General features: G+C 44.5%; 4 protein-coding genes across 11 annotated transcripts; 1 reads left to right on the forward strand and 3 right to left on the reverse strand.

The window, feature by feature from the left end:
* Window positions 1-4974: 4974 nt before the first annotated feature.
* xxylt1 (xyloside xylosyltransferase 1) lies at window positions 4975-48708 on the reverse strand. 2 transcript variants are annotated; one of them, XM_066648386.1, is made up of 5 exons: window positions 48555-48708; window positions 47525-48016; window positions 38914-39061; window positions 26304-26436; window positions 4975-7756 (listed from the first exon to the last, which is right to left on the reverse strand). In XM_066648386.1, the coding sequence occupies exons 2-5, from the start codon at window positions 47978-47980 to the stop codon at window positions 7360-7362; spliced, it is 1134 nt and encodes a 377-aa protein (XP_066504483.1). In that variant the 5' UTR covers window positions 47981-48016; window positions 48555-48708; the 3' UTR covers window positions 4975-7359. The 2 variants fall into 2 exon arrangements, with proteins under 2 accessions (XP_066504483.1, XP_066504484.1); XM_066648387.1 differs by lacking the exon at window positions 48555-48708 and adding an exon at window positions 48494-48536.
* A 738-nt stretch (window positions 48709-49446) lies between these two features.
* On the reverse strand, window positions 49447-68372 carry pik3ca (phosphatidylinositol-4,5-bisphosphate 3-kinase, catalytic subunit alpha). Of its 4 annotated transcripts, none has more exons than XM_066647133.1 (23): window positions 68046-68372; window positions 66059-66145; window positions 65702-65799; window positions 63962-64369; window positions 63462-63671; window positions 62843-63093; window positions 60307-60552; window positions 59993-60078; window positions 59757-59862; window positions 59247-59399; window positions 59010-59144; window positions 58060-58187; window positions 57882-57963; window positions 57575-57739; window positions 57357-57460; window positions 56746-56917; window positions 56555-56661; window positions 56334-56455; window positions 56167-56245; window positions 55914-56084; window positions 54542-54659; window positions 54264-54418; window positions 49447-53586 (listed from the first exon to the last, which is right to left on the reverse strand). In XM_066647133.1, exons 4-23 carry the CDS (start codon window positions 64311-64313, stop codon window positions 53316-53318), a joined length of 3213 nt encoding a protein of 1070 aa, XP_066503230.1. In that variant the 5' UTR covers window positions 64314-64369; window positions 65702-65799; window positions 66059-66145; window positions 68046-68372; the 3' UTR covers window positions 49447-53315. The 4 variants fall into 4 exon arrangements, with proteins under 4 accessions (XP_066503230.1, XP_066503231.1, XP_066503229.1 ...); XM_066647134.1 differs by lacking the exon at window positions 68046-68372 and adding an exon at window positions 66791-66875; XM_066647132.1 differs by lacking the exon at window positions 66059-66145.
* Window positions 68373-70968: 2596 nt separating this feature from the next.
* On the forward strand, window positions 70969-84095 carry zmat3 (zinc finger, matrin-type 3). Its single transcript, XM_066647811.1, has 6 exons — window positions 70969-71092; window positions 73917-74275; window positions 75518-75664; window positions 75916-76082; window positions 76875-76972; window positions 79708-84095. Exons 1-6 carry the CDS (start codon window positions 70975-70977, stop codon window positions 79914-79916), a joined length of 1098 nt encoding a protein of 365 aa, XP_066503908.1. The 5' UTR covers window positions 70969-70974; the 3' UTR covers window positions 79917-84095.
* An 11118-nt stretch (window positions 84096-95213) lies between these two features.
* Window positions 95214-120871, reverse strand: s100p (S100 calcium binding protein P). Of its 4 annotated transcripts, none has more exons than XM_066648157.1 (6): window positions 120765-120871; window positions 105715-105831; window positions 103538-103708; window positions 99484-99679; window positions 96123-96403; window positions 95214-96008 (listed from the first exon to the last, which is right to left on the reverse strand). In XM_066648157.1, exons 2-6 carry the CDS (start codon window positions 105765-105767, stop codon window positions 95936-95938), a joined length of 774 nt encoding a protein of 257 aa, XP_066504254.1. In that variant the 5' UTR covers window positions 105768-105831; window positions 120765-120871; the 3' UTR covers window positions 95214-95935. The 4 variants fall into 4 exon arrangements, with proteins under 4 accessions (XP_066504254.1, XP_066504255.1, XP_066504252.1 ...); XM_066648158.1 differs by lacking the exon at window positions 120765-120871 and adding an exon at window positions 120364-120500; XM_066648155.1 differs by lacking the exon at window positions 120765-120871 and adding an exon at window positions 114976-115101.
* Window positions 120872-144179: the final 23308 nt, after the last annotated feature.

The raw sequence follows: 144179 nt of genomic DNA on the forward strand, positions 1-144179 counted from the left end.
TTATTTTTTTTTTTGTTTATTCAGTGGGAATGAGGTATTTACTACCAGCTGTTTCTAATATTTCAGATATTTTCCTCATGAATTAATGGGGCTGGATTTGTTTGGACCCAGTCTTGCTTTTTGAAACACAGCTCACGTTTAAGGACATGAAAACCTGCATGACCAAGAATGTCCTGTTGAAACTAACTGAAAAAGGAAATGCTACCGCTAAACCCTAATCGAGCTAAAAACAATGTTGCAGATTTTTATCTTTGAGCAACAAAGAGTTTTATTTTTTCAGTGCAACAAAATAGCCTGTTTACCGACCATTATTTGTTAGTGTAAGAGTTGCATTTTCCAAAAACATAATAGTGCAGCATGGTGTGCAACAAGGCTATGTTTTAGGGCCATTAATATTTATTCTTTACCCTTTATTTATTAGTGCTAGGACACAACATGTAAACATAATGCTAAATGCTGCACTTGGGTCCAGTCTCATTAAAAAAAATATTAGTAAACCTAGTAAATACCTAGTTTTTAAATCCATATTCATCAACGCTCCTGAAAATATGTGAATTCAGGTTCTTTAAAATGCACTTGCTGCTAAGATTAACATTCGGTTTTGCATGGACAGCTTGTCTCTGAAATTAAATGAGGACCACAGTGCTTACATGGCTTGATTCAATCAAATCCTCACAGAAAGAGTCCAATACTTAGACTTAGGCCTTCCCAGAAGAGTAGAAGATGCTACTCTTATTGATATCCTTCATTTCAGAAATGTTGTATGTGCAGGAGTCAAGAAAATGTGTTCACACCTAGAGCACGGTGGCTCATTATTTCTAATGGCACTGTTGCTTTTTTAGGCCATTGTTATAGTTACAAAATATATTTTTGATCCACCACGGCTTCATATTTCTTGCTTATATAATAACGACCTGCTATTTTTTGATAAATCTCAAAGTCTGAATCACCCACAGGTCTGTAACAGCTGTCTATTATGAAACCCATCTTCAGAAGCATTGAAATCATTTTCGTCTCTTCAGAAAAAGTAATATAACACATAGGACTCCTCCCAGTGCCATCATCTGTATAAAACCTCACAAAATGAAAACCCGAGACTCCATCTCCCCCCGATAAAAAATAAAATGCTTCTTTAAAATAGTGGGCTCTAATTAAGTTCAGTTGGGGACAAGCAGACACTGCAAATTGATCTCACCGTCAGCTTTGGAAACTGAATCACCTTAATTGAGCTCCATATTCGCCTCCGTGACTTTGTGTTTTCGTGGATAATGCACCTCACTTATTTCTCATTTCCAGATTTATAGGCCAAGCGGCAGAACATCTGAGCGACAAAGTACATGCTTTAAGCCTTCAGGATGCTGTCTTACACAGGAAAATGGGTCAGTGTGTTACAACTGATGTAGGTCAGTTGTGCTCTCACCTGCATCCTACCTCATGTGTAAGCATAGTCCAGTGGACAGACATCTCAAAACAAGGTAACTGGCGAGATGGAGGACAAAAAATAATGAAAAGGAAGACCACAGGGTCCATATCCCTCACAAGAAGAGGCCTGTGGAGAGAAGAGGACATGACCACTGCCATGACTGACGTACAAGGACTAGCTGCACAATGTGTTATATCTCTTTTGGAAAATACAAGAGTGTAATCGTTGCACGCAAGCAAGCCATTGGACAGAGGAATATTGCATAAAGGCATAAAAAGGGAGGTCAGGGAGGGAGGTCAGCTCAGGTTCCAATTCCTACTCCTCCCCGTATTCACTTTCACAGTGAAGATGCAGATAATAACAACCGACCTCCCAGCTGATTCACTCACTCTGATATAACTCACTGATACATGTGCATATTTACTGCAGCTGTCCAGCTGTATTGCAAACCCATTGTTTAACATTACAATGTGCAGTAGTAGAGCTTAGAGTGTATAAACCTTCACTGTGCTCTAAGGTTAGAAATACAAACCCTGAAACATCCCAGGCCCATTATCCCTCCTCCACCGTACTTTACTTTTAGCACTTTACATTGCAGCAGGTAGCATTTCACTGGCATTTGGCCAAAACCAGATATTCATACAAGACAATATCTCAGGGCATGTACCATTTCTATTTCTAAAAGTGATGTTCACAGTTTTATTCCAGCACATTTTAAAACTAACAAAATTCAGAGAATTTACTAGCGCGTGTGCACTGGAAAAAAGGTGCGTTGTTTGTAAGCAGCCCTGGCTCAGTAATTGGGAAACAAAGTGTCTCGGGCCGAACCTGCTCAGGCTTTCTCCTTCTCCGGCTCAGCCACAGCAGAGAAATGACATCTGGAGGGTTTTTCCACAGTGGAGAGAACTCTGAATGTTGGAAGGTATAAACCAGGCTGAAGATGCTGCTCTATTCCTGATCCAAAGGTGGGTAATATTCACGTATTTTTGCTGTTTTGGATGCATCACTTATAGTGGGACTGACTCCAAATTCGGGAGACCACTGATTTTTAATTAAAGTAAACACATACCAAAAGTGCCAAAGAAAAAGCAAGATCAAGCATCGCAATGCCTTACATGGCTTTGGAGGGTGGAGCTTCAGAATAAACACAGACGGGAATGGAGAGTGTGTTTTGCTGTGAGCGAGTAGTTTTACAGAATGGTCTACAATGCCTTTAATGACACCCTGCAACTGTCATCCTGGAATATGGGAATGTCATTGCTGCACACTGCTTGGACGTGAAAGACAAAGCCTTGGAAAAGGAACCCAAGAGGCAGGTGTAGCCTCTAGTGAACAGGATTGCTATTAAAGCAAGTTAGTGCTTAACCAAACATTATAAAATGAATGACAGAATATAAGCCATGGTAGAGAAAGGATAAGCACTGTTCTGATGAGATCTAGACTCATTATTTTGAAGAATGATGAGGATCACCAATTAAAATTCAATTACAGGTGCACTGCACTGTGCCCAATCAGAAAATACAATTAGTGTGACTCAATAAAAGCTCTGTGGAAAGGGGCTGCCAGTGTTAATGGTGGATATTAAATAGCTCCCATCAGAGTGAACATTAAAGACTTGCGTAACTACTTTGTACTACTTTAGGAACAAACTTGCAGGTGTGATACTGACCTACATACCGGCAACTGGATTTCATAACAAGCATGTTCTATACTGAAAAACACCATTTCAAATACTGTTTTGACAATAAGGAATGTGTAAGTCGGTGGAAGTGTCATTTGAAACAGATTGGGAGAACAGTAAATATAGGCTTCAGGAGATGGTAACGAGGGATTGAGGTACAGAGTGAGCCCAGCTGACAGAAATGGGTCCTGTGTTCATTTTTTATAAGAGAATCTGTGCAGGATTTTCTCTTAAACCTCAGCAGAACACAGCAATATGAAAGCACAGTCTGCTCCGACTGGTGTCACAACGAGAGCCAGACGGATAAAATCGAGAGAGAGGGTAGAAATCTGAGAGTTTCAACCTTCAATTTTCAAATCCTAATAATCTTATAAAATACGAATAATTCAATACATTAATATTATGATTTAAATTAAATTTTTCCCCCTTCATGATTAAAACTGGCAGCACAGTGGCACAGCAGGTTAGTGTCCCAGTCACACAGCTCCAGGGACCTGGAGGTTGTGGGTTCAAGTCCTGCTCAGGGTGACTGTCTGTAGGAAGTGTGGTGTGTTCTTCCTGTGTCTACGTGGGTTTCCTCTGGGTTACTGTCTGTGAGGAGTGTGGTGTGTTCGCCCTGTGTCTGCATGGGTTTCCTCCGGGTGACTGTCTGTGAGGAGTGTGGTGTGTTCTCCCTGTGTCTGCGTTTGTTTCCTCCGGGTGACTGTCTGTGAGGAGTGTGGTGTGTTCTCCCTGTGTCTGCGTGGGTTTCCTCCGGGTGACTGTCTGTGAGGAGTGTGGTGTGTTCTCCCTGTGTCTGCGTGAGTTTCCTCTGGGTGACTGTCTTTGAGGAGTGTGGTGTGTTCTCCCTGTGTTTGCGTGGGTTTCCTCCGGGTGACTGTCTGTGAGGAGTGTGGTGTGTTCTCCCTGTGACTGTGTGGGTTTCCTCCGGGTGACTGTCTTTGAGGAGTGTGGTGTGTTCTCCCTGTGTCTGCGTGGGTTTCCTCCGGGTGACTGTCTGCGAGGAGTGTGGTGTGTTCTCCCTGTGTCTGTGTGGGTTTCCTCCGGGTGACTGTCTTTGAGGAGTGTGGTGTGTTCTCCCTGTGTCTGCGTGGGTTTCCTCTGGGTTACTGTCTGTGAGGAGTGTGGTGTGTTCTCCCTGTGTCTGTGTGGGTTTCCTCCGGGTGACTGTCTGTGTGGAGTGTGGTGTGTTCTCCCTGTGTCTGCGTGGGTTTCCTCCGGGTGACTGTCTGTGTGGAGTGTGGTGTGTTCTCCCTGTGTCTGCGTGGGTTTCCTCCGGGTGACTGTCTGTGAGGAGTATGGTGTGTTCTCCCTGTGTCTGCGTGGGTTTCCTCCGGGTGACTGTCTGTGAGGAGTGTGGTGTGTTCTCCCTGTGTCTGCGTGAGTTTCCTCTGGGTGACTGTCTTTGAGGAGTGTGGTGTGTTCTCCCTGTGTTTGCGTGGGTTTCCTCCGGGTGACTGTCTGTGAGGAGTGTGGTGTGTTCTCCCTGTGTCTGTGTGGGTTTCCTCCAGGTGACTGTCTGCGAGGAGTGTGGTGTGTTCTCCCTGTGTCTGCGTGGGTTTCCTCCGGGTGACTGTCTGTGAGGAGTATGGTGTGTTCTCCCTGTGTCTGCGTGGGTTTCCTCCGGGTGACTGTCTGTGAGGAGTGTGGTGTGTTCTCCGTGTGTCTGCGTGGGTTTCCACCGGGTGCTTCGGTTACCTCCCACGGTCGGTAGGTGTACTGGTGACTTAAAAGTGTCCATAGGTGTGAATGTGTGTGTGGGGACGCCCTGTGAAGGACTGGCGCCCCATCCAGGGTGTGTTCCCGCCTATAGACAATGAATAAATGAAATTTTTAACAGCAAAGACAACAACTCGACAAACATTACAGGACAACAGCAGTTGCTAATATAATTACAAAATAAAGACAATCATCCATGTGCAGACATTCTGGACAAGTCTGAAATTGCTAAACAATTCAAAAGGACATACAGGTGAAGGCGTGGCTGATAACGGAGGAACAACACCTGGAATGCTACTCTTTGGTTTCCATACATTCAGTTTCGGTTAGAGTTCTTGTGCAGCTGACAATCTTTAACGGGTTCAACACATTCAAAGACTGGAGAATCATGGGTGGAAACATCATTACACTCTCAGAAATGTACCTTTACAGGTACGAGTGGTTTTAAAGGCCAGTTTTCTTCCCTAAATGTATATTATTTTCTCTTCTCCAGAAGGAGAGGTGGATATTTGTAAGATATCATTGTAGAACGGTATAAAAAAAAGTCCTGGAGATGAAAGTGGGCGTATGAAGTCAAAATGTAAAAATGTACAATTATAATACAATGAGGTACAATTATGTTCCCTAAATAAAAGTACCGAATATGTCCCCTTGAGGGTACCACCACAGGGTGGTTTCTAACAGCGTAGGAAAGAGTGGTTTGGTTCAGCTCATGCTTCATACCAATGATTTTGGTCCCAGTTCCACAACAGCTTTAAAAGACGACACACTATCTCCTCCTTTAAACACAGTACTGGGGTCTTAATGAAACATGTAAGAGGTGAACAGTGAAATAATCTCTCTTCCCTGATTGGTTCACCAGAGAAAGGGATGGAATGCGTTTCAATCATGGACCACTTCGCCCTTGACGGGAGGTCTCAGAGTCAGACCTGATTTGTCCTTGATGTGACGTCACATGCCTCCGACGACCAGTTTGTGTAATACTCAGCTCAGAATATCTCTCAGCGTCCGAGAAGTTATGCCGAACAGCCAGGAACGGGTCTCATGATTTGCTGGCAGAATATCAGAGAACTCATTACAAAAGGATTTTAAAGCCAGGAGAACTGTCTGGTTCTCAGCATTGTGGATCTAACGCCGCGCAGATTATCACATACTTTCAAGAGTCTGGGGGAGGCCTGCCAAAAGAAGCCTTTCACTCAATAAGTGCCAGCCAAGCACAACATCTAGCACACTGCTCGCTCCTTGCACCGAGTGGAGGTTAATCCTCTTGGAATATCTGGAATCCCATTTCCCAAATCTGTGACATAGACATGCACCTCACTAACAAACAGCTGCTGCTTTCTGGGAACCTAGCGGAGACCAGACAGGGAGGGAAGTCTGGCAGACGTTCAAGATGTTTCGGATTCTCTGTTCTGCTTATTTACGATGATGCACGCAGCAGAGCAGCCTAATACTCCTCAGGAGTCATGAACCTGCACGGTGCCAGGGGAGCTCAGAGATGACTGTCAGATTTCTAAGCACGGTGTAGAAAACTGAAAATTGGGTCAACATCTTTTTTTTTTGTTGTTCAACCCTCGCATACTTGCATAAACAATCTTGTGTGGTGGGGGCTTCTTGGGATTACGAGTGAGGCATCAGCTGCTTGCTCTGACGGGGGTGGCTTGTGAATGGTGGGGGGCTACTCTGTGCCCCACAGTCTGGAGTGTTATATATAAACGTAAGAAAAACTAGATTGAATTTTTACCTTAAATTTACAGCTTCCGAATGATTGTGATGCTCTACTGACTTGTAATAGGGAGAATAGAGCTTCTGCTGATGCTATTCCAGGCTCAGCACAGCAGAAACAGCGCTATGTCACTTTCGGAGGAGGGTAGGAAAGTGCTGGAACAGTGTATTACACTCTGCTGGAACTGTAGGGGGAGTCCTAGAGTAAGAATACGCAATCTTACCTAGAGTTCCTTTAAATCTAGCTCTGATGAAAGATAATGTGGGCCACCGTGGCAGAGTGGTTTACCACAGCCCAGGCCTCCTCCGGCAAAAACACAGCGTCATGAGGAGGCAGAGAAATAGCGCTGATTGCTCTTCACCTCGCTGTTTGAAAACAACCGATCATGTGCTCGATTAACAGCAGCCGGATCAGACGACTCAGCATGGAGCGCCTTCAGTGAGCTCAGATTAACGGCGATGTTACCTCATTTGCATGCGGAAGGGATGGGGAGTATCAACGCTGATAAGAAGTCATTACAAAGTTTTGTGAAAATGCCAAACAGCAGTCATGCTGAGGATACTTACACAGGGATAATCACAGAGGATGTGAACCTGGAAAAGGTTATGTTGGGATAAAAATGTGATATCACCTGAGGTGAACTGAATAAACACGGTAGAACCTAGCAAACCTCATGAGATCTTTAGTTGGAGCAGCATTGTAGACCACCTGAACTGAGCCTTGAGCATGTACACTCACTATTCCCTCGTCAAGACCACGCTGCCTTGGCCTCAGATGTTCCCTCAGAGGCATGAAAACATGTTGTGCGCCTCAATTATCGGGTATAGGAGTATTGCAGTTGCCATGGTAAATGTAAACTGGTCCGTCGCAGTGGTAGTAGAGTTGGAAGACATCCCCATATCCGTGCTCCCTCCACCAGGTGCACAGCTGCCTGTTCCAGCCGCAGGACAGCTGGTGAAACAGCTCTGGGTGTTCCATGCCGATCATGGTGAAGAAGTCCTGGTCCCCGAGGTGTCCGTGGAAGTGGTACTGTTCTGCCAGACGGGCCACTCGCTCTGGCTCCAGGAGCTGGTTGTACAGAGCGGAGTGCCGCATGGCCTCCAGGTCCAGGAGCATCACCCCACTGTTGAAGCCTGGAAGCCCATCCGGAGGGGGGTCGCCCACGCGAGACTTGGGGTTCTCTTTGCGGTACTGCCAGAAGGTGTGCCTGAAGCGAAACATGGAGTAGGAAACTCTGTGTTAAAACATGGAATTATTACAGAGTGGGAGCATCTCAGTTTGATTTGCATGGCTTTAAAGGAACGCTAGGTAACGTTTAGCATTTTCGCTCCTGGGCTTCCCCACTGTTCCCTACAGTGACATAGTGTAATACACTTTTACAGCACTGTCCTGAACTGTAAGGGGAGTGGGGTAGAAGTGGGGTGGTTTCTACCCTCCTCTAAAACTTACATAGTGCAGTTTCTGCAGTGCTGAGTCTGGAGTAGCAACAACAAGGGCTCTATTCTCCTTATTACACTTCAGTGAAGCCTCACAGTGATTTTGAGGCAGTAATCTTTAGGTAAAAATACTACCTAGAGTTCCTTTAAATGAACCAATACTGTCAGTTAAATAATATTGTATGCTACATTGTTAATAAAAATGTACATTGGAATGAATGAATGAATGAATGAATCCCAAGTTCCATGTACCTGGAAAGTGATCGTAACATGCTCTGGCCCAGATCTAACATCAACCCGTGACGAGTAGCTGATAGATAATTCGAGTAAATAAAACAAGTTCCATCATAGCAACCCAACAGAAGGCTAATTTGGTATGGGAAAGGAAGTGAGAACCACAAGGCTGGAGGATTGAAGTGCTTTAATCGAGGCAGAAATGTGGTGTTGAGGCCAGCAGGCCTGGCTCAACTCCAGCTGGCGGACTGTGGCTTCACAGCGACTCTCAGGACAGTGCTGCAGCTGAACAAAAAACATGACATGCACATAACAGGAAAAGTGAAGGAGCAGGAGCCAGATGGCATGCCAAAGGCCAACTGCCAACTCAGCAGACCCTCCTCCTCCTCCCACACACTCGACACAGGCCTGCTACACTAAACTAGCTCTAACTCAGCAGTAACAAACCTCCCTATGCATGGACCTCCAGGGGACCCCTTCTCCTGATGGACCTTAGAAGTGAAGCTAGGGGACGTCTAGGACAAGCACATCCTCTTCTGATGGTGCAAGCCATTTTATAATTGTGAGCCAGATATGGATAGCAATAAAGACCAAAATTAGCCACTTATTTATTTATGTGCCATTAGGTTAAAGTTCATTATTCAGTGTTATATAAAATAAATATATACATATCTCTTTATATGTCTAAATATGGTTTTGCCATAAAAAAATAATATACACTTCATATATTTCAAAGAGGCCCTGGCTTCTCTGTATTCAGAAGACTGGTTCCACTCGGCAGCCTCAGAAAATACCTGGATAAACACTGAGCACAGATTTAAGGAAAACCCCCTGAAACCCAGCAATAGACAGAACATGTAAACAGCAAGTGATCTCCTGTCTGAGAAATGCAGCCGATTTTGGCATTCGGAATATCCTCCAAATCCCAGCTATGTTCTTCCACACTCTGCGAGGATTCCCGCGTTCACAGCTGCCGACCGGCGGAGCCAAACTACTACAGAGCTTCTAATGAGAAATGTCAGTGAATCCAAGGGGCAAAGAAAGCAGGGCACGGAGGCAGAAAAATCCTTCTGAAGTCTAAAGTAGATTTCCTCTGCTTCAGAAGCAGAGCTTCAGAGCTTCTCTTGCTCTCTCTGCCTTTCTCAAACAGAATGAGCCGAGGAAACAACAAAGTGATCGCCCGGGCTACTTCGCGTGGCAAGTTCAACCAGCAGCAGAAGAGCAGAGGCAGAGGAGATGACACGAAAACACGGCTTTTATCTTCCAATGTCTGAATTCAATTTAGCGACTACAGTTGGCTGCTAGAGCTCAGGGAGACTCAGGTGAACATGCAGGAGAGCACTGAGCTTAAACACACAGCATCACTTTCAATGTCAGGCTATAACTGGAAGGTCTGAAGGTGTGGTTCTTTGTTTTCTTTAAGACACTGAAACCAAACTCGAGACAATTGATGACATGCAGACAGAGCTGTGTTTCGCCTTTACGCTGATGGCAAAAGTTTAGCTCTTGACACACGCACACTCCTCCCACACACCCCACACAGGCCTGCTACACTAAACTAGCTCTAACTCAGCAGTAACAAACTTCTCTATGCATGGACCGCCAGGGGACCCCTTCTCCTGATGGACCTTAGAAGTGAAGACAGGGGACGTCTACGACAAGCACATCCTCTTCTGATTTTAACGATTTTAAAAGATCTTATGACTTGGGTCCAAGCCATTTTATATTTGTGAGCCAGATATGGATAGCAATAAAGACCAAAACTAGCCTCTTATTTATTTAAGTGCCATTAGGTTAAAGTTTAGCTCTTGATTTGCTTCAGTTGTTTGCTGTGTTGAAAGCAGTGTCATATTTGGTTAGACGTCCCACTCTAATGATAATGGGATTCAAGAGATTATATAACAATAAAAAAGACATTAATTAGTATATTATATTAATATATGTCTATAAAATTGTAAATAGTCATAACCAAGTACCTAAAATAAAACATATAGCGTCACGGTGGTGCAGCAGGTAGTTGTCGCAGTCACACAGCCCCAGGGACCTGGAGGTTGTGGGTTCAATTCCCGCTCCGGGTGACTGTCTGTGAGGAGTGTGGTGTGTTCTCCCTGTGTCTGCGTGGGTTTCCTCCGGGTGACTGTCTGTGAGGAGTGTGGTGTGTTCTCCCTGTGTCTGCATGGTTTTCCTCCGGGTGACTGTCTGTGAGGAGTGTGGTGTGTTCTCCCTGTGTCTGTGTGGGTTTCCTCCGGGTGACTGTCTGTGAGGAGTGTGGTGTGTTCTCCCTGTGTCTGTGTGGGTTTCCTCCGGGTGACTGTCTGTGAGGAGTGTGGTGTGTTCTCCCTGTGTCTGTGTGGGTTTCCTCCGGGTGACTGTCTGTGAGGAGTGTGGTGTGTTCTCTCTGTGTCTGCGTGGGTTTCCTCCGGGTAACTGTCTGTGAGGAGTGTGGTGTGTTCTCTCTGTGTCTGCGTGGGTTTCCTCCGGATGACTGTCTGTGAGGAGTGTGGTGTGTTCTCCCTGTGTCTGTGTGGGTTTCCTCCAAGTGACTGTCTGTGAGGAGTGTGATGTGTTCTCCCTGTGTCTGTGTGGGTTTCCTCCGGGTGCTCCGGTTTCCTCCCACAGTCCAAAAACACACGTTGGTAGGTGGATTGGTGACTCAAAAGTGTCCGTAGGTGTGAGTGAATGTGTGAGTGTGTGTGTTGCCCTGTGAAGGACTGGCGCCCCCTCCAGGGTGTATTACTCCTTGCGCCCAATGATTCCAGGTAGGCTCTGGACCCACCGTGACCCGGAACTGGATAAGGGTTACAGATAATGAACGAATGAATGAATAAAACATAAAATAAGTAATAAACCAGTAAAAATACACAAATAATAAAAATCATTCAATTTACAAGTAAAACGTAAGTAAAAGTAAAGAGAGACAGAATAAATAATTGCTTTGTGCCACTGGTAAATCACACAACCAACAAAAGCCAGACACAGAGCTCACCAAAACAATCAGCCATCGGCCAAACGCTTCCATCTCAGGGTAAGAGTCCACTGCAAATTACCTCTGAGGCCGTGATCTGAACTAAAGCGTCTGTCTCTGTCTGACTGGCTCTTTGGGGATGCTACATCACAGCCGTCGGGAAGTGTGTGATCACACTGACATTTTATTTCTAAGAGGTCATGTCGTGTCCTGAGAGAACACGACACGTTCCTTCACCCAACAAACACCAGGACAATCTCTCAGCCTATGAGCCTTCTTGTTTTAAAGTGCTGCTCTTCATCTGAGGACAAATCGAATGTCTGAGAGAGACAGACAGAGAGTAAATGTAATACAGAGGCTCTGTTACCCGAGGCAACGTGCTGCAAACTACGTCAATCGCTGCAATATTTCGCAAACTCTTCAGGGTGTATCTAAAGGCACCGCTCAAACCACTCCCAGGATATGAACTCCTAAGCTGGCATCTGCTGTCATGTTTTCTTTGTGGGTTTGCAGTACACTAACATACTATATATTTAACTAGGATTATTTGGCAGGAAATCTATACATGTACGTTTTGTTCTCACAGTGTTAACTAGCTTTCAGACAGAACTCAGAAAGGGACACATGGAGTAAACCCACACGAACACAGGGAGAACACAGCAAACTCCTAACAGGAAGTGACCAAACCAAGAAGCAGGAATCCTGAGACCCTCGAGCTCCTTTTAAAACCACTGTGTTGTCCCATTCCAACAATATGCCATTTGAAATATTTCCATTGTCAAGAAAAGTGGGTGTGACATAAAAACAGGCTTTAATACTTTGTTTACTGCTGTTCTGTAAGAAATAAAACCCAAACCTTAATTTATACACCTCAGAAATCAATGGCAAAATCTAACATGTATAAATACACACAGTGGAGACATGAAGCCTGGGTTTCGTCTTCATCTGCCAACTGCATCTTCACAAACATCTCAGTTATGGCAGTAAACGTATAGTCGCAAACACTATAAAGGGGATTTATGAAGTCAGGGTCGTGTCTAGAATGGGCTGTAGCTTCATGAGACCAACCACATAAACACACATCCGCAGTCTGGAGAAAAACTTCCCTCCACAGACTCGCACCTCCAGTTTTTACTTGTCCTTCCCATAAATAGCCTCCCTTGTGTCCTCTCTTATATTTTGCTTTATACAGCTGGTCTTCTCCCTTGGTAACCGCATCATGAACTGTGTTGCCGTGGACACCCACATAATTCAGGCAAGTTAAGACCGTTAAAAAAAAGTAATGCTTTAGCCTCCGTGAATGCCTTTTCATGAACAATAATAGCGACAAATTAATCACGAGGAACCTTTATCTCTGCATCAGCCGAGGTGTGTGTGTGTGTGTGTGTGTTTATGGAGTGTGCAATATGGATTTTGCAATGAAACCGAATCTAATTACAGGAGGGGCTTTAATGTAATGCATTTCTAAGCAAGTGATATAAAAGGTACCTAGATGTGAAAAAAGTGAAGTTCCCCTAATGAGCAGTCTCAAGATCAGTCCTTATCATTAAAGCAAAACCCAGGGGACAGCTACGTGCAAGATGACACATAGCGGACAGAAGAGAATGACCAGCACAGATGTTCTACCCTTGTAGAGGAAAAACAAGTCCGGAATTAAGTAATATTCCAAGCTGATGAAAGTGCAGCAAGGATTTATGAAGTGAGAAGTCTGAGCAGTGATGGTTTAAAGCTGGTGAATGTTTTGTAAGCCTGGCCTGAACATGTCCACATTATTCACATGCACAATGTCCACAGACACATCTTGTCAAGACGTGCCGGAGTGCTGCAGCTGGTCCACAGCATCCAAATACTTTAATGCATTTCTATGGAGATAAGGCAAGCCCTGTGTGGCAGAAAAATGAAGGGCGTCAACTGTAAACTAAGCATCTATCAAAACCTCCGCATCGTACTCATGTGAAGTTACCTAGTGGTAATGACCATATATAAATGACAACATCTCATGTACAAGCACGTTCTGCCACACAAATGTTCGGCCCCCTGAAGTAGGAAAGAACAAGCAGAACTGTCCACTGCCGAGTCTGTCTCGGTGCATTCTGTCCTTCTGTGATTGTGCCATTCCACACCAGACTGCCCCCCACCACACCCTCCCCCCCCCCTCTCTCTCTCTCTCTCTCTCTCGTAATCATCCAGCCAAGTGTTGGAGCACTGAGGTGCCATCTGCTCTTCCACTCTCTGTGTTCGTCTGAAACAGCTAAACATCAAGTCAAAGTCACGATGAGGAGCTCAGAGTAAAAACAAAAAACACAGAAAAGTCTGTACCATAACGCAACCGAGACAAGTGATGCCTAAGCATATTGTTCTCCACACAGACAGCATGGGTCTCCCTCTCTCTATCCAAACACTACCAAAGCAAACAACTGTAATCTATGACACAGCAGATTTGTCATGAAATTCAAGTAACTGCAGTGAATCATTCTACTTTGTGTAATTAGTCATTAATAAAGGCATATATTTAGTCATCTTTGACCCTGAATAAATAAGGTAAGCGCATTTACAGAGTAAGAGTGTGTGATTTTATATTGGGTCTCTCTCATGGGTTCAGTTCTCAAATTGGGTCTGAGTTCTCCCTGTGTCTGTGTGGGTTACCTCCAGGTTCCTCTACCAGTAGGTAAAAGGAGTGACTGGGTGAGTGTGTGTGTGACTGGGTGAGTGTGTTAAACCGTCCACAGGTGTGAGTGACTGGGTGAATCTGTGTGTGACTGGGTGAGTGTGTTAAACTGTCCACAGGTGTGAGCAACTGGGTGAGTGTGTTAAACCGTCCACAGGTGTGAATGACTGGGTGAATCTGTGTGTGACTGGGTGAGTGTGTTAAACCGTCCACAGGTGTGAGTGACAGGGTGAGTGGGTGACACAGCTTGACACAGGGAGAACACACCACACTCCTCACAGACAGTCACTCGGAGGAAACCCACACAGACACAGGGAGAACACACCACACTCCTCACAGACAGTCACTCGGAGAAAACCCACGCAGACACAGGGAGAACACACCACACTCCTCACAGACAGTCACCCGGAGGAAACCCACGCAGACACAGGGAGAACACACCACACTCCTCACAGACAGTCACCCGGAGGAAACCCACACAGACACAGGGAGAACACACCACACTTCTCACAGACAGTCACCCGGAGGAAACCCACACAGACACAGGGAGAACACACCACACTTCTCACAGACAGTCACCCGGAGGAAACCCACACAGACACAGGGAGAACACACTACATTCCTCACAGACAGTCACCCGGAGGAAACCCACGCAGACACAGGGAGAACACACCACACTCCTCACAGACAGTCACCTGGAGGAAACCCACGCAGACACAGGGAGAACACACCACACTCCTCACAGACAGTCACCTGGAGGAAACCCACGCAGACACAGGGAGAAAACACCACACTCCTCACAGACAGTCACCCGGAGGAAACCCACGCAGACACAGGGAGAACACACCACACTCCTCACAGACAAGTCACCCGGAAGAAACCCACGCAGACACAGGGAGAACACACCACACTCCTCACAGACAGTCACCCGGAGGAAACCCACGCAGACACAGGGAGAACACACCACACTCCTCACAGACAGTCACCAGGAGCGGGATTTGAACCCACAACCTCCAGGTCCCTGGAGCTGTGTGATAAACTATAAGTAATTAATTTAATTTAACACATGTATATGAAGTTGAAACTAATTCCTCTGTCATTTACACTGTACAGATCTCATATACCCCCAACATTTAAACATTAAAATATAAGAAAAATAGAAGTATTACGTGGCAGCTGATCTCATCTTTTCTTTGGTGAGAACATAAACATATCAACATTTGATTATAAGCAGCCAATAGGGGAATAATATTCTCACAGTTTGGCTGCAGTATGTTAAAGAACAATATTCTCTCTCTCTCTCTCTCTCTCTTTCTCTCTCTCTCTCTCAGACCCACACACAAAATGCAATTATAAAACTGATGTACCATGCTATTGTCCCCCAGACAACAAACACGCATGAATATTCATTGTATCTATTTAGAGTTCCTTCACTTCCGTTCTCTCCGTCACTCAGCAACTGTGGCGAGTCCTCAGTATTTGAGCTGACCAATGGAGTCCAAAAAAACCCATCAAAACATCATTCTTATATTCAGTAGGCTAACAGCTCCAGACAAAGCCTCGCTGGACAAACACCTGCTGATCATAGCTGTGAGCGTCGTTAAAGATGCTGTTTGAATATGAGTGAATAACATGAGTGTTCAGGTAAAAAGGCACTTTAATTATACAGACGTCTTTTCTCATTTGGACAAAAAACTGAACTTACGGCATCTTACAATATGGTTTCTTTTGCAACGATGGAACTGTAAGTGCATATGAATATGATTATGAAGATTGTTGGGCAATAGTTTCTTTAAAAGAGGACATATTCTCCCCATTTTCCACAAATGAACACAATTCTGGGTCTAAAAGAAATGCCTGTGACTTGCTTTGGTCAAATTACCACAAGTAACAAACACCACAGCAGCTTTCTCCCTGTCTAAACAGCCCTGTTCAACTTCAGTGCGTGTTCCTTTAACCTGAGTGCACAGCTGTGAGGAGCAAGGAGCAGACACTCCTCACAGACAGTCACCCGGAGGAAACCCACGCAGACACAGGGAGAACACACCACACTCCTCACAGACAGTCACCTGGAGGAAACCCACCAAACACTGGGAGAACACACCACACTCCTCACAGACAGTCACCCGGAGGAAACCCACGGAGACACAGGGAGAACACACCACACTCCTCACAGACAGTCACCCGGAGGAAACCCACGGAGACACAGGGAGAATACACCACACTCCTCACAGACAGTAACCCGGAGGAAACCCACGCAGACACAGAGAGAACACACCACACTCCTCACAGACAGAATTACCACAAGTGACAAACACCACAGCAGCTTTCTCCCTGTCTAAACTGTGAGGAGGAAGGAGCAGACGCTGTGGTTTTTAGCCATTTTTAGCCCATAAAAAAATGACTGGGCGGTCTTATTTCCCAGTGTGTGAGTTGTTAGACTCCAGTTCCATGCTCTGAACATGTGATGTCCCTTTTAATTCCCTTTCAGCTTGATTTGAGCAGGGATCAGGGGGCCCCTACTGTTTATTTAAAGCTCGGGAAATGCATCTTGGAACAATCATTACTTTGACATGGCACTGTTTGTCTGAGGTCAGTTTAGAAGTGAGGTGCCAGGAAATGTTCAAGCAATTTGACAAACGGGTGCACAACACATCAAACAGACCTCCCACAAAAACCTGTGCATTGTGTCACTGAGTCTGCCTCTCATCTCTGAGCCAAACGTGATAAATCTTAATGAAGTGTTTATGCTAGAACTACCGGCCTAACCAGCAAGACTGGACATTGCAGGGGGCTTGTCTAGCCCTCCTGCTTAAAGACAGTAAACCCAACCCTGTGAGCTACGGTAAGTGATGTAGGCCTGCAGTGTTTTGTGCGTTAGAATCGTACGTGCCGATCTGGTGGGGGTTCCCGCTAATTGATGAAGGGAGAAGCCTGACACGAGTCAACATGAAGACCGACGAATCTGTTTACATGGACCGAGAGCTGCTGGCAATGCTGGAAATCACATCCTTTGCTGCGGAAAAGCCTGCCACAAGCTGCCATCCTACAACTCAGACTACGAAAATAATATCCACAACACAAACAATCATTTCTCTGAGTGGGAACAGAGATCCTTGTAAACATCACAGAAAGGAAGCAGGCAAACAACATACAGGCAGCAGCACTCGGCAGACAAAGACATTCTGAGGGAATAAAGGACCCAGAGCTTTGTTTACTTCATGGAGAGAAAGGAAATCGGTTTAGTCTGGCCTGATAAACAGTGGGTACTCTTGTGTAAGACAGGAGTGCACTGATGTACACAAAACAAGCCACATCTTAAGGAGTAACAAAGAGGGGGCTCTAAAATCACCTCGGTGTCATTACGGGACTGAGAAATGTGCACCAACTAAAAACATGAAGCTGACAGCGTTCCTGTGTCCACTTATGAAGGACTAGACGACGACCAACGCACACTGTCCAGCGACAGATGAGCTACTGTCTCCACATCTGACTCTACATCTACAAAGTGGACACAGTGTTTAAAAACTCCAGCAGCACTGCCGTGTCTGATCCACTCGTACCAGCACAACACACACTAACACACCACCACCACGTCAGTGTCACTGCAGCGCTGAGAATGATCCCCCACACAAACTATACCTCTGTGGTGGATCTATGAAGGTCCTGACTATTGAAGAACTGGGTGAAAAGGGGACAGGTGGAATACAGTCTGTAATTACAGAACTGCAATGCTATGGAAATGGACAATGGCCAGTGCACTTTGTTCATCCGTTTCATTTCAGAATCAGGGTCTGTACATGCCATTCTCCTGTTCCGTTCTCCCTGTGTCCGCGTGGGTTTCCTCCGGGTGACTGTCTGTGAGGAGTGTGGTGTGTTCTCCCTGTGTCTGTGTGGGTTTCCTCCGGGTGACTGTCTGTGAGGAGTGTGGTGTGTTCTCCCTGTGTCTGCGTGTGTTTCCTCTGGGTGACTGTCTGTGAGGAGTGTGGTGTGTTCTCCCTGTGTCTGTGTGGGTATCTTCCGGGTGACTGTCTGTGAGGAGTGTGGTGTGTTCTCCCTGTGTCTGCGTGGGTTTCCTCCGGGTGACTGTCTGTGAGGAGTGTGGTGTGTTCTCCCTGTGTCCGCGTGGGTGTCCTCCGGGTGACTTTCTGTGAGGAGTGTGGTGTGTTCTCCCTGTGTCTGCATGGGTTTCCTCCGAGTGACTGTCTGTGAGGAGTGTGGTGTGTTCTCCCTGTGTCCGCGTGGGTTTCCTCCGGGTGACTGTCTGTGAGGAGTGTGGTGTGTTCTCCCTGTGTCCGCGTTGGTTTCCTCCGGGTGACTGTCTGTGAGGAGTGTGGTGTGTTCTCCCTGTGTCCGCGTTGGTTTCCTCCGGGTGACTGTCTGTGAGGAGTGTCATGTTTGCATGGGCTATTCTTTTGGTTTCTGCTGTTTTCCTGACACTGGGCATCAACAGTGATTGGAACTGTTTGTGTAGGAATTACCAAATGTTTTCACACGTTCCAGATTTTCAAAATTGATTTGCTGCAGCTGTTTAAACGTGTTTGTCTCTGCAAATCACTACTTCTCATTTTCATAACCAGCAACCAAAATATGTACCATGTCTTTGTTGAAAGTTTGTTTGTTTCTTTCTTTATTTATTAGTCAGTCAATATTTATGGCCTTGTTTCTCTATTAGATGAAATCTGGGAGCCATTTTAGTACAAATGGTGCATCCCTAATTACACTGACAACAACAAGCTAGTCTACTAGAACAAAGCAGGATGCATGTCCAAATTGGCAGATCCATCACATCCCGAATATAATATTCTACAAGGATGGAGAAGTAGATATTTAACTCAATATTGCGCACTAAATCAGCGCTGATATTCTCAGTGCTTTCAGCTGCCCACGAAACTTCTATTAGAGCCGAACCAAAGCACAGTGCATCAAAAGTTTCCAGCGAAATGACAGACATAATTCGGTCCCTAATGAAAAGATCAATGTGGAACATTTGTTCCCTCTACTTCAGCATGTTCTTTTGCATAAATAGACATTTTGGGAAGAGCCATTTGTTAGCAATGAACGAAGCAGGAGGCAGTTCATTTGTCTTTGAGCCGCAGTGGTGCAGAGGGAGCGAGAGAATGCCTAAAACTGGGCTGCTGCACGTGCAGCGATTGATGATATGCAAGCGCTGCTAAATTGGATCGTCTTACTCTCTATTTCAGTCATCAAGCGCAGAATGTTTCATGTCTTGCCTTCCTTCTCTTGCTGAGAGAACATCTTCCCCTCAATGGAAAGTGATATCAAACAGTGAGAAGAATAGTTTTATAGATTAAGATCCAATCTGTATTTCAAGGCAGTCGTTTCTGGGAATGAAAACAGTCCATATTCCTAGTCCCCCCCAAGACAATTGTTATTGAGACAACCTAGTGACCTATTGATAACTACGTCTCTGAGTCACGTTTCTTTCCAGCTCAATGAGGAAATTATTTAGAATCTGCTGGAAGGTGGTGGCACGGTGGCGCAGCAGGTAGCGTCACACAGCTCCAGGGACCTGGAGGTTGTGGGTTCGATTCCCGCTCCGGGTGACTGTCTGTGAGGAGTGTAGTGTGTTCTCCCTGTGTCTGCGTAGGTTTCCTTCAGGTGACTGTCTGTGAGGAGTGTGGTGTGTTCTCCCTGTGTCTGCGTGGGTTTCCTTCAGGTGACTGTCTGTGAGGAGTGTGGTGTGTTCTCCCTGTGTCTGCGTGGGTTTCCTCCGGGTGACTGTCTGTGAGGAGTGTGGTGTGTTCTCCTTGTGTCCGCGTGGGTTTCCTCCGGGTGACTGTCTGTGAGGAGTGTGGTGTGCTCTCCCTGTGTCCTGCGTGGGTTTCCTCCGGGTGACTGTCTGTGAGAAGTGTGGTGTGTTCTCCCTGTGTCTGCATGGGTTTTCTCTGGGTGACTGTCTGTGAGGAGTGTGTTGTGTTCTCCCTGTGTCTGCGTGGGTTTCCTCTGGGTGACTGTCTGTGAGGAGTGTGGTGTGTTCTCCCTGTGTCTGCGTGGGTTTCCTCCGGGTGACTGTCTGTGAGGAGTGTGGTGTGTTCTCCCTGTGTCTGCATGGGTTTTCTCTGGGTGACTGTCTGTGAGGAGTGTGTTGTGTTCTCCCTGTGTCTGCGTGGGTTTCCTCTGGGTGACTGTCTGTGAGGAGTGTGGTGTGTTCTCCCTGTGTCTGCGTGGGTTTCCTCTGGGTGACTGTCTGTGAGGAGTGTGGTGTGTTCTCCCTGTGTCTGCGTGGGTTTCCTCCAGGTGACTGTCTGTGAGGAGTGTGGTGTGTTCTCCCTGTGTCTGCATGGGTTTTCTCTGGGTGACTGTCTGTGAGGAGTGTGGTGTGTTCTCTCTGTGTCTGCGTGGGTTTCCTCTGGGTGACTGTCTGTGAGGAGTGTGGTGTGTACTCTCTCTGTGTCTGCGTGGGTTTCCTCTGGGTGATTGTAGGTAGGTTGATTAGCGACTCAAAAGTGTCCATATGTGTGTGTGTGTGTGTTGCCCTGTGAAGGACTGGTGCTTCCTCCAGGGTGTATTCCCACCTTGCACGCAATGATTCCAGGTAAGCTCTGAACTCACCGTGACCCTGAACTGGATAAGGGCTACAGATAATGGATGGATGGAAGGCACAGCTATGAGGTTAACCCTTAAAAATAGTAGTTATTTCTAATGATAATAGTAGCATGGTCTAATGATTAATGATAACAGTGATCCCTCGTTTTTCGCAGGATGAGGAAAGATGTTTTTATGTATTTAACGAGTATTTGGACTTTTAAAACCCTCCCTGTGCTGTTAACAACCCACACTTTGCATTAAACAGTCGTTCTATAATGTTTTTCAGCTGGAAGTACATGTGATATCCCACCAGTTTCTTTAATAGAGTAATTCCTAAGCTGTGATTTAGCGCAAGTACATTTCACTCGGATGTGGACGTGAACAATACGTGTACTGTACGTAAGAAATACTTGTAAATGATATATTTTGTCACCTACAGGCCCAGTCTAAGACATGTAAATAATAAAAAAGCCACCTTGAAAAAACCCGCGAAGTAGCGAGGGATTACTGTACTAATATTTCCAGCTAATGGCGCGCTAATACAATTAGGGGATTTCTCTCCAAACTGTTCAGTGTCACATCTCTGTTAACAATCATGATTTTTTTGAATGACCCTGTCATTGTTTTGTATCAAATCAAAACACAACACAGTAATGATTTAATACTGCCCTGTTGCCCACCTCTAATATAACTGCACCTGTGCTGATAAGTAGAAAGGAGGTCTGCTGAACGATCTCCTATTTGCCATCCGAGCTGCAGCACTCTGGTTTAAACCTGGTTTCAGGAGTCCTGGACGACATCAGACAGGTCTTTGATTTGATGCCAATGAGAATCTATTTAAATGACTTGATTGAAATTGGAATTATAAACATGTCGGACAAAGTACTGCTAGTTGTGGTGGGATGCGTGGTAGGTTCAACATCCGGAGTACAACAGAGTGAAGAAACGTCCTCTGAAGAGTGGGACTGGGGCATAGGATGGTGAGATAAATAAGATCACCAGGTTAGTCACCGAGAAGAAGAGTACAGAACTGAACTGACAGCAGAACACTTCTCTAAATGGCAGAGATGACAAGATCTTATCAGGAAAACACTAGTGTCTGGCCTCCCTCCCATGATCTCTCACCTACACACACACACACACACACACAAGCACTTGATGGTAAGAGAAGCTGCAGATTCACTTCTCAGATAACAGCACAGTCTGTCTATGCTCTCCAGAATACTAACTCACATGGATGCGTTATTTGTTTAGTGCACTAAGCAGGCACAGACCCCCTGTGAAGTTGACCCTGTTGTGATACATGTTCACTCTGTCTGTGGCATCCTGTTTTCCCTAAAGAGCTCACGTCAAAAACAGCCCCTCAGTCTGACTCCCCCCGTTGTGCTCGTGATTTGAATGGTATGTATACACAATGAGCAGCAGAACAAAAAGGCGAAAATAACTCCACCATGCTCCTGTCAACCGTAGCAGAGTCAATTCTTCCGGAATTCACCAGGGACCTCTTTACCTTAGACAAACACTCTGAAAACCACGGTGCCTCGGTTCCTCTACAGGCGGCTATTCAGTCTGTTAACACCAATATCAACTCTGAAGCGTCCATGAGCACTTGTTGTTCTTTCTTCTTTGGCTCCTTTGGCTATGACCTCATCTTCCTGAGCCAGGGATTTCATGTTTCAACACAGCAACTGCCAGCTTGCAGGATTTCTGTGTGTTGTCCAACACTGGTTTTTAGGAATAACTGACTGTAGTCAATGTCCACAAAACACGCGTATACGAGCTTGACGAACAGACGGATAGCATCAAGCTTCTGGACAAATCTCTGGCCAAGAGAAGCCCTAGACGGACACTTAATTCGCTCCTGCCGTCATACAAATATGACCCAGTGGCCTTTGGTACAGAACAAAGCATAATAAACCACTGTAGAGCCGGTGCACACAGCAGGCTCAAATACCTCCATTCAATAGCCGCTACCAAGGCCATGCACTCGGTCCATTTACAGAGCTTTGGAGTGGACATCCCGTCCAATTGCTTTCCACTCTCCATCTGTCCTTAAAAACAAGGCTTGAGAGGAACATATTGTCCTACAAACTGCTGTGACACACTAACTCCCATCCAAGGTAGACCAAACAATGCAGGGAAGCAATGGGCCTGCTTTATTTTTAACATACTGAAGGTTACAATTAATTTAACAAGTGCCCATGCTTGGCGTTTACTCTCATACCAAGCTGCGTGGGCTGGGCAGAGTCCAGACACTTGGCAGACAGCCCTGCTGCATCTGGTACTCTGGAGGGGGGCAAGTCGTGGCGGAAACAGGGACGCAGGAACGCGTGGAAGGTGACCGCTCTGAGATGGCTGTTGTATAACTAGGAGGCGTACTATGACTTGGATGAAGAGTGACCGTGTTTAACGTTAACAAATTGAGTTTAATGAATTGCTGAATGAACATTTTCAAGAAATACAAGTAATCTGGCAAAGAAAAGAAGCGCTGTGGCTAAAGGCGTTGACAAGCGGACACTAAAGAACCCAAGCCAAGGCCGATGCATGATTTCCTTGATGCCTTGTTGCCTCATGACCGCACGTGTATTCTGCACCTGAAAGGAAATACAACTCCAAATCAGACTGTGGCCGTAGCAAAGCAGCCGATATTAAACAATAATAACAACAGTACAACACTAACAAAGCAGGATATTTGAAAATAAAATGAGTAAAACAGAAAATCAAGTTAGCAAAATAATACCACAGACTGCGTGCGGATATTGCTGCACTTTCCCACGACATCCCAAGTGTTTCAAGTTGGTGTATTATACCCCTTTTCCAGAAGTGAACATAGTTCACTTCAACAAAATCAAAATCCCACAAGGATCAAACAACACAACAACACAGCAGTGCCCTGTGTAAACAGACCTGGCCGGGAATGGCCAAGTTGAGCGCCTGTTGCTTTAAATGACAATGAGCCAATCGCAGAGGAGCAGAAGATCTGTTTTTTTTTTTTTTTTTGCAGTTTTCACTAGGTTCTCTTTCTACCGCTGTGATTGGAGACTCTGAAAAGGGGGCGGGACAATGCTAATTCTAATCTTCTTGACATCTGAAGGGGAGGAAAAACCAGAACAGCTTGTTAAATCCCTTGTTTTCTTATTTAGTCAGCCCACAAACAACTGACTGGGTGGTTTCCTTTTCACGGGTTGTGGGTTGCTAGGCTCCAGTAACTTTTATTTATTTATTTATTTATATATATATATATATATTTATATATAACGTATCCCCGTTAAAATGTCTTACTGCATTGGGAATGTTTCATTCAACACAGATGTAAGGCTCATACATCTAAACACTGTGGCTGCTGCAACAACTGTGGGTCTCTCGACAATGTGTCAGAAAGAAGAGAAGCTGATTTCACATTGTATACAATCCACTGTGGTAAATCACAGAGAGGAGGTCTGCTGAGTGTTCTCTGATTTGCCATCCGAGCTGCAGCACTCTGGTTTAAACCTGGCTTCAGGAGTCCTGGATGATATCAGGCACGTCTTTGATTTGATGCCAACGAGAATCTATTTAAATAACTTGCTCGAAATCGGAATTATAAACACGTCGGACAAAGTACTGCTAGATTTAGAGGGAGGTTTGGTAGGTTCAACAACCAGAGCACCACAGAGTGAAGAAACGTCCTCTGAAGGCAAAGCTGTAACAGAGAAAATGACACATGACACATCTCAAAAAACTACAGTCATGTGTCAGCCACATACATCTGATTATGATCGGACACAGCCAAGAGTCAGTGTGGGGTATCAGGGCCCCCTGGGTCTCCAGCACTAACGCAGCAAAGTTGAAACATCAGGCCTCCGGCATCTGCGTCATTCAACAGGGATTAAGAAGCTCACAAATAAGCTGCATCAGTGGAAGCAATGTGAGCACTGCTTGGTTCGCCCTTAAGACAAAGAGCCTGAATTGTGCCAGCCAGGCGGAAGGCATGGAAAGCCCAAACGTTAATTAAGGAGGGTCCATAAGGACCATCCTGTTGCCACAGGTGGTAGATCTTATCACCTCAGCTGTACCTAGCTCTCGCTGACGCACTGTTGATGTTGCAGTTGCTGATTACAGACTCCCTCTGTTTTGGAGGAACAGCTCTCTTGGGGATGTTTCTTTCCACAAGCAGGATCCGCTCCATTCATCCATACACTACATACGTCACCCTGTGCCCCAAGCACAGTTTAACTTGACTGGCATCCACAGCTTCTCACGCTTATCAAAGGGATACTTTGTATAAACTCAGGCGCTTCATGGAACTGCGTACTTTTAGGGCAAACGCTAAAAACCTAAAGCCGTCCGGTGCTGAAAACTTAAAGCAGTACACAATGCCACACTGTCAAGACTTCCCAAAGTCATAAGATGTGTCTTTTCTTAAGGGACTGAGACTTGACGGCGTTTATTGATCGTCTGCAACGACATGCTGCGGTTGCCTCAGAAGCAGTTGGCCCTTTACAAGCCCCAAAAGAACTGGAGTGTCCTTGTGTAGGGACATAAATACAGAGGAAGTAAATCAGAAGAAACAAGGGAAGCGGGGGAAGGGAGAGGAAGGGAAGAGTGCAGCATGTAAACAGTCCCAGCGGATCAGCTGACTCCAGCGCCATCTAGTGCAACATACCAGTCTCATTTGCTAATTCACAGCCGATAACAAAGAACTGATCAACGGCCACTGATTATTTTCGCAGAATCCACTACATAATATTTGTCAGAATCATGTTCTGTTTCCAAACAAAGGTCCAGAACATGTTCTTCTTTTCAGCTGTGATTTCGTCGGGAGCAAGAGTGGATTAGGGGTGTGAAATGAGCAGCACGGACATGTACGTGATGGTGGTTGTGTTTATCTGATCACACACTGTATCTTTTATCCTGAGGCTTATAGCTAGTTCTCAATGTCCTTTTGCAAATGTGTGTGTGTCGCCTAAACTGCCCACAACACAAAGCCAAACCTGATGAGCACTACACAGGCATCCTGTTGTTATAGCCTCAAAACTCTGACTAACACATGCACACACACACACACACAACTCTCCCCTGAAGAAACTTCCTACGTTAATCCCCTGCCACGGTTCCAACTTTCCTTGTGTTCCTGCCGCTCTTAACAGTGCAAGCTCCAGGGAAATGGTCGCAGGAAGCTCTCTCCACACACATTTGGAAGTCTGTACCCATGGGGGAATAGCTTTGAAAGGGTAGCACCTACCTTTGGCTTTTAACACGCCCCAGTTTCAGGGGTCTGACACTTCTTCCCAGCTATGAGCCAACAGCTACCCCATCAGCTGTTTGTCCCTCAAGACAATTACAAATACATTTTCCTACTTTAGTATTTGGAGTTACTTATGATAGCCAACATTTCTACCATGGGGCAGTGTTCATAATACGTTCAGGACACGTATATAAGCCCTACACACCTAATGACACCGAGCTAATAAGGTGTAGGTCACTTTGCGCATGTCAAATCAGTTCTAGCCTCGATGTGTGCTTCAGTAAAACGCAGATAGTATGTTTAATATTGGTTATTAAGATGAGAAATAATGTAAAAGTATCCCAATGTTTTCTCCTCCACATTTAACACTGACTTCCGTACGTAGTCTAAATGTGAATGTGATGCGTGACATAACACATCGTGGCATTTTAATCTGATTAGACGTGGCCATGTGAAAATTCTCATTTGCATAAGGCTATTGAACAGCTCTGCTTTTTATTGTTGTGTCCACATGCTTCAGACTGCTACCACTGCCACAATGCCCTGCGTAAAACCTCCGCCTGTGTCTGCGGAGATGAATGAGAGGGGAAATGAAAACCTTACTTCGCTGTTAGAGAAATGTAAGGCTTAATAAACTTTGCTGTGTGTGTGTGTGTGTGTGTGTTTCAATACCTGTAGACTGGCTGCATCTCTCTGACAATCCCGATGACCGCGTCTGAAGGGAAGTGTCTGAACTCCTGGAAAAGGTCCCGAATGTTCCTCTTATACTTTAGATCCAGGTCCAACTGCACAATTTGCGTCATCTCTGAGGAGGGGAACAGCAAATATTAATAATGTCTCTCAATACTTAACAATTGAGCTCAGTAAACGGATATAAACTGTGTGTCTGTGTGTCCAAACGGGCTCAGGAGCGTTCTCCTTCCATTGCCCACTGAGGTGTGATTAAGAAACAGCATCTGAAGGTGTTTAGATGGTGGAGAGACCTCAGAACATTGAAAATCCTGAAAAGGGATCAGTAAAATGGACTTATTTTTGATGTTTCAGAGCATTACTTACAGAGGAACTGACTCTGAATTGTCGCTTTTAAGTGACACCTCCCTAGCTGATATTTGGCATTGAGCGTGGTGATGTTAGACTCACGTGCGGCTGCTGCACACATAGTTGGAGCTAAATGATGGCCAAAAGTCAGGAGAGCGAGCCTCGACACATGAAGCGTGTATCATCAGCGCTTCATAACGCAGCCAAGGCCCGTTTCAGACATACCACAGACAACAGAGCCAAACTCAGCGTGCTGTACACGGAACAATGAGGTTAGAGCGGCGGCTGGAGCCAGACGCTGGGCCGAAGGGATTTGGGCCTAAAGTCAGTCCAAACAAGAGGCGGAAACCCACTGAAGCAAGCATGTCAACCGTGCTCTCGGCTCTTCTGCAAACAAGGAAGCCAGACACACAATAACTTCACACGTTACGCTGCCGCGGTTCATCCACAGGGGATGACGAGGACCTTGTTTATACAGAGGACTCGCTGCACATTATTGGGGCATAATGGATCTGACAGGCATAGAGAGAGACATTATCTACCAGAGGGGACCCTTCAGATCTGCAATGTCTGTCAAATAAAGACAAAGATGTTGACAATTATGAGCACATTTTTATGAAAGTTATTAAACAACCTTGCTCTGGGACTGGAGTCCTCTCCAGATTGTCTTCTTGCCTTGCGTCCAATGACTCTGTGTAGTCTCCAGTCACACCACAGTCCTGTTAGGGAACGGGTTCACCACTGACCTTCAACTATGATCAGTGACAAGTCACATAACAAACGTAAAAGTATGTACAGATAAAAAAAGAAATGCATAAATGAACCTAGCATTTCTGAACACACATAGGCATAGGTCTCGCTGAGCCATCAGGGCATGCTGAGAGGACCTAAAGGGAATCACGCTGAAAAGCTTTAATGGCATGTTTGTGAGCTGCAAGACTGAAGTAATTCATCTCACCAGGATCTGCAGCCGAGGGCAAGACTGAATTCCCAGAACTGAGGGTCAGTGAAAAAAGTTCAGCACGACCATCGCTGCCCCTGTGGTGCTCACACGAGCCTGCAGTCTTTCTCTCTCTCTCTCTCCCTCTCTCTTCCTCTCTCTATCTCTCTCTCACTCTCTTCCTCTCTCTCACTCTCTTCCTCTCTCTCTTCCTCTCTCTCTCTACACACACATTACTTTATGATGTAACATTACTTGTCGTTCAGAAACAGAAGATGCTGTTATAACAGTTAACAGTTTGCATGATAACATTTATATCAAGGTTATTGGTGCGCTAATTTAAAACAATATATATCCAAATATATTGTATGTTCTCTCTTAGGAGCACCTCAGAGTCTGAGATGGTATATTACACTGTCATCCTGAGGAGTTTATAGATAAGTCCGATCGTGCTTTGTTATTTCTTACTAATTGACACAAGTACACATTTACAGCTGTCTTTGTTATTTATGGCAAGCACTGTGCTGTTTAAAGGCAGTGTCTCTGCCACACGGCTCCATTGGGTCGGGGTCCTTGGTTCGAACCTCAAAACCTGTTGACTTAGAGTGACTGGGTGAGTGTGTGAGTGACAGAGTGAGTGTGTGAGTGACAGAGTGAGTGTGTAAAACTGTCCACAGGTGTGAGTGTGTGAGTGACAGGATGAGTGGGTGAAACTGTCCACAGGTGTGAGTGTGTGAGATACTGGATGAGTGTGTGAGTGACAGAGTGAGTGTGTGAAACTGTCCACAGGTGTGAGTGTGTGAGTGATGGTGAGTGTGTGAAACCGTCCACAGGTGTGAGTGTGTGAGTGACTGGATGAGTGTGTGAGTGACAGAGTGAGTGTGTGAAACTGTCCACAGGTGGGAGTGTGTGAGATACTAGATGAGTGTGTGAGTGACGGTGAGTGTGTGAAACCGTCCACAGGTACGAGTGTGTGAGTGACTGGGTGAGTGTGTTAAACTGTCCACAGGTGTGAGTGTGTGAGTGACTGGGTGAGTGTGTGAAACCGTCCACATGTGTGAGTATGTGAGTGACAGTATGAGTGTGTTAAACTGTCCACAGGTGTGAGTGTGTGATTTACTGGGTGAGTGTGTGAAACCATCCACAGGTGTGAGTGTATGAGTGACTGGGTGAGTGTGTGAAACCGTCCACAGGTGTGAGTATGTGAGTGACAGGGTGAGTGTGTGAAACCATCCACAGGTGTGAGTGTGTGAGTGACTGGGTGAGTGTGTGAAACCGTCCACAGGTATGAGTATGTGTGTGACAGGGTGAGTGTGTTAAACTGTCCACAGGTGTGAGTGTGTTAAACCATCCACAGGTGTGAGTATGTGAGTGAAAGGGTGAGTGTGTTAAACTGTCCACAGGTGTGAGTGTGTTAAACCGTCCACAGGTATGAGTATGTGAGTGACAGGGTGAGTGTGTTAAACTGTCCACAGGTGTGAGTGTGTTAAACCATCCACAGGTGTGAGTATGTGAGTGAAAGGGTGAGTGTGTTAAACCGTCCACAGGTGTGAGTGTGTGAAATACTGGGTGAGTGTGTGAGTGACAGGGTGAGTGTGTGAAACCGTCCACAGGTGTGAGTGTGTTAAACTGTCCACAGGTGTGAGTGTGTTAAACTGTCCACAGGTGTGTGTGTGTGAGATACTGGGTGAGTTTGTGAAACCGTCCACAGGTGTGAGTGTGTGAGTGACAGGGTGAGTGTGTTAAACCGTCCACAGGTGTGAGTGTGTGAGTGAGTGAAACTGTCCACAGGTGTGAGTGACAGGGTGAGTTTGTGAAACTGTCCACAGGTGTGAGTGTGTGAGTGACTGGGTGAGTGTGTGAAACGATCCACAGGTGTGAGTGTGTGAGAGACAGGGTGAGTGTATGAGTGACAGGGTGAGTGTGTGAAACTGTCCACAGGTGTGTGTGTGAGTGACAGGGTGAGTGTGTGAAACTGTCCACAGGTGTGAATGTGTGAGAAACAGGGTGAGTGTGTGAGTGACTGGGTGAGTGTGTGAAACCGTCCACATGTGTGAGTATGTGAGTGACAGTATGAGTGTGTTAAACTGTCCACAGGTGTGTGTGTGTGTGAGTGACAGGGTGAGTGTGTGAAACGGTCCACAGGTGTGAGTGTGTGAGAGACAGGGTGAGTGTGTGAGTGACAGGGTGAGTGTGTGAAACTGTCCACAGGTGTGAGTGACTGGGTGAGTGTGTGAGTGACAGGGTGAGTGTGTGAAACTGTCCACAGGTGTGAGTGTGTGAGTGACTGGGTGAGTGTGTGAAACTGTCCACAGGTGCGAGTGTGTGAGAGACAGGGTGAGTGTGTGAGTGACAGGGTGAGTGTGTGAAACTGTCCACAGGTGTGAGTGACTGGGTGAGTGTGTGAGTGACAGTATGAGTGTGTGAAACGGTCCACAGGTGTGAGTGTGTGAGAGACAGGGTGAGTGTGTGAAACTGTCCACAGGTGCGAGTGTGTGAGTGACTGGGTGAGTGTGTGAAACTGTCCACAGGTGCGAGTGTGTGAGAGACAGGGTGAGTGTGTGAGTGACAGGGTGAGTGTGTGAAACTGTCCACAGGTGTGAGTGACTGGGTGAGTGTGTGAGTGACAGTATGAGTGTGTGAAACGGTCCACAGGTGTGAGTGTGTGAGAGACAGGGTGAGTGTGTGAGTGACAGGGTGAGTGTGTGAAACTGTCCACAGGTGTGAGTGACTGGGTGAGTGTGTGAGTGACAGGGTGAGTGTGTGAAACTGTCCACAGGTGCGAGTGTGTGAGTGACTGGGTGAGTGTGTGAAACTGTCCACAGGTGCGAGTGTGTGAGTGACTGGGTGAGTGTGTGAAACTGTCCACAGGTGCGAGTGTGTGAGTGACTGGGTGAGTGTGTGAAACTGTCCACAGGTGCGAGTGTGTGAGTGACTGGGTGAGTGTGTGAAACTGTCCACAGGTGCGAGTGTGTGAGTGACTGGGTGAGTGTGTGAAACTGTCCACAGGTGTGAGTGTGTGAGCGACAGGGTGAGTGTGTGAAACCGTCCACAGGTGTGAGTGTGTGAGTGAACAGTTGAGATTGTGATGCCCTGCAATAGACTGATGCCCTGTTTAATCATTCCAGGTAGGTTACCCTGATCTGGATGTAACAGATGAATGAATGAATACATGATTGTTTATATTAGTCATCAAATTATCTACTGATTCTTCTGACCATCTCAACTTTTAGTCTGTTATTTTTGCTTTATCTCTTGTCATAAAAGGCCATTGTGAACAGAAAATAAATCAATATAGGGTGGTCTCTGACTTTCACTCAGTGCTGCAGGTTCTGCCACAGCATGAACATAGTCATCCTTTCTCTACAGCAATAACACTAAGTGCATAACCCTACCCCTACTGCACAGCACAAGGTAAATCATCCTCCGTGGACAGAGACAGACTGTAGAAGACATTAAAAGCTCTGATGATAGCGTAGCATGTGGCAGGTGGGAGTCCATCTGGATTTAGTGGATTATAGCCACTCTCCGTCCCCCGCCTCATTTCCCCAATGAAAACAACAGCAAACGATGCTTCACACAGCTACTCCAGACAAATGTAGGTCAACCTCATTATGTGCTTAATACCTGGCTGTACGTGACCACCCTCCAGGCTCTCTGACCACACGCCTCTGCTCCACAAATGAGGCACGCAGGAAAGTAAAATGAATCCAGTTAAACACCAGAACAATCTAACAGCTGTGCTCAGCACAGAGAGAGATACCAGCACAACACACAAGAGCACAGACTGCAAAGAATAAGCAATACAGGACCTCTCCTGTATCCACAGACAGCGTAGTTAAAATGTCCTAACACCACGTGACAGGAAAGAAACACTGTATTGTCGTATTTTTAGATATGGTGCTATTTGATTAATTTCTAACAATAATATAATGCGCACGGTGGCGCAGTCTGTGAGGAGTGTGGTGTGTTCTCCCTGTGTCTGCGTGCGTTTTCTCCGGGTGACTGTCTGTGAGGAGTGTGGTGTGTTCTCCCTGTGTCTGCGTGCGTTTCCTCCGGGTGACTGTCTGTGAGGAGTGTGGTGTGTTCTCCCTGTGTCTGCATGCGTTTCCTCCGGGTGACTGTCTGTGAGGAGTGTGGTGTGTTCTCCCTGTGTCTGTGTGGGTTACCTCCGGGTGACTGTCTGTGAGGAGTGTGGTGTGTTCTCCCTGTGTCTGCGTGGGTTTCCTCCGGGTGACTGTCTGTGAAGAGTGTGGTGTGTTCTCCCTGTGTCTGCGTGCGTTTCCTCCGGGTGACTGTCTGTGAAGAGTGTGGTGTGTTCTCCCTGTGTCTGCGTGGGATTCCTCCGGGTGACTGTCTGTGAGGAGTGTGGTGTGTTCTCTCTGTGTCTGCGTGGGTTTCCTCCGGGTGACTGTCTGTGAAGAGTGTGGTGTGTTCTCCCTGTGTCTGCGTGGGTTTCCTCCGGGTGACTGTCTGTGAAGAGTGTGGTGTGTTCTCCCTGTGTCTGCGTGAGATTCCTCCGGGTGACTGTCTGTGAGGAGTGTGGTGTGTTCTCCCTGTGTCTGCGTGGGTTTCCTCCGGGTGACTGTCTGTGAGGAGTGTGGTGTGTTCTCTCTGTGTCTGCGTGGGTTTCCTCCGGGTGACTGTCTGTGAGGAGTTGGTGTGTTCTCCCTGTGTCTGCGTGGGTTTCCTCCGGTTGACTGTCTGTGAGGAGTGTGGTGTGTTCTCCCTGTGTCTGTGTGGGTTTCCTCCGGGTGACTGTCTGTGAGGAGTGTGGTGTGTTCTCCCTGTGTCTGCGTGGGTTTCCTCCGGGTGACTGTCTGTGAGGAGTGTGGTGTGTTCTCCCTGTGTCTGTGTGGGTTTCCTCTGGGTGTTCCGGTTTCCTCCTACGCTCCAAAAACACACATTGGTAGGTGGATTGGTGACTCAAAAGTGTCCGTAGGTGTGAGTGTGTTTGTGTTGCCTTGTGAAGGACTGGCGCCCCCTCCAGAGTGTATTCCTGCCTTGTGCCCAGTGATTCCAGGTAGACTCTGGACCCACAGCAACCCTATGTTCCATTGAGGGTACCGCCACAGTGACGGCTTTTCCAGACAGTGTAGGCACAATCAGTCAGTGGGACATAACACTTCCCAAAAGGTGAGAACTTCACAAATTCTGGTTCAGTGAGTAAAGGACTACCAGAACTATTAAAATTAGCAGCTACCACTCTTAGCCACATTTCCATGAGCAATGCTGAACTACTAAGTTACTCCAAGTAGCAAACTCTTACTGTGGTCAACTGAGATTGAGCATTGTTGCTCGGGGGACTCCTGGGAACAGGGGAAACTTTGACATGAGTCCGATTTTTTACCCAAGTGCCAGAAGGCTTGTCACTCTGTAAAATAATAATAACACAATGTTTTGCTGCAAAGACAAGTTATGTAGGTCGCTGGAACACTAAGAAAAGTAAAAGCATTGACCTCCCTCAGTGAGACACAGACAGTGTTGATGCATTCTTCTAATGTTGAAAAGTAGACATTCCTGGAGTGTTTTCTGAAGATCCTTCCCTCGTGATGTGTCCAATACGTGGAATGGAAGCCAAGAGAAGAAAAGGAAACAAGAGAAGGGGTCAAGTCCGCACAAAACCCAGTCATCACAGTCAGCGTTGTCATTGTGCCAGTGTGCTACTGATGTGCCTAGCTGGAGGCGAGATTTTACTTTAATGTGGATCCATTAGACTCACATCACTGGCCTATAAGCGAGCGTGTCTGACACTGGTATAACATAATGAAGGAGAGAGAGAGAGCCTGAAAACTTGGGACCTCTTAAAAGTTGACCAGCATGTGCCTGTCTTTATATCTGAGATGTAAAAAAGCTCAGGATTCTTTAGAAAAACAGAGAGATGAGTTTTTCTCAAAGGGGTGGGTGATATGATCAAAAATAAGATATCGATTTCTGGTTATTTTTCTGATAAAAATGTTCTTGGCGATGACAAAATAATTTTAAGTATTTCTTTAAAACTAAGTGTAGATGCTCAGCTGTGTAAATTTAGTTTATCTGCTTGGCCATTGCTCACACCGGTGTTGAGCTCTCTCTCAGTGGTGAGGTGGTGAAACAGATACGTTGGTTTTGTTGTTGTTACAGGCTTCTTACATTTATTACATATTAGTGTTCATCTGTAAAAAGGTACTGTTTCTGAAAAAAGGCAGTAAAAGGCCTGGCAAATCTGCTGAAAGGATTTACTGTACATTTAAATATTTACAGTAAAACAATGTATTGTGCAATTACAGTAGTATTCTGTAAAGTTGAAATACAGTAGTGTTCCTGTAAAAAAATGCAACTCTGGTGCCAGGAATTTACTGTAAATCCCAATATTTACAGTAAATTATTGTATTATTCAATTACAGTAATATGCTGTAAATTTGAAATACAGTAGTGTTCCTGTAAAAATACGGTAAATGGCTGGGAACTCTGCTGCCAGTATTTTACTGTAAATCACAATATTTACAGTAAATTATTGTATTATTCAATTACAGTAATATGCTGTAAATTTGAAATACAGTGGGTTCCTGTAAAAATACCGTAAATGGCTGGGAACTCTGCTGCCAGTATTTTACTGTAAATCACAGTATTTACAGTAAATTATTGTATTATTCAATTACAGCAATATGCTGTAAATTTGAAATACACTAGTGTTCCTGTAAAAATACGGTAAATGTTTGGGAACTCTGCTGCCAGTATTTTACTGTAAATCACAGTATTTACAGTAAATTATTGTATTATTCAATTACAGTAATATGCTGTATATTTGAAATAAAGTAGTGTTCCTGCAAAAATACGGTAAATGTCTGGGAACTCTGCTGCCAGTATTTTACTGTAAATCGCAGTATTTACAGTAAATTATTGTATTATTCAATTACAGTAATATGCTGTAAATTTGAAATACAGTAGTGTTCCTGTAAAAATACAGTAAATGTCTGTAAACTCTGCTGCCAGTATTTTACTGTAAATCACAGTATTTACAGTAAATTATTGTATTATTCAATTACAGTAATATGCTGTAAATTTGAAATACAGTAGTGTTCCTGCAAAAACACAGTAAATGGCTGGGAACTCTGCTGCCAGTATTTTACTGTAAATCACAGTATTTACAGTAAATTATTGTATTATTCAATTACAGTAATATGCTGTAAATTTGAAAAACAGTAGTGTTCCTGTAAAAATACGGTAAATGGCTGGGAACTCTGGTGCCAGTATTTTACTGTAAATCGCAGTATTTACAGTAAATTATTGTAATACTCAATTACAGTAATATGCTGTAAATTTGAAATACAGTAGTGTTCCTGTAAAAATACGGTAAATGGCTGGGAACTCTGCTGCCAGTATTTTACTGTAAATCACAGTATTTACAGTAAATTATTGTATTATTCAATTACGGTAATATGCTGTAAATTTTAAATACAGTAGTGTTCCTGCAAAAACACAGTAAATGTCTGGGAACTCTGCTGCCAGTATTTTACTGTAAATCGCAGTATTTACAGTAAATTATTGTATTATTCAATTACAGTAATATGCTGTAAATTTGAAATACAGTAGTGTTCCTGTAAAAATACAGTAAATGTCTGTAAACTCTGCTGCCAGTATTTTACTGTAAATCACAGTATTTACAGTAAATTATTGTATTATTCAATTACAGTAATATGCTGTAAATTTGAAATACAGTAGTGTTCCTGCAAAAACACAGTAAATGGCTGGGAACTCTGCTGCCAGTATTTTACTGTAAATCACAGTATTTACAGTAAATTATTGTATTATTCAATTACAGTAATATGCTGTAAATTTGAAAAACAGTAGTGTTCCTGTAAAAATACGATAAATGGCTGGGAACTCTGGTGCCAGTATTTTACTGTAAATCACAGTATTTACAGTAAATTATTGTATTATTCAATTACAGTAATATGCTGTAAATTTGAAATACAGTAGTGTTCCTGCAAAAACACAGTAAATGGCTGGGAACTCTGCTGCCAGTATTTTACTGTAAATCGCAGTATTTACAGTAAATTATTGTAATACTCAATTACAGTAATATGCTGTAAATTTGAAATACAGTAGTGTTCCTGTAAAAATACGGTAAATGGCTGGGAACTCTGCTGCCAGTATTTTACTGTAAAATTGACAAGAATTTTTTTACAGTGTGTAGTTTGTTGTACATCTGTTACTTCGCAACCAAAGCCACATTCTGCCATACTCTGACGTGCCTAAATCATTCATGCAACTGCATGATGTCTACATTAATAAGTCAGAATATCTCTATCACAACATGGATGTTTTTCTATTCTTTGAGAGCGGACACCGACGGCAAACTCTGAAAGTGCTCTACAATGAGACGCGGACTCTCCAGCACACAGCAGCTCAACTCCAGCGCCACAGGGCTAGCCCATATTGATTAGCTCATCAGAAAGCGTTCAATAGCTGGAACAAGCCTGGCAGGAGACAGGAGGACTAATGAGAACAAGCAGACCCCTGACCTCAGACATTCCAGGAAACATGCATTAAACTTAAATGAGTGCATTCATTAGAAATAACTCGACGTCTCAGATATTTAACAAGAAAGTCAACAACATCGCAGTCTGTAAGGAAAACGATTTCGTTGTTCCGGGCCTGGACCATAAATAACGAGACTATGAGACTATGCAGAGCTTTAATTTGAGGTTATTTACAGCTATACTGCCTGACCCGTACGGGACCCAGACGGTCATACATTCCCGCTGAGCACAATTAGACAGACAATTGGCATCTCAGTTGTGTCCTGTCCAGATATGCATTCCCATTTAAGAGGGCCATTAAGAGGCATCTAGACGTGTCCTTTACATCTGGAGTCTTACTGTTGTATCAGGGCAGGGGAAAGAATAATCAGACACAAAGCCTGATCATATGTAGTCAAACGTGAGCATTTATAGTAATATAGGAAACTGTCCGTATCACGAACTCAATCCAGATACGATAAAGAGAAGAATACACGTGAATGACCTCAGGGGTGATGATGAAACTCCATCCAATACCTCTGGGATGAGATGAAGTGGCATTTGTGATCCAGGGCTAATGTGCAATTTATGAGGCTGCATTTATACAGTCAGAGCCTCCTCAGAGGTGTACGAGCTTTTTACTGCAGCAACGGGCCCAAGCTTCCAACCGAAACCCTTCCCCAGTAAACAAAGAACGTCCCTGGACGTTCAAAATGGGTCTAAAAGTAGTCTGTCCGTCAAGGACATATTTTAAACGTCAATGGACGTCCAAAATCCATCTTAATAAGTTAGTTAAGTGGTGACCAATCGATAACGTCAGTGGACGTCCAAAACGCAATTAATACAAGTAATTTATTTCGGGACCAATTAATAACGTCAATGGACGTCCAAAATACGTCTAATAGTCGTCTTTTCAATGTCTGTGTTTGGACGTCTTTTCAACTTTCATTTTCAACCTTAAGAGAACGTTGATTAGACGGCAGTCATTACGTTATTTCAACATTGAATCAACGGCTAATTGTTCACTGGGTCACGTCTGTCACGAAAAAAAGCTTAGTCAGCTGACACAGTTATGGATGATACGTTATGGATATTATGAGTATTTTGAGTACGTTGTTTCAGGAGAATGTACTAAAGCCACATTTCCGAGTACATTGCCAACAAAGCGATCAGCAAGAAAAGAATGGACTGACTGACCTACTTCTCAGTTTAATGTGTGTCTGAGGCCACCATTGAAGAAAACACCTGTTCACAAGCAACATCTCAAACTATAAAGAGAGAAATAATAAAAATAAATAAATAAATAAATAAATAACACACACATTTAAGGTTTTTCATCTGCTGCCTCTCCTCTCTCTTCACACACCACACGCCCCTCAGCGAGCTCAGAGCCCCTCGGCAGCTATCAACAGCCTCTTCACCAAAACAAAAGCACTCATAAAATGAGAGAGAGAGAGTGAAGCACAGCAGGCAGTGTTTCGGGGATAAATGAGGCACGCGCAGGCACCACCGAGCGAATCCAAACACACTCCGTCACTATAAAAGACACGAATTAAACAAGAGAAAGACACAAAACAAAAAACAAAAAGAATCATTAGTGCTGCACAAAGCATTTTCTCACTGGACCTTTTTTAAGTTAATCCTTCTTTATTTATTGAAACTATATATCATTTTATACAAGCACCACACTAAGTGAAAAGATACATTATATTTTAGGGTTATCTTAGGCCTGAGACCTTTGCATAGTACATTGTGTGTGTGTCTGTATTATGATGATAATGAAAATCTACAGGAGTTTGGAGTTACCAAACACTAAAGTATATATAATTAAATCTGTGGCTGCATCATTAAATAAATCGTTCAACTCTAAAGCAACACGACCAAAGCATCACTGCCTTGACGTCACTGCCTATGTCTGCCTTGCTATGACAGCAGTGGGGTCCACAGGGGCGGTTTATCTGTTTATCAATAAAAATACAACGTTTTAAAAAGCCCAGGCTGCAGGGCTGTTCGAGAGTGAGAAAAGCTCTGCAGGGTGGACAGCCCGATGTCCAGGCCGCTGCGTGAGGACAATCAGACGCTCCTCTCCGCTGCCCCTCCCCTTGCTGAGCCGTGTGCCACGTGTCGGTGCAGCACCTGTGAGTGTGGCAGCTTTCCGACTGCACCCTCGATCTGCCACACAGACACGCACACACACACACACCTCCTCCTGCCCCCAGCACAGCTGACGCTGGCACTGACCCCGAGTCAAAATGCTCTATCTGACTCACTGGCTCCGGAGAGATTGTGGGTCCACGTTTGCCCAACAGACTGGATACTGCTAGGATGTGAGAGGCTGCTCTACTTCTGCTTTGGTCCACATTAAAGTGGCTCAGATCCTTACACTTTCCCATTTCTCCTGCTTCCCACATCATCTTCAAGAACTGACTGTTCATTTGCCGCCTTATAACGCCCACAAACTGGCAGGTGCCATTTTAATATCCCGATGTATGTTATTCACTCTCAGTGGTTTTAATCTTGTGGCTGATTGGCGTAAACATGCCATATTTCTTCCATATTTAGTATTTAGAGCACAATTAAAGATATTGAAGTCAGTGAAGGGTAAAGAGTTTTATTTTTCCACTAAATAAGGCGTTAAATATTAAACATGGACGGAGATGTTGGACAAAAAGTTGTTTATAGCAGTTTCTGTTTGTTTTATACATTTATACATTTAATACATTGACTAGAAATTAAGTGTATGACTTTACACCTGTTTTGTAGCAATGCAGTGTTTTCTGTGTTTACAGGCCCAGTTTACCTGGAGGCATGATACGATGCATGGCCACAGAGAGGAAGAAGATGGAATCGCTGTAGTAAGCCCCAGAGCCAGCACTAAAGTGCTTCTGCATGGCTTCCACGATGGGGAACAACTTCTGAGTCAAATCACCTACATCATGGAACACCACCTAGAACAGACAATTAGACATGCACTGTAAAAAATTGCTGTAAATTTACAGCAAATCTGCTACAGTATTTTATTGTAATTACAGTAATATGCTGTAAATTTGAAATACACTACTGTTCCTGTAAAAATACAGTAAATGGCTGGGAACTCTGCTGCCAGTATTTTACTGTAAATCGCAGTATTTACAGTAAATTATTGTATTATTCAATTACAGTAATATGCTGTAAATTTGAAATACAGTAGTGTTCCTGTAAAAACACGGTAAATGCCTGGGAACTCTGCTGCCAGTATTTTACTGTAAAATTTACAATAATTTTTTTACAGTGTGGGGTTTGATTCCCTGCTTGAGTATGAACATATATTAACACCTTTAATTCTCTTCTAAAACAAAACATTCATATCATTCATCAGAAATTTCAATGTGTTCAATTTCATCATCTTGCAGTGTAAGAGACCATGGGCAAGACTCCTAACCCTGCATTGGTCAATGATAGAACCTAAGTCGCCTTGGATAAGAGCATCTGTCACGTGCCCCGCATGTAAATACTCAGAGAGAGTTACTTTAAGTTCATTGAATGTGTTCACATTAATTAGATTCAACACTGGACCCTGATAATGACCCACTGAACCGTGAGGTGCCCCTTTAACGTCTCCCTCTGTTTCCAATCAAACACAATGTCTTTAAATGTCTGCGCTACAAGCGGCAACATAATCCTCTCGTGCACTGCGTGGATTTGGCAGCCAGTCAGCGCATACAATCAGATAATGAGGATCTCTCGCTAGATTACACAAAGAGGATTGGGAAATAATAATAAAAAAAAAAAAAAAAAAAAAAAAAAAAAAACAGTAATCACAGATTTCCCCATTAAGGCTTTTATTCCAATGGAAACAAATATGTCCTGAAGTGATATTAGCAGTCAGCAGAAACATCAGTACTGATTAAAACTACCCAAGCACTGGAAGAAGTGAAAAGATATCATAAACAGCTTAGCATGAAGAGAAAGAGGCCCATAGCAATGCCTTTGTTCCATCCACAGCCCATAGATTAAACAATGTTTCCAAAAGAAATTCTAAAACTTCAGCCAGTCGGCATTTTTTAAAGATCCCAGTAACTCAGCCTTAGACGATTTGAGAGCCATTATCACATATTATTAATACCCAGTTGAATATTACAGGCATTCATTTTTAAATAACGAAGAAACAAAGAGTCATCGGCTAATGCTACCGCTATGTTAGCATGAAGCAGGTGAAGCATGCTAACTGACTGTTGTTGTATTAAACATCCCATTTGAATTATCCTTTCAGGTTTTATATAAACCAGCTGCTCATGGGTACACTAACTCTAAAAAGGCTGGGGACATTTATTTACTCAGTTTTCTCATGCTAGCCTCTGTCTTTTCATGGTCTGGAGTTATTTATGGCATAATCAGAAGATAACTTGTTGTTTTCTTGACATAAGAGGATCATTTCCTCAAGAAAGAAAAAAGAAAGAACGACAAAAAAGCCACACTAATGTGGCATTGATATCAGTGGGTGCTTTTCTGTTTTTGAGGATGTGTTTACAGAATTCAGGAAAGCAGAATGTTTAGGGGATTTGAGTTACTGTACAGTTATTTATTGTACTGTCAGTGTAACCCTGGTGAAATTAATACTTTATTTTTCTGAGATGCTAAACACGGTTCCAGACAGACAGGGTTTTATACGTCACACACCTAAGGAACCTAGGGTGACCAGACATCCTCTTTTACCCGGACATGTCCTCTTTTTTAGACTTAAAAAAAATGTCCGGGCGGAATTTCCCAAACGTCCGGGATTGTGTTTTTCTGGAGCTTACATAGAACTTCGAGAAGCGTTTCGTTCACAAACTAGTCCCGCCCTCCCCTACTCCGATTGGTTCGCTTGAGTGAGAAGAGGGCATGGTGAAGTAGCCTAACATCTTCTGATTGGACGGTCTGACTGTAGAGCTACTGTTATTGGTCGATAACCTTCTCTGTAGACATTTAATTGGTCAGTCTGCACGTCAGTAGCCCTTGTTTACATCAGACAAAGCTCATGTACCCACCCTCATCTCGAGTAGCTATGCCGAAACATAAATGTAAGTTCTCGAATGAATTAAAAAAGAAATTCCCATGTTTTGTGTAGCAATTAAAGGTGTAAAGGACCTAAAAGCACACTTAGGTTCAGCTAAGAATACAACGGCAGCGAGGGGCGTGACCTCATCACCCCCTCCGAGGCGTGTCCTCTTTTTCACCATCTCAGATCTCAAGCTGCAGGGAGGTAGGTGGAGATAGAGGTGGTGACCAATTACTTATTCATAAATACACACATACTGAATGAAGGAGAAGGTGTAGGGTTAGAGCTGAGACACTTTTACAGCATTAGGGGAAATCAATATCTAAATCTGCAACACTGACAAAGGAAGAGTTATAATACGAGTTAATCGATGACTGCAGCTGGACCTTGATCAAATGTCATGGGAAAATGCAGTGGGTAGAATCTGGATCCATGACGTTTTCTGAGCTTCTACAGAGGAACCGCTGTGTGTTTGCTTTTACCTACTGCTCTAAAAGACGCAGGCGCTCGGAGATAATTCACTTAAACTTTAACAGCAGGAACAAAAGAGGTTACATATTTAGTATGAACTCATACTCCACAGTTACATCACACAATGTAGGCCGGCCTCCAGGAACAGTGTTTCACAGCCTGCTCACATCCAAACTCCATTAAGCAGTTTAAACACGGATGAAGGAAGAAACCAGGCTTCCTCGGTGTACAAAGAACTTTAAATGACTTGCTTGAGGAAGTGCTTATTTATGAAATGAAAAGCCAACTGCCTGTATCAAATCCTGGAAGCGAGGCGGGTGGTAATAGAGTGCCTATGCAAGATTAATTCACAGAAGAGAGGAAGACATTTGGAAACCAAATAAAACAAACGGGAACAAACATAAATGTTTTGTAATTCTACCGACTCTTTATTAGGTCATAGATCAAACCCATTGTGGGTTCGATTCCCGCTACGAGTGACTGTCTGTGAGGAGTGTGGTGTGTTCTCCCTGTGTCTGCGTGGGTTTCCTCCGGGTGACTGTCTGTGAGAAGTGTGGTGTGTTCTCCCTGTGTCTGCGTGGGTTTCCTCCGGGTGACTGTCTGTGAGGAGTGTGGTGTGTTCTCTCTGTGTCTGTGTGGGTTTCCTCCAGGTGACTGTCTGTGAGAAGTGTGGTGTGTTCTCCCTGTGTCTGCGTGGGTTTCCTCCGGGTGACTGTCTGTGAGGAGTGTGGTGTGTTCTCTCTGTGTCTGTGTGGGTTTCCTCCGGGTGTTTGTCTGTGAGGAGTGTGGTGTGTTCTCCCTGTGTCTGCGTGGGTTTCCTCTGGGTGTTTTTCTGTGAGGAGTGTGGTGTGTTCTCCCTGTGTCTGTGTGGGTTTCCTCCGGGTGACTGTCTGTGAGGAGTTGGTGTGTTCTCTCTGTGTCTGCGTGGGTTTCCTCTGGGTGTTTGTCTGTGAGGAGTGTGGTGTGTTCTCCCTGTGTCTGTGTGGGTTTCCTCCGGGTGACTGTCTGTGAGGGGTTTGGTGTGTTCTCCCTGTGGATAAGCGCTTACAAATAATGAATGAATGAATGAATGTAACTCTACATATTTGCTTTCACTCAGAAGACGTGCACTGACGGGATTGGATCCTTAGGTGTGTGACATAAGCGTAAATGCTCAGTCATGGAGTTCACTTGAGTGAAACAGCTGATTTACTTTTCAACTCACCCACACTATACACAAGAACTTTGGCGTCACTTTTATAGAAAAATAACCAACATTTTGAACCTTGATTTTTTTCTCAATAAAACACAGTTAAAAAAAGAGGAAACACTCTTTTTGTGCAAGTTCTTTGTGCTCATATTTACAAAGCAATTGAATGGTTCTTTAGGGAACATAAGTGATTGCTCCAATAGTAAATGAAAACCTTCTAAATGTTAAATAAACCCCCATCTTCTGCCTTCATTTCCAAATCTCCGACATTTTCAACCATTATTCCCTTTTTCCTCCAGCTCCTTTGAACTACTCTGTTATCTAAAGTAACAAAAGGGCGTGTGGGGTCTCTGCAGCAGGGAATTAATTGTGTAATGCTCTGAGTTTTATAGCACTTTCTGCTGGGCCTCCAGCCTAAAGCGTCCACAAGGGAAGCCCTGTTATTTCTGACTTCCTTCAGCTCTTTTCCTGGAGACGCAGAGCATCTGCTGTGAGGTCAGTGTTTGTCTGTACCTCTGAAGGGTTCTGCTGAAAGCCGAATGGGTTAAAGCTGATCCCGAGTCAGTTCAGAGGAGAGCACAACTGCAGCTTCCTGAGCAGCTGGTCTGGGCTCAGCCTGTTTCCCAAAAACGTCACAACATTACAACTGTCGTTAGGTTGAAAAAAGGACGGATAGTTTCCCAGACCCAGGTTAGGGCTGAGGGGCTTATTTTCTGTAGTTTTCTTATCACTCTTCACCCTGAAGCCCACAAATGATATCCAGGGTTTAAAGTGCTCTACTGTTAATTGGCTGATCTGTTTACACTTGCTGGCTTTTTGTGACATCACAAAACAAAATTCCCTGAGATCAAAAAGGTCTGGGTCCATATATGGGGTGATGGTTTTGGGAGTGTTTACATTTTATATTAAAGCAACACTAGGTAGTATTTTTATCGTAAAATTACAGCTTTAAAAATCATTGCGATATTCCATGACATGTAATAGAACAGAAATAGAGACTTTGTGGTTGATACTCCGGGCTCGGCACTCCAGAAACCGCACTCATGTAACATTTGAAGGAGGGTTGAAAACACCGTCTGCTTTCAAGTGACTGCTGTAAACATCAATTACACTCTGTAGCTGTAGGTGAAATCCGAGGAGCAAAATTCCAAAATCTTACATAATGTCCCTTTAATTTTTTTTTTTTAAGCACATTCGGTTCTTCCTGATATGGACTGTGAAACACTCCTGGAATCACAACATAGTTCAACACTGCAAAATCTCAAAAATAAGAGTTATTATATCTTTCTTGGCTTGGACACACTTGGAATCTATATAACATTCATTCATTCATCTTTAAATGTCTCACCCTTTTCAAGGTCACTGTGGGTCCAGAGCTCGTTATGGAATCATTTGGGCAAGACAGGAAGTCACAGGGCATGTACATTACACCACTGTCCCCTAAAAGTTGTATTTACAAAAACATTCCTAAAACCATCCAAATATATGATCGTTCCAGTGGCATCAGTCAAGAGACCCCTCGTGGGCGCTTTTATTTAGAAAACAGCACATGCAAGCCATGTCCGAGAACCCAGCTCAGAGGGTTTTCACAGTAATCGATGCATGACCACCACTGCAACACTAAACGAGGCTGGGTTATGTTTGTGTGTGCTGTCTTCACTAATTCATTTATTTTGGCAAAGTAATGAACGCCGAGTACAGCGCCACTCTCCCCACTGCTGTCCAGCCACAGCTGGTTGGAGCTTGTATTCCCGCTGGAGTGTACCGAACATTTTCAAGCAGGGGAGGGGTGTGTGGGAGTATGAAGAGCAGACCCCCAACTTCAGAACTTTCCATTCAGCACAAAACGTAGCAGCATCTGAGGGAAATTATACAACTGTTCTGGGAAAATGAGAGTGTGTGTTCTTTATCCAACTCCTAAAGTAGGATATGAAACTGGGTGAGTGTGTGAAACTATCCACAGGTGTGTGTCGCCCTGTCCAGTGTGTGTTTCTGGCTTGCTCCTCCAACTACTCTGTATCCACCATGACTCTAACCTGGATTAATTAGTGAAAATGCAATGTTACAATGCACCTGTGAAATGTAAACACACCTGAAAAGGTACATTTCCATCTCTTTCTAATCTACCAGCTCACTTCTGTATATAGTTATCATATTAAATCCAGACACTGGTGTTTTCCTTCAGCCTCCACTGCATCAGACGGTGTGTCTTTGTGTAATAAAGCTGCATTAATCAAAGTGCCTGTGCAGCACATGGTGGATGATCAGAATGGATTACTATGGGTTACATTAAGCTCAGTGCTCATTATCTTGTGGTGCGTATGGTGTGTGTGTGTGTGTAGGCTTGGAAGAAGTGGATTAAAGGCAGGGTAATCTGGAGTGCTGGCTAAAGGCCACCAGGGCTAAACCGAGCAAACGGCCCCTTGATCCATGGCAAAGGATCATTCTAAGTGTTCAGTGATGTTGCTGGGCAGGAGAAGCTATTGTTTATAGCAAAGGCCCGTGGACCACAAATGGATCCTGATGTACTGAGGAGTGCAGAGGGAGTCTTCAATGGCACTTTGTAAATCAGTAAACAAATCATTTACAATCATTCGACTATAAGCTAAATGCTATTTGATTTCTCGTGGGTGTTAATGCAGCCCTGTGATTATTAAATGGGTCTGGAGCCGGCAAAAGCTACACCCGGAGGGAAAAAAACAAAACAGACCACACTGCTCCAGTTTAATCAGCAGCGGAACATCGGAACTATTATGTTTATCTGGGCCAGAAGTATCTCATGTCTCCGTTTTGTCGTAGGAATCTTAGGAGAATCACCATTAAGTCTCCTAAGACACGAAAGACCAAATTTTGCACGACACAAAACACTTCTCGGGGCAGTGAGAAAGAAGCTGCATTTCACTCCAAAGCCGTGTCAGATATTCAACACCAACCCCGGGCCTGGTGTCCATTTAGTCACCTAAAAGCAACTGAAACCAAAGACTCAGTGAAGAGCACAATGAAGTGATTGAGGTCAGAGTCAAATAAGGAGAAGACTGTCTCCAGGTCCAAAGGGTCAAGAGTCCATCCCACCAGAGGACCCAAGACCCACCTTCCCCACGTACCTGCACAAACAAGACTATCTCTCTGTCTATTCAGAGACTTGGTCTAAAGAGTTTCTGTAGGAACAAGGATGGGATCGTGATAGAGAAACCAAGAGTAACCAAGAGAACAACACAGAACTACACTGCCCCCGAGTGGCCGCTGCTGTGTAAATGCAGCCTATGGATAGAAGCGGTTTATGGCTTAGGTTTGCTGTTAAGACATCCACCATTTTATCTAAAAAAAACAAGGCAGTAATAGGTAGTGCTTTTTGGGAAGGATTTACACTGGAGGTTGGAACATTTCTGAGAGGATTTGATAGAACTGAGCCAGACACATGGTCAGATATTATACCATTTATATAATGTACCATTCTTTTAAAGCTGCTTTCTACTTTCTTACTGGACACAGCTTTAATTCAGAGGAGTTTGAGCAAAGAAAACAAGGACCTGGACAGATGTGTTGCCTCAAACCAAGATTGGGAAACCCTCCACACCCTGCTTTCCCCAGAAGTAACCTGTAGCCAGAACATTAAAATGTGCAAATAAGGATTCCAAAAGCTTCACTGCCAACAATAAGTCAGACCTCGTGACTTGTTTAACTGCCAGATGAGAGTTTAAAAGAGGCAAAGTCTCTTTGGTAACTGTTAAGTTTGCTCTAAACACAGGTGGTTTCCAAGTTGAACCACGTTAGCCCGATTTCTAGAAAGACGCTGCTTTAAGGTGTGGCTGTTATTGATTCAGTTGTGCCAATAAAGCAGGTTCAGACTTCATAGAAAAGCATGGAATTGAATAGTAAGGTTTGGAGCAGCTGCATATGATCGTACACTCACTAGGCTTTACGCCCAGCACTCCCTTTTTCAAAGTTCCCTTCATGTGGAGCCTGATTTGCTCATGTTTAGTTAGAGCGATTTAGCGATACGATCTACTGTAAGCAGAGTCGGGACTCGCTGGAGTGTATGGGTTCCTGTGGGAGCTGTGGCACTGAGAGATATACAGTGTTTGTCTGCGTAGTGATGTTGAGGAAGTATCTGTTGTGTGACCTCTCCAGCCTCTGGCACGGGGCACTGAAGGTGACGTGGGTTTGTTATGCTCCGGCCCATTCTCTCTCCAACGGTGCCACTGCCACCTGGTGAACCCTGGGTGAACAGACCCTTACACTGGACATTAACAAGGGGGCAATTTACAACTGTCCTGAGTACATCTCAAGACTGGGTCAGCAGGTTGAATGTGCCCTATACAATGCTATGGATTTTAGCCGTTAGCCGTTAGCACCATTCACACAGTGCCCTCAACACAGCCTCTTTTCACGGCCCAAGCCTTTTGACGCCCAGAGAGCACTCAGCCAAAGGTTCCTTCTCTATGTAGACTGTAAAAAACATACAGAAGGCTTCTACCAAAATGAGGCCGGATGAAGGCAGAGGGCAAGCCACAGCAGACATCGCTGTAGCTGTTGGTGGTTGTTTTACATGTGAAGGAGACATGAGGTAGGAGGCTGTTGTGGTGAAGGTGAGACACTGTGGATTACGGGAGTGGTTTTGGAATGAGGGGTGGGAATTTAGGTTGAATGTTCTTCTTCCAGAAACCGGCTTACACTTACTCCAGGTTTAATATCAAACCCTTGCTACCGTTCAAGGATATCAGCTTTTACCTCGTACTGAAACGTGGCTTCCCGCAGCAGCTCTGGAATCCTCGTCATTCCCAGCTCTTTACTGGCCCTATCCGAGACAAAATGAAGGACCAGGTTTTCATCCTCCAGGAAGCGTCCATGCTTGGCCATGGAGCGCATGGCCACCTCGAACTTGTCCTGCAGAGTCCTGCTCTTGTCCACTTTGGTGAACATCATGAGCGCGTGGTACTGCTGCCTCTCCCGTTCCTGACGTTCGGGCCTGGTGTCCACCGAGAGGTCAGCATCGTTGCGGTTGGAGTTGTGACTCCCCTGGGTCTGCTTTAGCCGCTTGGTGGTGCTGGAGAAGTTCTGCTTTTCGGAGCCGAAGTAATAGAAGGCCATCACGGCCAGGGCAGCAGCCAGCAGCAGCAGAATCTGATAAGACTTGAAGGTGCTGATCCTCCCCATCGTGATGGAGAACAAGCGCAGGATACTCATGCCTCCTCCAGACAAGCAGCGCTATCTCTATCTCTTCTAAAAACAGAAGAGAGGGCAGTTAGAGTTTTCTACATCAGTGTCTTATTGTTTATTAGCCTAATCTTTAAGATAAACAAATTATAAATTGTGTCGCTATTCAAATAATCTGTACAAATAACTGATCTCAGTGTAAAAAATCAGTGTTTCCATGTTTCTCTAGAATTACCTTCACATTAGACTCTCCTGAATGAAACACACACTCTAAAATACTCAGAAAATGAAGATAACAGAAATAAATATATATTTAATGTGATAGGAACTATTATTATTTAAAAACTGTAGCAGTTGTTAGCTCCAAACACCCCCTACACTCTTTAACCTGGTTATTAAACCTGTCCGCATCCTGAGTTTATCATATAATACAATGAGACGCTATGGAGCAGCTGCACATGAGCATGCGGTCACCATTTCCAATGCCAAGTGCCGGGTTGTGTTTATTTGTGTAGAGGGTTTTGCAGTAAACAGACCCCTAACCATAGCAAACATCGCCGTTCTGTGGTAGAGCTGTCGGTTAACGATGTATCACTTCACTTACCGCAGTCCCCAGGCCTCTGAGAATAACGCTATGAATAAACAAACTCAGCTCTGTAAGATATTAACATGGCATTCTTCTAATACGCAGAAACTCGGTAAATGAAATTAACGTTGCAGTCAGACCCCCTTCTCCTTGTTGGGGTCCGTCCCAAATCGCTCCATGTGCCCTACGTAGTGACTACTTGAGTCATAAAACGTTCTACACGCAAGTAGTGCACTTCATGACCGCTGCGGAGCGTGTAACTGAATTATGAGGGCTAACGTTCATTTCAGTTCAGTGCACTATTTCAGTATCAAAGGTATTAATTCTTAATAAATCCAGGGCATTAGAAGGGAGCATGGAAGTGTTTGATACAGGCCCCAACTCGCCTCAGTTTCACAACAATGTGTGAAGCCAGGTTTCGTTACAGCTGACTGATTCATTTCGGCGTTTGCTATGTTACAACGCCGTGAATTATCAGGATTGCTTAGAAGTATATGAATATTCATTTTTCTTTTTTATTTTATTTTATAGGAAAACTTTTATCAAGCCCTGTTTTTAAAATCTACTTTAACGAGGCTTTTATTTTGACAGGGAAACCTACAGCTCCTGTTAGTTGACGCCATTTTCATCATCACAGAGCTGGATTAAATCTTGTACGAACTTAACGTAAAATACGAGGCACATTATTTTACAAATCTTATTAATAACGGCATAACTTTAAACGGTTTAAACTTGTGGACACAATCCCTTTATTTTTAAACACTTTACAAATGAGTCTTTAAAACGTGTAGCTATTTATATATAAGTAGTAGAGGTGTTTGAGACATATAAAACCGGACTGTTACGTACGAGTATATTTAAGAAGCACCTGGAAAATTTCTTGAAATATGTTTATTTGTACATAGTCACATAACACTCAAAATATTGGAGATAGACAGAGTACAAAGCAACTTTTCAATTGAGGTGCACAATGAAAAGTTAAATGAGAACAAAGGTATGTCATCGTTAGCAGTTATAGATGGTTATTACTACATAGTGCAGTCTGAGGCCAAATATTTCATATCTTTTTTTTTGTTTTAATATAATATCTACATATAATGAACAAAAACATTAGGGCTTTAACTTAAATCTCATGCAGGATGGATGTATGGAACATTATTTGGCCCACTAAGTAGTGTCGTTGAAGAGAATTCTAAATGAAAATATAATTCAACGTGTAAATGACCAAAAAAATAATAAAGACAATGTAAGAGTGCTGCCCCAAATGATACAAAAATGTAACCACTCAAAAACAGCTTTGAATAGTTTTGACCTTCCTTTCAGTACAAGTTTATACAAGTGTTAACCTCTGTCTGCCACTCTTCACAGAATATGAAAGTGATTTTCTTACAATTGAAAGAATGGCAAGCTTTTATTTTTGTTGTTTTATAAATAAACGAGTTCCTCAGGGAGATACTCTCACAACCAAACTACTTTAACATTCACGATCGGTGTGAAATTGCCTTTGCAAAGCGAGCCTTCAGTGCTACACCATTTTATCAGATTTGTTCTCCACAACAGCGATGGGATTCAAGTACGTTTGAAACTGGAATATGATTGTTTTTTAAATATATATATATATTCTTGTAACTCTTATAAAAGATGCTGTGGGCAGCATCTTAAGTTTTTCCTGGTTGCAACTGGTGGGAAGAGGGAAGAAAAGGGGGAAAAAAAAGGAAAAATACAAAGCATTTACACATTATTACAGACATTTTTTTTCAATGGCCTTTTTTTTTTGTTTTGTTTTTTTTAAACGGGTCCGGCCCCAGTGAGGATCTGTAACCTGTACAGACAAGAAAGAAAAACACACGCAAACTAGTGACTAGATCCATGCGATAAATGGCTTTTCGAGGGCTAACGTAAGGCTGCTTACAATGACTAACGTCTGATACATCTGATCTGTTTCAGGCAGTAGAGGAGTACAATTGGTAACGCTGCTGAAAAACACATGCAAGAGAACTACATCGTCCTTTAGGACTAAAGGCATTGTAAAGAAGAGGGAGGAGGGGGGGGGGGGGGTGGGGGGTTACAAAGTGCAAAACCACCTGCATACATCAGTGTTACTGTCCGACTGTAGATCTGTTCGTTTTACTGCATATAAGAGGAGTCACGTTGATGTTTAAAAATCTGTAACCTCAGGTTTAGCGCATGAATGCATAAGAAGTCTGGAATACCACCAAGGACCTGTGAATTTACACCAGAGGAAAACAACAACAAAAATGCCTTCTTTGCTTTGCATTAATACATTTTGGTGTCCGTTAGAATTTGACATATTTCAAGAAGGAAAACAAATAAAACATCACTGTGGTCTTTGCATCGTGTTGACTGCGTCCACAGTGGGACGTTCAGCAGAAAGGCAGGTGGTTTGGCGTCTTCCCAGGATCGAAGGGTAGAAACTTCTTACGTAAACAGTAAACAGTTTGAGAGCACAAACGATGTGTCCTTCAGACTTTCAGACATGGCTGATTGTATCTTCATTAAATCCTGAGCCAGCCCAGATTGAGGAAAAAAGGGGAAAAAAAAAAAACAAGAGCAGACTGCCCCTTCAGGTGGTGGTTATGCAGGTGGAAATCTTGACCCAGCGTTTTTGAGAACTCTCCCACACGTGTAGAACTTTGGCTTGAATTGACTAAACGAAACGAACAGAAACACAGCACAAACAACCAAAAAAAAAGTCCACAAACACACAGATTTTCAAATAAAATTCTCAACCTCAAGGAGTTTTTCCCACCAGTAGACACACATCCACACGGATAGCATGATTGCACCTCATTTGTAGGTTTTTTTCACAGCTTAAATGTAATGCAAAAATTAAACATAACAGGCTTTCTCCATAACCACAAAAGGTAGATCGGATTTTACAGCTCACATCCAGATAGTGACGCCGAATCAATGTGGTTCCTATGCTCGACACAACATACAAAGGTCAAATGCTGTAGGTGTACACACACACACACAATTGTTCCTTTTGGGATCAGGTGATTTCAGCACCGGACAGCAGCATCGTCTTCCTTCACCGAATTTTGACTGCCATTATTATATAACTTTACATGGGTGATTGATTTGATAATTAACAGGTCTAGCGCTGACCTCAAGCTTCACTCTCAACCCGGGGGGGGTTTCCGCACACACTGTCCGTCCCACATAACAGATTTGGAAGCTGCTCTGGATAAAGATGAAGAGGTAAATGCACTTCAGCAGTAGCTTAGATCATCTGAGTTTACTACTGTATTCAACTGAGGAGTTGTTTTTTCGTTTTTTTGTCTTTTGACCCCCAAGAGTAAACTACACGTACGCGTTTCTGACACATCTGCATCACACTGACCATCTACTGCACAAAATCTATAATGAGGAGAGGCTGGGAGCATCAAAAAGCATCAAAAAGAACATGTACTGCTGACATATGTGATACTATAGCGGGAAAAGTAAACCAACGGGTTCTTTTCTTTCCAACCCAACCCCCCCTCACCGTCTAACATCCATTTTGTCCAAAAGTTTCCTCTTTCTTTACAAATTAATCTACATAGCACCATTCTTACATGCTCGGCCAACACAACGAAAAAGTGACGATAAACGCAGACAAGGAATAAACTTCCGTTTGATGAAGTATAGTGGAAAATATTAACGATATTTCTGAGCTATCGCACCGACGCTGGACACAGACGCTGCTCTGTTTCTTTACTAAACACCGCTAGCCTTTTCCACAGCATGCAACACACATGGAGCGAGGGCCATGCATTCACCCAGAGAACGCCGACTTGCACTAAGGCTTTATCTGTGTGTCTGCTGGAGCATACAGCGCAGTAACTCATCTACGCTGGGCCAGAACGTTTAGCAAGAATTCTCAACTACAACTTATAAATTACACACTTTTCCACTGTGATGTAGAAGTGCAATGGCATAAATAAAGATGGCCACCGTGTGCGCATCAAGCAGAGACTGTCTTTTAAGTTAGTATTTAATGGCTTTCGGTTTGTACGTAACTAAGAAACCATAAAAATGGCATAATTTTCCTCTTTAAATTCATAATAGTAAAGATACCCTATAAATTACAAGTCCTACCACAACTCCAGGTGTTTACAAAGCCTTGGAATTCATCTAGGACGAGCAGGAGTAGAATTAAAACCTTCGTAGTGACCAAGAGTAACAGTTTTAAAGAGCCCAGTGTTCATGTACGATCATGGGGGATGCTGTCCCTTCGACTTGGACAGCAACAATCTTTCAGGGGGTTCGTTTCCGAGAGAAAGGTTGCAAACCGAACAACAATCCTTACCCTGTTTAGTCTACGAGTTCTCCGAGGTTCCATGCATATTTAAAGGCGTCTGGACTTGGAGGAAGACATGAATAACCTGAAAAGCGCCTGAAAAAAACTAAAGAACGCTTCCCATTAACATGTTGAGGATTCTTTCCTCCCTCAAAATAAAATATTAGAAAATGAATCATGGTCTCGCCAGGAAAAGAGCAGCAAAAACATACCAATAAAAAGTACAAAACTACAGGCAACAATGTACAACTATTCTGGACAAACGTTAGGGTTAGTATTCTTCTGTATGGATGCCACAGATAGGGACAGACAGAGAAGGAAAAATTAAATCAGGATTGTTTAGTGCTCTGAAGGTCAGTTGGGGCATCACCCGGTTTTTGTACATGAGGTCTGATTGCCACTCTTCTACTGGCACGGACTGGCCAGTAGGTCCTGGGTAATGGTCCGATAGCTGGCTCAAGATCCCTCCTGTGGGCTCAGTTCTGAGCATGGTGTCGGATGGTGTGGAAGATCCAGTCCATTTTGGTGGTCCATCCGCCATGATGAGCGTCGTTCATCTGCTTCATGAAGTAGTCCAAGGCCTCCTGCTCCGTCTTGTCCAGGGCAAGGGTCTTACGGATGTAAGCAATGTCATCAAAGGACTGGAGCTCTGGCATTCCTGAGCCAAGCATCATGGAGAAGAGGTTGATGAACAGGTTTGCGTGCTGCCGGATTGCAAGGTAGGCCTTGTAGCACATCTCCTGGAACCTGCAGAGGGCAGCATTGAGCCACAATCAAGACGGGGACGGATAATGGCACTGAAAGAATGTTAGTTAAGACGTATTTAACTTTATCTTTCTGCACAGTTTGAATATCATTTTTTACATTCCTTTAAAAATGTCAGAAAACGTTGTAGTTTCATTATAACTTGAAAATCATTAATGTAATATGCGTATTTCAAGAAAGACTTTTAATAACAAGTGTTTTTATAAATCACATTTTGCCTCTTCATATTACAACCAGATTTAAACGCAAAGTGCCTAGTGATTTCCATCTCCGAAGCCAAAACTGCAAGCCCCTTCCTCCGCGGAAACCTGAGCACAGAGCAGTCTTTTGAACTGTTTTTCTGTTTCTTTTTGAAGGCCAAGTTTATTTTAGCCTTCTTTCTGGAGCAATTAAGGATCTGTTAGAAAGTGGAAGGAGGAGAGATGCAAGAACACTGGCAGGCTGCTTGCTGTCAGACTATTGTCAGATGTAGAAAGTCTGAAAAGGGTTTGAGGAAACTCAGTTAAAACACACAAAAGAAGTTGTTGCTGCTCAGTTAAGTCTGATTGCTGTAGACGGTAGCTGCCAGGCAGTTACTCAACTTTAGGGTCTAAAAACACACAGTGCGCACACACAATCAGTCGTGGAAGCCTATGTTAACAGTGACAGCTCAAACATACCTCTCAAACTCTCTCGTCTTGGTGCATTCTTGGGTCCCTCCTTTGCTGATCACGATTAAGAAGTCTTGGGTCAAGACGAAGGGGACTCTCTCTCGTTTGTACCCAAACTTCTTTTTCTTATGATCCAAGAAGTGACCAAAATCTATGTGAAACAGCTACAGAACACAGAACACATATGTACACAGATACACCTTCACAACAAGCTGCTATTGACAAATAAACCACTATGATCTCCCATTCAAATATTAAAGGGCATACCATAATATACAAAATCATACCTGTCCGTCGTCTTTGACCATGATATTACTATTGTGTCTATCACCGATGCCTAGAATGAACGTGGCGACGCAATATCCAGCGCATGAGCGTGTAAACAGGTCAATGGCCATATCGTACCTACAGAGATCACAAAGCACATAATGATTACCACGTGATTTACACATTAAACTCTGGTTATTTGAATGCTAACAACCCTAATCCGGTCAGTCTGTTATTGTGTGCTGCCCAAGTCAGAAAACACGGTAGAGAACAAGCTGTTCTGACTTTGTGCTGCATCTTAACTAGAGTGCAGACACTTTAGAACTGCCTCCTTGTCCGAGGCTGTCCAATCACAAGCTAGACTCGCATTTGTGTGAGTGCAAAGACTAAGTTAAATGGAGCAAAACAAACAGAGTGCAGAGAAAAGTGCACTGGGTAAAAATAGAACAAATGAGAAAACTAAACACCAGAGTTTCTACTCCTCGCTCCTCACTGATGTGCACTCGGGGTCGGGGTGAACAGCAGCTCATTATCATTTACATGAAAAGGAGCTAAAACCAGCCACTCTGAAGCAGTGGCGATTGCTCTAAGACTGCAAGGGAAGCTCAGCTTCCCCTAAAATGTCAAAAAATAAGTGATCAACTATATACTGTTGTGTGTACATGTCATTGAATAAATATGCACTACAACGCGCTCAACTTTTGTTCAGAATCAGCTTTTTATCACTGGTAAAGACGCGGCTTTCCTCTCAATTATTCCCGCACTTTCACTGTGCTTTAAACAGTGTCAGAGTTCAATAGCGAAGCAGCGAAACGAGACGAGTCATTGGATAAATGCTGGGCTTTGTCCCGCCCATCGGACGCTCAGCGTCTCTGGGGGTCTATGGGGCAGTGGGCTGGCCTCGGCTGGCCCGGACGCTCAGCTTCTGCATGATGATTGGATGATCTGTCTGAGGCTGAATCCCTTTTTGATTGACAGAGAAATGAGCGAATCAGCGATCCTTTGGTGTAAAGATCCGTGCGAGCACAGGCAGACACACTTCACATGGGCCAAGGCGGTTTAAGCAGCCTAGCTCTGCTGGCCATTGAGAGGACACTAGTCAAGTCCCTGGAAAAGACGCCTTGTTGGTACGACAGGGTCACAGATCATTTTCTTAAAAAAAAGAACGGAGGGTAGATTTTACGTATAAATAAACCGACACATTTTATGATGTAGGCCGAAATTGAGCTTCCCCTCCTTGAAAGACCAGCATCCGCCACTGCTCTGAAGAGGGCTGTTTAGACAGGGGAGAAAGCGGATGTTTCATGAAGACCCCAGAACTGTGTTCACTTGTGGAACAGGGGCAGAATTAGGCCCCTTTAATGCAAAAGACTGCTTTGATTAAATGCTCACGTCTCGCCCTTGTTCTTGTCCTTCAGCCACTGATGAAGGGTGGAGCTGTTGAACTGCAGCGCTCCTTTGAGACCTCCTTTACATTGGATTTGCATGATGGTGTGAGAGCTCCTTACAACTTCTATTAGACCTACACAGTCTCCAATGGATAGGCAGCCATAGGGAAGCATTCTATAAGAGAAAACGTAACAAAACAATGAGATCTCACAAGCAGAAATACAACAAAAAGAAGATTAATGAAAAACAAAAGTACCTTAAGTCTAGTCCCTGGTTTTGCCAGATGTTCTCCATTATTTTAATGATCTGAAGAGTTAGCATGTCTTGCCTCAAGTCTGAAAAGGAGTTCAAAATCCATTTAAATGCTATAACGATCCCTCTGATGTTTTTAAAAGATATGTTCTCTTCGTACGTCTTACTGACCATCGCCATTCTTAAAGATGATCTCATTGTTCTGGAAAAGTAGTTCTGACATGATGTCAGGGTTTTCCCAGTTTAGCCACAGTGGCCTCTTGGCGGAGGACATAATCCGGCATTCTTCAAGCCTGGGAAATGAGATTAAACCATAAAAAAACAGAAAACAGAATCAGCGGATAATTCCAGTTGTGTAGCTGTCTCACGATGAAAATATTTCATTGGTTTACCTTAGGTTACCCAACTGGTGGGCTGGGTTGAGCGGGGAAGTGAAACTTTGGAGGGCATCCATGTAGTCTGGCCGCCTCATCTGCTCCACCATAAACTTCATCTGCACCTAAAACAAGGGTAAACAAAAGGCCTTGTCAGAGAAACCATCGACTAGCAACGACGACTTCACCGGAGGAAGACTTTCCTCTACCTTCTGAGTCTCATCCTTCTTCTCCTGCTTGAGGATGTCTGTGAGGTTGATGAGTTTCTCCATGGCCTCGACTTGTCTGCTGAGGTGCTTCAGGTACATGCCGCACGCTCGGCAGTACGACTCCAGCAGCAGGCCGAAGCGTTGGCTCACCGTTTTGTTGTGCATCTCTGACCTGCAACATACACAGCACTGTTAGATCTGGGAACCATTTACAGTATTTTAGGGAGTAATGAAGAGCACCATATGTGCTTATGTGATTAACAGAATCCTCAAAGCCATGACTATCATGACTACCTTTTCAAGGGGATCATGGTCTATCTACCCGACCACTCAGCCTGAACCGAGCTCCCAAAGATAAGACACAGAAAGGCACGGATTGCGGGTTTACAGATGTGAAAATATATAGAGGTCTTCCAAAGAACAATAATATTTACACACACCGTTGACATGGAATTTCCTCAAAGATTTAAGCGCATATTGGCAGAGTCATAGTCGTCTAAACATTCTTAGCTGATAGACATACGAGCTCACACCGTCGAGCTCAATATGGCATTACACAAAACAGCAGACTTCACAAGTCCAACATCCTGTTAGGAATGGGTGTCACTCACTTCAAATGCCAAAAAAAGAAATGTCCAATCCTCTGGTTGGTTAAGGCTCTTTTCAGCAGGAATCGCACCAATGGGTTATCAAGGTACTGCTCATATTTCAAAACCTTTAATGAAAACAGGCAAACGGTTACAAGCCTGTGTTATATACATAACATCATGGACCATCATTTCAAAGCCTTTAACTTAAAATTAAAGCACACAAACGGAACCGGTCTTACCTGTACCAACTGAATGAGGTACTGGGACAATTTGTCATCAGTCAAATACTTCTCAAGGCACCTTACTGCAAAGTCTCGAATCATTGGATCCGGATAATTGCAGTCAAGCAGCTCCATGGCTTGTTCTGGCTTTATTGCAGGCCAGTCTTTAAGCAGGCAATACATCTGAATGAGACGGATACGAAAGGACATAAAAGAATTAAATAAGGCCAGGCTGTATATTATCAACTCAAAAACACGGACACAGTGCATTTCTGTACTCAAGTCGTCCACTAATAGGGGATTTGAATTACTGTAATTTTTTAACCTGTGCGACTTCATCCCTGGAGTTCCATTTTACTGCAAGTAGAATTTTTGGAAGGATCTCAGGTATATTTACACAGTACTGCCTGTAAAGCAACACAATAAACACATCACACTGCAAGTCATCACAGTGATAACAACACTGCTGTTGAAAGAAATGATTAAACAAGTCACTATATTACCTGTGTCTCCACAAGAAGTCTTTCTCCTGCTCAGTGATCTCAGAAAGCGGGTCTCTGTTTGCCAGCTGCCGCAGCTGCAGCTCGATGTCAGCGTCTGCTATGATGTGGTCACGAGCCAGTCTGCTGCTCTGTGGATAAAAATCCAAACACAGCTTCTATAAAACTGCTTCTACACTGCTTCTTCAGTCTTTCAACCAATACATAATCATGTAAACATTATTGTAACCGGGGCGGCACGGTGGCGCAGCAGGTAGTGTCGCAGTCACACAGCTCCAGGGACCGATTCCCGCTCCGGGTGACTGTCTGTGAGGAGTGTGGTGTGTTCTCCCTGTGTCTGTGTGGGTTTCCTCCGGGTGACTGTCTGTGAGGAGTGTGGTGTGTTCTCTCTGTGTCTGTGTGGGTTTCCTCCGGGTGACTGTCTGTGAGGAGTGTGGTGTGTTCTCCCTGTGTCTGTGTGGGTTTCCTCCGGGTGACTGTGTGTGAGGAGTGTGGTGTGTTCTCCCTGTGTCTGCGTGGGTTTCCTTCGGGTGACTGTCTGAGGAGTGTGGTGTGTTCTCCCTGTGTCTTCGTGGGTTTGCTCCAGGTGACTGTCTGTGAGGAGTGTGGTGTGTTCTCCCTGTGTCTGCGTGGGTTTCCTCCGGGTGCTCCGGTTTCCTCCCACAGTCCAACAACACACGTTTGCGAGTGTGTGAGTGAATGTGTGAGTGTGTGTGTTGCCCTGTGAAGGACTGGTGCCCCCTCCAGGGTGTATTCCTGCCTTGCGCCCAATGATTCCAGGTAGGCTCTGGACCCACCGGATAAGCGGTTACAGATAATGGATGGATGGATTGTTGTAACCAAGAGAACACTAAGAGTGTGAATAAAAGATGTCCTTTAAGGTGTGCATAACTATTAATAGCATCAGGAAGGGTGCTGTTATCATTAATTAAGGAGGATGTCTGCAAGCTCACCTGTCCAGACTGGCAGTAATTGTATCCCATCTCTCTGGATATGATCCAATTAGCGTGATCCTCTATGGTGGTCATGTCAGGGAACTTTACAGGACTGCTGAAGTAGTCAAACTCCAGCTCAAGACATGGGGTTTCCTGATCAATGAAGACCAATGGTGTAAGAGCATTCCCTTAAACTCTAGAAGATTGTTAAGTTTACTATTGACAGTGTACGTCAGAGTCCTGTAAAGCCGATACCTTGTTGGGGTTGGAGCCTGTGACGCCGATTGGGTTAAGGAGGTCTTCTAGACCGTGTGGCACAGGCCACAGATTCAGTGCCATCTTCCCAGATACCAGCGTGTGTGTGTAGTCAAACAGGTTCACGTTTCCCCAAGCCAGCGGACAGTGCTCCTGAGAGAGAGGCCAAACACTTATGAGTTCCCCATTTATGTACTAACTATAAACAGCGCCACACTGGAGTATTACACCAACTAATAAACCCAATCTACACTGGTCTATGTTTTGTTTAACATAATAATCAAGTCTAGCTGTTGAGCAAACCATCAATAGTTAATTTTCTGGATGTCTTTGTGACCCTTCTCCTCTTCTGCTTACGTCGTATCACCGGAAGGCTCAGTTACACACACGCAGGCCACACAATGCACTCGACACTAGAGTAAACTTAAACACAGACAAATGACAACAGCCTGTCTAGTCCAGCCATGCTACTCTGAATTAAAAGGGTATCAACTTGAAGTGAGTTGGCACCTCTTTGGCTCCCTTCCTCCCCTTCACGGAGCAGATGGACAGACACAGACGAGCGGCCCGGGGAATGTCAGGAATGTACATGTCATATGTGAGCCACTCGTTCCACCTGAGAGATGTTTGAGTAAAAAAAATACATATATAAAAGTGTATACGCATATCACTCACTAGGAATAAGCTGTACCATCTCTTTCAGTTGAGGACTGGCTGTTTTGGCTACAGACTGAGTTGAGTAATACCTTGGGTTGGAACAGGGTACACGTTGTGTGTTTACGTTGTCACACATCTGCTCTCCTCCATGGTAGATCCCTGTCCGGACGTAAATCTACAACACAGCAACACAAGCTGTAAGCTACCACTAGCTACAAAGAGCATACAAGGACACAGGATGTTAAGCGGACATGATGTTCTATGTAGTATAAATAACAATTCTGCTCACAAATGCATAGCCCTAATTATCTCCTTCTAAAAACAAACACACACACAGAAATAATTCTGTTCTGGAATCCTAGGGTCAGGGATTCTCCTCTGAGTAACACATTAGTGTAAGCACCTTATCAATATCCCGGATATTCACATTGACGTATGTGGCACAGAGGACCCGTATCCTCAAGGTGCTGTTGATGGTCCATAGGGATTTGCTGGAGGCTTCCCCGTTCATGTACGGCGTAGCTGTGGAGATGCGGCGTGAATATGAAGGCATGGTGAAATTGTCCATGGGCAGCTGAGAGTATAGGCTGTCCTTTGACATCAGCATTAGGTTAGGCATTCGACCCAGCATGATGCAACTCCTCACGTACTGTGAGAGGGATCGAGAGGGGAAACAGAAAGAGAGTGAAACAGGGTTTGTTTCTAGGCACCATCCCGTATAATATCCAGAGGCATATCTTGTGAACAACAAAACCTTCCAAAATCCACTATTGCTATTTATAGCTGCCTAAGCACTACTTTCAGCAGCACTCTTTGGTCTACGAATGACGACTGGAGGACTTCAAAAAGGTACACAGCGGATACACTGGCTACTCATTTGGGAGAATTAAAGCCTGGTACAAATAACAAGGGAAAGTAATGAGAAAATCAGACAGAAAACAAAAAGTGCCTCTCTCGAATCAAGCAACTTAGTCAGCATTCAGCAGTGTTACAAACCTTATTTGGGGACCAATAAAAGCAGTACTAGACTAAATATCCCTGCAGTTTGAGTCTGAGGGTTGTGATTCAGAGCCACGGAAATATCCAGCAGTTCGGCAGTGAACCTTACGCTAAACTATGGGCATCTGAGTGAAATTTTTTATCCATTTTTGTACAGACACTGCTTACTGAACGCTGGAACAACTCGAGAGAAGTAACCCAGCATGTTAGTCTTGCTATAATTATATTAAACCCAAGAATAGCGCTTAAAGTCTGTTGAACATGCTGACAAAAATATTTTTTACAGTTAATGACATCTAGTCAGGGGCGGCACGGTGGCGCACAGTGGACCTGGAGGTTGTGGGTTCGATTTCTGCTCCGAGTGACTGTCTGTGAGGAGTGTGGTGTGTTCTCCCTGTGTCTGCGTGGGTTTCCTCCGGGTGACTGTCTGTGAGGAGTGTGGTGTGTTCTCCCTGTGTCTGCGTGGGTTTCCTCCGGGTGACTGTCTGTGAGGAGTGTGGTGTGTTCTCCCTGTGTCTGCGTGGGTTTCCTCCGGGTGACTGTCTGTGAGGAGTGTGGTGTGTTCTCCCTGTGTCTGCGTGGGTTTCCTCCGGGTGACTGTCTGTGAGGAGTGTGGTGTGTTCTCCCTGTGTCTGCGTGGGTTTCCTCCGGGTGACTGTCTGTGAGGAGTGTGGTGTGTTCTCCCTGTGTCTGCGTGGGTTTCCTCCGGGTGACTGTCTGTGAGGAGTGTGGTGTGTTCTCCCTGTGTCTGCGTGGGTTTCCTCCGGGTGACTGTCTGTGAGGAGTGTGGTGTGTTCTCCCTGTGTCTGCGTGGGTTTCCTCCGGGTGACTGTCTGTGAGGAGTGTGGTGTGTTCTCCCTGTGTCTGCGTGGGTTTCCTCCGGGTGACTGTCTGTGAGGAGTGTGGTGTGTTCTCCCTGTGTCTGCGTGGGTTTCCTCCGGGTGACTGTCTGTGAGGAGTGTGGTGTGTTCTCCCTGTGTCTGCGTGGGTTTCCTCCGGGTGACTGTCTGTGAGGAGTGTGGTGTGTTCTCCCTGTGTCTGCGTGGGTTTCCTCCGGGTGACTGTCTGTGAGGAGTGTGGTGTGTTCTCCCTGTGTCTGCGTGGGTTTCCTCCGGGTGACTGTCTGTGAGGAGTGTGGTGTGTTCTCCCTGTGTCTGCGTGGGTTTCCTCCGGGTGACTGTCTGTGAGGAGTGTGGTGTGTTCTCCCTGTGTCTGCGTGGGTTTCCTCTGGGTGACTGTCTGTGAGGAGTGTGGTGTGTTCTCCCTGTGTCCGCGTGGGTTTCCTCCGGATGACTGTCTGTGAGGAATGTGGTGTGTTCTCACTGTGTCCGCGTGGGTTTCCTCCCACAGTCCAAAACCACACCTTGGTAGGTGTATTGGTGACTAAAAAGTGTCCGTAGGTGTGAGTGAATGTGTGAGTGTGTGTGTTGCCCTGTGAAAGACTGGGGCCCTCTCCAGGGTGTGTTCCTGCCTTGCGCCCAATGATTCCAGGTAGGCTCTGGACCCACCGCGACCCTGAACTGGATAAGCTCTTACAGACAATTAATGAATAAACGAACGAACGAATGAACGAACATCTAGTCACCTCTGTCATTTTAGCTTAAAAGGAGCTTAAAAGAAATGAGTCAGCATCAAAAATGAGAAACTCACTGAATCATACAGAGAGTTTGAGTATAAAAAGAACTCAATTTTCAATTCTACTTGCTGTAGCTGCAAAATGTACTACTTGGGACAACAGTTTCTTGTCTGGTTTGTGGTAGACTTTAACCAGCTGCGGCAACCTTTTAAGTTTCTCTTCTTTGAGGAAATCTGACTAAAACAAAAGATAAAATTTCTACACACATCCCTGGTAAAGAATAGAGTTCCAATAACTTGTGATGTTCAGGAGAATCTATTGAGCATGAGCAATTCGATATTCTAAAATTCAGACCCTTTCTTACCTTGTACTGACTGATGGGATATTTTTCAAGCAGATACTCGTCACAGCCGCAGACTTTGAGGATATATTTTCCCTGGTACTCCTGCACACACATCTTCAGCTGCTCAGCCGACAACAGCATGCTCCTCGTCTTTTTCCTGATGGCTTCCGCTATCACCTGCTCAGGGACGCAGTCGTGGTTGATCTTCAGGGTGTACTTCTGCTTGTCGTTGTTGGGTGATACAATCACCCAGATGACCACAATGATCTGACCTGGATATATATGTAAACAAGTCATTAAAATCAAATAAGAACACTTCCATACATATAAAAGTAAGAGACGTAAAGCCATATGTGTTTGTACCACATTACAAATAAATAAATGAACTTAATGACTCCAAATAATAAAGTGGTGAAAGAACGGAATGTGAGGAACTCGTCAGGCACGCATTCTTGTGCTCCACTGCCAGAGGCATTCTTTTTTTTTTTTGCAAAAACAAAAATGTCATATGCTTCATTATTACTATGAAAAGAAATTCACCATTCAAATGCAAAAGCGCAATATTTTCCAGTTGCTCAGTGTCAGGAAAATAATACGTGACGTCAAACTCACAACCACAGACAACAGTGGTCCCTTTTACCTTTGTCTAATTTGGCAAAGATATGCTTTGGAAGCTCTGGTGATGACTCCACATTCGGAGGGTAAACGTATAATGCTCGACTGTGGGGTCCGTTGGCATCTCTGAGCTCTACTGCGTCTTTGCAGACATTGAGAATATTTCTCCTGAAGTCTTGCACCTCTGAATCCTTCACTAAATCAAATTCGCAGACAGGCATACCAATGGCAAAACCTGAAATACAAATAAAAATGTGTACAGACATTTATCTAAAAATTACAAATACATTTTTGAATTAAAACTATCAAATCAACATCTGTTTTTGTTTGTAGAAAGTTGGAGATATGAGTTCGTTATGAGAGCAACAATGAAGAAAGAACAAAATCTACGAACAGTTTCTGCCACTGAAATAACTGTTTACTTGGTTTTCAGGTTTAAGACCCGTTCATTATTTATCCTTGATCAATACTTTGGCGAGACATAACAGGGAATAAAATTCTTCCAATATCTCGTTGGGTTCCTACCGATTTCTCTGTTGAGAATTTTCTCCTCCCTGTTGCCAACAGGTTCAATGACTTTTAAAAAAGGCTGAAAGAGTCTGAGATCACAAAGTCTCCTCGTCTCGTCATAAAACTCTTCTCGCTCAGCTTCCTGCGTTACACTGACAAAGATGTAAGAAGTCTCCTCCTGTAACAGGTGATGGAGGGGGTGTTTCCTGGCTTCCCTAAACAGTTCATGCTTGATGGTGATAAGTGTGGCCTCACGGAGGCACTCCAGGGTCAAGATCATGCCGTTAGGTAGCAAACAATCCACCAGAATCCTTGGGGGCATCAAGTGGATGCCCCATAGTTCTCCTGAAGAGGGTCTTGGAGGCATGGTCTCTAGTCCTCACAATCTTTCAGTAGAGAAAATCAAACTGATTGGTTTGTCCCCTGTGAAAATAAAGATTGAGATTAGGAATTTCTACATTAATCCGGGGCTTCTTTCATTCAGAGTGAAAAGATATTTTTCACCAGTTGGATGCATGCAAGCCTTAGTTTATATAAAACAAAGCTATTTGTTGTCTCAAAGAAAAGCAACACCCAAGATTCCCAGAAGGAAAATGTTCTTCTTTAAAAACAATTGCAAAAATATCAGGCAGGAGGTATGCTCTAGCTGTCAAAGTATGTAGCTGCCCAAGGTGGGACCACAACCTGGAGGGGGCGCTAGTCCTTCACAGGGCAACACACACACTCACACCTATGGACACTTTTGAATCGCCAGTCCACCTACCAACATGTGTTTTTGGACTGTGGGAGGAAACCAGAGCACCCGGAGGAAACCCACGCAGACACAGAGAGAACACACCACACTCCTCACAGACAGTCACCCGGAGGAAACCAACGCAGACACAGGGAGAACGTACCACACTCCTCACAGACAGTCACCCGGAGGAAACCCATGCGGACACAGGGAAAACACACCACACTCCTCACAGACAGTCACCCGGAGGAAACCCACGCAGACACAGGGAGAACACACCACACTCCTCACAGACAGTCACACAGAGCAGGACTCGAACCCACAAAATCCAGGTCCCTAGAGCTGTGTGACTGTGACACTACCTGCTGCACCACCAAGGTTTACCAGCACAATGACAGAAATTTCCATTCAAATGTTAACACAAGGTGCCCACTGCCTGACAGTCTATTAAAAAGACATCAGACGGATTAACTACAAAGTGAACATAGCAGAAATTTAAAAAGTTCTACTCAGCAGACACAGTGGACAGCTCTATGGTTGTTGTTTCAATAACAAAACAAGATGCGTCACCCGGCAGCTTACAGGAAGAAAGGTACGATCCCATATCTGAGTCACTCTGCAATGAAAAGAATTTATCACTCAGTGAGAGGCAAGTTGTTTCCCTTCCTCATGCAGCCAAAAACATTTGGCACTTCTCACACAAGTGGATGACTTGTTTTTTTTTCCCCTCCCTGCACTGACATCAGCCACTCTGACAGACAAGTGCATCTCCTAGATTTAAGCCATCACAGACAAGTTGTGCCATGCCGTGAAAGACGGGACATGGGATATTCCGCTAAAGTGAGTATTAGTCACTGCATTTCTAGGAATCTTCGGAGAAAAAAAAAAGAAAAACAAATAACAGACTAATCCTGACTTATTTGAACAACAGTGTATTACATTAAAATGTTATGAGACAAGAGAAACATAGCCATTATATTCAAAGAAACAGCCTTTTATGAACCGGCAGAAACACTTCTCACCTTAAAACAGTTTTAGGGTAACCGGAAAACCTCTGGCCTCATAGCGGAAACCATCAGTTCCTTCTAGCAATTTTCCTTTAGAGCGCCAGGGTTGTGTTCTGTAGAAATAGCAAAAGGAAAACATTCACTTGTGTAGCAACTAGCAAAAATCAACAATCCTCAACACATAGTCATAGTTATTTACATTCACTTATTTAATTAGTTGTAGTTTATTATAAGAAAGCTGAATGAAAATGGATGACAGCTAAAATGTGACACTGCTTGTTTGTTGTCCGTCTCATGATCTTGTGATACATATTATGTAAATGCGCTTGTATCAAAATATGCTATTTCTTGCCATCCTTAGACATAACTTACTCCCTGACTCAGTGGACATTCTCATTGTGATTCACTGCAGTGATGTCTTCAGAGAAAAACACACCATTGGAATAAACAGCAAGCTCCCTGAGGAAAACAACACAATCATATAGTTGTATGCTACCGATTGCGGCTGGGAACACGCCTTCATATACACATTATGGGATGTGAATGATTTAACAATCCCTGGGAGATACTTAAAAAACCCGTGAGAAAAATATATTTAAAAGAATTTGGTATTAAATAAATCCCACACAGTTTATAGTAATTCCCAATCATTTTAAATACTACCTACATATTATTAAACCGTTTCCATGCATTACTAAAGTGTTCCCTCGCTTTGTTATGTTGTTGGCACATCTTAGCGTATTTAAATGTATAACACCAGCAGGGCTGCGACGAGGGGAAAACTTAAACAACCCGTTTTAGAGACAGCTAACGTTACCAAGCCGCTAGAAATGACTAGGATTAACTGGAGTGTGTGGACACGAGATATTGAGGACCAAAGGGAAAGCACCCTTTCCCGCCGTGGCTCTCTAGTTTACAACAAGCTCATCTCCTTTACTCAAAACTAAACTAAAGATTAGCTACCCGACCCTGCCAAGCCAAACCAAATGAACTCTGCCGCCAGATAACGTTACAACTCATCATTCACCAAACTGCAATGTAAATGCCGTGCTCACCACATGCAATCCCCATATGTAAAAGCGTCAAACCGAAATAACACTGTACCTTAGACCAATCTTTCGTAAGTAAGCTGGCTAATTAGAATGGGAGTGTCCTAAATCATCAGTAAACCGCCGAGGCCCGACTCCAACCTCCTGCGGTTCTCCTAAACCCCGCTTAAATTAACTAACGTCAGTTGACAGCTCCTAGTCTTCGCTTCAGGTTTAAATAACTGCCACATTGTCATTCTGCTCGCTGCTTCTCTTGAGGAAACTAAACAGTCTTAGCTAGGCTTAGGTTTAGCCAACTGCCTGGCTACAGAGCTGGGAGTCGATCCCAAACAAAATACATAAATAGAGTCGATTCCCCGATTTTTTTTGCACTTGGGAACCAAGAGTAGACTCCAGAGATTCAGAATCGATTCTTCAAATTGTAACCGGTGTGAAGACTGACAAGTGTGTCCTTTCACAACACACTATTAGATCTCGGGGGTGAAGGTGAACTTTCGCTTTTAGCGGGATAACTTAAGACAATAGTTGACGATTGTCCAAACGTATTTTGCTAATTTGAGAACACCTTCTCCTAGTTGTACATCACTGTAATAATAACTGTAGGGTTGTATGGCGTTACTGAAATCACTGACATTTAGTTTCATCTTCATTCTGTCAATATACAATTAAACCCTGCCTCCACCACCAACAACCCCTCAGGCACCCACCTCCAGCTTGAAAAACCCTGCCTGTCTGAATCCATGTTTTTTAACACTGCCTTGGGAACCCTGCAAAAATGCTCATGCAAAAAATGTTGAACATGTATTTTTTACTGGAGAAGGTGTTTTCCTAACGCTACCTCTCCAAATCAAATTCTAAAACGCAGACTTGAATATGCCATTAGAGAACTCACATTACTCTGTTTTATAAGAGTTTCTCTTTTCTATTTGGAGGTGGATGACGATTCGACTCTCTGTTCGATTCACTTGCATACAGAATCGACACATTTCCTCTTTTGATTCACTTGGAAATGGAGTCGACTCCCAAACATTTTCGGGAATCGAACACTTTGAACGTTAGCAGGTTTCCAAGCTAACTAGCCTAGCCATGGAGCTAAGTGGCTAAAGTGCTAGCTAACGTTAACCTTATATGTTTCTGATTTTAGGAACTTTTGTTGTAAACAATTTAAAAGGACGCGCAAAATAAAACCTATACCAGACTCGTCCTCGTTTTAAAGAAAAGCGCCTGTTGGTTATTAACGGTTGCTGCTGATCCGGTAAAGAGAAAAGGCTGCTGTATAAGAAGGTGTTTATTGAGCTAATGTTACGTACCGCGGTGAACTGATGGAGTTAATCCGTCTTCGGGAGCTCTGAGCGCGGGCAGCACGGCTGCGGCCCTCCGTTACCGGCGCAGTGTCCGCGCGCTCTCCATAGCAACCGCCTTTATCTCCGCTGCCCGCAGATCTCACACGAACCGCCCTTCGTGGAGCATAACTGACCCACAGCCACAGTCATGACACTGTGGATTAAACAAAGTTATAGATACACACTGTTAACCCCGGCGCCGGTTGGTGTATATCTGAGCAAACCGCAACACTCCGTCCCTCAGTTCCTCAGGTCTTCTGTAAACACCACGCTCCCGCGAGTTTTCGCCGACTCGACGAGATCAGCCCAGACCGGGCGGAAACTTCAGGGAAAGGCTGGTCATTATCTGATCATTAATGAAATCATATAGCAGCATGTTGTTACCACTTAAATAATAAAATATGTAACTTTGAGACACCAAGAGATAATTAGAACTTTATGAGAAAGTCCACATTTCTCTTAATCAAAATACATATTTAGAAGTCATTTCCAAACAAGCACAAAAATCCCTTAAAGGAGCACTAGGTAGAACTACTACTACCAGGTAGAGCCTTAAAATTACAACTTCGACACCATTGTGATGCTTCAATAACCTGTAATAGGGAGAACACAGCTTATGTCGTTATTCCAGGCTCAGCACTGCAGAAACTGCACTGTGTAACATTTGGAGAAGCGAAGGAAACCTCCCACACTCCCTCCCCTTGATTTCAGGACAATGCTGTAAAAATTAGTTGCACTCTGCAGCTGTAGGGGGCGCCCATGAGCAGTGTTCCTTTAGAAGTAGATGTTTTTCTACACCTTTGCATTTATTCAGTACACACCAATCTATGAATATGCAGTGAGTCTCCACCTCTAACTCCATATACTCCTCGGCCATTTGCCAAAATTGGTTCCTTAGGGTTTATGACATCATAAACTCTGGCTTTCCACATCACACCGTTTAAGTCTGTCTTTTTAACCCTAACAGAAAGGCTTAGTCATGGTGTTGACAAATTGGAAGGGTCTGCCATGGTGTTGACTACTAATTTCGCACGTGATATCTCTTCTAACGTAAACAGAACATGAATATCTTAACAAAATAAAAAGCTTGGTTTTTTACTGGTGGAGGTCTTTACAAATAATTATGAGAAAAGTCCATATTACTATGACTAGGTATTCTATAGTTATTAGTGTCTTAGAATAATGGGAAAGGAGCTCATGGAGAGAGAGCAAGGCAAACGGTGTGAGGCCCATAACAATAGTCCTGCTGGGTATCAGAAAGTTTTGTCTGCTCCCCATTTTTGGATGCCCTTCAGAGTGAGTCATGGATGAAACCAGGACCCACATGTATTCAATGTGGGCAAACCACCTGGGTCCAAATAATAGTATGTACCACCCCACACAGTTCCTGCCGGACTATGTCCTATTCAGACCCCACTAATGTGTGCTGGCTACGAACAGTGTTAGGGACAGTGCGGTCAAACTTTTTTCTGTAACAAAGCAATGCAAGAAATTACTGTAAAATATTTTGTAATCACATTATAGTTACTAACTTAAAGATAGTTTCTCACATTTTCTATAAAATATAAGCTTTATTACACTATTTTCATTCATTATCTGTAACCCTTATCCAGTTCAGGGTCTCAGTGGTTCCAGAGCCTACCTGGAATCATTGGGCACAGGGCGAGAATACACCCTGGAGGGGGCGCCAGTGCTTCACAGGGCAACACACACTCACACATTCACTCACACGGACACTTTTGAGTCACCAATCCACCTACCAACATGTGATTTTGGACTGTGGGAGGAAACCGGAGCACCCGGAGGAAACCCACACAGACACAGGGAGAACACACCACACTCCTCACAGACAGTCACCCGGAGGAAACCCACGCAGACACAGAGAGAACACACCAGATTTGTTCATTAATTTTATTCAAATGTGTTTGTATGGGTTTTAGAATGTAAACTTAAAGTAAATTAATGAGGTTTGAGATTACAGTTTCTAGAATGTAAAGAGCAAAGGAACCCCATTACAGTAATGAAATGTGCAATTATTTGTCACTGTACAATACAACGTACAATGAACTGTGTCTTCTGTATTTAACCCATCTGTGGCAGTGAACACACACACACACACAGACACACATAATAATGCACTTGGGGCTTTGAACACACAGTAATCAGTAATGGATTATTTATTTTGTTTTGTTTTAAAACACCCCAGCACTGGCTAAGAATTATGAAAAAGTAAGCCATTATTATGAGACAGTAGGTGAATATTTTCTGACAAAAACATATCTTTGGGACCCTTATTTGTAATTATGGGATGCCTGGTTATAATAATCTTATAACAACTGCTTAGGAATAATGAGATAAAATATAAATAATAGACTTTCACTGTGAATTACATGAGTATAACCTGTTTGTCATGTTACGAAGCAGCATGACTGTATTAGGTCTTTTATGAGACCTGAGCGTTAACACTGGGAGTCACAGTAATGACTGTCGTTTTTATTATAAACCTAAGACTTACACAAAGGCTGAATACTCTGTTACAAGTAGAAACAGGTTTGCCTTCATATCTGTACCCTTTTACAGTGAGGTGAACATTGTCAATCACATTTTCGGAGTTCTGTAGGATGTGGACTGTACCAAATCGAGCGAGGGGAGGTTCATTGTATCACGGCCGAATATTTCACATTTAGAGCTGTGTTCTGCGAGATATTTTAATTAGTCTTTAAGAAATACGTAAAATTATTGAGTTCTACAAGTAAACAAAGGAATAAAATGTGTATTTTTGTGTTTATTCCGAAGCCCCCGTGTTGTGACTCCCCTGCGTTGAAGGCGCGGTGGAAGGCGTGAGATCCGCGGCGGTGCTGGAAGAAGTTCGGCAGCTTTGAAGGATGCGAGGAAGATGGCGATGAATGTGGGGAACAGAGATGCAGTTTATTCGAGCTCTGATTACTGCAACACATACAGCCTTCAGCCTGTGACATATGGAAGCAGCAGCCATTATTTCCCCCGGTTTGCAGGTATGGTGGGCCTATTTTATCCTTGCGCTTTGGTGAATGCGCTGCGCTTTAATGGATGCACTGCATCAGTTAGTGCTGCAGTGAAAGCAGCCTTTAGTTTCTCAGCTGTTTAGACAGGTATTTAAAAGCTGTTACCCCATTGGCACATTTGAGAGTTTGGTCAATGCCTGTCGTGTGAACAAGCTTTACTTTCATTATCACCCCGTTATTGTGTTATTGACTAGTACAAGTTCCCACATTGATCTTGGTCATGGATTGATTCATGATCCCTGTCATTGATTTGTGCTCACTCCAATCACTCATCAACGTTTTTCGGAACTGATTCTATGCTCAGCACCCGTTGCATTCACCTCAGCTCCAGTAAAAGCAATATACATTCTTAAAATTCATGTCTTCAGGGTTTTTGTCCCTTTCCTTTCTTTAAATCAAACTGCGCGTGTGATCTCCACAGAGAAGCATGAAATGAAACGAGACGTCAGTGGGAAGCGTGGGCGAAAGGTGGTCGTATAAAGACCACCCCCACCTTTGGGCTGTGCACTGGAGGGATGCAGCTCCAAGTAGAAGTGATAATTGTGATCTAGAGCTAACCCAGTAAACAAGAAACGTCCCTGGACGTTCAAAATAGGTCTAAAAGTAGTCTGTCCGTCAAGGACATATTTTAAACGTCAATGGACGTTCAAAATCCATCTTAATAAGTTAGTTAAGTGGTGATCAATCGATAACGTCAGTGGACGTCCAAAACGCGTTTTATACAAGTAATTTATTTCGGGACCAACTAATAACGTCAATGGACGTCCAAAATACGTCTAATAGTCGTCTTTTCATTGTCTGTGTTCGGACGTCTTTTCAACTTTCATTTTCAACCTTAAGAGAACGTTGATTAGACGGCAGTCATTACGTTATTTCAACGTTGAATCAACGGTTAAATGTTTACTGGGAATCATCCAACATCAGTACTTATCTAAATGCTATCAAATCCTCACAGAAATGTTCAAACATTGATTAGGAGCTGGAGGAGGAGCTGTTATGACAAAGAAGGGAAGAACGTCACACACGTTTGATTTCGTAAGAAACGATGAACAGGTGCCCAAATGTTTTGGACAATTCCTATCTGTTAGAACCTTAATGCTAGTGTGTAATATGTGATAGGAATGTTGCCTGTTACCTTTAGGGCACTGTTGGAAGGCAGTAAAACAGGAATGGGTATTTTTATAATAGTGGCTAATGTTAGGGATGCTGGGAAATCTGACCTCATTTGCATAATGACCACATTATACCTGAATTTGCTGAACGAAGACTTGGGCTCAGGTTTCGCTACAGGACAGAGGGCTCACATTTGTGATGCGTATATAACATTATAAAACATCTATTGACAATTTATATGCATTTAAGTTGATACATAGGGTTGTAGTTAAAGGGAATTCCACTTATTTTTCCAAATTTCCGCATGATTTGATCAATGAATTACGTATACACTGATTCAGAGCGGTTTGAGGGGAAACAACGCATTGTAGAGAAGCTAACCCACTCTAATCTCAATACACAGCTGACTATAAAACCATTGGGTTGGGAGGTGATGCCTCACACCAGTTCATATTTATTCAGTGGACATTTTCACTGACAGGTCATGACTAGTTTGAGCCCTTCCTTACATCTAATCAATAAAACCCCGGGTGAAACAAAGCCACTCTCCACCTGAAAGGATGGGACACGTTTATCCATGTTGGACATATGAGTTGAAAAGAAATATCTCAAACTGTTCAGCCCTGGCAGGTTGTGTAAGACAAGCTCCGGCTCCAAGCAGTTTCTACCTTTACCTTCTCGTGTACTCGGTGCACCCTGCATTATAGATGCCAAAGAGTGCCGTCTTTCACTGAAGGAAAGATTTTACGCTGTTCTTCCAGCTCTGATGAACATTTTCTGCTGCCGCTGCAGTTGTCTCCTGCCTGTAGGTTAAAAATGTTGGGATGTAAAAAAACAGTAGGGTAGCGATTCTGACCTTGAGCTGTGACTATGTAGGTCCTCCTTGAGCCTATTTCTGGACTTGTATTCTCTGATGACCAAGACATATCAGGTTTGTCTTCTGGCACCAAATAGAGCACGAGTGTGTGTGTGCGGGGTGTGTGTGTGTGGGGGGGGATCGTAGGTAAATGACTCTGGTATGTACTAAAACTATTGCATTCAATGAATCACCATTCAACTTGATGGTGATGCACATCGCCCTCGAGATTATATCGTGTGACTTTACTGAGATCTCCGAAAGTTCAAGAGGAGACACAGGTGAGATTCCTGGGTTGTTCTCAGGAGAAATATCTGAGCAAACATGAGCCTCCAGCCGAAGCGTCCTTGATCCGCTCGATCCGGAAGCAACAAAAAAAGTCCTTCGCACTCTGATGCTATTTCAGTCTCCTGAATCATTGTTGTCAGGACTCTGTTGGAACTGATACAGTGGAAACATTGGGACAGCAGTGCAGCAGCTGACCGTGCACCCCCCACAATCAGCCTCAGATCAGCCGGAGTAATGTACACACAGATGAGGGCCAAAAATGTCCACGGTTGACTGGGCAGGAGTCGGCGGTAATCACGTCTATAGTGAGAGGTGCAGATGTTAAAAAGCCTCTCTGTTGCTAGAGGGAGGCTGTGTGCCTTTTCCGCAGGGGCTCTATTTTTCCTCAGCGAGCTGTCAGCCTCATCGCAGTTGAACTGTGCTGTTGCAAGGGAGAATAATTTGCTGCGCTTGATTGCATATGTCTTTTATTCCCTCTCATCACATTCATCTCCTTCTCCTTCTCTTCTCTTCTTAAATCCTGACCTTGGCTTTCAGGTCCAGAGACTGTTCTGAAGCCGCCACTGAATCTAATGTGTCAGCAACAGTGTCAGACCTTCCAGCCTGTATCTCCCACCCCGACCCTCGGACCTCCCCCAGTGATGATGTCCCCAGACCCCCTGGCTTTCCCGCTTTGCAGCCCCTTACCGGCCAAGCCCCCTGCTCCTCACCTGCAGCTGGTCCCCAGTCCGCCCATCTCCATGCCCCCAGTCTCCAGCCCACAGCTCCCCGAAGACGAAGGCCAGAAAGTGGGCACCGAGCAGGATGCCACCCTGGAGGAGCTGTGTAAACCTCTGTACTGCAAACTGTGCAATGTGACACTCAACTCAGCCCAGCAAGCGCAGGCCCACTACCAGGTCAGTGGTGTTTTGTAAAGTGCTATCACCATGTTTCATATATTCTGCAGCAGGTAGGTGTCGTAGTCACACAGCTCCAGGGGCCTGGAGGTTGTGGGTTCGATTCCCCCTCTGGGTGACTGTCTGTGAGGAGTGTGGTGTGTTCTCCCTGTGTCTGTGTGGGTTTCCTCCAGGTGACTGTCTGTGAGGAGTGTGGTGTGTTCTCCCTGTGTCTGCGTGGGTTTCCTCCGGGTGACTGTCTGTGAGGAGTGTGGTGTGTTCTCTCTGTGTCTGTGTGGGTTTCTTCCAGGTGACTGTCTGTGAGGAGTGTGGTGTGTTCTCCCTGTGTCTGTGTGGGTTTCTTCCAGGTGACTGTCTGTGAGGAGTGTGGTGTGTTCTCCCTGTGTCTGTGTGGGTTTCCTCCGGGTGACTGTCTGTGAGGAGTGTGGTGTGTTCTCCCTGTGTCTGTGTGGGTTTCCTCCAGGTGACTGTCTGTGAGGAGTGTGGTGTGTTCTCCCTGTGTCTGCGTGGGTTTCCTCCGGGTGACTGTCTGTGAGGAGTGTGGTGTGTTCTCCCTGTGTCTGCGTGGGTTTCCTCCGGGTGACTGTCTGTGAGGAGTGTGGTGTGTTCTCCCTGTGTCTGTGTGGGTTTCCTCCGGGTGACTGTCTGTGAGGAGTGTGGTGTGTTCTCCCTGTGTCTGTGTGGGTTTCCTCCAGGTGACTGTCTGTGAGGAGTGTGGTGGATCTGGTCCCAGTTTCTTTATTTTGTAAACATTAATGGAACAGTATCAGAATCCGCGATTCGACTGTGTGAAATTGCCCATAGTGTGAATGTGTGGGTGAAAGTGTTCATAGGTGTGAGTGCGTGTCTCTGTGAATGTGTCATGCCCTGAGATGGCCTTGGGTATCAGGTCCTGGGTGTGTTTCCTGCCTTGTACTGTTACCTGCCTACCAAATAGCTGTTGTGTGGTGAGTGCACAGGCACAGATTGGCTGCCTTTGCGTTGTCCTCTGCGAAGCACATTGGATGTGGAAGAGAAGAGTTTGTAATATTCAAAAGCATGAAAATCATTGCCTGTTGATTTTTACTTCGATTTAGAATTTCTAACACGAATCTCTGCTTGTTTATAGTATGCGACCTCAAGATGATTTCGTATTTATCTTCCTTTACATTGTATTTCGCTCCTTGAAATAAGCAGTCATGAGAAAGCTAGTGGTGTGACTCATTTGTAAAAACATGACACATGCATTTTGTTTGGTTCCAGGGCAAAAACCACAGCAAGAAGCTGAGAAATTTTTATGCTGGGAGTCAGCAGCCACCCCCTATCAGAATACCAGAGGAAGCTGAGCCAGTTTCACAGCAGTTCCTCTCCACTCCACCCACTGAGCCTGCTGCTGCAGTGGCCAAGCAGGTAAAAACTCTATATATGTCTGGCTCTTTCCACTTTACCAGCCTTTTCCTGCAGCAGAAGCAGTGCACACACACACACACACACACAGCCTTTTTCACAGTCAGCCGATGAGCAGCCGTGGCTTTAAGCGCAGTTTGATCGTGTGGTGTCACTCTGTAAGTCTCCATTCAGCAAAGCCGCTGTGATAGTAATCAGAGCCTTGCTCTGAGCCGGTGAGCCTTTCATCACTTCTGCCCTTCTCCTGCTCTCAGTCGTCCTTCAAGGGCCCCAGCCGTGTTATCCTGGCCACCGAGAATGACTACTGCAAGCTGTGTGACGCGTCTTTCAGCTCCCCTGCCGTAGCTCACGCCCACTACCAGGGCAAGAACCACGCCAAGAGACTCCGGCTCGCGGAGGCCCAGCAGAGCGCCAGCTCCTCGTGAGTCTCACAACTCCCGCAGCATCCTACACACACACAGACGAGTATTCTTTCTTTGTTGCTTTGCAATAACTAGCCAGGATTGTTAGATTAGTAAGGTGGAGAACATGTTCCAAGCTACTGTCACAAAGACAAAGTGCTACAGGACAAAAAAACCTGTGGCAGAAATTGGGGTAAAACTTTAAGAACTGAAAAGTAAAAGTGAGAAAATAAAAGTGTCCCAAAGCTTCAGTAGAAATGGCCTGATGGCACCAGTGTTGTGTCGGCTTGTGCTATGATCAGGGTCTGTGTTTGTGAGAGAGAAGGGCAGGAGGATATACAGCACAAGCTCACGCCCATACGGTAAAGCACAAGGCGACGTTAATACACAAATTGTAGCTTTGCATAGAGGAAGGATTTTTTCTCTCTTTGGTTTTATCTTCCCTGTGTCTTTGCCCTGATAACGGGGAGCTCGTTTAAATGCCAGTGTGTCTGAGAGCGATAGCAAACCCATGGAGATAGGACACTGCATCCTGCTCCGCTGTTGAACGCTTGATCATATCTGAGGGAGCTAGCCCAGACTAGTTTGACCATGCAACAGTCATGATAGATGTAATTAAAGGGTGTGTAGCTTAAACAGAAGAACATATTGATTTACGTTTGCGTCGTTAGGGCCTGAATATGAAGAGAGCTATTTCCCTGAAAAGTTTGGCTTGATTCACTGACTCTCATGAAAACACATTGTGTTCTAGCTCAGAAATGAACAAGACCCTAACAGAGATACACTGTGTATATTTATATATTTTTTTCCAGAGATGCAGCTGATCTCGCTCAGAGGCGTTCGAGGAAAGAAGGAAATGAGTACAGACTCAACAAGAATCGCAGGACACACGTGAACACTGCCATGCCAGGTACAAACAAAAGAGAGAGACACTAGTAATAATTATAACAAGCAGCTTCCATAGTCGACATTTAATTCGATGCAGATTACAGAAATATAAAAGTGTATAAAAGTTATCAAAGTAAATGTCTTAAGTATTTTTAATAGGAGCATTGTAAAACTCTGAAAGGTTAGACCAGTCTGAGGCAGCCAAACACTGCTGTGTACATGACAACAATGACTAGTAACCACTGACCCCATATTAATGACAGTCTGGAACTGTCAGTAAACAGAGCCATGGTCTTAGCCTTTTTATAAAAGTGTTTTTGCAGAAAATATTGGCACAATTTCATAGAGTGTTTCAGTTGTAGAAGAGGCATAATTAGAAACATTCATTCATTCATTCATTATCTGTAACCCTTATCCAGTTCAGGGTCGCGGTGGGTCCAGAGCCTACCTGGAATCATTGGGCGCAAGGCGGGAACAAACCCTGGAGGGGGCGCCAGTCCTTCACAGGGCAACATACTCACACCTACGGACACTTTTGAGTCACCAATCCACCTACCAACGTGTGTTTTTGGACTGTGGGAGGAAACCTACGCGGACACAGGGAGAACACACCACACTCCTCACAGACTGTCATCCGGAGGAAACCCACGCAGACACAGAGAGAACAAACCACACTCCTCACAGACAGTCACCCGGAGGAAACCCACACAGACACAGAGAACACACCACACTCCTCACAGACAGTCACTTGGAGGAAACCCACACGGACACAGAGAGAAAACACCACACTCCTCACAGACAGTCACCCAGAGGAAACCTACGCAGACACAGAGAGAACACACCACACTCCTCACAGACAGTCACCCGGAGGAAACCCACGCGGACACAGGGAGAACACACCACCGTCCTCACAGACTGTCACCCGGAGGAAACCCACGTAGACACAGAGAGAACACACCACACTCCTCACAGACAGTCACCCGGAGGAAACCCACGCAGACACAGGGAGAACACACCACACTCCTCACAGACAGTCACCTGGAGCGGGACTCAAACCCACAACCTCCAGGTCCGTGGAGCTGTGTGACTGTGACACTACCTGCTGCACCACCGTGCCGTCCTTAATCAGAAACAAGTCACAATAAAAAAAAACACGACTAAGTTCTGGCAGTTCTGAGCACCAGACAGAACCAGATGTTGTTGTTGAATGTTTTATTATGTGGAGTGTCTTTAGACAATATGCAGGGGACTGCCTGAGTAAAGTGAGTCTGAAATAGCAGTTCATGTCTCCAAAAACTATTCATGCAATGCAGTGGCTGGCTGCAGATGACAGTTCAGCTGTGACGGTCTCCACACTTTCATGTGGAGACTGGGCCACTGGGGGCTGATTTCTGGCCAGTGGTCAAAGCAGTGGTGCTAAATGCTAAATTTCTGCTCCATGCTTTGGCAGCAGAGCGGCTGGCAGCAGTGTTGAGTGAGTCCAGCATCCCGGGGCAGCTCGCTGAATTCAGGCACAGTGCCAGGCCTTTGGTGTTTGCAAACCGATACTCCACCCCACGTCAGCCCGGCCTTTCCCACGTCACCCGCATGGTGGCAGGTCTCAATCACGGACACACGGCCTCGCTGACCCTCTCCCCTAGCCGTACACACAAAAGCAAATGGATCCTAGAACACAGAGCACTGCTTTGGGTTTAATCATAATTTAAAAACAGCACTCCAGAAATAGCCATGGATAAATCCCGTCCCAGAATAAAACATGGGTTTAGTCGCTTATTCCAACTTGATTATAGTTCCCGTCTGTAGCAGTATTAAGGCTGCTTAATCTTGTTAGGGTTTGATTGATGAATACATGTTTGAGACAGTGGTCATAGAAGACTCCAGGCAATTGCTCTCAGCACAGACCAAAGGCATTGATAAAAAGAGCTTTAAGCGACTGTTTGTGGGTGTCGTTATTTTGTACACTGTAAAATCTGAAAAAAATAAAGTATAGTGTGTAACTAGTTATATATTATATAAAAAGTAAGTGAACTAAAAGACAAGAGTTGCTGCTGTGTCATAAAGGAATGCAAAAGCCACGTACCGTGGGTTTCCTCAGGGTGACTGTCTGTGGGGAGTTGGTGTGTTCTCCCTGTGTTGGCATGGGTTTCCTCCGGGTGACTGTCTGTGAGGAGTGTGGTGTGTTCTCCCTGTGTCTGCGTGGGTTTCCTCCGGGTGACTGTCTGTGAGGAGTGTGGTGTGTTCTCTCTGTGTCTGCGTGGGTTTCCTCCGGGTGCTCCGGTTTCCTCCCACAGTCCAAGAACACACGTTGGTAGGTGGATTGGGGACTCAAATGCGTCCGTAGGTGTGAGTGTGAATGTGTGGGTGTGTTTTGCCTTGTGAAGGACTGGCGCCCCCTCCAGGGTGTATTCCTGTGTTGCGCCCAATGATTCCAGGTAGGCTCTGGACCCACTGTGAACCTGAATTGGATTAACTGTTACAGATAATGGATGAATGGAAATTTTTTGCCTATGTCCAAAATTTAGTATAAGACCTTGCTGATTTTTTCACAGCAGTGTCAGTTCTGACCATGAATTAATGAATTTGCTTCTAAATATAACCCCTGTTTATATATAAAAAGGCATATTTTATATGGCATATGTAGCCCACATATGCATATTTTCTGCCTGCATGTGCACATAATTCCGCCTACAGACACAGTGCTACTTGTGTACTATGATATGTTCATGTCTAATCAGCCATTGTGTGTGCTCATCCTAGGGCCTTACTACAACCCCCGGCCACGGCAACGTATCCCTCGAGACCTAGCCATGTGTGTAACACCCAGCGGTCAGTTCTACTGCTCCATGTGCAACTCAGGGGCCAGCGAGGAAGCAGACTTCCGCCTGCACCTGGAGAGCAAGCAGCACAAGAGCAAAGTGTCCGAACAGCGCTACCGCAGCGAGATGGAGACCCTGGGCTACACCTAGAGCTCACTGGGGAACGAAGGCAAGACTGGACAGGGAATCATCCGTGTAATTCTCCAAGCGCTGAATGCTGACTTTGTTATGGAATACTTTGCACAGTTAGTTTTAAATGTGTGGAAAAGATGAAAGCTACCTCTTGAAGAATTACAGGTGATTTTAATATGAGATTGTGCATCTGCAGGGTGTATTAAAGAAGGAGCAACTTTGCCCTGACAATGGGGCAAGGCACTGAAAGAAGGCCTCCACAATTTATGTATAAGCTCGCTCATAATTATTTTCACTGAGGCACTGAGATACACTTAAAAGAAAGCTTCAATCCAAGTAGCCAATGTAGATCCGGGTTCATTTCTTTAGGTCTTTTAATAGTTTCATAGTTGTATCTGTTTATTTGAACATGGTTTGCGTAGGTGGTAGACGTAGTCTCGTGGCCTCATCTCGTAAAATTGCCGTTTCTTTGTTTTGGTATTTCGTAAGCCATAGTTGGCCACTTCGAATTCATGACCGTGCAATCAATGCCTCAAAGATAGGAACGCTAGGTACGTTAAATCACAAAATCAGAGGCAAACACCCGGCTCACGGGCAGCTGTGGGTTCACTGTGTATCTTCAGGAAAAGGAGCTGAGCACCGAGACCCAGAGCTCTGTCCAAGGAGATTAAACCTCAGCCTAGTGACCGGGCCTCAGGCAAAATAGCTTATAAAGTGCTGCAGGCTTCTCCAGGACCTGCTGAATGTACTGTGACTGCGATGACAATAAATCTCTTCACTGGTTTTGCACAAGTGTATTGTAAATGCAGTCAGATGGTAATCACACTCGCTTGTGTTTTATAAACCTGTATACGTTCTGGTTTATACGCCTGAGCTCACAAGAAATACGTCGTCTGTAGACTGCTGTTCGTCACGCTCCCCCTGTGGTTTTCCCATTGCTAAGCTCTCCCTTTTCAAAATGCAGCGAAGCTCAGGGGAACCCAGAGTGGAGCTATTTTTAAAAAGGTGACTTTGGGTCAGTCCCTCTGCTCACCCCTACCTCAAACGAGAACGGTTCTTCTTCAGAACAGTCAGTCCAGTATTAGATTAACGATTAGTAAAGCCCACCAAGAAATTTAATGTGGTACTTAATATATCGACAAAGCATTAATATATATTTGAACCTGTTTGTATGTTTCTAAGTATTTTGCAGAAAAGGGAACTAAGAGACGTTCTGAGGATCACGTGTTGTGTCCAAGTTCGGTACGTGTTCTACGTGTGACGGAAAGTCTTTATTTTACTATCAGTGTATTTTGTAGCCTATTGTTTGTATACAATCCTGTTTACATTCACAGAGTAATACAGATGTTATATATCAAGGGCATTTGCAATATGGCAGTCTGTAAGAATGCCCCCCCCCCCCCCTCATCTCAACTCCCCTCTAGCAATTCCAGTTTTTCCTGCCTCTCCATCCACTCACTTCTCACTGTTTAAACCATCAATAGCCTGCATCACTTCCTGTAAAGACTCCTCTTTGTTTTGCTTAATAGTGAATATGTGTATTTTGAAATAACGAGAGCATGAGGGTTTTATAAGACGACACACTGCAAGAGGGAAATAAATGAGCCATTTTTTTAATCCCTTCCTCCAGAGTGTTGCTGTTGTTTAAGACAAACTTACGGCTGACCGTTGTGTTTTGTTGTTTGAGTTTAGATATTTTTTATCTAATTCTAATTAATTGTTTACACTGGGAATACAACCGGGCATTTTTGCTCCATATCTCTGTACGTGGTTCGCTCCGTCATGGGTTTGGGGACGAGTGGCGCTTGTTGCTTGCTTGTGCGTCACGCTGCTGTGTCCCGGGGCTCTTTTTTTTTTTCTGTAAATCTGATATAGAGTCTAGATGCACTAATATAGTTGTATGGGCATGTACCCATAAAACCTGCTCAGTCATGTGCCTCTGAATCTAAGCACATTTCTGTCAGAAACGGCGTGTTCAACATGATGTTGGCATGTTTTATATTCATCAGCTTTTTACAGTCATTTTAACAACAGTAGTTACCTCTCTTTAATTTTAATTCCCATTCCAGGCGCTCATCTTTTCTTGGTGATTAGTTGTTGTGGATCTCAAAAATGACTGAAGAATAAGAGCTTTAACATATTGATCTTAAAGACACTGAAGCACAGATAGGGTTTTATATTTGACCCTAAAAGCAGGTCTGGTTCATGGAATAATTCCTTTGTGCGCCAATGTTTAAAAGTCTGGAATCGCTTGTTGTATCCGTATTTTTATTATTGTATTTAATATTAACAACATTTCTGTGGGAACAAAACCTCGCACCTTAATTTCTCAGCTGTTTTTGTACAGAATTTGAAAATGACAGCTGTTCTTTGTAATGTATGAGGAGAGATGTATCGTTGACCTGTAATAGGGAGAACAGAGCTTCTGTTTTTACTACCCTGGGATCAGCACTGCAGAAACTGCACTATGTAACTTTTGGAGTCAGGTGAGCTCAGTCACATGACCAGGGATTGCAGGGTGTGAGCAGAGAAACGCAAGGACGTGACGTTTACACGAACGAGCATGAGGCAATAACAGAACATATGTCTGGAGACAGATGTGATAATAATGTGTTTTAATGTGTTTTAATTTCCAGAGGGAGGCACGGTGGTGCAGCAGGTAGTGTCGCAGTCACACAGCTCCAGGGGCCTGGAGGTCGTGGGTTCGATTCCCGCTCCAGGTGACTGTCTGTGAGGAGTTGGTGTGTTCTCCCTGTGTCTGCGTGGGTTTCCTCCGGATGACTGTCTGTGAGGAGTGTGGTGTGTTCTCCCTGTGTCTGCGTGGGTTTCCTCCGGGTGACTGTCTGTGAGGAGTGTGGTGTGTTCTCCCTGTGTCTGCATGGGTTTCCTCCGGGTGACTGTCTGTGAGGAGTGTGGTGTGTTCTCCCTGTGTCTGCTTGGGTTTCCTCCGGGTTACTGTCTGTGTGGTGTGTTCTCCCTGTATCCGCGTGTGTTTCCTCTGGGTGCTCTGGTTTCCTCCCACAGTCCAAAAACACACGTTGGTAGGTGGAATGGCGACTCAAAAGTGTCCGTAGGAGTGAGTGTGTGAGTGAATGAATGTGTGTGTGTCTGTGTTGCCCTGTGAAGGACTTGTGCCCCCTCCAGGGTGTATTCCCGCCTTGCGCCCAATGATTCCAGGTAGGCTCTGGATCCACCACAACCCAGAACTGGATAAGCGCTTACAGATAATGAATAAATGAATGAATAATTTCCAGGCGAGTGGACCGTGAGAAATGGGAAAAGTCCCATTAATTCAAAGTGCAGGATGTTTTTTCTTCCACTGTAAGGTTTTCCATTTCCATTCCCAGTGTTTTACAATATCAGTCCTCATGGAATTTACAGCTCTGTTCGTCATTAGGAGCAAACATTGCTCAAATTACCATCATTTTACATTGCCCTTAGATGATTGAAAAGCATGATTCCAGACTTTTTGAGTGGTGGTTTTCTTTGTTTGTTAAAACCACATAAGTTGTTGAGGCGTGCAGCGTTTGAAAGCGAGGGACTGGGAGTGAACATGTCGATTGTAAGCCGCTGTGTTGGTGTAACTCTGAGCTCTCCAAGCCGTTTCCTGTTGTGTGCTCGTCTGTCCACTGTGTGGGCAGGAAGCTGTGACCCCTGCGTCCAAAGTGTTCTTCCCCAAGGACGGCGGGCCATCTCTAAAGAGAGAGCTCTCCACTAACCCACCACTCGCCAAAACAAACTTCTTCTTCCACCAGGCCCTGGCGGCTGTTTACACTCCAACAGATTGAAGGCTTTTCCCTCTTCGTTTTCTCCATTCTTTGCGAGTCTTTGTGAAAATGCGGATGTTTTCTGAAGGGGTTTCGAGTTTATTTTATTTTGAGTCCAAATCAAAATAAGATCTAACAGTAGTGCCTTCTGAAACCACACTCTCATTTGATGAATGCCTTTGGGAGACGAGTCAGAGTGAAATTCGGGCTGTTGTTGGTCCAAGGCTGGTGCAATATATGGCAATATTTGATTTTCTTCTCTTTTTTTTTCTTACAGATTAAACATTATATCAATATAAATGTCACATAAAACTATTTGAATAATGCTACAATGTTATGAATGTACCATATGTTTGAGGAAGATGAATCAGATTATAACTTCACTGGAGTGAGTGGGGACATTATCTTGAACGCATTATTAAATGTACAAATGAGCGATTTCATTAAAAGAGAATTGCTTTAACACTGTGTCATTGTCTTTTTTGCACTCATGAAAATGCATGGTGTCCATAATTACAGGTTGGGAGTGAGTCGATACCTATTATTCAAATACATGTATTTCAGTGATTACTCTTTAATGCTTTTTTGTTTTTACTCAGTAAAATTCTAGTCATTTATATTTAGTTTTTTATATTCATCCATTGATTGATTCATGGGCGGCACGGTGGTGCAGCAGGTAGGTGTCGCAGTCACACAGCTCCAGGGACCTGGAGGTTCTGGGTTCGATTCCCGCTCCGGGTGACTGTCTGTGAGGAGTGTGGTGTGTTCTCCCTGTGTCCGTGTGGGTTTCCTCTGGGTGACTGTCTGTGAGGAGTGTGGTGTGTTCTCCCTGTGTCCGTGTGGATTTCCTCCGGGTGACTGTCTGTGAGGAGTGTGGTGTGTTCTCCCTGTGTCCGTGTGGGTTTCCTCTGGGTGACTGTCTGTGAGGAGTGTGGTGTGTTCTTCCTGTGTCTGCGTGGGTTTCCTCCGGGTGCTCCGGTTTCGTCCAACGCTCCAAAAACACACGTTGGTAGGTGGATTGGCGACTCAGAAGTGTCTGTAGGAGTGAGTGTGTGAGTGAATGTGTGTTGCCCTGTGAAGGACTGGTGCCCCCTCCAGGGTGTATTCCCGCCTTGCGCCCAATGACTCCAGGTAGGCTCTGGACCCACCGCAACCCTGAACTGGATAAGGGTTACAGATAATGGATGAATGATTGATACATTCATTCTTTAATTCATCTTCTGTAAGCACTTCATTCTAAACAGGGGCACGGTTGGTCCAAAGCCTAAAGGAATCACTAGTTTAAGGCAGGAACACAACCCAGACTCGGCACCAGTCCATCACAGGGCATCACACATTCACACACACACACACTCATACATGTGGACAACTCCACACACTCAATCTAGCTACAAATATGAAGCAGACACAGGGAGAACACACCACACTCCTCATAGACGGTGACATGTGATGAGGTCTGAACCCAGGACCGTGTTTGCAGTGTCACCCGATCCGTGAAGAACAGAGCGGTACACGCTTCAGTTCCTGTTCTGATAAATGATATATGTATTAAATAACCATTAAAATGTCATTTTATGTGAGTTTACACTTCTCTACACACTTCTGTCCTGAAACTTCCTTTTTATTTGGAAAGCTTAAAAAAAGCTTTTACAACTTCAGCCCGTTGCATGACGTTTCTGTTAATAAAGAGAGCACAAGTTGTTTCTTTCCTTAAAATAATGTCATTATGAACTCATGCGATGGTGTGTGACCCCACCCTTGTTTGGCTTGTGAGATTCCAGGCAGGCCGTGGTGAGTGGGCTGCATTGTACGAGCAGCAGTCAGCTGATGGACTTGTGGGACTCTGTTTGTTGAGTGTTGTTCTGTCTGAACCTGGCTCTCGGCTGCAGCGGAGCCACCAGCGATGGCATCTAATAATCTGACAGTCGCACAAGGATTCTTAACATTTTTCTAGGAATTTGTGCTGACATCTCAGTGCCCTCAGTTCTCCACAAAAAAAGAGAAAACATTAATTATTAGATTTATTATTAGAGAAGATGATGACCCCACATCAAACCTTTATCAGTGCACTTTAATATGTAGCTGCTTGTGGCTGAAATGGTGGCTTTTATTGCATGGTACAGCTGGTAGTTTCCTATCCTCTACTCGGGTCACTGTGGAGAATTTGGTGTGTTCTCACCCCGTCTGTGTGGCTTTCCTCTCAGTGACTGGGTTTGAGCGTGATGCCCTGTGATGTACTGACACCCTGACCCTGTTATATGTGCCCAGTGATTCTGAGTAGGACCTGGACCCACTGCAGCGTTGAACAAAACCAAGACGTTACAGAACACAATTGAATAAAAAAGTTGACTTCAGTTCTGACAGAATGGCCACTAGGGGGCCTGCAGTAAAAGAGCACACGTACATGCGTTTGGTTAAAGTGCTGTTGCCGAGTATCCAAATATGTAAATACAGTCGATTCTTGGTGACGTCATAGAGACAATAAATGCTAAATGTGCTTCTTTCTTCAGTGTAGAATGGAACATTTTGAAACTAATAACACTGTCCAAACAAAACCACCTTTTCAGCAGCAAGTGCTGAAGGCAGAACAGAACGGCTCATGTGACATGATCTGTCCTGTCAGCAGTTTTTCATTTTGCCATCTGTTTCCTCATTTCTGTTTTGAGTTTGTAACACAGTGTCTACACTCCATACACTTCAGTTTAATTGCTGGGTGAGTAGGGACTATTTGAACCTGAAATAATTGTGGTTCCTCATTCTTCATTCATAAATTATATATATCGTTCACTATTAAGTTAAAGCTTAATTTTGCTTCCCCGCATCAAAAATAAAAGCATCAATAAATGCATGTAATTAATAACTGGCACAAGTCCCTCTCAAATGTGTGATCTCATTTATAATCAGGCCCAGACAGCGAGCATATATCTGTCCACTGGCCTAAAAAGGCTGTCACACCACTGACTTTAGGCCACGGCTGGTTCACCATCGGAGCACTCAGATTACTGTCCTGTACCGGATAGAACTCATTTATAATCTTCTCAAACAGATTTTACATTCACAGAGACTTTTATTCTGGAAAACAAGCTAATACAAATATTACCAACAACTATGAGTGATTGATAATGAGTATAAGCCTGATATAAAACGATTAAATGATAAAAATGTTGACACTGTGCTGGATTATAATTATTTATTAATCTTATTTATAAAGAATAACAAAAAGAACCTAATGAAGGAAAAAAAATATAAATTGGACTGTGAATGGAAAAGTGCTAACATGTGGCATTTTGTCTAAAATGCTGTTTAATCAGAAGTGGTCCGCCTAGAAAACGCTGTGTAAAACACTAGTGGACCTCCAACTTTGCCCTCAGTGGGACAACAGTGGTCCACTGTCTCCTTGCTCTCAGGGGGATGTCCTGTACACTCAGTACTGCAGCTTGATGCAAAATTGGCATTACTGCCATTTGCTAGAAAGGGGTCAATTTACCTCATACAGTACTTACAAACAGATTTTCACACTTACAGACTATTCATTCATTCATTCATTATCCATCCATCCATTATCTGTAACCGCTTATCCAATTTAGGGTCGCGGGGGGTCCAGAGCCTACCTGGAATCATTGGGCGCAAAGCGGGAACACACCCTGGAGGGGGCGCCAGTCCTTCACAGGGCAACACACACTCGCACATTCACTCACACACTCACACCTACAGACACTTTTGAGTCACGAATCCACCTACCAATGTGTGTTTTTGGACTGTGGGAGGAAACCGGAGCACCCGGAGGAAACCCACACGGACACAGGAAGAACCCACCACACTCCTCACAGACAGTCACTCGGAGGAAACCCACGCAGACACAGGGAGAACACACCACACTCCTCACAGACAGTCACCCGGAGGAAACCCACGCAGACACAGAGAGAACACACCACACTCCTCACAGACAGTCACCCGGAGAAAACCCACGCAGACACAGAGAGAACACACCACCCTCCTCACAGACTTACACACTAGCTATTAGTAAAATTATGTCTGAACAAATGCTTGCACTTACATCATTGCATTTCTATAATATGAAACATGAACGACGTTTAATGAAGAATGCACTGATGAAAATGCTCCCAATGATTTAAAATGAAATATTTTTATTATTAATCCACCCAACATCTGTACCTGGACTAACTGTTCCTGTGGCCACCTGCAATCATATCCTTACAGCAAACGTGTCAGCATGCGTTAACCTGTCTCTAAGGATTAGAGGTTGTTACACTGGAGTCCTTATTAATATCTTTAATATCAAAAGAAACACAAGATGAGCAGGAGTCTACAAACTCATGGAGCTGCGTTGATTTGTAATAAAGTGTAAAAAGGATGTAAATCTTTGAATGAAGTCTAAATGAAAATGTTTAGAAATTAAAAAAGGTTTGACTACAACCCTATATGACTATTTTCGTGTGGTGTGACGTATTGTAGCGGAAAAGACCGAGGACAAATCAAATCAAAGCATCTTTCTGTGGGAGTCAGACAGCAGAGGGCGCCAGATCTTTATGTTAGGGGCCAGAGACGTTCCATGTTCACTCCACATCCTGGAGCAATAAGAACTAGTTAGTACTCAACAGGACACTCCTCAACATTAAAGCCTCTGTATTCACAGACTATTGAAGCTGGGAAATTTGGCTCAAAAGTCCACACTGTTCTGAGTGTTCATGACAAATGGACCAATAGATATGGCCTAAAAGGAACATGAATACTGAATTTTTTTTTTTATCAATAGAAATGATGGGCGGCACGGTGGCGCAGCAGGTAGGTGTCGCAGTCACACAGCTCCAGGGGCCTGGAGGTTGTGGGTTCGATTCCCGCTCCGGGTGACTGTCTGTGAGGGGTGTGGTGTGTTCTCCCTGTGTCTGCGTGGGTTTCCTCCGGGTGACTGTCTGTGAGGAGTGTGGTGTGTTGTCCCTGTGTCTGTGTGGGTTTCCTCCCACAGTCCAAAAAACACACGGTGGTAGGTGGATTGGTGACTCAAAAAGTGTCCGTAGGTGTGTGTTTGAGTGAATGTGTGAGGGCGCCCCCTTCAGGGTGTGTTCCCGCCTTGCGCCCAATGATTCCAGGTAGACTCTGGACCCACCGCGACCCTGAACTGGATAAGGGTTACAGACAATGAATGAATGAATATAAATGATGTGAAATTAAAATCAGATTAAAATCCTCTGAATGTTACTAAGGTGTAAACACTTCTCTTGTAAAGCTACCATTTTGAAGATGCAAGGTTTTTCTCTGACAGTGGTAAGATGATATAACATTGGGCATGACCTCACGTTCTGGCCCTATATAGAAACAACTGAACCCCCATTAGTGTGTGTGCATTTGTGCCATGTATATATTACGTTGCTGGTACCAAAACTTGTTTACACATTCACATCATGGCAGTTCTTGTCCTTTTAGGGAGCACAAGCTGAATTTCAAGTTATAAACTGGATAAGATTAGGTTTAGGTTTAGGCTTAGGCCAGTAGTACTTATGGATAAAGCAAGGAAAAGTTTATGTAATGTTCCCACAATGCATGAAAACAAACTGTGTGTGTGTGTGTGTGTGTGTGTACTGAAAGCATGATTTACAGCAGCGAACAGTCTCCGCTGGTTCTGGAATGTGTTGCTCATGGTGACTGACACTAGACCCTCGACATGTAGTAGGGGCAGCCGAATTGGCATCTCACGTCATTCCGACTGACCCTTAAGCAGCGTCCAGAACCACAGACTTGACCCAGTCACTAAAGGTTCAAGGAGCATGTCACCAGGGCCAAGTGGCCCCATCCAACAAACAAAGTCATTACACCCCAGGAGATGATCTGAGCACCGTGTGGAATCCCAGCAAGCTGACGCCACACTATTTGTGCAGCTCTGAGTCGTATATATCTCAAGTGTTAAGGATGTGTTAATGATTTACAGAACCTTTTCCTGCACCAGTCACAGAAACCAAGAAAACACTTTGAACAAACACTCCTGCGGCTCTAAGGAGATCAGACTTGTAGCTGTTATGATGCAATGCTGAATGTTTAAATGTTACAATATAAAAACATAAGACAATAACATCATGATTTACATTCTGTGTGAACAGCTTTAAGTTTTCGCTTTCAGTTTTTTTTTTCAGTTTGATTCAAGGACAAAAACAACATAAAAAAGTGAAGGATCATTTTTCTTTCAGTAAAATAAGACTCAGAGTCACAACAGTGACTTTTTATCGAACTCGGACTTCTGATTTAAACTTTCAGGACCACAATGCGTACATGTAATGTATCCTCAAACTTTTCCATATATAATAAATTAGTGCATCTTGGCAGTGTAGCATTTAAAATTGGAAACTCAACATCCATCCATCCATCCATCCATCCATTATCTGTAACCAATTATCCAATTCAGGGTCGCGGTGGGTCCAGAGCCTACCTGGAATCATTGGGCGCCAGTCCTTCACAGGGCAACACACACTCACACATTCACTCACACACTCACACCTACGGTCACTTTTTGAGTCGTCAATCCACCTACCACCGTGTGTTTTTGTAGAGTAGACCGGATGACCCGGAGGAAACCCATGCAGACACAGAGAGAACACAACACACTCCTCACAGACAGTCACCCAGAGGGAACCCACGCAGACACAGGGAGAACACACCACATTCCTCACAGACAGTCACCCGGAGGAAACCCACACAGACACAGGGAGAACACACCACACTCCTCACAGACAGTCACCCGGAGGAAACCCATGCAGACACAGGGAGAACACACCAAATCCTCACAGACAGTCACCCGGAGGAAACCCACGCAGACACAGGGAAAACACACCACACTCCTCACAGACAGTCACCCGGAGGAAACCCACGCAGACACAGGGAGAACACACCACACTCCTCACAGACAGTCACCCGGAGCGGGAATCGAACCCACAACTTCCAGGTCCCTGGAGCTGTATAACTGCAACACTAATCAACTGACAGGTCAAATGATTCTAAATGACTCAGTGGTGGTCCTTCGGGTGTCCTCAGGCTGAAAGGGGGCAAAGAAAGTATGCAGGGCAACAGATGGACTGTGATTGTAGAAATACAATGCGCTCCTCTATGGTCAGTGGGTCTGAAAGAATGGACAGTGAATGAAGAAACAGGGAGGTGGTTGTAATGTTATGGCTGAACTGTATATGTGAATCACCTCCATGTTTACTACAGTAAGTGCTGTTGTTGACACCCCCTCTGATTTGGGCCCACTCCGCGGTTCTTGTTTGAGGAGAACTGCAGCTGGACGGGCCCACGGCAGGAAGAGCTGTGTTTGTGAGGAAGTGTCCGGAGGCCCGGGACTTTGCTCCGTCGCCAGGGAACAGCAGGAAGTGCAGGTCTTCCTGTTCTTGGAGAAAGACTTCAGCCTTCTGTCTGCAGAGTCCAGTTTAAACAGGCTTTGTCCATTAGCTCACAGACAGATGTTGTGTACACCAAAGAGCTTTTAATCCACCAAACCACACACTCAGTGCTTTAACAGCTCAGGCTCTAGGCTTATAAACTCTGTTCATAAATTACATTTACATTCGTTTACAGTTTAATCCTGTTACAAGCGTGGGCAAACGAGGTTAGGAGTCTCCACCAGGGACTTATTGGTGTTCAATGGTGTTCCTGCTCAAGCTGGGAATGTCATATAATAATACTTGTGTTATTTCTGACACTTTTCTAGGAAAGTTATAATAGATCTATATGCTTTGTATGTTTTACGTTTTATTCATAATTTAACTAAATTTTTTATGTGCTTTTAGAGTTCAATCCGACAGCTCAGAGAAATATACTTCAATTGTATTCAGCTCCAGGGACCTGGAGGTTGTGGGTTCGATTCCCGCTCCGGGTGACTGTCTGTGAGGAGTGTGGTGTGTTCTCCCTGTGTCTGTGTGGGTTTCCTCCGGGTGACTGTCTGTGAGGAGTGTGGTGTGTTCTCCCTGTGTCTGCGTGGGTTTCCTCCGGGTGACTGTCTGTGAGGAGTGTGGTGTGTTCTCCCTGTGTCTGTGTGGGTTTCCTCTGGATGACTGTCTGTGAGGAGTGTGGTGTGTTTTCCCTGTGTCTGCGTGGGTTTCCTCTGGGTGACTGTCTGTGAGGAGTGTGGTGTGTTCTCCCTGTGTCTGCGTGGGTTTCCTCTGGGTGACTGTCTGTGAGGAGTGTGGTGTGTTTTCCCTGTGTCTGCGTGGGTTTCCTCTGGGTGACTGTCTGTGAGGAGTGTGGTGTGTTTTCCCTGTGTCTGCGTGGGTTTCCTCCGGGTGACTGTCTGTGAGGAGTGTGGTGTGTTCTCCCTGTGTCTGCGTGGGTTTCCTCCGGGTGACTGTCTGTGAGGAGTGTGGTGTGTTCTCCCTGTGTCTGCGTGGGTTTCCTCCGGGTGACTGTCTGTGAGGAGTGTGGTGTGTTCTCCCTGTGTCTGTGTGGGTTTCCTCCGGGTGACTGTCTGTGAGGAGTGTGGTGTGTTCTCCCTGTGTCTGTGTGGGTTTCCTCTGGATGACTGTCTGTGAGGAGTGTGGTGTGTTTTCCCTGTGTCTGCGTGGGTTTCCTCTGGGTGACTGTCTGTGAGGAGTGTGGTGTGTTCTCCCTGTGTCTGCGTGGGTTTCCTCTGGGTGACTGTCTGTGAGGAGTGTGGTGTGTTCTCCCTGTGTCTGTGTGGGTTTCCTCTGGATGACTGTCTGTGAGGAGTGTGGTGTGTTTTCCCTGTGTCTGTGTGGGTTTCCTCCGGGTGACTGTCTGTGAGGAGTGTGGTGTGTTCTCCCTGTGTCTGTGTGGGTTTCCTCTGGATGACTGTCTGTGAGGAGTGTGGTGTGTTTTCCCTGTGTCTGTGTGGGTTTCCTCCGGGTGACTGTCTGTGAGGAGTGTGGTGTGTTCTCCCTGTGTCTGTGTGGGTTTCCTCCGGGTGACTGTCTGTGAGGAGTGTGGTGTGTTCTCCCTGTGTCTGTGTGGGTTTCCTCTGGATGACTGTCTGTGAGGAGTGTGGTGTGTTTTCCCTGTGTCTGCGTGGGTTTCCTCTGGGTGACTGTCTGTGAGGAGTGTGGTGTGTTCTCCCTGTGTCTGCGTGGGTTTCCTCTGGGTGACTGTCTGTGAGGAGTGTGGTGTGTTTTCCCTGTGTCTGCGTGGGTTTCCTCTGGGTGACTGTCTGTGAGGAGTATGGTGTGTTCTCCCTGTGTCTGCATGGGTTTCCTCCGGGTGCTCCGGTTTCAACCCACGGTCCAAAAACACACGTTGGTAGGTGGATTGGTGACTCAAAAGTGTCCATATGTGTGAGTGTGTGAGTGAATGTGTGAATGTGTGTTGCCCTGTGAAGGACGGGCGCCCCCTCCAGGGTGTGTTCCCACCTTGCGTCCAGTGACTCCAGGTAGTCTCCGGACCCACCGCGACCCTTAACCAGATAAGTATTACAGACAATGAATAAATGAATATTCATAGTGATTTATTACAAATGAGTTATTCCAAAAATACACAATTAGTACGTAATGATATCTGCACAATTTAAGTATATTTCTTTCACACTAGTGTTAGCATTTACATTAGATTAAAAAATAATTGTTATTTAGAAACAAATGTATAATTAACACAGTTGTGAGAGGGGGGACTTTAAGAAGTTTAAGGGGTTAAATCCTGTCTAAAACTGAGTGGTTTCTTCGTGCTGATTGGATTACTGGGTACACATCGTGAATATTAACACCAATCGTGTAGCAATGGAACTATGTAGCAGTGAACGATGAAATCAGTTGAACCTGTGACCCTTGATTCAACTTGAGACCTGCCTGTATTCCAGATGTGTCCAGAATGATTCAAGACTCAACTTAAGGCTTGCCTTGAAACTTGCTCGTACTGACTCAGGACTTGATTGCTAGGCCTTAGCGACTTGTTCCCTGTTCTTTAACATATTCCCTATTTTCAACCCTGTTCCCCTGAGGATGGTAAAACATTCCAATCTTCTCTATAACACTTTCCCGGCAGACAAAGTGAAAACAGAAGCATTATTCTTTTAATCATCATTCAGCGATTTTCAGTGTGAAATTGTCTCCTTCAGTCAGTTGTTAGCACATGGCAGTTTATAAGCAATCCCTCATTTCCCAGCCCCCATAAACCTCTTCACAATGCGAGAGGAGGACTAATAACGTGTCCCTGCAAATGGACTCTGAGACAGAGAAAGAGAGAGAGAAAATGACACAGGAATTGTATGGTTCAATTGTCCACTCTTCTAGGCCGGTGTGAATGAGCCTCTGTGTAAAGAAGTAGCTGTCATTTATCTTCTGTCGATAACAAATTTAGTGGAAATTGCCTCATCGGCTTCAAATAACACGCCATCATCAAGCTGTGCTTTCTTTCCTCTTTTATTTATTTATTTTCCCCCAAAAATTATATCTGTGAGTTACTTTCTCTCAGTTGGGATGAAAGTGTGCGTGCGTGCGTCTGTCTGTGTGTGTGTGTGTGTGTGTGCATGTGTGTGTGTGTGTGTGTGTGTGTGTGTGTGTGTGTGCGTGTGTGTGTGTGCATGCGTCTGTCTGTGTGTGTGTGTGCGTGCGCCTGTCTGTGTGTGCATGTGTGTCTGTGTGTGTGTGTGTGCGTGCGTGTCTGTGTGTGTGTGTGTGTGTGCATCTGTGTGTGTGTGTGTGTGTGCGTGTGTGTGTGTGTGCGTATGTGTGTGTGTGCGTATGTGTGTGTGTGTGTGTATGTGTGTATGTGTGTGTGTGTGTGTGTGCGTGTGTGTGCGTATGTGTGTGTGTGTGTGCGTGCGTGCATGTGTGCGTATGTGCATGTGTGTTTGCGTGTGTGTGTGTGTGTGTGTGTGTGTGCGTGTGTGTGTGTGTGTGTGTTTGTGTGTATGTGTGAACCCATTATCAGTTTGTACAGTGACACTGTGGAGACTTTTCTTCATTGCTTCGACCGAAAGCTGGTTCCGACAGGAGTAATCTTTAATTCTAAAGTGAAGATATGTTTTAAGGTCTGGGCTGGGGCTAAGGATGGTGTCAGTTTTAAATCAAAGGGCCACAGTGAGGTTTAAGCTAACAGTATTCCTCATTAGTCTCTGATTCCAGCTGTTTAATCACCAATGGGCAACTGATTGCACCTTTAAAAGCTGTCTTTTCCCTTGTCTTAGACTTTGGTTGCATTTCCTACTTTTCATAATCCAAGTAAACACGTTCAGTGATGAGATCGGGTCTCAGGGAAAGCTAGTTTAATGTTCGGAAAACATCCACATCCTTCATCCATCATTTCAGACCAATTTCAATGAGTTTTCACAGTGAAATGATGGACAGAGACTACTCCCTGACTGTACGAGCCACTCAAAAGCAAACATGATAGGTTCAAAAATAAACAAGTGTTAAGTGCAACGAGGATTTGAACTTAATTTCATTTGGTTTCAGCACATGAAGTTTTTAAATAGTGACAAAGGTAATGCTCCACCAGGTCTTGAATGATTATGAGTCCCATTTTGAGTCATTAAATTAATAATTAAAAACCACATAAATAAATCAAGGTTTGAACAGTTTACTCTGTATGACTTTTATTTTGGAATCGAGGCCCTAGCTCCTTTTTAAGAATCCATAAAACCTATCAAAGGAAGGAATACAGACAAAAACACCCTTCTTGGACCAAGTGCAGACTCTGTACTTTCTGATGCTGTTGGCTTCAACAAAATACTTTGCCTCGACGTGTAAATAACTGGACACGTAAAAGCAAATCAATCAATGAGTGTCTTAATAAGATGAGAAGGGAACACGGCGCTGTAATTAATCGCATCATTCACATTCACACATGCAACAGCATTATCACTTGGCTACAGCATTGCTTTTTAGTTCAGGAACTGTGCTTTGGCCTTTTGTAAATGCAGCAGTTTATATCCAGAAGTCATGAAAGTCAGTGCTCCTGTTTCTGCAAGTGGAATATATGAAATTCAGCTGTTGGGGAGAAGTGCTGACCAGTGGCAGCTTCTTGGCAGGATGTCAATGTAGGCTCCACTGGGCAACAGATGTAATGGACACTCTACAACATACATGGCTGACCCTTAGGTTTCGGTCTGAAGGACTTCATCCAGTGTGTATTGGGTAAGTCTTGCTCCTGCTATCTGAGAAGCTTTGAGAAGGCCAGAGACAAAAGGCTACCCTTGTCACTGCACCGTGGACCCATCACCAGAGTAGATAAGGAGTCAGATCACATGCCAGCACATGGCCTGTCCAGCCACTGTATGATCATTTAGAAGGTGTATAAATGTCTGTTTTTTTGAGATTTTCACACTGTGCTTTCGCACGTCATGCCACCGTCCACCGAGACCGAGGCATCTGCATGTGGACAAAGACGAGTCCTGTGAGGAACAAAGTAGTTAGAGATATGTTTCACTCTGTTTTCCCTTTGCATCCATTGAATGAGGCACACAGGCCCGATGCCCGAGGGCAGGCGGTCACAGCTGGATCATCACCTTTTAATGCGGCTGATCTGTTCACAGAGGTTGGAGAGGTACTGGGTGAGCTTCACCATGGCGACGATGAGCGTGCCCATCACGAGCGTGCATGTGGGCCACATCAGAGAGGAGAGCAAGGCGCTGCTGCCATACAGTCGGTTCAGGAGAACGACGTCTTGCTGCTCCCTCGGGTCGTAGTAACAAGGAACCTGGTGCCTCATCTTCAGCCGCTCCGAGATGTTCAGAACCAAGGTGTGCATCATGGAATGATCTTTACGGCACTTAGGGACATAGAAGCACTGCAGGGGAAGAGGCAGAGAAAGGGTTAAATTACTGCCAACTGGGAAAATGACAATTATTTATTCAGTCATTCATTTTTTTATATGCGCTTCATCCTGTACAGGGTTGTGGTGGATCAAAGGGCACAAGGCCACTCCATCACAGGGCATCACACACACTCACACTGGTGGACACTGGGAGAATACACCGTACTCCTCACCGACAATGACTTGAGAAGGATTTTGAACCCACAACCCCAGGAGCCAAGAGCCATGTGACAGCAACACTACCTTCATCCAATTATTTTAATGTAAATTGTAATTGCATTGACCACATGTGGCCAGCAGGTGGTAAAAAAACTGCTGCTACTACAGTAGTAATTCACATTAATTTACATTTACATTTAAATGTATGTATATTAGGGCGGCATGGTTGCGCAGCAGGTAGTGTCACACAGGTCCAGGGACCTGGAGGTTGTGGGTTCAAGTCCCGCTCCGGGTGACTGTTTGTGAGGAGTGTGGTGTGTTCTCCCTGTCTCTGCGTGGGTTTCCTTCGGGTGACTGTTTGTGAGGAGTGTGGTGTGTTCTCCCTGTGTCTGCATGGGTTTCCTCTGGGTGACTGTCTGTGAGGAGTGTGGTGCGTTCTCCCTGTGTCCGCATGGGTTTCCTCCGGGTGACTGTCTTTGAGGAGTGTAGTGCGTTCTCCCTGTGTCTGCGTGGGTTTCCTCCAGGTGACTGTCTGTGAGGAGTGTGGTATGTTCTCTCTGTGTCTGCGTGGGTCTCCTCCGGGTGACTGTCTGTGAGGAGTGTGGTGTGTTCTCCCTGTGTCTGCGTGGGTTTCCTCCAGGTGACTGTGTGTGAGGGGTGTGGTGTGTTCTCCCTGTGTCTGCGTGGGTTTACTCCGGGTGCTCCAGTTTCCTCCTATAGTCCAAAAACACACGTTGGTAGATGGATTGGTGACTCTAAAGTGTCCGTAGGTGTGAGTGTGTGAGTGAATGTGTGTGTGTCTGTGTTGCCCTGTGAAGGACTGGCACCCTGAATGAATGAATGTATGTATATTAATAAAGAGAAATTGGTAGAATGGCACTTAGTTGCATATTAGATATGAACATGAAGCTGGTAGAAGCTGAGTTAAGGAAAAAACACGTAAATATACCCTTCATAGAACCTCGCAATCTCAGAATAAAAAGAGCGAGCACCACCCAGCACCTAACACTCACATCAGAAATAGGGGTGGGCAATAATAAGGGGGGTTTATGAGAAACACCCCCAAAACCACTGTCACTACTAAAAACAAACACATATATAATGAGGAGTCTGTTTCAGCAGGGGCTTTGGGGATGTTGGGAACTTCTTTGCATGCTCAAGCCCCTAAAGCTTCCAATTTGGACCACGGACCTGACAAAACCGCCACAACTCTAACAGCCACTCACATCACTGAGGGGAAACTGAGTATTCAAATAGTGACACACATTTTTTCCAGAACCAAGTAAGGACTTTCCCTGCTTTGTATTCGTCACTGGTGCCCGTCTAATCGAAGCAATCAGTGAATTAACAATCACTTTATTGAAGTGGTTGTAAAATACGCAGGAACAGAGATGGGAACCACTGAAAATGTAAATGACGTCTGTTGTGCTCATAAAATCAGCATTTGTTTTTGGAGAACTGCAGTGTATTGATTCTCACAAGTCTCGTAATTACACAGCGGCCAGCTCCATAGTCAATTAACCAGGACATGGAATAAACATTTAACGATTAATACGTGTAAATACAATAACGACTCATTGTTACTCAGTAACAATGACTGAGTTTCCATTAAAGTCACGTCACTTTTTTCCTCACACGTCAGTCATCATGAATATATTAATTGATTCACGCTTAAAACTGGCAGAATTGCTTTATAAGGTGTCGTTCTATCATTTCCCGTCCAAAGCCACTCAAATAATGTATTAAAAATGGCAGCAGGATCCAGTTTATAGCAATTCTGAGAAGAGTGCTTGTAAACAATCTGTAACACTGACAACTGTAAACTGCAGGGAGTAGGTCTATGAATAGAGATGCTGTCTAAGAAAAGAGCCATATTTCTGACTGTCTGTGAGGAGTGTGGTGTGTTCTCCCTGTGTCTGCGTGGGTTTCCTCCGGGTGACAGTCTGTGAGGAGTGTGGTGTGTTCTCCCTGTGTCTGCGTGGGTTTCCTCCAGGTGACTGTCTGTGAAGAGTGTGGTGTGTTCTCCCTGTGTCTGCGTGGGTTTCCTCCGGGTGACAGTCTGTGAGGAGTGTGGTGTGTTCTCCCTGTGTCTGCGTGGGTTTCCTCTGGGTGACTGTCTGTGAAGAGTGTGGAGTGTTCTCCCTGTGTCTGCGTGGGTTTCCTCCGGGTGACTGTCTGTGAGGAGTGTGGTGTGTTCTCCCTGTGTCTGCGTGGGTTTCCTCTGGGTGACAGTCTGTGAGGAGTGTGGTGTGTTCTCCCTACACGTTGGTAGGTGGATTGGCGACTCAAAAAGTGTCCGTAGGTGTGAGTGAATGTGTGTGTGTGTATGTGTGTTGCCCTGTGAAGGACTGGCGCCCCCTCCAGGGTGTATTCCCGCCTTGCGCCCAATGATTCCAGGTAGGCTCTGGACCCACCGCGACCCTGAACTGGATAAGTGCTTACAGAATGAAGCACCCTAACCCTAACATCAACACTATCCCTAACCCTATAGCACAAGGCATGCCTTTGATCTTAGCCCTAATCCTAACTCTACATCTTTCAGTTAGATTTCGAAGCAGCGTATGGATTTAGTGATTTAACGAATTGACACTGACACGTTCATCCAAGTTGGAAAATGTGTGTATTACGCCCTTAGGTGTCATATCCTGGTGGAGCTGCAGGAGATTTCCTTTCATCAAAAAAAGTGCCATCTCAGTTTTTACATTTTCTCTGTAGCATTTCAAATGGTGAGATTACTTAGAAATGATCACATTGTCATCAAGGTTTTGTCTTTGAAACTAAGGGAACCACCAGTTTTCTCGGTCTCTCTCTCTCTAGTTCTCTCTCTCTCTCTCTCTCTGTGTTAATTGTGTATGCATTGTGAGTACAGAGTGTGTTTCATGTGTTATTCACACCTCGGGGTTGGCCTCCTGAGCCTCCTCGTTGTGGGACAGCCTCAGGACTCGACCGGAGGAGTTGAGACTGACGTACACCTGCAGACATGGATATCTGGAGCTCTTCCAGCACTCAGTTCCGCAGCTGTAGCTGCAGTTAATCTCCGCTATTATACTGCTGTTTAACACTGTGCAACTCGACTCCTCGGTCCACACACTGAGAGAGAGAGAGAGAGAGAGAGAGAGAGAGATGTGCCATTATGTTTAGCTGATCTAAATATTTTTAGTTAAATATATTTTTGGTTGTTTCAGTGAGGTACAACTAAGCAATTGTAAACTCTTCGTCCTGATCAGGGTCATGGTGATGATCTGGTAACAGCGGAGAATCATTGGGCAAAAAACAGAAACACACCCAGGACAGGGCACCAGTCTATCGCAAAGCACCAGTCACTCACACCTGACAGTTATCTGAGCCAAAGATTCAACCCCTGATCCTCTGACCTCAGAGCTGTGTGGCAGCGACACTAATAACATACCGCACTAAGTAAGGCGGGAATACACCCTGGAGGGGGCGCAAGTCCTTCAAAGGGCAACACACACACACTCACACATTCACTCACACACTCACACCTACGGACACTTTTGAGTCGCCAGTCCACCTACCAACGTGTGTTTTTGGAGCGTGGGAGGAAACTGGAGCACCCGGAGGAAACCTACACAGACACAGGGAGAACACACCACACTCCTCACAGACAGTCACCCGGAGGAAACCCATGCAGACACAGGGAGAACACACCACACTCCTCACAGACAGTCACCCGGAGAAAACCTACGCGGACACAGGGAGAACACACCACACTCCTCACAGACAGTCACCTGGAGGAAACCCATGCAGACACAGGGAGAACACACCACACTCCTCACAGACAGTCACCCGGAGGAAACCCACGCAAACACAGGGAGAACACACCACACTCCTCACAGACAGTCACCCGAAGGAAACCCACTCAGACACAGGGAGAACACACCACACTCCTCACAGACATTCACCCGGAGGAAACCCACTCAGACACAGGGAGAACACACCACACTCCTCACAGACAGTCACCTGGAGGAAACCCATGCAGACACAGGGAGAACACACCACACTCCTCACAGACAGTCACCCGGAGGAAACCCACGCAAACACAGGGAGAACACACCACACTCCTCACAGACAGTCACCCGGAGGAAACCCACTCAGACACAGGGAGAACACACCACACTCCTCACAGACAGTCACCCGGAGCGGGAATCGAACCCACAACCTCCAGGCCCCTGGAGCTATGTGACTGCGACACCTACCTACTGCACCCATATATTTATATATAAATTTCACTTAAAATATGTTTTAATTATGTATTTCAGAATAGAAATTAGAAATAGAAATTTTGGAAAATTTCAACTAAACAAAATTAAACTCATCACTAGTTCCTGCAAGGAACAATTGTCCTACAGTTCTAACACCTTTCAACTCCCCTTGGCTCCGCTCTCAGCTACAGAACATTTGTATGCATGGAGTGCAATGACATCAAACTCAATTACATGTGAGGAAGTCCCCCTTTAGTTCCAGTGTCACCTCTGGATTATCCCATTTCCACACTGATGACTTATTTTCCCCTTGACTGCAGACGGCAGGTGAGCTTTTAGAAGAGTTATGCAGCAGGGGGATGTTCGGGAGGAGCAAAAAGTTCTACCATCAGCCAAAGTGTCTTTAGACCGACGGATATTTGACAGCTTTGTTGAGATACACAACAATGAGTTACATGTTCATTCATTCATTCATTCATTCATCATCTGTAACCCTTATCCAGTTCAGGGTCGTGGTGGGTCCAGAGCCTACCTGGAATCATTGGGGGCAAGGCAGGAATACACCCTGGAGGGGGCGCCAGTCCTTCACAGGGCAACACACACTCACACATTCGGACACTATCTAGTCGCCAATCGACCTACCAACGTGTGTTTTTGGACTGTGGGAGGAAACCAGAGCGCCCGGAGGAAACCCACGCAGACACAGGGAGAACACACCACACTCCTCACAGACAGTCACCCGGAGGAAACCCACACAGACACAGGGAGAACACATCAACTCCTCATAGACAGTCACCCGGAGGAAACCCACGCAGACACAGGGAGAACACACCACACTCCTCACAGACAGTCACCCGGAGGAAACCCACACAGACACAGGGAGAACACACCACACTCCTCACAGACAGTCACCCGGAGCGGGAATCGAACCCACAACCTCCAGGTCCGTGGAGCTGTGTGACTGCGACACTACGTGCTGCCACCGTGCCGCCCTTGAGTTATATGTTCTTCTGTAAAATACTGATTTCCTGATTGTCTTTAATTTACGATTCTTTGTTTACATGGTACTGATTTATATAATGAAGATGTTCATATTTAATTTCCATTGGTTTTCCAATATATAAGAAGTTCTTCTGTGGTTCCAGAAGTTACTCACTGGTTTATTTACCTGGTACTTTTGTACTCATAGTATTTCTTAATTTTACTGCAGTCATTACTTTACTGTAACTGGCCTCTCCACCCAGCTCTGTTCAGCAGGCCTTAAACATATTTACAGCAGTGTGTACAGTGAACAGCAGGGTTATTTGTAGTGAGCATGACAGCTGTGTTGGTTATAAGTGTTGATCAGAACACACAGTGACATACTGGACCTGTATTGTTTTGACCGTTTGTGCAGTGGATCACTTCTTGTCCCTTTGTGCCAGCCAGGCCTTCTGTCTGCCCCTCAGAGTGTATCAGCGAGCGGGTTCATGCGCCAGCCCCGAGGCTCAACTGCCTTATTAACTGCCTCTGGCTGAATGTCATGCCGACACCTATCTGTACACATTCTGCTCAGGGTCAGAAGTATTTTCACAGTCTCGCCGCAGCTCACTTTCAGCTCCTGGCAAAGTCCCTCAATCTGAGGCTCACCCTGTGAGCGAGGAGAGAGAAGACTGAAGTGTCTGACCACTGTCGACATTGCAATTAGCCACCCCCACAGACAGAGATGACTACAAATAAACACATTGTCAAGAGCCTTGTATCTCCAAAGTGGTTATTTCTTAGGAGAAGGTGACCTTTCCATTGTTGGACTCCTTTTTGTTCAGCATTTATCATGGATATTTCACAAAATCAGGGGCCAGTCATTGCAGCTTGTGTTTTCAATGTATGCTAAACAAATAGAGATACACGGACAATAGCGATGCACAGTATTGTGTGTAACAGACTTATGTACAGGTTTATTTATCCACAACAGCATAAAACAGCTTCTTTGTAAGAGACAGCTCAGGAAAAAATGACTTCTAGAAGGAGTAGGAAAAAAAACGTAAAGTAAAAGTGCAGCAAGGGGGCGCTACAGGTAGGTCCTGGGGTTGCAGGTTCAAACCCCACCATGTGTCACTTTCTGTAAGGAGTTTAGTGTGTTCTCCCTGTTTCGGTGTGGGTGTCCTCCAAGTGCTCTACTGTGCTCTCTGGTAGGTGGATGGGCTGTGTGACTTTGTCCACAGCTGTGAGTGACTGTGTGAATGTGTGATGCCCTGTGATGGGCAGACACCATGTTCAGGGTGTGTTCCTTGAGCCCTATGACCCCAGACAGGTTCCTGACCCACCGTGACCCTGAGAATGATGAAGAGGTTACAGAAAGGGAATTATTATTATTATTATTATCGTTACACTTATATAGCGCCTTTCTAGACACCCAAGGACGCTTTACAATCTACACTGCTCAGAACGCTCAATTCACACACACACACTGGCGAGAAGCGGCAGCCAAACGCGCACAGCGTACTCTCAACCAGAAACGACCGTCCACCTGGAGGACTGCATCGGGCACTAGGGTTTAACCCAGGACAGAGCGCCAATCCATATCTGGGCTCACACATACAGACATTCATTCACACACCAGGACAGTTATTAGAGAAGCCAATTCACCTACCCTTTAATTAATTAATTAATTAAATTATTTATTAATGAATTAATGAATTAATGAATTTATAATGAATTAATGAATGAAACTCAGTGGCTCTACCTGTCAGAATAGGAGCGCACCATGGTGATGCCCAGAACAAAGAACATCATGATGGAGAAGAAGATCATACTGAGACCCAGGAGAATGGCTCTGTCTTCACCAGCCTTCAGAGCCGTCACTGTCTTCCTCTTGTCCAGAATGTCATACTCTCTGATCTTCTGGTAAATGGTTCTGAAAGTGGTGGAAAGATTGAGGACATTAAAATATACACCGTATAGCCATCTGTCCAAGGTTTCTGGATACTATATAGGTAAAGGTATTGGACATCCCAATCCAAATTCAGGGGCTTTAATATGGAGTTGCCCCCACCCCGACCCCCACACTGTAAAAAATTGCTGTAAATTTACAGCAAGTCTGCTACAGTATTTTATTGTAATACTCAATTACAGTAATATGCTGTAAATTTGAAACACAGTAGAGTTCCTGTAAAAATACGGTAAATGGCTGGGAACTCTGCTGCCAGTATTTTACTGTAAAATTTACAAGAAATTTACAATTTAAATTACAATTTACAGTGCCCCAACACACACAGTGAACAGCTTTGTTTCTAATCTGTAAAAGTGACTGATGTCAAATCAATAACACAGATTGATTATAGGATTGATTATAACACTCACTCTGAAGATTAAAGAACAATCAATGAATAATCAATGACAGGAAGTGAAAGGAGGTTTGATTTTACACACTGTGCTTCAGACAAAACCGATTTATACATGACACCATTAAACTAAATCGACATTACCACCAGGGAGAGTGTCACACACAACACCAGCAACATTTAACATACAATCATATCGGACATATAAAGAACTGTCCCGCCCCCTCGTCTGAGTCCCTCCAATCACAGCGCTGGACCCACCTTAATGTCAGTGTGCAAAGACTAGTTTAAACACAGCAATGCTGAGAAATACTTAGAGCACTGAGTAAAAACCGAAAGAACAAGATCAGAGAAGAAAGAGAACCAAAGCTAAAAACCAGAGCGTCTGCTCCTCGCTCCTCACTTCTGCACGCTCGGGGTCGGAGTGAACAGCGAGTGACTCATTATTATTTAAAGGAAGAATCAGCTGTTTTAAAGACAGGGGGAGAACACTGCTGTGGGGTTTGAGCCTTGAGGTATTTTGTCAGAGCAGGTCAGAGACGTTTTATCAAGACCCCCGAGCTGTGTTCACTTGTGGAGAAGATGTGCTTCCCCTCAGACACAGCGTGCGCACCACATTATGACTGTGGAATAATTACCACATATAAACACTTGGAAGGCTTTCTAAGAAACGGATACGATCAATAATGCCTGATTATTTCCTCTTGCATCATTTAATGTCAGCATATAATAATTAGAGGATCATTATCCCAACAGTAAACATGCAATTAATATAAACAACAATAACAGCAAATGCTCTTCATAACATCTGCATCAAAGGAAGAGGAAAGCAAACGTCGCTGGGAACTGATGAAGCCAAATTTATAAACTGGAGAGTTAAATCAAGTTGGTTCAAACGTGCGCAACACTGTGCATTCATAGCCAGAACATTAAAGCCACCTCCTAGTTTCTACTCTCACTGTCCATTGATCGGCTCCAATGACCACGCAGTTGCACTCTGTAGTTCTCAGCAAGGTTCTGTTTTATTTTCTTGTAACTGCTGTCATTTACAAATGTATTTGTTATTTGTTTACTGACTCAATAATAGAGTTGACTCATCGAATGAGTGAACTCCAGCAGCACTGCTGTGTCTGATCCACGTGTACCAGCACAACACACTCTCTCACTGCACCACCCACATCATACCTGCTCTGTGATGGTGTGTCGGGGTCCTGAGCATTGAAGAGCAAGGTGAGAGAGGCTAGTAAAATATGCAGAGCACACGGATTACAGCTTGTATTGGAATTATAAGGTCAGTGGAGCTGACAATGAGGATGTGGCTTTAATGTTATGGCTGAACCTTATAACTGAAAGTTATGAACAGCAGCAGAGAGACAATAAGAACCGCAGATGGCTTAAAAAGTACAAAACAATCGTGAGAATAAATAAAAACAAACAAATGCATTAAAAAGTAAAAAGGGCAGGTAACATTTCTAATGGTGGTGTCTTTTTCTGAGCAAAAGAGCCCAGATAAACAGCTTTAAGCAGCTGTTCTAATACAGAAGTGTGTTTAACTAATCATCATGACGTAGTGCCATACCTTCTTTCGTTTCCTGATCCCTGAGCTCCTTTGCTTCCAGCCCAGAGGAACATCCTCCCCGCCGCTCCACTGTGTCCAGCACTGTCCAAGGCACAGGCTAAAGACTGATGGGACAATCTAGCGGAGAGAGAGGGACACACACTCTTGATCAAGCATAAACTCTCGAGTCTCGTGTCTCTGCTCTGACTCCACTAAGGCTTGACTGGAGCTGGAGAAATATGAATCTCTTGCAAGTGTCAGGTTCTGAATCCAGGGTCCTCCTAAAGTCCCAGGACTCTTAACCTCAGCCCCAACTTAAAGCGTCCCCGAGTAACATCTCCATCCGTGAAGTGTCTCCTCTGACCAAGTTTTTATAAAAGGGCCCCCGAAAGTGGTCCATTTCCCAGAAGGAAAAAAAAAAAAAAAAACAGCAGGTAAGGCGATCAAAGGCTAATCCTCTGGCGGAGTGAAGTGTCTGCCTGAATAAAAGCAGCTCTCCACAAACACGGCGCACATCAATCGCCAGGGGCTGCCTTCATCTGCTCCCTCATTTCCTGCCTGCTTGTTTGTTATTGACTATTCATAGCAGCAGGACGGGGGATAATGAGGAGAGCGGTGGGCACAGAGAGGAGCGCCCACCGCGCCATTGATCCCCAGCAGCGCGAGTGAAAGGGTGAGCAAGAGGTGAGTGAGAGTGTGTGTGAGAGAGAGAGAGAGAGAGAGAGAGAGCTCTGGTCCTCCTTGTCCTCAGCAGCTGGACTCTGATTGGCCTTCTCTGGAGCAGCTCAGAGTGACACAGGTGCTCGGACCCTCGCGAGTCGCTGCTGACTGCACACTGCTGCTCAGTCTGCGTGATAAAGTGGGCTCAGTTGAACTCTGTGTGTGTGTGTGTGTGTGTGTGTGTGTTTGTGTGACACAACAGGGGAGATACAAACTCACTGCGCTTATTTAAAAAAGGTTAATTTACTGTGCTAAACCCTAAATTAATGAGTTTATTAACTAGTAACTGCTATTTAATGATCAGTTAAAACTAATTAATTATTCAATAATTAATACTTAATGTTCCTATATTTATTAGTACTTAATTATCCAGTAATAAGTTACTAAATTATTGAGTGATTGATGGAATGAGAGACAGAAATGTAATGATTAAGTGTGTGAGTGATTGAGTGAGTGTGTGATTGAGTGTGAATGTGTGAGTAAACAGGATGTGTGATGGATTGACTGAGTGAATAAGTGAGCAAGTGAGTGACTGACTGAGGGTTTTAGTCAGATGTGTGCTTGATGGATTAGAGTGAGTGAATGAATGTGTGAGCTAGTGACTGATTGACTGATTGAGTGAGTGAGTGAGTGAGTGTGTGAGTAAGTGATTGATTGATTGACTGATTGATTGATTGATTGAGTGAGTGAGTGAATGAATGCGTGAGTTAGTGATCGATTGATTGATTGAGTGAGTGAGTGAGTAAATGAATGTGTGAGCTAGTGATTGATTGATTGATTGACTGATTGATTGATTGATTGAGTGAGTGAATAAGTGAATGAATGTGTGAGTTAGTGATTGATTGATTGATTGATTGACTGATTGATTGAGTGAAAGAATGTGTGAGTTCGTGATTGATTGATTGATTGATTGAGTGAGTGTGTGAGTTAGTGATTGATTGCTTGACTGATTGATTGAGTGAGTGAGTGAGTAAATGAATGTGTGAGTTAGCGATTGATTGAGTGAGTGAGTAAGTGAGTAAATGAATGTGTGAGTTAGTGATTGATTGAGTGAGTGAGTGAGTGAGTGAGTGAGTTAGTGATTGATTGATTGATTGACTGAGTGAGTAATTGAATGCGTGAGTTAGTGATCGATTGATTGATTGAGTGAGTGAGTGAGTAAATGAATGTGTGAGTTAGTGATTGATTGAGTGAGTGAGTGAGTTAGTGATTGATTGATTGATTGATTGACTGAGTGAGTAAATGAATGCGTGAGTTAGTGATCGATTGATTGAGTGAGTGAGTGAGTGAGTGAGTAACTGAAATTGTGGTTATATAATTAAGTGAATGAATGAAGGAGTGAGAGTCAGAACGTTAGTGAATGTGAGTTTAGTGGAGTATCTGGAGCTCCAGTTACTGCCAGGCCAAAGTTGGGATAGTATGACAGCTACAAGTCACCATCTCTCTGACCCCTCCACCATTTCATAGCGTCTCGGACGGGGCTTCTTAAATATTCAGACGGACGGTCCATTTTTCTCTCAGTCTGCTCTGGCAGGCAGAGCTGCATTCTGCTCTGGGAGCGTGTAATTCCATTTGTGAGTGCTCCTAGTCCGACTGAGCCATTTGTTTACGAGCCCTGCTCGCTGCGGCCAAGGGAAACTGGCAACACCGCAGCTTCTAATTCAGGACGGACGTTTGATAACCCGCAATAAAAGATTCAGACCCTTCTCCCCCCAGGAGAACGCGGGGAAAGCCACTGATAACAGAACTGTGTTTGCATGCAGAATATAATACAGATTTATTGTCCAGCTATTATGGAAATGTGCCTTTGGTCTCCTTCTGTCACAGTAAAACCCTTAATAACATCACACACTTCCTCACCAAGCAATGTAGCCCCATCCAACCACAACCATTACATCAGGAAAGGGGAAATCCACAGAGTTTTCCCTAAATTTAGACATGATTTGCTTCTTGAGATGTAAACTAAGTATTTGAAAGTTTTACACTGAGGTGTAAATCCAGAGGTGTTACATAGGGAACCCATGTCGCCATAAAAAATGTCTTATATCATCCTTAAAGATGCTCAAACTCTGAATAGCCTTGCTCAAGAGCTTCCAGCAGAGACTGAAGCAGGCCACTTCCAGTCAGATAACTGACATCTAACATTTCGTCTGACAAGCTGCAATGCACAAGCTCATGCTGTTACTAAATGCCTTGGGGCTAACAGCTTAAACACCTCTCAAGACATTCAGTGAAGTTCAGTGGGTGCCACACTCTATCACAGATTAGCAGCGAGGCTAAGTCACACTCAGCCTGACTGGAGACTTGAGCCAGCAGCAATTTTTTCCACTCCGAGAGAAGCCCTCATCAATATGCTTTTATTGTCTGGCCAAATGGCTGGTATTTGCCCTTGTAATCACCTTGCAGTGGAACACAGTGTCTCATAGGAACCTCATGCGTTTCCGCCGAACAAAGACATTTGGAGAACGTCCAAAACATCTGGACCATTCTGCAACTGCTGCCATGGATCATTGCACTTGCCAAGCCCTTCATGACTCCAACAAACGCTACAGTTTGTGGTCCATGGTGAGCTCTGAGCATTTTAGCCTAATGATTATAGTGTTTCTACTTAGCTACATGCTCTTTGATGATCGTTTCACACAGACTGATGAACACTTATCACACCTTTATATATAACAGTGAAGTATCAAGGTGTTCTCAGGGGCTCAGCCATAAGGCGCTGGACTACAGTGTTCCTGAGGGCGTTAGCATGTGTGTCAATGTGTCTGTAGCTAAATGATGCGCTAATGTTGCCGTCTGGAGGCCTGACACTGGATGGAAATGAAAACTGATTATTCTTCTCTCCGCTAACAACTGTCTGCTGACAAACACCACGTGAGTACTCCAGAGGAGCTCGGTTCACCATCTAAAACAAACTGGGTAAATCAGGTTTGGGACATGGCATAAGCTGTTCTGATGTTGTGCTGTGTTTTACATAGAAGGCAGGAACTTCAATCTCGCCTCCTTGTCAGAGTTTGTTCAATCACAGCTTGTGTGAGAGCTTTGAGAGCTTAAAAATGAGGATAAACAGAGACACACAAGCAAAATGAATGCTGAGATAAAAGAGCAGTCGGTAAAAACAGAAAAAATTGGAATGGAGAAGAAAGAGAACTGAGTGAAAACAGAAAAAAGCCAGCGGTTCTGCTCCTTGCTTCTTAATGTCCTGGTCCTTGCATTAAGATTGAACAAAGAATTATCATTTAAAGGAGTAGGCGCTGAAACTCGCCATTCTGTTGCTCCTGGAACAAAACCTTGCATCTTACAAAAACATTTAAAAATCTTATGACAAATGGACAAAAGGAAATGCTCCAAATTCACTTGAATGAATCGTAATCATTCCTTTTCATTAACGTCCTTGTCACGCCCTTGTTCTGTCTTGTTTGTTGTCTCTGCCATGTGCTCACTTAGCACATGGCTCTGTTTGTTATTGTTCATGTCTCCGTCCTAGTCCCACCTTTGTTCCTCCTCCTCATCCGTGTCTCATTTGTTACCCTGCCCTCTCATTAGCTGTCCCAGGTGTTTCTTGTCTGTGGTGTGCATTTAAATTCCCTTGTCTCTGTGTGTTTGTTGGACATTCCATGTTTGCCTGTCTGTCTTGTTGGTTCTTGTATTCGGTCCATGTTTGCTTGTCTGTTCCTTGATTTCTTTCACCTCCTTGTGTATCTGTCTGGTCTGTCTGTTTCTTCCATGTGCTTTGAGTTCTCATTAGGTTTGTCTGTTTTAGCTTTCTGTCTAGGTTTGTTTGTTTAGTTCTCCTTGTCCAGGTATTTATCTAGGTCTCTGTTTAGTTTTAGTCTGTTTAGCTCTCTCAGTCTGTCTCTTAAGTATCTGTCTCCCAGTCACTCTAAGTCTCTCTCAGTCTAGGTCTTTCTTTGTTTAAGTATTCTGTCTAGTTATCTTAATCTGTCTCTGTATTGTTATCTAGTGTTGTAAATAAAGTTAGTCATTGTGTTTTAGCAAGTGTGTCCACCTCCGTCAGTCCGTGCGTTCCTGACAGTCCTGTAAATGTACTTTACTGGAGATACAAGGTTTAGTCCTGACAGTGATACTCTGCATGATGTCCCAGACTAGAAGTCTGAATAAAGAAAATAAAAACCTAGGCACGTCTTCTACTGTAAATATGCTGCAGAGTCCAGTGAGTCTCATTAGCGCTGCTCTTTATTGAGACTGCTCATACCACTTATTTAACACATAATTACAAGCCTAATCATGCATGAAATTGTGGCACTAATGACAATAACGGAGGTAAACTCCTAATGGCAACATTACTGATGAGGTTAAACACAGATTATATTTAAAGTGCTCTTTCCTCAAACAATGTCATCACATTAATAACACACTGAGCAGAACCAGTAGCTTATAAATCCGAGCAGTGACGCTGCGCTGATATGGATTCTACGCAACAAAAGTACACAAAGGGATTTGGAGCCAGAGGAGAACAGCAGACCACATGTATTACATGGGAAATGACACAGGAGCTGTGACTACTAAACCTAACATTGTAGATTTATCATCACTTTATTTCTCTTCAGAATTCCTGACTTCAGTCAAGTGGAGTCTTAGAAATTGGTTGCATTTTTCCTATAACCATGCTGTCATAGTAATTCCAAAAGCAGGGAGGTTGATCTCTGGGCACTGTGGTGGCCAGTCCATAATTTTGAATACCTCAGCAGGTTCTTCTGTCTGAATTCTCATATTTTTTTTCCCTTTCTCAGTAACAGATGAAAATTAAAACTTGGTCTTTTCAAAAACATTTTACTTTTTGAGACTACACAGAGAACTGGTACATGTATAAAGTAAGTGTTATTAGCTATAGCTACACTACCCTGTTGCTAAAATATAACAGATCGCATCTAATATACAAACCTATTGCCAGAATACTTTATAGCTCACCTAATTTTCCATTAATAAACTGCATAGGTAAAGTAGGTCCTCTGAACTATTAATAAAAGATAATTAAAAGCATGGAAAATCTAATAAAAGAAAGAAATGCAATTTTGTAAAACACTGAACAGGAAACAGGATTTCCATGACTTCGGTAAAGACTATCTGGTCTGTTCACTTTTGACGTCATCGATCCTGATCATCGGAGAGGAACTGTTTGTCAGGAGAGAAATTAAACAGAGTTTAAATAGGGTTGCTAACCAACTCAACTGGTTTGCCACTTAGCATCTACATAATTCTGTTTTATGAGCGCTAATGGAGCCCTCACCACGCCGCACTCTCAGATCTCAGGGATGTTTGGTTTGCACGCTCAGCTTTTTTGTTTATCTACCTGCATTTGCATCAGCAAAGCGGTGGAGAGCGTTTAATATTCCATGCACTTTTAGGAGCATGTGTTTAGACTGTGTCCCTTTCCGACCAACAGCGTGGAAACTTTCTATAATCAAATTCTCGTTAGAGTAATGACCTGAGAATAGTCTCATTAGAAGGTAATTACATTTGGTTGATGAAAATATAAATAAATACAGAGAGAAAATGTCAGCACAGTTTGAAACAATCACTGAGGAAAATGAAAGGGAAAATATTTATTGTCATGATTGTTTTCATCGAGTGACACAGTGGACAGGAAGGTCTATCTGTCTGATCCCAACACAGACCCCAAATATGACCATTTCACACACATTACACACAACAGCTGAAAGGAAAAATATGTAAGTGTGATATGTAAATTAGAGATTATTAATGACTGTGAGTTCCTAAGGACTGGCGCCCCCTCCAGGGTGTATTCCCGCCTTGTGCCCAATGATTCCAGGTAGGCTCTGGACCCACCGTGACCCTGAACTGGATAAGGGTTACAGATAAATAATGAATGAATGAATATTATTCATGATATCATCTCACAGTTAACTCGTACTATGTTTCTGTGTGCATCCACTCATTCTTTCATGATGCTGAAACACAAACCAAAATAAGAAAGACAACCCTGAGACTGCACAAATACCTTTACCAAACCTGACCCTGATCTGCTTTGAAAATGTGACACAACCAGACTGTTGGGTGGGGTGGTGCGGCCTTGGTGGGTGTATTTGACAAGGGGGCTGGACTATTTGTGGGCTTCTGAATAGTGTCCGACACATGTGGCTAGTTTTGAGCAAAATAGAAGCCCATTTTTCAGCTTGTAATACTTTATAGCCCGGTGTGTTACGAAACGATTTAGAATGATGTGAACAAGGCATTGTACGAGTGAATGATTCAGAAGATGATGAGGGTAGCATCATAATCTTGGGATCGTTAAAAGTCCCATGAAAACATCAGAGTCTTTAGATGAGTGTGTTTGGCACTCTCCAGCTGGGGGCTATTTTTAAGACAGTGACGTAGTTTTGCAGGGAGCAGATCTGAGGTGAACTGTGGGATCATTGTAATTCTACAAAGGACTTTTGTTTTGCTTTTCTTTGCGGCCACTCTCTTTCCGATCCTTATGTAATTTTGCCCTCAATCACCCCCAGTTAAACACATATCGTCACACTAAAATTACTCTTCCCAGAGCGGTCTTCACTGGCTAAATTACACGCTTAGAGAGAACCAATCAGCAACCTCCATTCCAAAAAGGAAATGTTTGCTGCAGCTCATCCCAAACATCACAAATGTTTTTTTTATCCCCTGCATTCTTGGAAAGGCACAAACACTAAGACCAGAGCAGGGAAATCACCTGTGAATCAGTTTCAGAAGCGTTTTAAAGACAGGTACTTGTTATACTTCAGGCCAAATACATCATGAAAAGACTAAATAGCAGCATAATAATATGAGGCTGTGGATACTGTATTAATAAATCATTATCAAATATTTTTAGAATATTACATGGTATACACTCTGTCGTATAATGTCTGGTTTAGCTTTATAGCTGGATATTCATTCATTCATTCATTATCTGTAACCCTTATCCAGTTCAGGGTCGCGAGCCTACCTGGAATCATTGGGCGCAAGGCGGGAAAACACCCTGGAGGGGGCGCCAGTCCTAGCTGGATATAATGTGTTAGAATTACATACGTATAAATCAGTGGTGGATGCTGGTCTTTCAAGTAGGGGAAGCTCAATTTCAGAATACATTATAAAATGTGTCAGTTTATTTATACGTAAATTCTACCCTCCGTTCCTTTTCAACAAAATGATCTGTGACCCTGTCGTACCAACAAGGCGTCTTTTCCAGGGACTTGACTAGTGTCCTCTCAATGGCCAGCAGAGCTAGGCTGCTTAAACGGCCTTGGCCCATGTGAAGTGTGTCCACCTGTGCTCCCACGGATCTTTACACCAAAGGATCGCTGATTCGTTCATTTTGCTGTCAATCAAAAAGGGATTCAGCCTCAGACAGATCATCCAATCATCATGCAGAAGCTGAGCGTCCGGGCCAGCCGAGGCCAGCCCACTGCCCCATAGACCCCCAGAGACGCTGAGCATCCGATGGGCGGGACAAAGCCCAGCATTTATCCAATGACTCGTCTCGTTTCGCTGCACTTCGCTGCTTCGCTATTGAAGGAGGCTGAGCGTCCTCACTGTTTAAAGCACTGTGAAGCTGCGGGAATGATTGAGAGGAAAGCCACGTCTTTACCAGTAATAAGAAGCTGATTCTGAACAAACGTTGAGCGCGTTGTAGTGCATATTTATTCACTGACATGTACACACAACAGCATATTTTTGATCACTTATTTTTTTACATTTTAGGGGAAGCTGTACTTCCCTTGCAGTCTTAGAGCAATCACCTCTGGTCTATGACTTTATAAGGACAAATTCCAGTTTTCTGAAATCATTTGAAATCATTAAATTTAATTAACTTCAGTTTTATTTATAGATACATTTATGCCTTTTACAACTAGGGTTATCATAAAGTAGCTGTCCCAAGTAGCAGGAAGAATCATCATTGCACATTGTATAACATTTTAAGAGCAATTACACACATTTATATCAGGTACTGTAAATGTTTCATAAGTCTCACAGCACTTTAGGAAAGCATTTATGAAGCCTTACATATATAGAATGTATATATACAGTAACAGAAAACCATAAAAGACACGCATTTTTAAGCATTTCTAAACCGAATGCAAAGCAAGTGTTGAAGTCACCTGTTGACAAAACCCAACAAATTAAATATCAGAAAGAAGACCACCAGGTGCTGATACGCTAAAAAACAGATGGAATAACCCAGCCTTGCTTTCTGCTCTTAATTTAATGTATGCAGTAAGCACAGTCCTCTCCAAGAAGCAACAGCCACAAATGTCCTTACCATCAGTAGCACAGCTGCGGTTGTGTAAATACTGGCTGGATAAGACCTGTTATCTCACAGTTCATTAACTGAGTGTTCATCAGCAATGTCAGTGATTTTTGTCAGTGTTCAAAGGCACAGAGCCCTAAAGAAAACACTGCACATGCTGCGGCTGAGGGCTGCTGTCAGGTGGCAAATATTTGCTTCACACCAAGAGAGTGGCCCAATAACCCGAGGCAATTTCCTCCTTCTCTCTATCTGAACGATAAATCCTCTCTCTTTATCTTTACTCGTTAGTCAGAGGGGTTGCATATTGAAAATACCTGCAATGGCACAGACGTCCCTGGCAGGTACAGCGCGGTGTCCAGTCTGAGTCAAAGGCAGCCATTACTTGGGCACCCTTAACGTGGTCAGGCTTCTGTCAACAGATCATTCAGCTGGGCCAGGCTGGCCGGCTGTAAAAGATTGACATGCCGCTCCTGGGAAGAGTGAGGAGCACACGTTTGTCAATATTGTTTTGTGGGCCAGAGGGGAGGGCTCCTGACAGTGGCCATCAATTGGTGAACGTAAAAAAAAAAAACTCTCCTCCAGCCCAGCCTCTGCTCGGGAAGCCACTCAGCAGGCTGTTAATCTTCTTCATTCAAGCCCCAGGCAGAGCAACAGTAGGGTAATAACCCTCAAACTACACCGATAAATCTGGCTCGGTCTCTAATGCGCAGACTGGCCTGGACAGAACCCATCGCATTGCTTACATTCACAGGTGTGTGGCTGGTTTAGTGTCACTGTTCTTCCTTATTATTTAATCTTGATTGATATATTGTTAATTACACTTCAATCACCAAAGTATTTCGGTATCTTTTACATAAATAAAAACAAGAAAAACATAAAAGCTTGGAGAGGAAATAGAATTAAAGGCCAAGTCAAAAGGTCAAAGTGTCAAATGCACAGGGGGAAAAAAATAAATGTCTTTAGTCCCGACCCAAAGATCTTCAAATGTTGTTGATGAGCTCTTCTAATGCAGCTGTGAAGCTAAACACTGACTCGCCAAGGTAAAAAAAAAGGTTGCAGACTGTTAATCATTTGCCTAATGCTACATTTCTTTTGGCTATTTCAGTAGCAGCCAGTGATTGTTGTAATCAGAGCTGCCTGTAGACGAGTCTGACAAACATATTCACTTCATTAGCTGCATCCATACATTCGGAGCAATCACGTAAAGGGCCACATGAAAAAAAAAAGGCAGGACAAATATAGCTTTTAAGCTTTTCATCATCCAAAATTAGCATACGACCACTCCTCTTCTCTGAGATCCTGTAAACTGGACAGATTGACAAGATGGAAGCTCGGCTCTCAAGTGGCCCATCACCAGTTAAATCCCATGGATTCCCTTTTAGGATATTTCCACTCCACTCCACTCATCACACAGTTAAGCCCTTGAATAGCACTTGCACGGTAACCCGGAAATGTTCCAGAGTTTACCTTGAACACCTGCAACAATTGTCCTGGACTTTACGCTCACTTTATCCCGTTAGCTCCCTAGTAGAATCTCTGTGTAAATTCTGAGTGAGTGCTTGTGTGAACAGAGCCGCTAATGTCCCAGAGTATCTCCTGCATGTGCTGCACAGGCACTGCCTCATTCTCAAAGCATGCAGAACATTTCCTGTTGCAAGAACAAGTCTGGAGTGTCTCTGGAGTTTGTGGAAGGGATGTTAACATGACAGACCTGAGTCTGTGGTGGAATTGTGTATGTGCGATGTAAAAATTCAGCAAAAAGTGAGCTATTAAAATACTAAATTAAGAAATGCACTGCAAAAAGCTGGGATGCAAAAAACAGTGCTATAGATCAGTGTCGCATAACCCCTACATTAGCCTTCCATAAAAATGACATAGACCTATCAGCATCTAGTAAAGCTTATACCAACAAGCATTAATGGTCCTGGCAGTTTCTAAGGCAAAATTGACTACAGCAACCATCAAACACTAACCCCTTGCATAGGTTTCGTATGTCAGTCGTCATGAGCCTCATGGAGTGTTACCAAATTAGGAGACTTCTCTTTGTCTCTTCCACAGCAGTTACTTCATCTACTACAGTGTCAGATAGTGTCCTGGGGACCATTCATTAAACGCTCGTCCAGTAAAGGTCGTGTGGAGCGACTGTGCAATCTTTTCTGTCATGGCTGGTGGAAGCTGCCCAGTATCTGCCGGCATTTTCTTCTAAGATTCCTTTCATAGCAAATCAGGCCCACAGACTCGCTCCAGACCAATGGCATGGCACTGAGGGGCTTAAGAATTCTCGCCTGGTCACTGATGGTCAGAGGCTTTTTGTTCTACATCCAGCAGGCACTTTCCTGAACATGTAAGCCAAGACAAACGTGAGCCTCTGCACTTGTTCGCTCCGTTAAATAAAATGCTGGGGATTTCTGAGAAGTCACACTACGGCAGGTGTCACTCGGGGCTTACCGTGTGATGACCTTGGGACCGTGGTGGAGATATGCCAGTTATTCACATGCTTCTCCTGATATAACTACAAACAGTGGCTTGGTCCGAGTGGAAGTTTATAAACAGGGATGGGGAAGGTCGAGCGGAAAATTCTGCCTGGGTTCGCACTGTGGCTTTTCTTGTTTCACTGGTGGTGTCCAAGGTCCAACACTTCACACCATCACGACCATCAAAGGACAATGCATCGTAATAAATGCCACATAATTTTGGAAACCAGCTGTCTTCAAAATCATGACTGACCTCGATTATATCTCTGGGACGTCTGCCATCAGATAATATAGATGTCATCACTTTTGTTCAGCTGTGGCGTTACAGAGGTTCAGGTGATGCTTTCCAGTTTCTAAAGTAACAAACATTATTTGGAATACACATAAGAGAGATCACCCCTCCTTCAATATCTTGACTACATATGTGAACTAGATTATGTTGGTGTGTGTGGTAACAATTGTGTCAGGAACCGTGTTGTTGCTGGAATTTTTATATACGTCACTTTCATTACTAGAGTGGCACTAACCAACCAATAATATCCTGAAAAACGTGTTGCTGAGGTGAAGAAACTGGCCACTGAGGAAGACTATAAGGTAGAGGCAGATGGGTTAAAAAACTTGGGTTTCTAATAAAGCATCTGGAGTTTTTTTGTTTGCTTTTTAAACTAAACACCCCTGTGGTCCTGGGTTGAGTTCTTGCTTCAGGTGGCTGGCTGTGAGGAGTGTGGTGTGTTCTCCCTGCTACTGTGCTCAGGTTTCCTCCCACCCAAACACATGTTGGTAGGTGGAGTGGCCGTGTGACATTGTCCACAGGTGTGAGAGTGTGAGTGACTGGGTGAGTATGTGTCCTTTCCAGGGTGTGTTCCTTCATTGCACCCAATGATTCTGCGGAGGCCCCAGACCCATCATAACTCTAATGAGGATGAAGCAGTTACAGAAGATATTTGGATGATTGAATGAACGAATTAACGAATAAACAAACGAATAAATGAATGAATGGAATTTTTGAAAACTACCATACATTCCTCTGGAGGCACCAATATGAGATGTCTGTGTTTAGGAATCTTGTCCCATTCGCATTCCTTGCCTTGCAGCAATTCCAATTGATCCCAGTCAATGAAATGCTCTACTTTGCTTGAGTTGACCCGAGAGTCTACAAATATGCTCAGTTCCAGTACGGTGCTCTCCCTATCTCATTAAGCTCACAGTTAAATTCATGAGAGCACACTGAAGCCGTAAGGAGACCAGGCTGGCTGAAGAGGGGTTTAGATACTGCTGCATGAGCAGAGACGCTTGGCCTCAGCTGCCACTTCAAATGCTGTTTGTGCACCCACCAGGAGGGAGGAGATGGGCAAATGCAAGTTTCTACAAAAGCGCCTACACTGCATGGTGCAAAACAACAGGCCTCCTGCTGCATTTAGACAATAATATTACAGGGCTAGTATGTTATTATAGCAGTGGTGCTGAATGGTTATGCTCAGCCAAAGAGGCTCACCCCTCTCACTGAAATGGTAAGTGGTCACTGCACATGTATGTCTCGTGTACGAGTGTGTGGTGTGTTTGTTTCTGTGATGTTACTCATAGGTGGTACTTGGAGGTTGTGGTGTGATGGAACGATCACTGGATTAGGAACACTTACTTGGGGCGGTGGATCATTCTCAGTGCTGCAGTGACACTGATGTGTTAGTGTGTGTTGCGCTGGTATGAAATGATCAGACACAGCAGTGCTGCTGGAGCTTCCTATTTGTTCTCTATGTCCTAAGTCTTGGCCACACACTGGTGTGATTCATGGTGTAAAACTGAAAATAGATCTAAGCAGACGTGCAGTTTAGGATCGACCTGAAGGTCAGACAATGCAGGGCAGAAAGTGGCTATAGATAAATACAGCACAGTGCAAAAGCCAGAGACCACCCTCCACTTTCAGTCAATATTAAGTATGTGTGTCAGGGAGGTTAGGTTAGATATAAGATGATCAAATTTCACATAAAAAAGAGAAAAATAATGGTTTAATTAATTATATATATAGAGAGGAAGTGAATCTCATAGCAAATGTGCACCTACAGCACTGAGAGGCAGTTTAGCTTTATCAAAAAGGGGCTTCTGTCCCTAATACCACTGTGAGAAGAAAACACAGCATTAATGGGTCTGAAAGGAGCTTTGGAGCTACCAAGAAGCCACTAGAGTTCGAAAGGAAATATAAACACAAAATAAGGCACCATATAACCATCATAGAAGCTGCTGGTGTAGTCAGAACAGTGGACTCTCCGTTCCTAACCTCAACATCACTGTCGACAGTGCAACCAACATCTAAGACTGACCTTTGGAAGTGTGGAAAAACACCCGTAGACGTCTTTGGAAACAGAATGTGAAAAAACCTGAGGTAATGTAATAATATAAGAGAATGATAGTAATATATTTTTAATCATTGCCATGCTGCTTGGTTTCTGTTGGGTTTCCTGAGGGTGAAGTGAAGAAACTGTGGGATAAATAAACAGAACAGACAAACAGAGCCTTGAAAGCAAGAGTTAAAATGAAGCGTGAAGACCTCATGCCTCTGTATCTCAAGGCTTCAAGCTCCATTTCTACGGATGTTTACACAAATGTCAATACAAAGCCATCCAACACCCTCTGTGCGCACACACACACACACACACACACACACACACACACTACAACTACAAAAAGATTGTCCACAAAATAACATAATTTACTATATTTTAATCATCTCTGTCCAAAATGGGACCTTTTCCAAAGAGTGAACGACATTCTTCACTGAAGCACTCACTCACATACTCGCTCACACACACACTTCAGACGAAAGTTCTCCACAGGGTGTCACCACTTGTATAAGAACTGAGTGTGTTTCAGTGTTTCGCATCCAGAAACGCGTGGTTAATGTAAAATGATCTGACTCTGACCCGGACTTTAAATGAACAGCCGATATTTGCTAATTTTGTTTTACTCACGACAACAACACCACAACAACAACCTTGGAAACCTCTTACAACAATAAATCACATATGACGTCATCTTGATTTAAGATGCGTTCACAGACAGAGGCATCAATGCCCACAGTGCAGGGGCTGAAGCAGTGTCTGAGCTGCTGCTTCCACTCTTTGTCTCTAGTACTTTTACCGCAATCGTTATTTTTCATAATGAACAAAAGCTCTACAATGCTACTCCTGTATTACAGCACTTTCAGTGATTAGTTGCAGAACCTGGACCTACCTTCGGGTGTTTTCTGAGCCGGACGCAGCACTGGTCAGTGGTCTAAGTGTTTGAGTGGATGTCCTATTGGCTAAGACTGGGTCTGAGAGGGACTACTAGTACACAGCCATGTTAATGTTGGGCGTAACTCCATGCCTCAAATACCTGACATAGCCCCAGTGCCATAAGAGTCATGAGCACAATAGACACTTGCTCTCACACTTCATCTTGTGGGAGAGTGTGGTGTGTGTGTGTGTGTGTGTGTGTGTGTGAGAGAGAGAGAGAGAGAGAGAGAGAGAGAGAGAGTATTTACATGCACATAAAACCATGCTGTGCTGAGTTAAAGAAAATCTACTATTTCTCATGGTCTTTTGAATAATTTTCCAAACAGATGCACTGTGTATCCAAAAGTTTGCACTAACCTGTGTATCCAATGTTCCTTCCCACATCGAGTGAATTAACATAGAGTTTGTCCCTCCACTGCTGCTCTAGCAGTTTCTACTCTTCTAGGAAAGGGTTTAGACAAGACTTCTAAGGTCACTGCTGGGTGGGTTTGATGGTATTCAGCCACACAACCAATAATGAGGCAAGGCACTGATGTCAGATTATCAGTTCCAGATCACAAACATCACTACATCTCCTCCTCCCAAAGGTAGGACTGTGCCAACAGTGTGTGAGGAATTAAACATCTATATATATATATATATATATATATATATATAGGGTGGGCCATTTATATGGATACACCTTAATAAAATGGGAATGGTTGGTGATATTAACTTCCTGTTTGTGGCACATTAGTATATGGGAGGAGGGAAACTTTTCAAGATGGGTGGTGACCATGGCGGCCATTTTGAAGTCGGCCATTTTGAATCCAAGTTTTTGGTTTTAACGTTCCTTTATTCTTTTATGAGTTATTTACAAGTTTCTGACCACTTATAAAATGTGTTCAAAGTGCTGCCCGTTGTGTTCGATCGTCAATGCAACCCTCTTCTCCCACTCTTCACACACTGATAGCAACACCGCAGGAGAAATGCTAGCACAGGCTTCCAGTATCCGTACAATCCAACACAATGGGCAGCACTTTGAACACATTTTATAAGTGGTCAGAAACTTGGAAATAACTCATGAAAGAATAAAGTTACGTTAAAACCAAGCACACCATTGTTTTTCGTGTGAAATTCCAAATAAGTTTGATGTGACCCTCTTCCCATTGAAAAAAACAAATGTTGGATCCAAAATGGCCGACTTCAAAATGGCCGCCATGGTCACCACCCATCTTGATAAGTTTCCCCCCTCCCATATACCAATGTACCACAAACAGGACGTTACTATCACCAACCATTCCCATTTTATTAAGGTGTATCCATATAAATGGCCCACCCATATATATATATATATATATATATATATATATATATATATATATATATATATATATGATTATTATTATTGGCACACCGAACATATGATTGAGAATGGTATGAGTGAGAAGACCACCGTACACTAGACAGGCTCTGTCCACTTTAGTTTACATAAAAGTAGCCAATGTTAATGTGCTGCCATCTAGTGGAGTATGACTTACATTACACTACACTTAATAACTCCAACAATACATAGTCAGAATGACCCTAAACACACTCTTGTCTCCTTCAGTTCTGAGCTTACAGTGATTGTGAGAATTAGGAAACACTGGAGGTACATCTTTATTCCTGGATAAATATATTGTTATATTCTATAGTTAAATAATATGTTGTGATGATAAAAACAATATTCCATGTCGTCTCCAGGATCTAACAGAACCCACCCGTACTAAACCCAAAATCGCAAAATCAAAGCAAACAGAAGGAATATATCTCTGTAGTTTCTCCTTAATGTCTCTGTAGTGTCTCCTGAACATCTCTGAATATATCTCTGCAATTTCTTCTATCAGTGAAACCATAGAACCCTTAGCTTATGTATCCTGCTCCTCAGATATTTCTCCTGAGAAAAAGAGCCAAGGAATCTCCTCTGTGTCTCCAACCGAGTTTTATTTGAGGTCTCTGCAAATTCTCACACTGTGCTCAGACTCTGCAGCTGAGCTATAGACAACAACTCTTTCAACAGCTATTTCTCCTTTAAGACAAAAAGTGCTCAGAGTTCTGAAGCAGTGAATAACGTTTATTATGTTTATCTGGACCTTGTGTCTGGTGGCTTTTCCTCCTGAGGAATTTTAAAACACCATTAATTCCCCTGAGCCATTAATGAGCCACTTTCTAACAGTAAACTGTTCCTCTGGGCCTTCACAAATAAAAGGTCACGGCGCAGTGTTTTCCATTTCCTTTAGCTGAAACATCAGGCAGCTCTCGCTGTAGTCTGAGTGTGGGCCTGATGTGACAAAGATCACAGCAAATCAATCCACTGCAAAAACCAAAAGAGCAGATCAAAAGGGCAGAGGTTAGACGCAGCGAGAGAGAGAGAGAGAGACGTAGACCGGAAAAAACACCTTACCCCTGTCTTCTCACGACTCTTTTCATGTGTTCGTCTCTGAGCATGTCGCCCTGCTCCGTCTCTGCCCTTTGGTGCTCGTCCAGAGAGGAAAGAACTGAAGGAAGTGGCACTGATTAGCTTTCATTTCTGTGGGGAGGTGGCTGTCTAAAGCTGGATAAAAAAATACAAAGACCTGCTCACACTCTTATTTCTCATATAAAAAACCACCCGGCATGGTTTAATACAAAGTATGCAGAGCAATAGTCGGAGTAGTCTGTAAATGTAGAAGTACGCATGGCACCAATGTGGTCAGTGGAGGTTATGAAACGGACAGTTGGTGTGTGACTGCGTACGGCGTTAAATTACAGCAGAAATTACCTTGTAAATTTACAGTAGAGAAAAAACATTCAATGCTAATAAATGCTAAGCAGTGTTAGCCGTTTCTGTGTGGGGTGCAATTTGGACACGATGTTAATGATAGGTGATGTTTCCAAATGATGTCAAAACATGACAAAGACGAGATAAATCAGGGATATAATCATATTTGATAATGATTTAATAAATTAGATCAACATGTGCTTTCAGCCATGAACAAAAACTCCCGCTCCTTTTTTTTTGTCTGAGGTGTCCTGGGAGTGTAGTGTGTGTGTGCTGCCACTAGGTGGACGTATTGAGATGAGCTAGAACCCCAGAACAAACATGGAGGAGTGTGGACTTAACACAGCATGGCCTTCTGCAGCGGCCTTGTTACCTAACCTCCTAATGGCATTAGTCCTGATGGAATGACTGCTGATATGACGTTTTCAGGTCCACAGTGACACCGCTTGCTGTAAACACCTCCTGAAGTTGCCTGACACTACTTTAGCCGTTGTTGTCGAGATGGTGTTGCTTCCCTGAGGCAGAGAGAATGGACGGTGTGTGGGAGAAATACAGTGAATGCTTGAGCCAAATGCTGATGGCTGGAGATTACACTAGAGCCCTGTGCCATTTCTCATTCTCTCTAAACAGCGGTGTTGTGTTTGTACTCTGCCCTCCCTCCCCACCCCACACACACACACACCCACCTCCTCACTCACCATCCAGCCTGTGCTTATGCAGCCTGCCATTTGGTGTCTCTGTTCCCATAGAAACGCACCCAAGGACCATGTTTACCTCTCTCTCTCTCTCTCTCTCTCTCTCTCTGTGTGTGTGTGTGTGTGTGTCTGTCTCTCTCCTCCCTCTCTGTCTCTCTCCCTCCTTTGCTTGTGCAATGTTCCCTTGGGTTTGGTCTTCTATTTTAGAGGAAAGCCACAGATATAACATTGATTCAGGGTGTTCTTGCGTTTGAACAGAACACGGTTCTTGGAAAAATGGAAACTGAGAATGGAAATATATTTAGATTGAGTCTGTTTCATTCACTGTGTGATGGCAAATCTTGGGCACACCTGCTCCTCCAGTGTTTCTTATGCCAACAAGTGTATTAATAAGACGTCTCCCCCCTCACCTTTGTCGTGGTGACAGATTCTGCTCTTCAGAGAAGACTTCGGGTTGGGACGTTGGGTGAACAGTGAATATCTCACACTAGAGATGCTCCACAGACCAGGGCTGAGTGGCTTTATAAACCATGGCGTCAAGCATGGGGGCATTAGGCTCATGTGCAGCTGCTCAAGTGTCCCAATTCATTTCTGGTTTCTCTGTATGAACACACAGGCTATGTGTGTGCAGCTGAATGCTTGAAGGGTGTTGTGTGGTATGGTTGGGAAACCAGCTTGGTTACTACGTCTATGACCAGGACGTTGAGTTATTCAAAGCAGTTCCACCACCTTGTTACTACAATTACAACTGACGTGTAACACTGCTGCCCTTCACGCAGCAGGGAGGGGTTCAGTTCCAATAACGCCTATAACCTCCAGCATGTCTCCTAACACTGCAGTAGACTCCCTCTGATGAAAACCGTGGTAAGAGCGTCTGGCAAATGCTGTAAATGAAAATGTGAAAGTGAAAATAGCAGAAGAGTCGTAGCCCTCATGGGGCCACCACCACATTCCTCTGAGTGGCATCTTGTCTGCCTCAACCCCAGTGCACCATAGATCTGTATCTGTGGTAACAACACAGCTCTAGAGTCATTCAAGGGTGACCACATTCTTACTTGTGCCTACTATGAAAGGTTTACTTACGGTAAATGACATAGCAAGCTGTATGGAAGGCCCAGGAGAGTCAATGATTAATCACATGGCTGGATTATTTAATGGGTGCTGTTCTTGGAAAGAAGCAGAAGCAGTCTGCACTATAGGTAATGATTCTCCACAGGGGCAAGTGTGTCTTTTATCAAGGACATTAATCAATAAGCTCTAGACGGAGCACAACGGCGAGTGGGACGTGATGAGAGAGAGAGAGAGAGAGAGAGAGAGAGAGAGAGAGAGAGGATCAATCCATTTAGCTCTGTCGCTACAAATCCAGCCGGCAGTCTTCTCAAACACAACACAGAGCTATCTACAAATCCCCCAAGACTCATGGCCAAAAATAGCCCACCAACCGGACATTTACAATTACACAATTACAGGTGCGGAAGTATTACAGTTCTATCAAACGCTAATCCATAGCAACCAGGCAGGACCTACAGCACAGTGCAATACTCGTTAAAGTCAAAACAGTCATTAAACACAGCCATTTTGTTTTTCATCACAGGAAAGTAAGACAGAAAATACATTTAGAAAGGTAGTAATTGTAAAGTAGACGTTATAAACTGCAATCGCTTTAATATACAGACATGATGCACGCATCTCAACGATCTCAACTATCCAACCAAACATTGTTACAGTCTGACAAAGCATCTCCAAGTAAACCTCCCAAACAGATGTTAGATACTAAAGTAAGGAAAGGGTTAAATTACAAACATGATCCACATATCCGAACAATCAGCTGGACTTCATCTATCAAACCTGTGAGTGTCCACCCAGCTCCAAACCAACACAAGCCACCATCGTCATCACCGCTTCATACGCCAGCGAACAGTTAATTTACAGTTATAAATGAGCATGAGGAGATTTTTGTATATGAATGAAAAAAAAGCTTGTGTCTAGCCTTCTTAAAACCAGTTTAGTTCATTCATTTATTCATTCATTGTCTATAAGCGCAATGAATTCAGGGTCGCGGTGGGTCCAGAGCCTACCTGGAATCACTGGGTGCAAGGCGGGTACACATCCTGGAGGGGGCACCAGTTCTTCACATAGTGACACACACATTCACTCACACCTATGGACACTTTTGAGTCGTCAATCCACCTACCAATGTGTGTTTTTGGAGTGTGGGAGGAAACCGGAGCACCTGGAGGAAACCCACGCAGACACAGGGAGAACACACCACACTCCTCACAGACAGTCAACCGCAGGAAACCCACGCAGACACAGGGAGAACACACCACCCTCCTCACAGTGTCACCTGCAGGAAACCCACGCAGACACAGGGAGAACACACCACCCTCCTCACAGACAGTCACCCGGAGGAAACCCACGCAGACACAGGGAGAACACACCACACTCCTCACAGACAGTCACCCGGAGGAAACCCACGCAGACACAGGGAGAACACACCACACTCCTCACAGACAGTCACCCGGAGCTGTGTGACTGCGACACTGCTGTGCCGCCTCGAACGCTTAGTTTCATTTCTTAATTTCAGGTTCAGAAATGTGCAGGGACAGTCAGGGACAAGCTTTTTTTGCTTCTCATGATCCAAGTAAACCCTGTCTGTAATGTAGTGGTTTGGATTCTAGGGTCATTTTGTTGTTCTGTAAAAGCTTAATTGTTTTTCACATTCTTTCAGACCCAGAGTATTGAGTTGCTTTGGATAAAATGCATCACATAACGACTTTTATGATCTGAAATGAAAGAACAGCTTAGTTCTTTTAGTGGAGAGCTTTAAGTACAGGGTTGGCACTGCTGTTAATAGTTACATTCTCTCAGGATTTCCTTAGTTTCATCTGACTTTCCCCTTCCTTACTGAAGTGGGTGGTCTAATCTTTAATCTCCTTGTACTTCACATCCGCTTACGGTGGACATTATATGAATGGGAAAAAAATGAAGCGTGGTCTCTGACTTTTGCACAGCGCTGCAGAGGTGGAAAACACAAATCCAGAACGTTATCTCACCTGCCGTGACACCTCTGAGGCCGAGGCTGGTTTGAGATGATTACAGAAGCCAGGCAGCTGCAGGGAAATCCTGGAGAACATTACTTTTACATGTTACCCTTGCCACCCCTGATGTAGAGGGTAATGTTAGAAAGCAGTGTCCTTTGGCTCTGTGCGTGATCTCTGTTCATGTCATGACCCATGTCTTGTAAGGGTTAGCGTGCAGAGTCTTAACAGTGTCTTCTTTCAGTAAAAGAGCTCCCTGATATGGTGATATTTGCATGGGCAGGTGAGTTTGGAGGAAGCAGTGCGTGGGCAAGAGTCTGCATTTGTTTGTGTGTGTTTGTGTGTGTGTGTGTCTGAGAGATAGAGGGAGAGGGAGAGGGATGCAGTAGAGGCTCCTCAGAGACTGTGAGCTGAACTGAAGTGACAGCAGTGGCTGGGAGAAAAACAAAGCAGCACGGAGGCTCGCACATGGAGTCTCCCTCCTCATAAATACGAGCAACCCGAATGGCCATCGTCACGCACACTTTCAGAGCCTTCCAAGTGGCCGTATGTTGCCCTTCACGGGGCGCTGGATTGAGGAGGCACCATTGGTGGCTTCCTTTGAATGAACCCTTCTGTATAACGTTAAAGGACGATCCAGTGACAATCTGAGGAGAAATGCATAGGACAAATAAGGTTTGACACTCATTTCTCTCCTGGAGAAAAGCTGCTGAGGCAAGTAGTTCCTAACATGGGCATCACACAGACTACAACATGATCCATCTTTAGAGGTCGAATGAAGCACTCATGCCTTTAAACACTGCTCTGTCCCTGCGGGAGTCAGGATAATGCCTGTTGGTGTATCTGGTTATTCTGTTTATTTGTCTGATTTGAAAAACACAACGGCTTCATAAAGTGCAGCTTCTTATGAAGTAGGGCGAACAGAATTACGCTTGTAATCCGTATTATTTGAGTATACGTGAGGACGAGAGCCTGCAGCTGTGGATGCTGTGTATCGCACCACTGACAGCATTAAGGCTCCTGCCTTTGTTCTGTCCTGTTGGCATGGCAACTAAGTCAAGCCTGTGTTGCTATCAAAGCAAACCTATTGGGGCAGAGCATGCCAGCATCTATGTGTGTGTGTGTACGTGTGTGAACCTGTATGACTTCTGTACTGCAGAAATGAACACTGCAGTTAAAGGAAGGATGAATGTAGGCTTATGCAATTCTACTGGACATGGGTCTACATTAAAACAGTGTACAATCTGAAGTCAGTAGGAGGGAGGTTACACCGCAGAGTGTTGAACAGACCAGTGACCAGAGACTGCTGGAGTGTTCTAATGACCAACAGAAATGCTACTTTAAATAAGCTAGTGAACCTATGACCTAGAATATGGGAGGATTAGATTAGCAATCTGCACGTTAATATTTACTCAAGTCTTTCACAATCCCACTGTCCAGTATTGCTCAAACCAGGGGAGGTTCCCCTTTTGAGTCTTGGTTCCTCTCAGTGTTTCTTCCAGTTCCTGTTGTCCTCAGCTTGCTTAGGGGCCTTGAAAGAGTCTTTGAGATCATGTCAGTTATGGATTTTTGTAAAGTTGCTTTGGGACAATGTCCAACGCCAGTGTCTTTTACGCTGTGGGTGTTTTATGAATTGACCAACAGAAAAGGCCAGAAAACAGTTAAATCTTGTTATATTTTCATTGGGTAGTGTCACAGTCACACAGCTTTAGGCACCTGGAGGTTGTGGGTTTGATTCCCGCTCCGGGTGACTGTCTGTGAGGAGTGTGGTGTGTTCTCCCTGTGTCTGCGTGGGTTTCCTCCGGGTGACTGTCTGTGAGGAGTGTGGTGTGTTCTCCCTGTGTCTGCGTGGGTTTCCTCCGGGTGATTGTCTGTGAGGAGTGTGGTGTGTTCTCCCTGTGTCTGCGTGGGTTTCCTCCGGGTGACTGTCTGTGAGGAGTGTGGTGTGTTCTCCCTGTGTCTGCGTGGGTTTCCTCCGGGTGACTGTCTGTGAGGAGTGTGGTGTGTTCTCCCTGTGTCTGTGTGGGTTTCCTCCGGATGACTGTCTGTGAGGAGTGTGGTGTGTTCTCTCTGTGTCCGCGTGGGTTTCCTCCGGGTGACTGTCTGTGAGGAGTGTGGTGTGTTCTCCCTGTGTCTGCATGGGTTTCCTCCGGGTGACTGTCTGTGAGGAGTGTGGTGTGTTCTCCCTGTGTCTGCGTGGGTTTCCTCCGGGTGACTGTCTGTGAGTAGTTTGGTGTGTTCTCCCTGTGTCTGTGTGGGTTTCCTCCAGGTGACTGTCTGTGAGGAGTGTGGTGTGTTCTCCCTGTGTCTGCGTGGGTTTCCTCCAGGTGACTGTCTGTGAGGAGTGTGATGTGTTCTCCCTGTGTCTGCGTGGGTTTCCTCCGGGTGCTCCGGTTTCCTCCCACAGCCCAAAAACACACGTTGGTAGGTGGATTGGCAACTCAAAATTGTCCGTAGGTGTGCGTGTGTGATTGAATGTGTGAGTTGGTGTGTTGCCCTGTGTAGGACTCCAGGGTGTGTTTCCACCTTGTGCCCAATGATTCCAGGTAGGCTCTGGACCCACCGGGACCCTGAACTGGATAAGGGTTACAGATAATGAATGAATGAATGAATGAATGAATGAAATCAAGTTTGATTTGAGAAATCATTCTGTTTCAGAAATGCATTGGCTTGTTATGAGAGTGATATGTGTCGAGTGTGGGAGTGGTTGTCTCACTTTCCCTATGTTTGCACCCTGAGGTGTTGTCTATTTGTTTCCAAATTGACGTAAGCAGCGGTGACTAGCTAATCAGGGCACTTCCCCTTTGGTTTGAACTGGAGTCATATGAGTCAACTGAAGACTAATCTTTTGTTTCTTGTTGGATTGGTTTAGCATTATTAAAGAGCCATTTGCTTTCATATTCCCCTTTCACCCTGGGTAAATAAGTAGAAGCATGTCTTATGTAAATTCACGTCATTCTCAATTACTGACCCAAGTCTGGGATAGGTGTGTCTGGGAGGGAAAAAAGAGAGGGAAAGCAGGGGAGAAAGAGAGAGAGAGAGCAGTCTGCTTTTAATTAAATAATACGCTTCCACGTTGGCATTTCCCAGAAGCCGCATGACTGGTTGCCATGGGAATGGTGCAGAGAAGATTCACTTCGGCTGCCTTTGTGTCGCTGCAATCTTTTCTCCCGAAGAATCGCCTACGGAGCGAGGACTAATATATATAAAGTCTTCTCCTTCCTCTGCTTGTGTTTCCAAGCAATCTAGACTAAAGTTTTGAGTCTAACATGTGGCACATGGCCCGAAACCTTGCACATCCTGCTTCTGCAAAATACTCCAGGATGCCTTTAATGTGCTTCAGCTTGGCAGTCTTCATTGTTGGCTTCCCAAGCCCCAACCCCCAACATTCGACAACCACCCCAAACCCCCACTACCGCTACCTCCTTTTCAGAAACCATGAGGCGCTGGACATTTTCTCCCTCAGCTCTCGTGCAAGCCGAGGCGCATTTTTCCAGCATTGCATAATTTCTGGCTGCAGCGAGTGACCTACTTCTCCTGAATCATTGCTGGGCTTGTCTGTGTTCGAGGGAATGGGGAGAGATCACACCACTCATGCGAGACAGTTTCATGGACTTTTATAGCAGGGAGGCAGAGCTGTGCTCAGACGCTGTGAATCTTTTACCACTTCTGATAGAAACGTAGCCTTATAACCAAGGCTTTATGCGGCTATACTCAGTGTATCATTACGTTTACCCAGAGACTACACAGTCTACTCGCAGTGCTATGCAGTCACAGTGTGCTGTAAACATTCAGTTTATCGATTAGTATTATTTATCTATAGCAACCACATAGCAGTAGCATGCCATTCACCAGAGATATAAACAATGCATTTCCATGCACTAGCAACCACCTGGAATACTTACCCTAACAACCACCAAATAACACCAACAGAGCTACCATAGCAACGAGTCAGCAACACCATAGCAACCACCTGAAATACCCTAGCAACCACAAGCATGAACAGTCACATAGCAATATCTTAACCTCCACCAGTGAAAAACTAGCAACCACATAGCAACATCTTAGCAACCAGACGCATATCATAAAAACAGCTAATCAATCCCACAGGAACTACCGTAGCAACTATTTATGCTTCCATAGCAACAACTTCAAAACATCATAGCAATATCAGGGCAATTCTGGTCTTATAATACACCAGTAGTTGCCAAGGTCTTGCTATGTAGATTCTATTGTATCATAGATGGATGCTAGCATATAGTTTTGCATGTGCTCCTGCGTATCTCATGCTTAATTTGTGCACTCTGATGTATTCTGAAGGCAGCATCTTTTTGTTGTTGTTGTTGCTCTCTGCATTACAGGTGTGTGAGCCCCAGATAAATGATTAATTCATTGCCTACCAGGAAACTGAAATGAGATGCAGCGCTGACACTTTGTCCCCTGGTGCTAAGCTGATCTGAATAAAAGACCTTGGAGTATTTAACTTTAATGACACATCGAGTTTCCGATCACGAACATCGTGGGCCGTGGGTAAAGATCCCTGTGATGGATTATCTCACTGCACCATGGCTGGATTCTATTATGGTTTGTTTTGCACTACGGTCGCCTAGTAACCTCTTACAAGACCATTTGTGTACCACTATCATGCACAACTGAGATTCTCTTTCTCTCTCCTTCCATCCATCCCTCTCTCTCTCGCTCTGCTGGCATCTTGATAGCAGGAGATAATCATCCCACACACTCCTACACTAATTCTGCCTTGGACGGACAGTTGTGCGCAGGAGGCAATGCACCCACACAACCACTACACTGTCTGCCAGGACCAGCTCACTCAAAAACACAGCAGCTTTAACCGTAGCTACAGCTTTCCAAATTTATACACATACATAGAAACGTATACGTGGCCATTCAATGCACCCACATTCTGTTTGGGAGCGTAATTAAAAGGCCTGAGTCACCATGTGCTTCTATATGTATTGCATAGATAATATAAATATATGATATGCCCTTACATTTGGTTTAGGAATAAAATTATTATGCCCTTCTACACACATTATATAGCTGCCAGGAGCACCTCAATAGTACTTGGGGTGCCAGGGTGGTACGGTGGCACAGCAGGTAGTGTCGCAGTCACACAGCTCCAGGGGCCTGGAGGTTGTGGGTTCGATTCCCGCTCCGGGTGACTGTCTGTGAGGAGTGTGGTGTGAGTCTGCGTGGGTTTCCTCCGGGTGACTGTCTGTGAGGAGTGTGGTGTGTTCTCCCTGTGTCTGCGTGGGTTTCCTCCGGGTGACTGTCTGTGAGGAGTGTGGTGTGTTCTCCCTGTGTCTGCGTGGGTTTCCTCCGGGTGACTGTCTGTGAGGAGTGTGGTGTGTTCTCCCTGTGTCTGCGTGGGTTTCCTCCGGGTGCGCCGGTTTCCTCCCAGAGTCCAAAAAGGTAGGTGGATTGGTGACTCAAAAGTGTCCGTACGTGCGAGTGTGTGACTGAATGTGTGTGTGTCTGTGTTGCCCTGTGAAGGACTGGCGCCCCCTCCAGGGTGTATTCCCGCCTTGCGCCCAACGATTCCAGGTAGGCTCTGGACCCACTGCGACCCTGAATTGGATAAGCGCTTACAGATAATGACTGACTGACTGACGTGTGATTCCACATACCTATTTCATACACATTTCCTCCGGGTGACTTCTTCTATTGTTACAATGTCAAGCTTTGTAATTACCATACATGGTATTTCCTACCCTTCTTCAAAAGTTACACAGTGCAATTTCTGAAGTGCTGAGCCTAAAACCAGTTAAACGTCACAATTATCAATGATTTTGAAGCTGTCATTTTAATTTAAAACATCTAGTGTTCCTTTAATGAACCCACATTATCTTACGGCAAAGATTGCTACGTTTGAGTCTCCTATGGACACATACACTGTGCTTCTATAGATACAAGCAGTGTTCTAAATGCATATATGTACAAATACATGCAGTCGCTCAATGCTCCCGCATTGTGTTCAGGAGAAAATTGCTAGGTTTGAGTCTTCACATGCTCATCAAGGCACATGCAGCATGCCTCTATATATACATTGCAGTGTTCCAATTTTATATCCGTACATAGGAACATTTGGCCATTCAGCTCAACCCACGTTCTCCTCCAGCTAAATTACTAGTCCTGACTCCACATTCACCACAGTGGTTTGTTATTTTATCTTTAGCGATATGCCTACATTGGGCTTGGAGCCATTTCTGACATAGTCCATTCCTTTGCTGGTGCTTGATTGGCCAAAAAATCTGGCAGAGCGCATAAACACAAGAATTAGTACACTGTGTGTCACATTGATAAATGCTGTTCAATTACATACATATGGTAATGAGTAGGACAGTAAGCAAGACCCATATGCTAACAGCATCCCATGCTAGCAGATCCTCGCTCTGTGTTTAGAGCAATTTAAAAGACTATCATTTTCTTTGCTTCTCATGTGGCGTCCAAATCCATTGCAGTTAAAAAGAGATGAAGCTTGGTTTAGACATGGCTGCCAGAAGACAGATCATATAGACCGTTCCAGTGTTGATTAGAAACATGCTATAGTTTGATGAATACATTTTCTTATTAGCTTGCTTTTAAATTAGCAATGAAAAGTACTTACATAAAGTACCGCAGAAGAGACTTAGCATGGTGGCAGCAACCCACGCTAGCGAATATCTCATTCACATTCTGTAAAACGTACAATTTATTAGGGATTGGCTCTTCAGAGGGGCAGCAGGTAGTGTCGTAGTCACACAGCTCCAGGGACCTGGAGGTTGTGGGTTCGATTCCCGCTCCAGGTGACAGTCTGTGAGGAGTGTGGTGTGTTCTCTCTGTGTCTGCGTGGGTTTCCTCCGGGTGACTGTCTGTGAGGAGTGTGTTGTGTTCTCCCTGTGTCTGCGTGGGTTTCCTCCGGGTGACTGTCTGTGAGGAGTGTGGTCTGTTCTCCCTGTGTCTGCGTGGGTTTCCTCTGGGTGACTTCTTCTATTGTTACAATGTCAAGCTTTTTACAAGAGAAGAATAATTTTTGGTACCATTTAGAACCCTTTTCTAAAAGGTGCTATAGAGAACCATCTATAGCACATTCTCTATCAATCTGAAGAATCCCTTCATGATGCAGAGCCCTTAAATAATGCAATAGATCCTTTTCGTGATCAGGGTTCTGCTGGTTATCTTTTGATAATTTAAATAAAAATGCATTGTGTGGGTTAGAGTTAGTTAAAAACTTTTAAATTTGATATGCTGCTAATATGCATTATTCATATGGTGTACAAGACCATTTACAAGTGTAAAACAGAAATAAACCTTGGTTTTGATATGGCTCTAATGTGATTTGAGTGTAACTCATGCTACGCCACTAGTCTGAGCGACTTGCTGCCATGCTACTGCTCTCACTGTCTGTTCAGCTGCTAACTGCCCTGGAACAGTGCATTCCAGCGAGAGTGCCGTTCCTCTCCCTGTCTCATTTAAACTATAATTACTGATAATTTTCTCTGAGGCACTGCAGTTTTATGACACGAGCCGGCACTGTAACTGGAAAAAAATAACAACAAAACAAGGAGAGTGAGAGAAAAATAAATGAAGGAAAACAGCAGCAATCTGAGGCAGTGGCCGGAGGCGGGGAGGCTGACCACAGCACTGTCACACAGGGTTACCTGAGCTGCTCTGGTGTAGCTAGCAGGGCTGTCACTTTGGGAGCAGTGTGTTACTTTTCTAAACCACAGCCGTCCCCGCCATTACAGAGTCGCAGTGACACCCCCCAGAGAAGGCCGCCGCAGGATTAATTAAGAGTCCTGAAGCCCTCCCTTATCGCGGCTCACAGTTTAAAGCCGTGATCAGCCAAGCACGCTAGCCCAAAGAAAAAACCCACACAATTAAGGTGTCTTTCTATTATTGTGCCTGAGTGTACAGGGTTTATTTTGGGATATTTTCAGCCCAAAATGTCAAGTTTCAGACACAAATTAGACGAACCAGATGAAGACAAAAAGGACTCCAAAGAGGAACTTATGTCATCGTGTAATATCCGAGTGACGTTTACAGTTGTGACTTGGGTAGATCAGCCAGGACGTGTAAACCACCCAAAGTTTGCTTCTTGTGTTTTGCACTGGGTCTAAGAGCCATATAATCTTATGTAAACCAATTACCATTGCTTTCTTAAACCATACATCAGCCTCAAACAGTAGACTAAAATACTATGTGCTTTACTATGTGGTTTATGCCACTATACATCATACTGTTGACATGAATAAACAAAAGTAGTAGCAGCCATTTTGTGGCTTGAATTTTGAATAATGCTACAAGAGCACAAGCTAACTGTTAGCTGCATTAGCCTCATAGCTCCAAGGGCAAAACCAAAGAAACACATTTCAGAAAACGAACACATCTTGGCTGATCCACTACATTTATACTGAAGGGTAAACTGTAAATACACGTCACTTAAAAAGGGGTAAGGGATAGCACCAGGTGCCCAGTGCTCTCAAGTACATCACAGATGTCATTGTTTAACCATGAGAGGACTGGGAACCCAATTTGGAAATGTGAATATGCTTCTTAGTGTCAAAAGCGTTTTGAGGTTATTTCAGTGCATGGCGAGATGTAAACAAGTGTGTGGCACGTTGCGCGGGAAACACTGAGGGTAGAAGCTGCTGGTGAGTTGTTTGTCTGTGTAAAGAGCTGAAAATAGCCTCGCTCTACCCTCCCCCAAGCCTCCTGCTTTGCTTGTTTGCAGGCTCTGAGCTTTAACCTATTTAAGCTCTTGCACTGTGGCCCAGTGTCTGTTCATATAGTATTTGATTTCTTTGCTCTGTGTGACCAAGCATTGGGGAAAATCAATAGGCAGATCACATGAAGCTGTACAGGACATATGTGTTCATAAAAACACACTGCATAAGTATTTGTGAGCAAGTGGGGGTGGTGTGTGCAGTTCAAACACACACACACACACACAGTTCCAGTGGCAGGAGCTCAGACACATGAGTGAGAACTGAACCCGGTAAACTTCTTAAGCAGGGGAAGTCCTAAGCTAGTAAATTATTTTTCTTTAAACACCCAAGCAGGACCGCTACCAAGTGCCAAGTACCAAGTTAGGAGATGCAAAAACACACTGTTAGCAAGTCCATTCTGATCGCCAAGGACAAAAAGAGAACGAGCCTTTTGTTGCGACTGATGAATGTTGTTGATAGGATTAGAGCGATCCCTTGCTTAAGCTCCTGAGGACATCACTGGTTCAGCCAAGGCCATACAAATACAGATTAAGCCACACACAGTCTGGAATTCAGGTGAATATGTATTCTCACATGGGGCGAGAAAAACCAGCCTGGCGGGTCATTTTCACACTGCCTTCAATAAAACATTGAAACACTATTGATGGTGAACATGGACCACATTATTTATTTTATAATTTATTAACCTTTAAAATTAATTATTTTTAATGAACTGTTATTTATTTATTATTTACAATTTGATTTGAAGATTAATTCTTGAGAGTTGACTGAATTAACTGTTCCAATGAGTCATTATATATAATACGTTTCGCTGATTTAGTAATAGTGAACCAATTAGTGCACCAATTATTTTCACTATTAAATGAATATGCTTCAAAAGCCTAAATCGTGATAATTGGGGATCAAATTTTTTGATTCGCCGGGTGACTGTCTGTGAGGAGTGTGGTGTGTTCTCCCTGTGTCTGCGTGGGTTTCCTCCGGGTGACTGTCTGTGAGGAGTGTGGTGTGTTCTCTCTGTGTCTGCGTGGGTTTCCTCCGGGTGACTGTCTGTGAGGAGTGTGGTGTGTTCTCCCTGTGTCTGCGTGGGTTTTCTCCAGGTGACTGTCTGTGAGGAGTGTGGTGTGTTCTCTCTGTGTCTGCGTGGGTTTCCTCCGGGTGACTGTCTGTGAGGAGTGTGGTGTGTTCTCCCTGTGTCTGTGTGGGTTTCCTCCAGGTGCTCTAGTTTCCTCTCACAGTCCAAAAACACACGTTCATGGGTGGATTGGCAACTTAAAACTGTCTGTAGGTGTAAGTGAGTGTGTGTGTGTGTGTGTTGCCCTGTGAAGGACTGGCGCCCCCTCCAGGGTGTATTCCTGCATTGCGCCCAATGATTCCAAGTAGGTTCTGGACCCACCGCGACCCTGAACTGGATAAGCACTTACAGATAATCAATGAATGAATTTTACAAACTATTCACTGAGCTAAATGAAACTGAATTAATTATACTTGAGTATCTGTGACAGACCTATAGCAGCTAAGGACTTTGTTTCCGAACACTGGGATATGTCTATTTTCCAAAACACAGAGATTCCTGAAAGCGCGTTCATGTGATAACTTCAACCCAGTGATCTGCAAGGTTCTTATATCCATACTCTTCTGACAGTGAGGTATAAGCCTGGTTTTTCAGTACTGTACATCTGATGGGTGGTTTCCCTGGACTACAGGATTAGGAGAGATGGGTCTAGGGTCAAGGATTGGTGCTGCGTCTAAGCCCTAGGCATGAAGTTTTAATCTCAGTGTCAGTCCTCATTAGTCTTAATGAATGGAGAAAAGCTGACTATGAAAGCACACCTCAGTGGATGTGAGGCTTTATGAAGACATCACTGTGACTAAAGGCAGAGAAAGATATAGTGGTGTGAAAATTCACTGGACTGAACTATTTCTAAGTAAGTTTTCTGACAGTAATATCATCCCGTGCTATGAAGTCGACACATTTCTCCAGAGAACCACGTTTTACTGCACAACCACCCAGGGATAAGTGACATTCACTGATGCTTGGCCTTGGACATAGTGACATTAATAACGTTCCTGATTTTTAATTCTGGTAATTTTGGGTCAGTTTCCGCCATAAAATAAAATATTAGGTTTGGTTCTAGATTTTTAACATTGTACATGGAGTTTCTACATTGGAAGGAAGTCTAAGACGAGGCATAGCTCCTGTCTGACACAAAGTATTCAACATATAAATCAGGCAGAGGCTTTGAGAGCCTCACCGTTTCCTCTACAGGAGATGAATGGTTGGGTGTATACACTATAGTACACAGTGTGGTCAGCCTCTTCCTCCGCTGCTTTCCAGAACCACACACTATTCACAAATCAGAGCCTGGCCCACAAAAATGAAAGCAAAAGCATCCTGCATTGTCTGCAACAATGGGGTTACATAAACGGCACGAATATTCCAACAAACGGTTTACAGCGTATTTGAATTAGGACTCACTCTGCATGGCAGCCGTTTACGCCATTTTGTCCAATCATCCCCGTTCTCCACACAATGCATAACACAGGCACAGCACCAGGAGATTTTTGTAATTTCTTGCCGGTTTTGCAGAGCTTTTTGTCTGACTGTGCTGTGGTCAGGAAGCAGAATGTAGTCTGGCCGGATTCCCAGAATCAACAAAGCTTTTAATAACATGTTCAAATACAAAACTGCTGCAGCGAAGAAGCAGATCTAATGCCTGATATATACACATTGGTATTAAAAAGTACTCAGAGCTGTTTTGATTTGGAGCGGAGATGTGGCTAGAGGCACAGCTGGGCGTCCACACACAAGCATCAGCAAATCGCTGCGGTCTCCAGTGTCCTGCAGCATTGCTTACTGTGGGGAATATGGAGAGAGGAAAGAAAGGCATTGCAGATACTAATTTGGGAAAGAGCTAGAGCTGTTATAAATCATTGTGACCATATGGTTCTTTAGACAAAGTACTTTACATGTGGCTAATTCTGGAGGGACACAAGGATTTTGAAGTATGTTTATGTAAAGATGTGGCTCATATAATAAATGTTGGTGTTAAGGTGTGACAAAGGTATAATCAGGTCATTTTCACTGTGTGAATTGAGGCATCGACTGACACCCATTTGAAAGCACAACGCAATCTGATGATTCTTGTTTTACTTCCATAAATGAAGCTATGAAGTGTACAGCTAACCTCCCTCATGATGTCATTTGAAGTTTTTATTAGCTGACTACACACATTCTCATGTTAATAAATTTCAGACATGGATCTCACCTTAGGTTTAATGTGAACGGAACCTAAACCTAATATTTAATGCCTCCTGTCTGGGTCCTGAAGCCCTAACCATGGGAAGAGCGAGCTAGTGTATCATGGACAGAGGTGAGGACGCAGGATACAACTGCAAATATAAGACACAGCATGAAAACTAAACTCTAAACCGAACATAAACTTGGTATAAAACAACACAAACAACCACCATTTCACGGACGATGTCTGAAGCAGTGCCAGATATAACAGAACAAAGACAAAGACACAGGGCTTTGAACAAAGACACAGGGCTTTGAAACACACACCTGATGTGTTCAGTGTGACCTCTGATCACTCTCAAGTGCGGGGTATGACCAGGAGAACCTGAGGGAGTGGAACAAAGTACAGCAAAAGAAACACAGGGACACAAAGCAGGATACTGAGGGAACATGACACCTACAGACCATGTGAATGAAATTTTGATGGGACACTGTGCTGTTAATAATACAAACAGCTTCCTTCATTCATAGATTTTCATGATTTCCTTATTTTGCCGCAATTTTTTTATCACTGGAAAACAACAAGGCATGATGCATTATGGGGCGGCACGGTGGTGCAGCAGGTAGTGTCGTAGTCACGCAGCCCCAGGGACCTGGAGGTTGTGGGTTCGATTCCCGCTCCGGATGACTGTCTGTGAGGAGTGTGGTGTGTTGTCTCTGTGTCTGCGTGGGTTTCCTCCGGGTGACTGTCTGTGAGGAGTGTGGTGTGTTCTCTCTGTGTCTGCGTGGGTTTCCTCCGGGTGACTGTCTGTGAGGAGTGTGATGTGTTCTCCCTGTGTCTGCGTGGGTTTCCTCCGGGTGACTGTCTGTGAGGAGTGTGATGTGTTCTCCCTGTATCCGCGTGGGTTTCCTCCGGGTGACTGTCTGTGAGGAGTGTGGTGTGTTCTCCCTGTGTCTGCGTGGGTTTCCTCCGGGTGACTGTCTGTGAGGAGTTGGTGTGTTCTCCCTGTGTCTGTGTGGGTTTCCTCCGGGTGCTCCGGTTTCCTCCCACAGTCCAAAAACACACGTTGGTAGGTTGATTGGCGACTCAAAAGTGTCCGTAGGTGTGAGTTTGTGAGTGAATGCGTGAGTGTGTGTGTTGCCCTGTGAAGGACTGGCGCCCCCTCCAGGGTGTATTCCCGCCTTGCGCCCAATGATTCCAGGTAGGCTCTGGACCCACCGCGACCCTGAACTGGATAAGGGTTACAGATAATGGATGGATGGATGGATGGATGATGCATTATTATTACTATTACTACTATTATTATTATTTATATTGAGAGATGGCCTATCCATCATTCCGTTGCTTTTCCTCTACACGCTCTGGGTTCTTTTAAGCTCTCATAAATATGCTCCCACTCTTGCACATGAAGAAAAAAAAGAAAGAAGTGATCACTCCTGTGCCATCATTCCACACTGTTGCCTGCCAACAGTGAGGGAAAAAAAACTCTGGCTCTTTCCCACTGGGACGCACTCCCCTCTTCTACTGCTTAATCTGTCCAATAAGACGGCGAATATATCAGGCCAAACAGAGCGATAGAATGCAGCCTGAAAGGGAGATGAACTCACTCACACATGAGCGAAAGCCTCCAGAGGAACGGTGAGGATAGAGCCGCATTGTTTATCTCATTCCAGAACTTAAATCGACAAGCCCCGTAGTAAATATAAACGCGCTCCACCAATATCTGAACGTGCAGTGGAAATAATGGCGGTGGTAACGGAGGCGCATTATAGCCATAATCTGAATTTCCATTGTAAATGCGCAGCCATGAATATGCAGAGGCGGCAGGGCCGGGGCTGCTTTGTTTTGAGGCCCAGAGCACCCTGTGGTGTGGTATTTATAGCTGACATTGCCAGCCAGTGTTGGGTGTAATGTAAGGACACGTCAACTGTGCAGCAGTGCGATTAAATGTCTGAGTAATTGGCAGTGGCCCTGGAGAGAGAAAAAGAGAGAGAGAAAGAGAAAGAGAGAGAGAAGTAAAAGAAAGCACGAGTTGTCCTTATGGGAAGTGGTTTTTCTTCAGTTTAACATCTCCATTTCTTACATCTCCAGATAGACAGCCTTGCCTTCAGAGGAGGAAACATCACATCAATCAAGATCCTGAAACACATACACAGTATTTTCTGTCCTCAGAATCGTCAGTTTGTTAGAGGCACTGAACGTATAATTAGACAAATTGAATTGTTTCACGTCTTCCAGTCAGTCCGTGTTCCTAATAGGACTAATAACTTCAGGGTTTTGTGGATACAATTTCTGAAAGTGTTCAAAAGGCAAACTAACAAACATCCACCGTAAACAATGGTTTGTCTTTTGGTTTGTCTTTGGGCAGCTATTTCCTAATGGTAAGAGGCAAAACTGGGGGCGGGGTTAGTGAAGGAACAGTGCTATCTCCTCCCACAACATTCATGGTTGAGCTGCCCTTGAGCAAAGCATCTATACTACAACTAATCTTCAGGCACTGATCGGCTGACTGCCGCCGCCCTGGGTGCTTTTGTGCTCACTGGCCCTAGTGAACATGGTTACCATGTCTGAATTAAAATGGGGGTTAGTCTGTCCTCTCAGGCTAGGTAGCCCAACGAGCTGTGGCGCTAGCCTCAGGTCTGTGCAGCTCAGGGCTTGTCTCTCAAGGCTCAAGCCACATAGGCTAGCTATGAAAATGCTAACAGCCATTTTTCAAAGTTACAGTTTTGTGCAATAAGCTACGCTAAGGTATTTGTTAATGTCAGCTGTGTTTTACATTGGGGAAATAAGTCGTTAAACCCTCAGAAAATGACATTAAATTGTGTCTGTTTTGTTACTGAATTTGTTGAGCGACAGGCTAATATTTCAGATCTGTCGTTCTGCCTTTCTCGCAAAACAAGAAGCAGCAACCGCCATTCAGAAGGATTTCACAGACTTCATGGTGAAGTCATTGAAGCTTGACCACAGACTGCAGCAGAAATACAAAGAGATTCTGCTGTGTCACGTTCCTCAGGGCAGCGTTAACTATAGCGCAAACACTGACGGCGATGCTGAGCTTCATTCTTGTTTTAGGTGTAGCTGGTCATAGTGAATTCTCCCCTCAGGGTTTGGTCTCTGCTGTTAATCTGAGAGCAGTGCGGAGGAGCTCCAGCTCTAAGATCAGGATCAATAGCACTCAGAACTCTTTTATGATCGGAGGAGAATGGCCTGGATCTGTCACATACCCTTAAATCACTGCTGGCTCCATGCAAGCCTCCAGATTCCCCAACGGTCTGTCTGCTCTCCTTCTCACCACCGTCCAGTCCGCTCAGAGATGGCCTCTGTTACTGCAGGAGAAGACCATATGCTGAAAAAGCATGTACTCATACCACAACATCAGATATCTGCTCTGCTCCACATCAAATAATGGATTATTAATGCTTCTTATAATGGACCACAACAGTTAGCTTCACAACATAAGTACACTTCAGACAGGAAATGTTTTCCATGATGTAATGTGAACACAGCGATTCTGTAACATTTACAGGTAATTACCATTGGAAATGAGATCTCTGGACACTTTTTGTGAATGAATTCATGCATATGTTTACTAACAGAACATTTCCCAGGATGTGTATACTGTTTATCAAACCTAGTTTGCTGGTGGATGCACACATGAATTTCTGATGCGTACCCAGTGTGAAAAAATCAGCCTAAACCTTGAAGCTTAACTCTTACAATAAACATATAAATTATGATAAATCTAATCATATCCATAACACTGCCCCTAACCCTGAGATTAACCATAGCATCTAAATGTTCTGAAGCAGCAGAAGGTCCTATAGTCATCATCCTGTGTAAATTTCTCCCACAAGACTTTATAGTGGCATCTCTGTGATTCTTCTTCAGGTAAATAACAGACGGTTTTAATGTAATTGCGCCACCAGTGGATGGGAGCTTGCTTAGTGCATACCATAACAAATCATAAAATACAGAGGTGACAAATATAGGGGTGGATCATTTTCATAATGTATATACTAATTATGGGCGGCACAGTGGCGCAGCAGGTAGGTGTCGCAGTCACACAGCTCCAGGGGCCTGGAGGTTGTGGGTTTGATTCCCGCTCCGGGTGACTGTCTGTGAGGAGTGTGGTGTGTTCTCCCTGTGTCTGCGTGGGTTTCCTCCGGGTGACTGTCTGTGAGGAGTGTGGTGTGTTCTCTCTGTGTCTGCGTGGGTTTCCTCCGGGTGACTGTCTGTGAGGAGTGTGGTGTGTTCTCCTTGTGGCTGCGTGGGTTTCCTCCGGGTGACTGTCTGTGAGGAGTGTGGTGTGTTCTCTCTGTGTCTGCGTGGGTTTCCTCCGGGTGACTGTCTGTGAGGAGTGTGGTGTGTTCTCCTTGTGGCTGCGTGGGTTTCCTCCGGGTGACTGTCTGTGAGGAGTGTGGTGTGTTCTCTCTGTGTCTGTGTGGGTTTCCTCCGGGTGACTGTCTGTGAGGAGTGTAGTGTGTTCTCCCTGTGTCTGCGTGGGTTTCCTCCGGGTGACTGTCTGTGAGGAGTGTGGTGTTTTCTCTCTGTGTCTGCGTGGGTTTCCTCCGGGTGACTGTCTGTGAGGAGTGTCGTGTGTTCTCTCTGTGTCTGTGTTGGTTTTTCTCCGGGTGACTGTCTGTGAGGAGTGTGGTGTGTTCTCCCTGTGTCTGCATGGGTTTCCTCCGGGTGACTGTCTGTGAGGAGTGTGGTGTGTTCTCCCTGTGTCTGCTTGGGTTTCCTCCGGGTGACTGTCTGTGAGGAGTGTGGTGTGTTCTCTCTGTGTCTGTGTGGGTTTCCTCCGGGTGACTGTCTGTGAGGAGTGTGGTGTGTTCTCCCTGTGTCTGTGTGGGTTTCCTCCGGGTGACTGTGAGGAGTGTGGTGTGTTCTCCCTGTGTCTGCGTGGGTTTCCTCCGGGTGACTGTCTGTGAGGAGTGTGGTGTGTTCTCTCTGTGTCTGTGTGGGTTTCCTCCAAGTGACTGTGAGGAGTGTGGTGTGTTCTCCCTGTGTCTGCGTGGTTTTCCTTCGGGTGACTGTCTGTGAGGAGTGTGGTGTGTTCTCTCTGTGTCTGCGTGGGTTTCCTCCGGGTGCTCCGGTTTCCTCCCACAGTCCAAAAACACACGTTGGTAGGTGGATTGGCGACTCAAAAGTGTCCGTAGGTGTGAGTGTGTGAGTAAATGTGGGTGTTTGTGTCTGTGTTGCCCTGTGAAGGACTAGCGCCCCTTTCAGGGTGTATGCCCACCTTGCGCTCAATGATTCCGGGTAGGCTCTGGACTCACCACGACC

This window comes from Hoplias malabaricus, chromosome 16 (genome assembly GCF_029633855.1).
Source record: "Hoplias malabaricus isolate fHopMal1 chromosome 16, fHopMal1.hap1, whole genome shotgun sequence".
In the NCBI taxonomy this organism is placed as follows: domain Eukaryota; kingdom Metazoa; phylum Chordata; class Actinopteri; order Characiformes; family Erythrinidae; genus Hoplias; species Hoplias malabaricus.

Excerpts from the sequence above, each read along its gene's own strand:
- pik3ca (XM_066647132.1), bottom strand. The coding sequence starts at position 64,313 with ATGCCTCCAAGACCCTCTTCAGGAGAACTATGGGGCATCCACTTGATG. Across the intron at positions 63,672-63,961 it reads AATTCTCAACAGAGAAATCG|GTTTTGCCATTGGTATGCCT; the intron begins GTAGGAACCCAA and ends TTTGTATTTCAG. Across the intron at positions 60,079-60,306 it reads ATATCCGGGATATTGATAAG|ATTTACGTCCGGACAGGGAT; the intron begins GTGCTTACACTA and ends GCTGTGTTGTAG.
- xxylt1 (XM_066648386.1), bottom strand. The coding sequence starts at position 47,980 with ATGAGTATCCTGCGCTTGTTCTCCATCACGATGGGGAGGATCAGCACC. Across the intron at positions 39,062-47,524 it reads AAGCCACGTTTCAGTACGAG|GTGGTGTTCCATGATGTAGG; the intron begins GTAAAAGCTGAT and ends TGTCTGTTCTAG. Across the intron at positions 7,757-26,303 it reads GAGATGCAGCCAGTCTACAG|GCACACCTTCTGGCAGTACC; the intron begins GTATTGAAACAC and ends GTTTCGCTTCAG.
- s100p (XM_066648155.1), bottom strand. The coding sequence starts at position 115,040 with ATGGCTGCCTTTGACTCAGACTGGACACCGCGCTGTACCTGCCAGGGA. Across the intron at positions 103,709-105,714 it reads GGATCAGGAAACGAAAGAAG|AACCATTTACCAGAAGATCA; the intron begins GTATGGCACTAC and ends CACCACTTTCAG. Across the intron at positions 96,009-96,122 it reads CAGATCAGCCGCATTAAAAG|GACTCGTCTTTGTCCACATG; the intron begins GTGATGATCCAG and ends TGTTCCTCACAG.
- zmat3 (XM_066647811.1), top strand. The coding sequence starts at position 70,975 with ATGGCGATGAATGTGGGGAACAGAGATGCAGTTTATTCGAGCTCTGAT. Across the intron at positions 74,276-75,517 it reads AAGCGCAGGCCCACTACCAG|GGCAAAAACCACAGCAAGAA; the intron begins GTCAGTGGTGTT and ends GTTTGGTTCCAG. Across the intron at positions 76,083-76,874 it reads CAGCAGAGCGCCAGCTCCTC|AGATGCAGCTGATCTCGCTC; the intron begins GTGAGTCTCACA and ends ATTTTTTTCCAG.